At 49.5% G+C, this 143,008-nt stretch overlaps 5 protein-coding genes across 5 annotated transcripts; 1 reads left to right on the top strand and 4 right to left on the bottom strand.

The window, feature by feature from the left end:
* Positions 1-38,588: 38,588 nt before the first annotated feature.
* Positions 38,589-39,620, bottom strand: LOC135877960 (zinc finger protein 135-like). The gene has a single exon (XM_065403482.1). It carries the CDS (start codon positions 39,618-39,620, stop codon positions 38,589-38,591), a length of 1,032 nt encoding a protein of 343 aa, XP_065259554.1.
* Positions 39,621-46,447: 6,827 nt separating this feature from the next.
* Positions 46,448-47,296, bottom strand: LOC135877959 (zinc finger protein ZFP2-like). Its single transcript, XM_065403481.1, has one exon. It carries the CDS (start codon positions 47,294-47,296, stop codon positions 46,448-46,450), a length of 849 nt encoding a protein of 282 aa, XP_065259553.1.
* Positions 47,297-51,073: 3,777 nt separating this feature from the next.
* Positions 51,074-52,048, top strand: LOC135877092 (zinc finger protein 572-like). Its single transcript, XM_065402443.1, is given in 1 exon segment — positions 51,074-52,048. A coding segment is annotated over 1 exon segment (975 nt).
* Positions 52,049-60,897: 8,849 nt separating this feature from the next.
* LOC135877958 (zinc finger protein 436-like) lies at positions 60,898-69,245 on the bottom strand. Its single transcript, XM_065403480.1, has 7 exons — positions 68,838-69,245; positions 67,205-67,334; positions 66,825-66,941; positions 65,528-66,492; positions 62,307-62,436; positions 61,925-62,038; positions 60,898-61,535 (listed from the first exon to the last, which is right to left on the bottom strand). Exons 1-7 carry the CDS (start codon positions 69,243-69,245, stop codon positions 60,898-60,900), a joined length of 2,502 nt encoding a protein of 833 aa, XP_065259552.1.
* A 20,214-nt stretch (positions 69,246-89,459) lies between these two features.
* LOC135877334 (integrin alpha-D-like) lies at positions 89,460-112,984 on the bottom strand. Its single transcript, XM_065402762.1, has 30 exons — positions 112,933-112,984; positions 110,609-110,723; positions 110,355-110,458; positions 110,083-110,147; positions 109,269-109,383; positions 108,841-108,971; positions 108,486-108,631; positions 108,239-108,389; positions 107,080-107,230; positions 106,541-106,614; positions 106,102-106,231; positions 101,330-101,478; positions 100,367-100,507; positions 99,873-100,079; positions 99,469-99,599; positions 98,282-98,439; positions 97,960-98,114; positions 97,677-97,808; positions 95,180-95,253; positions 94,706-94,847; positions 94,361-94,474; positions 92,531-92,610; positions 92,293-92,376; positions 91,966-92,044; positions 91,604-91,711; positions 91,294-91,377; positions 91,004-91,117; positions 90,712-90,804; positions 90,430-90,540; positions 89,460-90,236 (listed from the first exon to the last, which is right to left on the bottom strand). The coding sequence occupies exons 1-30, from the start codon at positions 112,967-112,969 to the stop codon at positions 90,114-90,116; spliced, it is 3,498 nt and encodes a 1,165-aa protein (XP_065258834.1). The 5' UTR covers positions 112,970-112,984; the 3' UTR covers positions 89,460-90,113.
* Between the last annotated feature and the right edge of the window lie 30,024 nt (positions 112,985-143,008).

The raw sequence follows: 143,008 nt of genomic DNA, 5'->3' as shown, positions 1-143,008 counted from the left end.
AAAGGGGATCTCCTTGCCAATGATGATGCATTATCTGGCATTGCAGTGTGACTGTTTTCACACCTGGGCTAGGCTAACACGGGTGTCAGTCACCCAGGCTCACTGCAGTGAAGACGTACCCTTAAGTGTTGCTGCATTCAGAGGTGCTCAGGGTGCTCTCTGCTCAGAGGCATGAAAATAATAAATAAATGGAGATATCCTGTCTCCTAGAACTGGAAGGGACCTTGAAAGGTCATCGAGTCTAGCCCCCCTGCCTTCACTAGCAGGACCAAGTACTGATTTTGCCCCAGATCCCTAAGTGGCCCCCCTCAAAGATTGAACTCATAACCCTGGGTTTAGCAGGCCAATGCTCAAACCACTAAGCTATCCCTCTGGGGAAAGTTCTCTGGGATCCACCTGACCAGGGATTAAGAAATGAATAGGGCAGCAGTATGGGGCACCATCCTCTGGATCTTTTAAGTTAGTCATCTCCAACCTTTTAACAAAAGATCACTTTTTGAATTTAAGTGCATCTCAGGATCTACCCCGCCCCTTCTGTGAGGCCTTGCCCCGTCCCCGAAGCCCCACCCCGCTCACTCCATCCCTCCTCCCTCCATCATTCACTCTCCCCCATGCTCACTCACTTTCACTGGTCTGGGGCAGGGAGTTGGGGTATGAGAGAGGGTGAGGGGTTCGGGCTCTGGGAGGGAGTTGGAATGCAGGGGGGAGTTCAGGGCTGGGGCAGAGGGTTGAGGTGCAGAAGGGGGTGTGGGATGTGGGCTCTGGGAGGGAGTTTGGATGCAGGAGGGGGCTCAGGGCAGGGGAGGGGGTTGGGGTGTGGGAGGGTGCTATGGGGTGCTGGCTCCAGAATGGGGGTCAGGGCTGTGGGTTGGGGTGCGGGCACCTTCTGGGTGGCGCTTACCTCCGGTGGCTCCCAGCCAGCAGTGCAGCAGGGCTAAGGCAGTTGCCCTTGCCCCAGCCCCATGCCACTCCCAAAAGCGGTCAACATGCCCCTGTGGCCCTGGGGGGCAGCATGTGGCTCCGCACACTGCCCCTCTCTGCAGGCACCACCCTCGCAGCTCCCATTGGACGCAGTTCCCCGTTTCCAGTCAATGGAGCTGCGGGGGCAGTGCTCGCAAGCAGGAGCAGTGTGCAGAGACCCCTTACCTACCTCAGGGGCGTGCTGGCCGCTTCCGGGAGCGGCGCAGGGCCAAGGCAGGTAGGGAGCCTGCCTTAGCCCCACTGTGCCGCTGGACTGTTATCGGCCAGAGATCACAATTGACTGCCAGAGGCTCCAGGATCGATCAGTCAATCGCAATCTATGGGTTGGTGACCACTGTTTTAAGTAGTATTTCAAAGCCTCACTGTTTTGTTTTGGTTTTATAGTTGTTTGTTTTAAAAGAAAACAACCTCAAATGGTAGCTTTGTGGCAGTTGCAAGACAGGTTTTCCCTGTGCATGTGAGTTCCAGAAACATCCCTGCTGTATCTGATCTGCTATCTTACCACAGAGTCTCTGCTGAAAAGGAAACAGAAGAAATGGAAACCGAGGCAGCGAACACCCCCCCTGTTACGATTAAGTAACCAGCTACCACAGTTAGATGTTGATCATTCTGGTTTGTGTTGGTACAGTGCACCAGCAGCAGGATGTCGCGGACTATTTCCGGATTCTGATGAATAAAATCGTTGAGGAGAAAGAAGAGATTCAGCCGGTAACTCTTCTCTTCAGGAAATCATAATTTGAGACTCTTTTAGATCATTACTTCCAAGAAAACCCTCCATTTAAAGAACTTTACATTGCAAAGTCAAGGAAGTGCCAGACGTAAGATTGTGCATGCTAACTTAATTCAGCCCCCTTGTGCATATGCATTATTTATTATACAGTGTTCAATGACATGATCGTGCACTGTTTTTTCCAGTGATCCCTGCTTTATTCAATGCACAGGGGCCTGGCTATTGATAGAGGTCTCAACAGGTGCTCAGTGAGTTGAATTATATAAAACTTCTTATTTTAAAGGTCCTTGGCATTAAATATTTCCGCACCTGTCATTTTCCGTCAATAGTTATTGAGAAAGTTCCACTTCTCAGGCTTTTGAAGAGGTATCTTTTGCTTTAAATAGTTGCTTGGCCACAGTTGAAATAGTGCAGCTGGTGAGTGGGTATGTTGTCCTTTGGAGACAGTCCATCTTCTGGAGGTGGCACTGCTGGACAAGCAGGTGCAGCAGCAACTGGCGCTGAGGTTCCAACAGTGCAGAGGGGTCTGAACTTTGCTGCTGGAGGAGTCCCTCCCCACTGGGACAGCTGCTGGGACTGGCCACACTGGATAATTCAGTGCACAGGTGGATGGTACTCTGAGGATGAATCAGGCTTGTGTAGTGAAGGAGGCTGTTGTCCATAGGATCCCTGCTGCATTTGTTGCAGAAGCTGGAAGGTGTGTAATGAACAAGGCAGGGGGCTGCAGAACGAGAACGGGTGGGTCTTATGATAAAGGCAGTTGAATACCACCCTGGAGAACTGGCTTCTATCCCTGCCTGTGCTGCAGAGTTCCTTTGTGATGCTGGGCAAGTCACTTCAACCAAAATGTTCACAGTTGGCCACTAGTTGTGTGTTCCTCCTTTTCTGGATGCCCAACATGAGACACTTGGGGCTAGATTTGCAGAAGTGCTGAGCACCCTTAGGTGCGAGTGAAGTGGACTGGAGCCATAATTTGAACATATAAGGTGCTATAAAAATCAGTGGGCAATTATGACAATTTTGGCTTTAATCTCTTGCCTCAGTTCCCCCGTTGTAAATTGGTATGCTAGCACCACCTAATCTCCCAGGGTGTTGGGAAGACTAATTCATTAGCATTTGTGAAGCACTCCGATACTGTAGTGAGAGGAACATAGAAACACCCAGGAGGAAATTAATAATTCTGGATTCAGTGCAGGGTGTGCAAGGCGTGTGGAGAATAATTGAACACATTGAATGAGGACGATAAAAATAAATATTGAATAATTTCCTAGTCACTGAATGAGGCGGGGGTCATTACATGATCACATGCTATGTTTTTCTAATTAAATACTGTATCATAATGTATATATGTGCAAGGGGATGCAACCTTACCTCTGGCATTTAACTTTTAAGTGATTGTCACTGCAACCTTGTTCTTATTTTAATGTAGTTTTTTTAATGTGATTTCCTCAGATTTTTAAAAAACAAACCAAAAAAGTAAATCCCATCATATGGAACCAGGCTGACCCCCCCAGCCTGGTGCATCAGCAGGGTTTGGACCTTTAGATCCACTGCACAGACCTCTACCACATGAGCTAGTAGAGTAACTGATAGCTGTGTCAGTTGAGTATATAGATCCGGCACTGGAGGGGGAGGAGAGACACACTTTGCCAGCTATTGCTGACAGCAGAGAAGTGTAGAGGCTCGGGACTTCTTGATTCAATTCCAAGTTCTGTAGGAGAATGTGCTTTAGTGGTTATAGACCCTTTGGCCCTTGTCCCCTCTCCCCCAAGACTGTTTCTGTGCCCTCTCCTCCTATATTCCACTCTCTGGTTCCTGTCCCCCTCTCCCTCTGCTCCTAATCTCCCATCATCCATGTCCATATACCTCCCTGCCCCCCTCCCCTCTGCTTGTCCATACCACGGAGATCTCCCTGCCAAATATCAAGTCTGTCCTCCAAAGAATGGAAGGACTAACGCTTCTCTACCAATTTACTCACATGGATGAAACAACTTATTTTTTTTAACTAATCTTGTTCTCAGAAATGACAGAACCATTTTTCCTGAAACTTTCCACAAGAATTCAGCCTAAGGCAAACACCAGCATGGAGAATTTCAGTCCAAATGGTTACAGTTTGGCAAAGTTATAAGCAACTGAAAACAGAGTTTTCTACAGAAGTGTTGAGTAGTCTAACCAACAGGAGTCACTGACCTGTGCTGCCTATTTTTTTTAAAAAGGCAATGTATTTTTTTAAGAAGTCATCTCCACAGGAGTCTCACTTGTGCATGTCAAGCTTCCAGTGCAAGACAGACTTGGAAACCTCCTTGTCACACTCTCTGGAGTGGTTTGTGACCAGGAGTGCCAGCCTCAGAGCAGACTGTCAAGAAGCAGGGTAGAGACCCCAAACTAGATGTATGTTCTATAATTAGATTTCACTACCCAGAAAGAAGTGTGATCTCCTGGGGCAGTGTAATCAGTTTTCTGCTTAGCACCCTGTCACAGGCAGGGAGTTGGGGTGCAGGAGGGGGGTCAGGGCTCTGGGCTGTGGGTGCAGGCTCTGGGGTGAGGCTGGGGATGAGGGGTTTGGGGTGCAGGATCTCACACCAAAGACAACCCTTGTAGCCAGTCTTATATTAAACTAACTAAAGATTTTTTAACTAACAATAGAAATGAGAGTTATTTACAAGTTAAAGCAGGCAACATATAGACACAAATGAGTTATAGTCTATGGTTTCAAAAGGTGGAAGAGCTGTAGTAATCTGTCAGCTCTGAATATCTTTTAGAGCTAACCCAGGCTGACTCTGGGGATCTGTGCTTCTGTTTTGTATCTGTGTGAGAGTCCAAACAGCAAAGAGATGAAAAATGTTCTTGTCAGCGATCTTTATTTCCTTCTTCCAGAATTCAAGCTGATGGGATGAGCCCCTTTGCACGTAGCCTCTTCATGGGTGTGTGGGGGCAGTTAACAAAGTCTTTGTATTATGACCTCCCACAATGGCCCATTTAGGTCTCGTCTACACTATAGACCTAAATGGGTATAACTGTGTCACTGGGGGTGTGTGAAAAATCCACACCCCTGAGCGAACAATCTAACCCCCCATGTAGACAGTGCTATGTTGGTGGGAGAGCTTCTCCCGTCAACGTAGCTACCACCTCTCTGGGAGGTGGATTAACTACGGCGACAGGAGAGCGCTCTCTCATCAGCGTAGCGCATCTTCATTAAAGTACTAGAGTGGTGCTGCTGTGCTGATGCAGTGTGTTAAGTGTAGACCTGCCCTTAGTTTTGATAGCCTCCTTGATGAGCCGGAGACAGGCAATCCTTCCTGATGGGTTCAGAGGTCCAGAGCAAACATTTTTTACTGTTCTAAAGCAAAAACTTAAATATTACCTTATAGCATGTCATATGTGAGATTAACGCGTGCATCAACTTACAAACATTTCCTAAAGTCTAAACACATTGTTATAAGTTCAATACCCATTGTAACCGTGCTAACAGGCAGGAGAAACAGCCTGGTTTCCGGCAATTACTTTGTCAGTGCCCAGCTGAGGTCAAAAGCCTTGGCAAGAGCTGGCACCTGGTTTGCCAGCATCATGCTCCTCACTCTTAGATTTGTGGCATTGATTATTTTTAGCAGTTCAGGGCTGTCTCTGCTCTTGCAGGTGATAAAAGACTGAAGTAACTTTGAGCACTACTGGGGAAGTGAATGAGAAGATGGAGATTGAGCAATCACTCCTCGCCCAATAAAAGACGTGTCTGTGTGCTATCTGTAGTATTAAATCTCTATGGATTGTTGGAAACACTTCTAACTGGTCACTCTTTCCCTAGCTATACCAGGTGAAAATGGTCCATTCCATCACTTGCCATGTATGCAGACTGCAAACTAGAATCCAGCAGGATCCTGTCCTGAGTCTTGCTCTCTCTCTTGACAAGTACACTTCTAATTGGGAAGTTTATTCTGTGGTAAGGAAAAAATCCTGGCGTTGGTTGGGTGACCTACAACAGCAGATCTGTTGGTTACAGTTAAACCTTAAATAGGAAGCCATTAAATTTCTGTTAATAGGCAAAAAAAGGGGGAGAGGGTTGTCAGAGAAAGTACCCAAAACTCATTTGTCTGGGTGTTGTGTGATCATTCAAACTTTCGAGAGCCATAAAGGGACCTGGGGCAGATTTGTCATATTGTTTGTGGTTAATGAACGTATCATTTTGGGGAAAGAATGAGCTTTTCATTCTTGTGACAGTTTCCTTTTTGTTTTACATTCTAGTACATTTTAAATGTACAGTGCAGGCTGTTAACAGTTTTCAATTACTATTGAAAGTAGTAAGGAATAGCTTCAAGTATCAGAGGGGTAGCCGTGTTAGTTTGGATCTGTAAAAAGCAACAGAGGGTCCTGTGGCACCTTTAAGACTAACAGATGTATTGGAGCATAAGCTTTCGTGGGTGAATGCCCACTTCATCAGATGGAAGGAATAGCTTGTTACCAGTACACCAGGGATGATTACACTGCCAGATGAATCCTGTGCCTTGTGTGAACTGAGTAGTGGTACATCTTTGAATGATGGGGCAGTTTTCTTTCACTGTAAAACTTCACTCATACTTGAAATGCATATTCTCACCTTATATACTGGTGTAAAAGGCACATGGTATGGGCTCTGATCCTGAAATGGCTTGGGCACGTGCGTAACTTTAAGCATGAGAATAGTCATATTGACTGTAACACATTCTGAAAGTTAAGCAGGCATGTAAGGCTTGGTCTACACTACAAACTTTTGTCGGTATAAGTACGTCGCTCGGGAGGGTGGAAAATCCACACCTTTGATTGATGTTCTGCTGATCTACCCCCGGTGTAGACAGTGCTATGTTGACAGGACGGCTTCGCCAACTGACATAGCTACTGCCTCTTGGGATGGTGGAGTACCTAGGCTGATGGGAGAAGCTCTCCCATCGGCATAGGTAGCATCTACACTAAGTGCTACAGCGACACAGCACTGGAAGTGTAGAGAAGCCCTAAGTCTTTGCAGAATTGGGGCAAAATGCCCGGTGCCCTGAAGCTAACTAAAAAAACTGCAGGTTGCTTCAACTGGGGTTATTGAATTCTTCTCTGTTGCTTTGATGAGATAAAAAACTTTCAAAGGAAGTTGACGTCATAATTAAAATGTACATTTGAAAAGAAAAATAAAGCCACGGTAAATTCTCTGCCAGAGGGTCTGTGTGGCATAGGAGAGAGTTTGCTGGAGGGTGTTTGGGTGCCAGTTCTCAGGGACAGCCACAGCCCTGTTGCAACTCAGAGCTGTTGTTCAGCTGCTCTACAGCCCCAACTCAGGTCATACTCAAGTCAGTCCCTGTTCAGATAAGAACTTAAGCATATGTTTGAGTACATATGCTTAAGTCTTAAGTCCCATTAAAGTCAAGGGGCATTGAGAATGTGCTTAATGTTAAGCACCTGCTTAAGTGTTTTCCTGAATATGATGTTTCCTGATTAGGTTTGGTCTATGTACTAAAAGTTTATCTGGAGAAAAAACTCATTTGTTAGCAAAGTTGATGTACTTCTTCATACAGGAAAAAAGGCAGGTCAAATACTGTTTAATATAATGCTGTCCCTTCAGTGCCATGTGGGATATGATCCATGCTGTTAAATTTACTTTTCTCTTTCAATCATAATAATGTACATCAAATTGTAATTTCTGTCTCTTTGTAGCATAATGCTTTGGCTGATGTACAGAAAGTAAGTGAATTTACTGGTGACGAGCAGTTCTATTGTGAAACATGTGAAAGCAAACACGATGCCACATCGGTAAGCAAGGACTGTTTAGAATGATCTATTGTACACAGCGCTGAGCTCAGCTGCTCAGACTTGAAAGATGTATGTAAAAAAAGAGGGAAATTGATTTTTTTAAAATAAATGTATATTTTATTGCAACGATCTGTCTACAAAAGGAAATGTTGAGAATGGAGACGATAGTAATATGTATGTATGTAATGTGCTGCTTTGCTTCCTCTTTCAGCGCTGCTACTTTGAAACTCTACCCCAGATTCTTGTTCTCAATTTGAAGAGATATCAGTTTGATGGTAACTGGTTTACAAAGCTGCATTATGAGGTGTCCGTGCCTTTTTCACTGACTGTGAATTCGGAAGAGCAGCCTGTAAGTACATGGACTTTCCACTGAGCTTTCAGGGGAATTTTATTCTCTATTTGACTAGTACAGGTAATGACAAAAAGAACGGGAAGGAAAATATACTAACAAATTCCCTAACGAGGACTCATAGAGTTCAGGCCTACCCTTGTGCAAACCTATTGTAGTGAACCTTGAACCTGTGTTGGATGGTGCCTTGTCTTGAGATTTGAGGTCTTGACTCTGAAGGACAGAAATTTGCCATTCAGGGAAATCTGTGAACTATGATGGAGTGTCCCTAGCTGATATCTCCCCCTCTCTGAGCCCTGGGATCCCTAGGTACCATTTCCAACTTCAAGTTGGGGTTTGATGGCTTCCTCCCACTACCTTTTGGTCCTGGTGACTCCTACTCCCTCAGTCTTTGGGGGACGCTAGGCTCAGGAGTTAGTGTGTCCCCTTGCAGAGATGATTTCATAAACTTGAACCTGCAAGCAAACCTCTATGGGATTGTTCTTCATTGAGTGACGTTGTACATCTTCCATTCTTGGTATCATGCGTCCCCTAGTGCCAGAGATTGGCACTTTTTCCTAGTTAGCAATCTGCTGTTGGTCCCCACATGCTCACTGAATGCCCTCACACTCTCCCACCCACCTCCAGACGGAGCAGACAAGGGGCGGAGCAGACAAACCACCACTCATTTCCTTCAACTGCAGACTTAGGCTGGAGATGGAACACTTTAGCAGTGCCTTATTTCTGTTTTAAACTCTAGTAGCATAGTTTATTGCAAATAGTGATTTAGTTAGTTAGTTTTAGATTGTTTTTTCTGAGTATTTTAGAGTTAGTATTTTAAGATAGTTTTAATGTTTCGTTAAGTAGTGGGCGATAGGCAGCTGTGTCGTCTCCTAAATCTCCCAGTTTCAAAACATGCCCTTCACGTCATGTGGCTGTGCTGGACCGCGACACTCAAGAAAAGTGTCTTTACTGTCTAGGTGAGGGGCATATTCCTAGTAAATGTGCTACTGCTGCTCTTTCGGCAAAGGGTCTCAGAAGAACAGGGAGATTAAACTCAGGATGTAGTAATCACTTAATGAAGACCCCTCAAAGGTCTGCTTATCTTTGTTCGGAAGAATATGAATTATCTTCATCGGCTTCTGAGCCAAGTTTGTGGGGATCTCCTTCTTACACACCTGCCTATCAATGACCAGAGGTTCATCCTAAAACTAGACCTCTGAAGTCTCCTCGTAAGATTATGAACCTTCCCATGCTTGTTGATTTCCTCCTTCTTGGGCTGCCAAGCAGTTCCTTTATGGTCAGTAGATGTGGCCTTACTAGTACCGTTGAGCTCCTCCTCAGGAGTAGAGGGCCCCATCTTGGTCTCATTCAAGGCAAAGGTCTCCATCACCCAAGAAACCAGAAATTGGTCATCCTGGATAAGCAACCTCAGACATCTCCTGTGCTACATCAACAGGTTTCCTCTGAGGAAGAATTACAGGGTCAGTCACTATGCAGTGTAGTTGTAGCTGTGTCGGTCACAGGATGTTAGCGAGACAAGGCGGGTGAGGTAATATCTTTTATTTGACCAACTTCTGTTGGTGAGAGAGACAAGCTTTCAAGCCACACAGAGCTCTTCAGGTTCAGTCAGAGCAACCTCCTGCAAATATTTTGTCATCTTCTCTTCATTAAGGGGCAACAGCAACATCATCCTCACCTTTAGATGATTACAGATCTTTCTGAGCTCTTAAAAGAGGATTGCTGCAGCTGTGGAAATACCAGTGAAGCTGATTTCTGATAAATTTGATAAGCTTTTAGATGTTTTACTTTCTTCTGCACATGACAGAATACCCATGCCCATAAATGAAAGGTTACTGGACCCAGATCAAACTTTATGGCTAACCCCAGTAATGATTACAGCTACATCAAAGAAAGGTGAAAGAAAATGTCAAGTTCTTCGAGTGTGTGCACATGTCCATTCCATTCCGCTTCAGGTTTGTGTGTGTCAGTACACCGAAGCTGGAGATTTTTTCCTCTAGCATGTGCCCTCCACACTCTCTCATCCTGCTAGCCAAAGGTATAAAGCACAGAGTGGTCCCGATACCCCTCAGTTCCTTTCTGCTGCCTGTGGTTGGCAGTCAGTGTGTGTGTGTGCTTGTCACACTCTTTCTCTGAAAAGAGAAAAAGGAAAGTTTTTTGTAAAATTATTGTTGTATATAGTTGGTTGAGTTTTTAATATAGTTATTGTTAGTGGTACTTGTTTTTCAAAAATGTTTTGCTCGTTTTCATTTGTTGTTCAAGCTTTTAAGCTCAGTACTGGGACATGCCTAAGTGCCCGTGGTTTAAGCGCTGTTCTGGCTGTAACAAATCTATGCCAGTGAGCGAGCCTCACTCTCATTGCTGAAAGTGTTTGGAGAAGGACACATGAGCCATAGGTCAGTGTTTTTCAACCACTGTTCCGCGGCACACTAGTGTGCCGCGAGATGTTGCCTGGTGTGCCGTGGGAAAAAAATATTAAACCCAGGTTGCGCACTGAATAAAGTATTTTATAATTTTTCATATTTCTGTTTACTTACTATTTCATAATAAAGTAATTATAAAATACTTTCTTTGTGTTTATTTGATTCCTATTCAAGAGAATTACTTTATATATAGTCAATATAGGCACAGAGTTAAATTTTTTAACATTTTCTAATGGTGGTGTGCCTCGTGATTTTTTTCATGAAACAAGTGTGCCTTTGCCCAAAAAAAGGTTGAAAAACACTGCCATAGGTGCCCTGTCTGCCGGAGTTTTAAGACCAGAACTAAGAAGTTTAGGGAGGTAGGACTTTGGCACATCCTTATGGAATCTGCTTTGCGTCCTCCCTCAGAATCCAACTGCTTGGTATATCGGCTTTCAGACTCTACTCCATCCCGGAGTGCAGCACCAGATTCAAGAGGATCCCTTCACCAGAGGGAGCTGAAGAGAAGCTGCCATTCTCCTTCTCCAATACCACACAAATGGCAGCATAGAACAGACAACTTATGCTCTTCTAGCCAGAAGAATCTTCATCCTCAAAGGCTAGGTCTCTGACAAAAAAAAAAGACCAGGAAAAAGACAGGCACCGAGGTTAGAGCTAAGCCAGCCCTAGCTAAGTGCTCCCTGCTACTGCATATGTTGACTAGCAATGGCACCACATTTGGTACGGTCAAGATTGGCTCCATTGCCGGAACCTTCTAAGGTATTGACTTTGGCTTCGGTGCATCCCACTCTTTTGGTCTCAACAATGCCTGAGGAGTACACAGTGGCCAAGGACCTCCTTTGTCTCCTGGTGCCCGACTCACCTTTGCTGCAAAATGAGAGTCCAGGACCAACTATTCCTAAAAATCAAGCTCCAGTACCCATATCATCCTTGGCACTGACATACTCAGGGCCACCAGGGACTGTGAACTTGTCAGTACTGACAGTAACCAAAAGCTCTACTGTGTGCAGCAGGGCAGATGTACATTATCTTAAGCACCAAAGCCACCGATGGTTACCCCGGTACCATCTCCTTTTCATCTATCCAGGTCCTGATCTCCTGCCTCATCACCTGGTGCTGCACCACCTTGTCCTTTGGACCATTCTTACTCCTCCTCAGAGTCGGAGGTGAGATGTTTCACATCAAGGTCCCAGTTCAGAAGATCTCAAGCTTCTCCTTGTTCATCCTTGTGAAGGTTGAGTTCTTGGCACCAGTATTCTTACAGGAGCAGGTCCAGGGATAGAATGCGTTGGGCTTTTGCCCTGGTTCAATATCAGGTCCCACAATGGCCTTTTTGGAATTCTTGGGAAGGGAGGGTGGTTCCTCCAGGCTCTAGATCCTCATTTCCTAACCCACATACAGCTAAGTCTCCCTCAAGGCACCATACTCTACCCAGTGCCTAGCAAGTGGGGGAATCTTATAACTCCGGTATCTGGTCCTTTTGGTACAGAGGTTCAATAGATATCAGAATAAGTGGACACTATAGCGCCACGGCTGAACAATTTCTCATCTTCCCCAGAAGAGGCTGTCAAGCTGTCTGCAGCAACAACCTCAGGGCAGACTGTTAAGAAGCAGGGCACAAAGCCCAAATTGGTTGTGAGTTCTGTACAATAAATGCTTGTTTGCAGCAACACCTTGTAAGAGCAACCACTGCTTATGAGCAACATTTCCCTGGAAATACTTGCCCTGCTGTGAATTGTCAACACTCCCCATAACAGCAACAGCTACTTAGGGCTTGTCTACACTGGCAAGTTTCTGCACAGTAAAGAAGTTTTTTTCCATTCAAACTGCAGACGTTTCCACACTGCCAAGCCACTTTGTGCGCAGAAACTCCTCAGTTGCAGCGCTGCAAAAAACCACCTCGACGAGAGTCATGAGGCTATTTGCACAGAGGCTTCAGCACTCTATTGCCAGTGTAAACACTTGATTGCTTTCTGCGCTGTAATTGGCCTCCGGAGCTGTCCCGTAATGTCTCAAGTGACCGCTCTGCTCATTGTTTTGAACTCGGCTGCCCTGGAGACATGCGCCCCGCCCCTTTCAAAGCACGATTTCCGACAGCCCTTGCATGCTGTGCTGATCTGCTCGGGGACACAAAGCAAACCATTAATGTGGAATGCTCGTGCTGTTGAACACAGAGCGTGTGTGTGTGTGTGTGTGTGTGTGTGTGTGTGTGTGTGTGTGTGTGTGTGTGTGTGTGTGTGTGTGTGCGGGGCCGGCTCTAGGCACCAGCGTCCCAAGCATGTGCTTGGGGCGGCACTTCGCGCCCCCCCCCCCCTTTTTTTTTTTTGTTGCTTTGGCGGCAGCACTTTGGCTTTTTTTTTTTTTGGCTTGGGGTGGCAAAAAACCTGGAGCCGGCCCTGTGTGTGTATGTGTGAGAGAGAGAGTGCTGTGCAGAGAGCCCAGGGAGGGAGGCAGGGGGAGGGGAAAACCTCCCCCTCCCCCTGGACTGGTTGCTTCTTGCTGCTGTCTGAACTTACAAGACAACACGCTGACACACTCTCTGTCCCCCAACTTGATATTACAGAACGGCAGGACAATTCTTCATCTGGACTTGTCATCCCTACATCTGACAGCCTGGATGATGGCTGCTTGAAGGAGACACAGAAATCCTCTTCTCAAGTGGTTCAGGACATTTTAATAAATAATACAAAACTTTCCACTCACAGCTCTAACTGGAAAAGATGTGATGCTTGGTCCCAGGATCATACTATGCCCCCTTTTCAGGTGGACAGTCCCTTCATTTTAATTACATTTTATCCTTAAAATTCCTGGGTTATCAGTTAGGTCTATTAAAGTATATCTAGCTTCTGTATCTGCCTATCATCCTAAAATTCTATATTTTTTCATCCTATTTCTAAAAGATTCCTTATGCATCTACTTTAAGAATTTCCATCTGGCCATGGGAGCTGAATATTGTATTGTCTAGTTTCATGAAAACACCGTGTGAGTTTTTAGCTACCCACACATTAAGTCTTCTCTCCTTGCAAACAGTGTTTTGAGTAGTGATTACTTCTGCACGTACGCTGGCTGAAATTATGCATTGATGTCAGGTCCTCCCTATACGCCCCCACATCTTCATGTCCTGAGAGACCAGGAATGGGAGAGTGCAAGGGTATTCAGGGAGCATGTGAGGACGAACAAGGGGGGAAAATTCTGATCTCTGGCATGAGGGGTATGCAATACTAAGAGTGGAATACATATAGACACCACAGCTTGAAGAACATCAGTTACTATAAGGTAAGTAACCTCTTTTTCATTGTCAGTCCCTCAGATACAATAATGTAGGGTTCAATTGGAGAATGAAATCCTGATCCAAACACTTCCTCATATCCAGGATAGTCTGTAGTTAAACCAACCTATACACGACAGTTGTCACATTGTTCCAGATTGGCTGGCTAAATGCACAGGCAAAAGGACACTGTTAAATGAATCCAGAGAATGAGTTGTCCTCTGAGCTCAGAAGTTGCCAGTTTTCCTGTTAGAAAGGAGCAGTATCATCACCTCACGTGTCCAAACAATCCATTTGTTTATTTTTTACATAAGACATTTAATATATGGCACGGATTTAATGCATTTGTTTATAATAATAAATACAAAATCGTTGTTTACATTGTGAATGTTTATGCGGTCATATTTGTGCACAACCAGATGTCAGTCTTTACATTGTTACTATAGCGTCACCAATGTAATCACATCTTTCTCTTTTTGTAAAGAAATCAAAATTTTATTTCCATGCTTTCTGTAATTTATTCACTGTTGAAGAGTTCAGCTTAGAGGCCTAGGAAATGCTTTTAAGTGACAAAAATGCTTTCTGGCTAAAAGTAAGATTGCAATTAGCTCTCTATACATCCCTCTAAAAGTCTGTTTGCAGTGCAACTGAAAAGATTGCTGATCTGAATTTGATCATGATTTTCTTCTAGAACACACAGTATGAGCTCTTTGCAATGTGTCACCATTTGGGAGGAATTCACGGTGGCCATTATGTGGCTGAGATAAGGTCATTTGAAAACGAGTGCTGGTACTCCTTCAACGACACCATGGTGACTGAGGTAATGGGTGCCGGAGTTCAGGGAAAGAAAACATGGACATGTCCAGGTTTCTATTAAGGGATCTGAGAAGTGTAGTACAAGAGGGAAGTACCATATCTGGAACTACCTCTCTAGCAGATTGAAAACACTGTAAACCAAAGCCTGTACTCGTTTATATAGGTGTAAATCTGCAGTTACTCACGCAAAGCCTTTGGAGTTCTTCTGGCTTTACCCCTGTGTTACTGAGAGCAAAATTTGGCATGCGTATATTACTGCATTATACCATGGACATGCTCCGTTTAGCCTCACTTCCATACAATATGCTGTTTGAATAGCACAGCATTCCCCCTCCCTCCAGATATAGTACTGTCCTGTTGGATGAGAGACGTAATAAAGTGATTGTTCAGATGGTAGTTATTCTTTTGGTGCTGCTGGAACAAAGCAGAGTATAGTCTCCTTCCCATTAACTCAGATTAAATGTACATCTTAACTTTATCATCCATTGGCTAGTACTAACACAGCCATTGGGATACATGAGATACCGCCTTCACCTCCATACTGTGCTTGTTATTGATATATGATAAATACTTTGGCAATTCTCTTGGGAAATGATCCTTTCTGTTTGTTTGTTTATACAGATTACAAAAGAATGGAACACAACTGGTGCCACGAACAGGTATTTCCAATGCCATGTTTTACAGTTGGATTTTCAGCCATTCCTATGCCAGTGTGACATTTTCAAAGCTCCTCCCTTCCTTGGCAGCCATTTTTCTACTGAGTTTTTATTAGTTCACTGATCATTGCTTAGATCAGTGGTTTTTCTGTGTGCCTGTTGATTGGCTTGGACCCCAGCCAAACTCTGTTCCACTCCTTTTCTTTGCTTTTTCCCCTTTGCATTGAGATTGGGTCTGCTAGGCATTTGGAGTTCAAGAGACATGCCTCATAGGATGTGAAAATATTGGTTTAGGGTCAGCATTCCTGCTGGTCACTCCCTTGAGTGTGGATGGCCCATATAATTGCATAACATTTTTTTCTATGCCAGAATAATTCTCTTCAGTGGGTGTCAGCTTCTTACTTAAGAAAGCAATGGGCTGCTTTTGTTACCTCCCACTGTCTGCATCTGTACCATGCCAAAACCAATATCTGATGTGTTAGTATACAGTTTGAATGTTTTGTCAAAAGCTGGACTGGCCAGAACCCGCTTTTCTGACAGGATTTTCTTTACCTTATCAAAACCTTTCTGACACAGCGTTGTCCACACTATTTCATTTGGCTTTGGCACCCATCTGTGATGACAGATATTATGTCTTTTAAGCCATGTACAAATCGGTGGTAATAGATAGCCAAACCTATGAAGGACTGGACTTGTGTTTTAGTGTGGAGTATAGGCCAGTTAACAATAGCGTCAACTTTCAAGCAATCAGGAGAAATTTGACCACCCCCCTTCAATCAGTCATAATTGTAGGGTTATTTAGATAATACTTTTGCACCTCATCACTAGTGCTTTGTCATAGGCATCTTTATTAGAATCACAGAATATCAGGGTTGGAAGGGACCCCAGGAGGTCATCTAGTCCAACCCCCTGCTCAAAGCAGGATCAATCCCCAACTAAATCCCCAAATCTCTAAATGGCCCCCTCAAGGATTGAACAGGCCTGGGTTTAACAGGCCAATGCTCAAACCACTGAGCTAGCCCTCAGTGTAGTTGGTATCCACACACGATGTGAACCTTTCCATTTTACTAACCTAAATGTGCAGGGAAATTTAAAGATACAAACCCAGCTTTTGTTCGTTAATTTTGGAACATTAATAATGATACAATCAAAATGTCAGCTTACTTACAAAGCTGCAAGTTTTGTCAAGTCCAGTTCCCCCAGCGAGCATACAGTAAATAAATTAAAACAAAAAGAGAGACAGGAGAAGAGCTGCTCCTTTCCTGGTCTGATGGTAGGTAGGTGGTTGCAGGCTATAGTCATGGTTCTTTCCTTGGACAGGCAGAATCTCTGGTTCATCTAAGTATGCAGTGATGTTGTAGCCATGTTGGTCTCAGGATATCAAAGAGACCAGCTTCTGATGATAAGAGAGAGAAGCTTTTGAGCTTACACAGCGCTCCTCTTCTAGTCTGGGATATGTACTCAGAGTGTCACAGTAAAATACAAGGTGGAATAGATTGTTTAGCTTAAGTAGTTAACATATATTTCAAGGGACCAGTCAAGGTGAAGTGGCCAGTAAACTCCCAGACTGGAAAGGCGTTTATGGGGAGAGATGTGGCATCCATTTGATTAGGTATTAATATTCACTTCTCTTGTTTCTGTTGTAGTTCCACTGCATATCTGCTAATGTACCGCATGGCGAATTGTGTTGCTAAACCAAGTAAGTGACGAGCTCTTATCATTTACAAGTTGCTGTCAAAGTCAAATGGAAGTTACTGGAGGCTTGCTTCCCACCATTTGATGGGAGGGCCAGTGAGAGGAGCTGGTTCAATTTGCTGCCAGGGAGGGTCAGGATCAGGGAGAGGCCAGTGCCATGAAGATTCTATTCCTGAGTAAATAGAACCCCTGGGAAGGGCTTTGGGAACCACCATTTTCCCCAGACACCATCCTGCTCAAGAATCTGTGTGTCTTATATTGGTCTTTTACCACTCATTACAGCCATACAGATATGGTTCACGGAGTCTCCCAGATTCCCTAGCATGTCTACAGCCTGTTGAGAGCCCTTTTTTCAGGTGCTGTGTGCAAAGTGCAGCCTTTTCAGCATATGGAGAAGGGGGGGCACTCTAGGGACCCCACAGCCTCAACGAGGATCCATGTTGGGTTTGGGTTCGGTGGTGGAAGGGGTGGCTTTCTCCATTGGTTGTTCTATTGAATATTTGTGTGGCACTGACGCTCAGTCAGCTGTACAAACACCCCGGAGGCCTCCATGTAATCAATATCTTTATCAAGGATCCTCTTATGTTATATTAAATTTAGACAATAGAATTAAAGCAGAAACCATTTTAAATTTTTTAAAATAAATGAACACTTGATCAGCAAATTCTCAGAAGTGCATTAGGCCCAATGTGGGGGGACATCTGGAAATGGACAAAACCAAGGTGGTTATGCAGAGTTGAATGCAAAGTTAGCATGCATCCGCACCTAATTCTCTTTGGAATCCCCAAATTCATGGGAAGATTTGGATAAAAAGCTCCAGTATTCAGGGTACATTCAGGAAAAAACCCTCCCCCTCTTAACGTCTATGGAAAGAAGTTTGAAGACTTCCTATTTAAGGTTTAACTTTAACCAGCAGATCTGCCTTTGTAGCTTACCCACAGTTCCTAACAAATACCAGGATATTTTTCTTACCACAGAATTAACTGCCCAATTATAATTTTGTTTCTGAACTGAGAGACAAATACTCAGATCGGGTTTCTTCAGCGTCTTCTGACAGCTGCATCCATGGCAAGTGATGAGATAGACCATTTTCATCTGGTATAGCTAGGAAAAGAATGACTAGTTACAAGTGTTTCCGCCCATCCAGAGAGGTTCAATCCTACAGGTAACGCACAGACATGCCTTTTATCTGGGTGGTGGTGGTGGTGTTTCAATCTCAATCTTCCAAGAAAATCTCTCTGTTGTTAAAAAAAAGGGTAAATGTTATTAAAAACAAAAAGAAAGAAAATACATCTGGAATTTAGGCTTTTGCTAGATTTTAAAAGAGCAATTCAAAAAATTAAGCACCCAAATAGCTTTCTTGGGGGTTCAGCTTAAAGGTTACAAGCAAACAAAAGCATCTGGGGTTAGCACAGAGGAGATTCACAAGCCAAAATGAGGAAATAAACCTGATCATGTCTAACTAAACATTCCCTGTCCCAATGATTCCTTCTAGGTATGGAAGATAATTTTTCATACCTAGTTCAAACCTTACACAGCATTCCTGCTTATAACATTGCTGCTCCATGTCCCTGCAGCCCAGAGAGAACAGACAAAGGGAAAGTTTATTTTCCAATTTTAAAAAGTTCTACCTTCCCATTGGCTCTTTTGGTCAGGTGTCCACTTCCCTTTCTTTACCTGGAGAACTTTTTAACCCTTTACAGGTAAAGCAAGCAGAAAACAGCTACCAACAGGGATTTTATGGCTAACTGGCTGGTTAGGTGTCCATAAAAGGGAGCTACCCCACCCTTCATTTATCACATATGCTCTAAAATAAAGTCTCACACCTACACTTCCAGGGAAGATGAGTTACCTGCTGAATTGCTTCTTTGTCCTCAATGATTTTATTCATCAGAAGCTGGAAACATTCCTTCACATCCACCTGCTGGTGCACTGTACACACACAAATCAGAATGATCAACACGTAATTGCAGTGGCTTGTTCCTATGTTCTGTGGTGGCTGAGAAGAGCTGTAAGCCCTTGGGGCAGCGTCTTCTGCCCATTTCTATTTCTCCTGGTTCCCTCTGAGAGGGGCCTCTTTGTTAAGATGGCAGAACTCAAATGCACAAGCAGAAAATGTGACTGGATGGAACCCTGAAAACCCATCAGGCAGCTGTCACAAAGATTCCTGTTTTAAAAAGGTGGTCACACTGAGACCTTTCAATACCATTAAAAAAATCCAGAGGAGGGTTCCCCAACCTGCTGCCCTATTCTACTTCGTTAATCCCTGGGTCAGTGCCTCCCAGAGCACACTTTGTGCCTCTCAGCAGAGATGCATGCTGGGCATCAAGATTCTCAAAGGCCTAAGTCTGTGGGGTGCACTGACCGTGAAGGAGAGACAGCAGCAGGCTGAGGGGGAGGGCGAAGTAAAGGAGAAGGAGGGGGACTTTGGGAACCTTTTTTTTTTTTTTTTTGCCAGAGAAAACTTCCTGGATTCACAGAGAGGCAGGAGAGCTAACAGGGGAACAAACAAACCTGTTGCGGGACTCACAGCAATTAAGAGGAGTAGCATGACAGTCTGTTGGGGACTGAGGAAACAGTAGAGACAGGGGCCAGGAGGCAGAGAAAGGGGAGATGATGGAACTTCAGGAGATTTCAAACGAACATCCAGACTTCTGGGGTTTGTCCAAATTGAACCACTGGCCCTTTTAATGTTCACTACCAGTAATAAGGAGACACTTCAGCAGCAATACTTGTCCCACAGGAACAGAGGATGGGAAAGGACCTCTTGAGTCACTGAGCCCAGTCCCCTGCTATCACAGACAACTGCAACATATAATCCTGTTCACAAACTTCTCATGCTCCATCTGAAAATTAGTTAGGTTTGTTTGACCCTTACTCCGATTGGGACACTGTTCCAGAACCTCATGCCTCTGCTGGTCAGAAACCTCCTCCCAATTTCCAGCCTAAATTTATTCATGGCTGGTTTACCCCCATTTGTTCTTGTGCCAACATTGCTGTTTAGCTTAAATCGCTCTCCTCCCTCGCTGGGGTTTACTTGCCTGAGAGCATTCATATCCCTTCTCAGCCTTCCTTTTGCTAGGCTAAACAAGCCACGTTCTTCTAGTCTCAAGATAGGCTCTTCATTCCCTGATCATCTTTGTAACACTTCTCTGTACCTATTCCAGTTTGAATTAATCTGTCCTGAACATGGGTGAAAACTAGGGCTGTCAATTAATCACACTTAACTCATGATTAAACTCAAAACAATTAATTGTGATTAAGAAAATTAATTGAGATTAATTGCAGATTTAATCGCACTGTTAAACAATAATGGAATACCAACTGAAACGTATTAAATATTTTTGGATGTTTTTCTACATTTTCAACTATATTGATTTCAATTACAACACAGAATACAAAGTGTACACTGCTCACTTTATATTATTTTTGATTAAATATTTGCACTGTAAAAATGATAAACAAAAGAAATAGTATTTTTCAATTCCCCTCATACAAGTGCTGTAGTGCAATCTCTTTATTGCGAAAGTGCAATTTACAAATCTAGACTTTTTTTGTTACAGAACTGCACTCAAAAACAAAACAATGTAAAACTTTAGGACCTGCAAGTCCACTCAGTCCTACTTCTTGTTCAGCCAGTCCCTCAGACAAACAAGTTTGTTTACATTTACGGGAAATAATGCTGCCCGCTTCTTATTTACAATGTCACCTGAAAGTGAGAACAGGCATTCACATGGCACTTTTGTAGCAGTGTTTTAAGGTATTTACGTGCCAGATATGCTAAACATTCTTATGCCCCTTCATGCTTCAGCCACCATTCCAGAGGACATGCTTCCATGCTGATGATGCTCATTACAAAAATAATGTGTTAATTAAATTTGTGACTGAACTCCTTGGGGAAGAATTGTATGTCTCCTGCTCTGTGTTTTACCCGCATTCTGCCGTATATTTCATGTTATAGCAGTCTCGGATGATGACCCATCACATGTTGTTCAATTTAAGAACACTTTCACTGCAGATTTGACAAAACGCAAAGAAGGTACCAATGTGAGATTTATTTAAAAAAAAAAAAAAAAAAAAAAAAAAACCTCAACCTTCTGCTGGTGGCATCAGACTCAGTTAATAAAAATGAACACGTGTCAGTCCACACTGCTTTGGATCATTTTCAAGCAGAAGCAGTCACGAGCATGGACGCATGTCCTCTGGAATGGTGGTTGAAGCATGAAGAGACATATGAATCTTTTCCACATCTGGCATGTAAATATCTTGTGATGCCAGCTAAAACAGTGCTATGTGAACGCCTGTTCTCACTTTCAGGTGACATTGTAAACAAGAAATGGGCAGCATTATTACCCGTAAATGTAAACTAACTAGTTTGTCTGAGTGACTGGCTGAACAAGAAGTAAGACTGAGTAGACTTTCTAGACTCTAAAGTTTTACATTGTTTTATTTTTGAGTAGTTTTTTTTTTTTTTTACATAATTCCACATTTGTAAGTTCAACTTTCATGATAAAGAAATTGCACTACAGTACTTGTATTAAGTGAATTGAAAAATACTATTTCTTTTTTTTTTTTACAGTGCAAATATTTGTAATAAAAATAAATATAAAGTGAGCACTGTACACTTTGTATTCTGTGTTGTAAATGAAATCAATATATTTGAAAATGTGGAAAACATCCAAAAATATTTAAACAACTGGTATTCTATTATTGTTTAACAGCAAGATTAATTGCATGATTAATCACAATTAATTTTTTTAATCGCTTGACAGCCCTCGTGAAAACTGTACACAATATTCCAGATCAGGTTTGACCAGGGCCTTGTACAATGACATTAATAGTTCTCTCTCTACTAGAAATACCTTGTTTGATACATCTTAGGATCACAGCCTAGGTCTCCCTGTGAACAACTGTTTAACCAGAATCTGTGAATGCAAGAACCACATAGCATAGGTCTCTACGGAGCCCTCTTACCATTGCCCATCTCAAGGGCTCTTGTAATCTTCTCAGTGGTAGGTGATGAATCACCAGCCATCAGCTCTTTAAACAGCTGTTGCAGATGGCACACGATGATGGAGTCACCAACATTATCGCAACTACAAAATACCAGAGAGACATGCAATAAATACATCACTTCACAGGTAGAATCCAGGAGCGGACACAAAGAGAAGTGTTGCCAGGTGACCAGCTCAAGACACTCAGCGGGCTGCAGAGGCGGAGGGTGTTGGTGGGGCCTGACCATGCATGCCCCGGCCCGCGGTGCCCCCTCGCTGACAGATGCATGCTAATAGTGGGCGGCAGTGTCTAGTGCAGCTGCACAGGTGGGCTACAGAGAAAAAAGTTTGGGACCCCCTGTGTTAGGTCACTAAGAAAGGTGTAACCAGGTAATTTCCTCTAGCCCTTTTCAGTGCCCAGCTATTCCTAGGTTTTACCAGGGCAGGTTCTATGGGACTGGATTGCTGATCCAGCATCTCATGGCCAGTCACACAACAGTCCTTACCCCACTCTTGATCAATCACTTGTAGACATGAAGGCAGGTAACTGCTGCCTCATCTCTTTTCCCTTCCCCTGTAGCCTGCTACCACCTCCAGCACCTTTCTCTTCCCCTCCCCGCCACCGCAGGTCTCCTTCCCTCTCCCACCGCACCTGGCACAGTGCTGCCCTTTCAGTCTTCTCTCAACGGGTCAGTCTTACAGTGGGTCCCACAGCACCAGAACCATGCAGCTGTCCAGCCTAACCACATGTCTTGTGTGCTGTTGCTGATGTAACCCCAGGGTTTATCATGAATACCCTCACCTGAGGATGGCCTCTCTGAACTCTCGCGTGAAGAAGAGAGACTGCAGCAGGCTGTTTAAGTAGCAGATGCAGCTTTGGTTATGCAGCCCCACATACGTACCTGTAAACAGAGAATCTATGTCAAATCTAGTGTTGCTTATTTATATCTTTAAAGGAGAACAAATTATCACAAATATTTTAACAGAAACTCTTGTCAAAGTGCTGAAATACGGCAGAGCTGCCTCATCAGAGTTAATATTTGGTCTGTGTGAACTGTAGGCAAGGTGCAGGACAGCCTTTCCAAACTCTCTTTCCTTCCTCCCAGAATTGTATTGCTTGGGAAACAGGTCTCTATTCAGCCCCAGCCTCCCCCATCTGATCTGCTTAGGTGCTTTCTTGGGCTGGGTTGAGTTTTGCTAACAGAACCCATGATGTTCTCAGGCTCCACATTCATGACTTCAGGAAGAATCGTTATTTGCTCCCAGAAAATGAGCAAAACTTCTATTTTCTTTTTGAGCCCCAGCAAGACACAAAAAACAAAGTTCCACAAAGACTGAGGCATAATTCCCTTAATAACCTTTCTATCCTAGATAGCATATTCAGGACACCCAAGAATATCTGAATAAATCTGACAAACTTTCAGTTACTAAACTTGGACACTAACCCAGGTAGCTGCAGCAATACTCCAATGGTTATTTTGCTGAGACAGTGTATTGGGCATGGGGACTCGCACTCCTGCTTGGTGCCCCAGAAAGTTCCTGAGTTTTATCCAGAAACTGCCACTCAAACAGTGATAAAGCAACCAATCAACAAAGCCAACAAATACATAATAGGAGAGCCAAACTGAAATGCCCCAGCACTAATAACAGCCGCCTCCCGCAGCTATAAGGCACATATGGAACAAAAGATGGCTCCAGCAATAAGGTCACAACACTAATAAAGAAAAAGACCAACAGCTGCCTGGGCAGAGCAGACTCCCTGATTTAGCTCTTGGGGGCAGGGACTATGTCCTCTGGGGCATAGGCACCGACTTCTACTGATGCTGGTGGGTGCTCGACCCCCCTCTGACCCCGCCCCTGCCCCGACTCCACCCCTGCCCCGCCCCCCCCGCCCCCATTCCAACTTCTTCCCCAAATTCCCACCCCGGCCCCGCATCTTCCCCACCTCCTCCCCTGAACGTGCCACGTTCCTGCTCCTCCCCCCTAGAGCTTGCTACAGCTGTTTGGCTGCAGCAAGCGCTGGGAGGTAGCGGAGGAGCGGGGACGCGGCATGCTCAGGGGAGGAGGCAGAGGAGGAGGTTGGGCGGGGAGCTTGGCTGCCAGTGGGTACAGAGCACCCACTAATTTTTCCCCCTGGGTGCTCCAGCCCCGGAGCACCCACAGAATCGGCACCTATGCTCTGGGATGTTTGTACAGCTGACTGAGCGTCAGTGCCACACAAATATTCAATAGAAGAACCAATGGAGAAAGCCACCCCTTCCGTCACCGAACTCAAACCCAACATGCATCCTCGTTGTCGTAATGATCCACTTTATCAATGATCTGGAAGAAAATATAAAATCATTGCTGCTTAAATCTGCTGATGACACAGAAATTGGTAGTGCGATAAATAATAAGGAAGATCAGTTGCATGGAGCAATCTGGATCTCTTGATAAACTGAACTAATTTAAACATCGTGTCTTTTAATACAGTCAAATGTAAGGTCATATATTTAAGGACAAAGAATGTAGGTCATACTTACTCGATGGAGAAACTGTATCCTGGAAAGGTGTGATTCTGAAAAGGACTTGGGGATTGATGGATAACCAACTGAACATGAGCCCCCAGTGGGATGTTGCTAAGATGGCTAATGTACCTGCTAGATGTGTAAGCAGGGGAATATCACCCAGAAGTAGGGAGGTGGTATTACCTCTATATTAACTGCCCGAAAACTTTGTTAATGTGCCATTAAGGTGCCCAGTTGTCCTTGCACCCTTCCAGAACTTCGAGTTCAGTTACACTCGAACTTCTGAAGACCAGAAAATGAAGAGTTAAGTTACCCGCCACCCCCACAACTCACCCTTAACTCTGCCCTATTTGGGTGATGCGCAAGCATGTCAATGACACAGACTAGCCCTTTACCCTTGCAGATGCTACCGAACACTCAGGGAACAGAATGCATAAGCCATGTAGGAGACAATCTAACACTTTCGCTTTGCCAAGGGTTAGGTCAGGTACAGTAACTCCTCACTTAAAGTTGTCCCGGTTAACGTTGTTTCATTGTTACGCTGCTGATCAATTAGGGAACATGCTCGTTTAAAGTTGTGTAATGCTCCCTTCTAACGTCGTTTGGCAGCCGTCTGCTTTGCAGGAAGAGCAGCCCATTGCAGCTAGCTGGTGGGGGCTTGGAACCAGGGTGGACCAGCAGCCCCCTACCAATCAGCTCCCCGCTCCCCTAAATTCCCTGTGTGGCAGTTGCCTGCAGTTCAGCTATGTCCCTCCCCCCACTGCCATGTGCTACTCCTGCCCTCTGCCTTGGAGCTGCTCCCCGAGACTCCTGCTTGCTGTGCCGGGGGGGGGAGGGAAGGAAAAGGGGGGCTAATGTCAGGGTGTCCCCCTCCCCCCTGCTCCTGCACCCCACTTACCCCATCTTCCATAGAGCAGGGCTCAGGACGGAGGGAGCTTGTAGCAGCTGCTGTCTCGGAAAGCTGATCTAATTAACAAAGCAGTGTACTTAAGGGAAATGCACATATCTCCCTCCATTCCTGCTGCCTTGCAGAGTGAGAGAGTTAACCCCTGAGGGCTCAGCCAATTGCTAGTTCATCATTTGGCAGTAAGGGAAATATCCCACCCCTGACTCCTCCACCTCAACCAAGCTTCACAATCATCATCACTGTGTACCAGTATTAAATTGTTTAAAACTTATACTGTGTATATATATATATATAATATAGTCTTTTGTCTGGTGAAAAAAATTTCCCTGGAACCTAACCCCCTCATTTACATTAATTCTTATGGGGAAATTGGATTCGCTTAACATCATTTTGCTTAAAGTCGCATTTTTCAGGAACATAACTACAACGTTAAGTGAGGAGTTACTGTATAGTGAACAGGCGCTGCCTATACACAGACATTGCGCTTGTGCCACACAAACTGCCCCAAACCTGCTAAGCGTTACCACTCTTCCCCTTTGCCCTGAGAATTCCTTCTGAGGGCAATTCTCCCTTACCAGCCCTCCTTCCTGCATAGGGGCAGGCACTGACAGGGACCCCCCGGGGTGAGGAGCTGGGCAGACAATGCAGGAACAGAGCAGGAACTGAGATGGAGTCATCTGGGGGCACATTTTGAAGTGGGGAATAGAAATAGTGGTTATGGTTTGGCCCAGCTGAAGCTTCCACTGCACAGTTATGACACCCTCATTCTCTTCCCCCACACGCTCATGCACTGCTCTGACCCAGTGGCAGAATACTGCCACTGCTAGGACCCTGGACTGGGGCCTGGTAAAGTAGGGTGGGCCCAGGTCCCCCTGTCAGTCCACCCCTGGGTGGCAACCTCCCCACTTGAGGCCAAGAGGCCTGGTTTATTAGCCAGCTGCCAGAGCTAGGATGCCTGACCGTTAGTGCTGTGTCCTGACTGTGGGCCAGAGCCCTAGACTGTTTGGTGCCCACCTGCTTGGGATCCTGGGCTCCTAGACTGTTTGCTTCCCCGCTCTGCCTGAGATCCAGGACTCTCAGACAATTTACTGCTCTGCCCTGCCCCACCCATCCACCCCGCACACACACACACACACACACACACACACACGCACACACTTTTCTATTTGGTGCTTCACCCTGCCAGAGAGCTTGAGCCCCGGAGACTGATTACTGCTCAGCCCAACTTAGAGTGCGTAGGATCAACAATTCCATCCTGTCGTGTTTCTCAGCCAAAAAAATTTCTGAGAGGGAAAGCCACTGGTCAGTCTCAAAAAAAGAATATTACGCCATTGTGTATGCTCTGGAGAAGCTACACCCATATGTTTGCAGATGGTGTTTCCACCTGCAGACTGACCATGCTGCACTGAAGTGGCTTCACACAGTCAAAGAAACTAACAAAAAACTTCTTCGGTGGAGTTTTAGCTCTTCAAGACTTTGATTTTGAAATACAACGTATTTCAGGAGCCTCTAACAAAGTGGCCGATGCCCTCTCTCAGAAAGGTTTCCCAAAATCAGCCGGGTAAAAATGTCCCTGCATTCTAAGTCATTGTAGTCCTTGAAATGTGAAAAATACTGTTTAGTTCTTCATGCAATTAGTAGTAAAATTAGAGGTGTATCTTATTAACTCTGTTTCCTAAACCTTCAGGAAGAAATCCCAGATGGTGTGGACCCGACCTGAACCAGGCTGGCCAGCACCGTCTAATTTGGGGTGTGTGTGATAAATGAAGGGAGGGGGGATAGCTCCCTTTTATGGACACCCAGCCAGCCAGTTAGCTATAAAATCCCTGTTTGTAGCTGTTCTCTACTTGCTTTACCTGTGAAGGGTTAAAAAAGCCCATAGGTAAAAGGAAGGGAGTGGGCACCTGACCAAAAGAGCCAATGGGAGGGCTAGAACTTTTTAAAATTGGGAAAAAACTTTCCCTTTGTCTGTCTGTTGTTGTTCTCCGGAGAGAGGGGACAGAGCAGAGACAGTGCTAAAGCTATGCTGTAAAAAGCTGTGAACCAGGTATGAAAATCACCAGATCATACCTAGAACTACTCAATTTGAAACCCCAGATATATAAGTAGATCAGGAAATGTCTAGGAAGACGTGATTAGGTTCTCTCTTTTATTTCTGGAATGCTTGTGGACTCCTCTATGCTAACCCCCAAAAGCTTTTTTTTTTTTTTTTTTTTTTTTTTTTTTTTGCTGGTAACCATTAAGCTGGACCTCAAGAAAACCATTCTTGATGCTTAATTATTATATTTGCTCTTTTTAAATCTAGCAATAGCCTAAATTCCAGATGTATTTTCTTTCTTTTTGTTTTTAATAAAATTTACCTTTGTTAAGAACAGGATTGGGTTTTTTGTGTCCTAAGAGGTTTGTGCATATGTTATCTCATTAGCTGGTGGCAACAGCTGATTTTATTTGTTTTCTTTCTCAGCTCTTCCCCGGAGGGGGTGTGTGTGAAAGGGCTTGAGGTTACCCCACAGGGAGGAATTCCCAAGTGCGCCTTCCAGGTTCAAAGGGGTTTTTTGCATTTGGGTGGTGGCAGCATGTACCCATCCAAGGTAAGAGAGAAGCTGTAATCTTGGGAGTTTAATACGAGCCTGGAGTGGCCAGTATTAATTTTTAGAATCCTTGCAGGCTCCCACCTTCTGCACTCGAAATGCCAGAGTGCGGAATCAGCCTTGACATGTGGCAGTGGTGGCATCATTTTGAACCAAAAGCACAGACCTCAGGATTTTAAAAGGACACATTTTACCTTTTGGCAGCCTGCAAAGCCAGGCATTTTTTTTCTTTTCTTTTCTTTTCTTTGCTGCCTGAGGGAGAACAGGGATACAAAGGGTTCAGCGTGCCAAGCCAGGGAGTCCAACAAGCAGTTTATTTTTTTTCTCTAGCTTTGTGGTAATGAAATAGCTAGGCTAGAGTAGGGCAGCCCTATGCATCAGGCACCGAAACCTTAGAAAAACCAGCCTTCCCAAAGTGGCACACCATAGAGGAGACAGACCCAGAGCAAGCCCAGATATCCAGCTCCATGACAGAAATGGAGGGAGGGAGGGAGGGAACGGAAACTTCCCAGAAGGGAAGGGTCAGCCCTCAACCAATCGAGATCCCAGTGCCAGGATGGAGGGATGTCCTTAACTCAGGCCAAGTTCTAACTGAGGCAGAAATGTATTTCTTCCTAGATATGAAGCGCTTGGAAGCGGCGGACAAGCTCTTGGAGGCAGAAGCAAAGCTCTGGGAGGTGGAAGCAAAGGCAAAGCGCTTGGAGGCGGAAGCGCAGGAGAGACGAGAGATGAGGCGCTTGGAGGCGGAAGCGCAGGAGAGACGAGAGATGAGGCGCTTGGAGGCGGAAGCGCAGGAGAGACGAGAGATGAGGCGCTTGGCCCTGGTCTGCACAAGGGAGAGGGATCAATCTAAGTTATACAACTTCAGCTACGTGAATAACATAGCTGAAGTCGACGTACTCAGACCTACTCACCGCAGTGTCTTCACTATGGTGAGTCGACTGCTGCCACTCCTCTTGCGGTGGTGGAGTACAAGAGTCGACGGGAGAGCGCTCGGGGATCAATCGTTGCCAGCCGATCCGGCGGGTAGTGTAGACATACCCTTGGAGGCAGAAATGGAGCTGAAGTGCTTGGAGCTGGAAAAGGCTAAGCTGGATCAACCAGGTAGCCTTAACGGTCCTCCTCCAGGTACCACTCCCCATTCCAAGAAATTTCCCACGTACAAGGTAGGCGATGATACAGAGGCCTTCTTAGAAAATGTTGAAAGCGCCTGCTTTGGGTACAACATTCCTACAGACCAGTATATGGTGAAACTGAGACCGCAACTCAGTGGACCCTTAGCAGAGGTGGCAGCTGAAATGCCTAAAGAACACACGAACGAGTACAAACTTTTTAAACACAAAGCCAAAATTAGGATGGGGCTAAGAACCGAGCATGCCCGTCAGCGGTTCAGAGCCCTAAGGTGGAAACCAGACGTGGCATTTTCCCAACACGCCTACCAAATTGCAAAAAATTGGGATGCCTGGATATCAGCAGCAAATGTTAAGTCTGTGGAAGATCTGTCTCTCCTAATTCAAATGGAGCAGTTCTTAGAGGGTGTTCCTGAGGAAATAAAAAGATACATCCTAGATGGGAAGCCCAAAACTGTAATCGAGGCAGGGGAGATCGGAGCCAAATGGGTGGAGGCGGCAGAGAAGAAAACTGCTAGTAGCAGTTGGTGGGGATACCAGAAGGAGCCACCCGAGCAGACACCACACTATCGAGGTCAGCCCAACGCGCACCTCGCAAGGAGGAGCCCTCCACACAGCCTGGGAGACCCCCAGATGCCCTCTTGTCCCACCACCCTGCTCTCCAACCACCCACCTCACCCCAGCCCACAGTCGGCTGGGCGATGCTTCAAATGTAATGAGCTGGGGCATGTGAAGGCCAACTGCCCCAAGAGCACCAGCCAACTGCAACTCATCACCCCGGGGTCCCACCAAGGGCCTTCAGGCCCAGATAGTTCGCAAATACCCCCAGAGCGAAGGGAAACTGTGAGTGTGGGTGGGAGGAAGATTACTGCGTGGAAAGACACTGGAGCGCAGGTGTCAGCTATCCACAAATCCCTGGTGGACCCCAAATTCATCAACCCAGAGGCCCAAGAGATGGTGCAACCCTTTAAGGCCAACTCTTTTTAACTTGCCTACAGCCAAGTTGCCTGTCCAGGACAAGGGCTGGTCAGGAATATGAACTTTTTCAGTCTCAGACGATTATCCCATGCCCATGCTGCTGGGGGCAGACTTGGCCAACCATGTGAAGCTAGCCAAGAGGGAGGGAATGGTCACCCACAGCCAGGCTAAACAGGCCTCCACACCTAACTCCATTCCTGAGCCTCCTACAGGGACCCAGCCAGAGGTGGTGAAACCAGACCCCAGACCAGAGTCTATGACAGTGGTTGTAGATCCAGTTCCTGGGACCCAACCAGAACCAGCCCAAGGATAGGAACTGGCAGAGCAGTCAGCACCAGAGCCCGTGCTTGCAACCCCACCAGAGTCAGGGGAGCCAGCACCAAAGAGCGCAACAGAGCCTGCACGTGCCGCAGCAGCTAAACTGGAACAAGAAGGTCAACTGGAGCCTAAAATACAACCCAGTGCACCAGTGGACAGCGGTTCACAGTCGACAGAGACACACACACCCCCATCACCTGCATCGCTTCCAGTGGCACCAAGCCCAAGTCCACAACCCCGCGAGGAACTAATGTCTCCAGCATCAAGGAAGCAGTTCCAGGCAGAACAGGAAGCGGATGGAAGCCTTAAGGGAGCTTGGACAGTGGCACGGAGTGACCCACCACCTCTCAGCTCTTCCAATAGGTCCAGATTTGTTGTAGAAGGAGGACTCTTATACAAGGAAACCCTTTCTGGTAGGCACAAGGAGGACAGGCATCCTCAGAGACAGTTAGTAGTTCCAACTAAGTATAGGGAAAAGCTCTTGAACTTAACCCACGATCACCCTAGTGGCCATGCTGGGGTGAACAGGACCAACGACCATTTAGGGAAGTCATTTCACTGGGAGGGAATGGGCAAGGATGTTTCTACCTATGTCTGGTCTTGTGAGGTGTGCCAGAGGGTGGGAAAGCCCCAAGACCAGGTCAAGGCCCTCTCCAGCCACTCCCCATAATTGAGGTTCCATTTCAGCGTGTAGCTGTGGATATTCTGCGTCCTTTTCCCAAGAAGACACTCAGAGGAAAGCAGTACATACTGACCTTCATGGATTTTGCCACCCGATGGCCGGAAGCAGTAGCTCTAAGCAATACCAGGCCTAAAAGCGTGAGTCAGGCATTGGCAGACATTTTTGCCAGGGTAGGTTGGCCCTCAGACATCCTTATGGATTCAGGAACTATCTTCCTGGCAGGGACCATGAAACGTCTTTGGGAAGCTAATGGGGTGAACCACTTGGTTGCCACCCCTCACCACCATCAAACAAATGGCCTAGTAGAGAACTTTAATGGGACTTTGGGGGGCCATGATACGTAAATTCGTGAACGAGCACTCCAATGATTGGGACCTAGTGTTGCAGCAGTTGCTCTTTGCCTACAGGGCTGTAGCACATCCCAGTTTGGGGTTTTCACCCTTTGAACTTGTTTATGGCCATGAAGTTAAGGGGCCATTGCAGTTGGTGAAGCAGCAATCGGAGGGGGTTACATCTTCTCCAGGAACTAACATTTTGCACTTTGTAACCAACCTGAAAAACACCCTCAATGACTCTCTCTAGTCCTTGCTCGAGAAAACCTACAAAATGCTCAACAAGAGCAAAAGGCCTGGTATGATAAACATGCCAGAGAGCGTTCCTTCAGAGTAGGTGACCAAGTCATGGTCCTGAAAACGTTCCAGGCCAATAACATGGAAGAGTCATGGGAGGGGTTATTTATGGTCCGAGAGCACCTGAGAGCTGTTAATTACCTCATAGCATTCCCAGACCCTACCCTAAAACCTAAAGTATACCATGTTAATTCTCTAAAGCCCTTTTATTCCCAAGAAATCAAGGTTCTCCAGTTTACAGCCCAGGAGAGAGACAACGCTGAGTGGCCTGAAGGAGACTACTATGAAGGAAAAAGCAATGGTGGCGTAGAAGAGGTGAGCCTTTCCATCACCCTTGGGCATAAGCAGCAACAGCAAATCCAGGAGCTGTGCACCAGCTTTCTGCCAATGTTTTCAGCCACCCCAGCATGGACAGAATGGGAGTACCACTCCATTGACACAGGTGATGCTCGCCCACTTAGAGCCCAACCCTACTGGATGGCTCCTCAAGCCAAAACCGCAATAGAGAGGGAGATGAAGGACATGTTACAGATGGGTGTAATCTGCCCCTCTGAGAGTGAATGGGCCTCTCCAGGGTTCTGCTTCCCAAACCCGATGGGGAAATTAGCTTTTGCATAGATTACCCGTAAGCTAAATGCTGTAACTCACCCAGAAAACTATCAAATGCCATGCACAGATGAGCTACTGGAGAAAGTGGGACGTGCCCAGTTCATCTCCACCTTAGATTTAACTAAGGGGTACTGGCAAGTGGTGCTAGATGACCCTGCCAAGGAAAGGTCAACCTTCATCACCCATGTAGGGCTGTATGAATTTAATGTGCTCCCTTTCGGACTGGGAAATGCACCCGCCACCTTCCAGAGACTGGTAGATAACCTTCTGGCTGGATTTGGGGAATTTGCAGTAGCCTACCTTGACAATGTGGCTAGATTCATGGGCAGAACAACTGGAACACCTCCAAGATGTCTTACAGCGCATATGGGAGGCAGGATTAACCGTTAAGGCCAAAAAATGTCAAACAGGCCTAAACATGGTAACGGGTACCTTGGACACCAGGTGGGTCAAGGAACTATCAACCGCCTATGGGCTAAAGTAAATGCTATCCAAAATTGGCCTGTCCCTAAGTCAAAGAAACAGGTCCAATCCTTCTTGGGCTTGGCTGGGTATTACCGGTGATTTGTACCACACTACAGCCAAATTGCCACCCCACTGACAGATCTAACCAAGAAAAAAAACAGCCAAATGCAGTTCAGTGGACTGAAAAGTGTCAAAAAGCCTTTAACCAGTTTAAGGTGGCCCTTACATCTGACCCTGCACTAAGGGCCCCGGACTTCGACCAACTTTTCATTGTACCACAGATGTGTCCGAGCGTGGTGTAGGAACAGTTTTAATGCAGGAAGGACCAGATCAGCAATTCCATCCTGTCGTGTTTCTCAGCCAAAAAAATTTCTGAGAGGGAAAACCACTGGTCAGTCCCAGAAAAAGAATGTTACGCCACTGCGTATGCTCTGGAGAAGCTACGCCCATACATTTGGGGATGGCGTTTCCATCTGCAGACTGACCATGCTGCACTGAAATGGCTTCACACAGTCAAAGAAACTAATAAAAAACTTCTTCGGTGGAGTTTAGCTCTTCAAGACTTTGATTTTGACATACAACACATTTCAGGAGTCTCTAACAAAGTGGCCGATGCACTCTCCCAGAAAAGTTTCCCAGAATCAGCTGGATAAAAATGGCCCTGTATTTTAAGTCATTGTAGTCCTTGAAATGTGAAAAATACTATTTATTTCTTCATGTAATTAGTAGTAAAATTAGAGGTGCATGTATCTTATTAACTCGGTTTCCTAAACCTCCAGGAGGAAATCCCAGCCAATGTGCACCTGACTTGAACCAGGCTGGCCAGCACCGTCTGTGATTTGGGGGACGTGTGATAAATGAAGTGGGGAGGGATAGCTCCCTTTTATGGACACCCAGCCAGCCAGTTAGCTATAAAATCCACGCTAGTAGTTGTCTCTACTTGCTTTACCTGTAAAGGGTTAAAAGAGTGCATAGATAAAAGGAAGGGAGTGGGCACCTGACCAAAAGAGCCAATGGGAGGGCTAGAACTTTTTAAAATTGGGAAAAAACTTTCCCTTTGTCTGTCTGTTGTTCTCCGGAGAGAGGGGACAGAGCAGAGACAGTGCTAAGGCTATGCTGTAAAAAGCTGTGAACCAGGTATGAAAATCACCAGATCATACCTAGAACTACTCAATTTGAAACCCCAGATATATAAGTAGATCAGGAAATGTCTAGAAAGACGTGATTAGGTTCATCTCATTTATTTCTAGAACGCTTGTGGACTCCTCTGTGCTAACCCCCAAATGCGTTTTTTTTCCTCCTGGTAACCATTAAGCTGGACCTAAAAAAAACCATTCTTGATGCTTAATTATTATATTTGCTCTTTTTAAATCTAGCAATAGCCTAAGTTCCAGATGTATTTTCTTTCTTTTTGTTTTTATTAAAATTTACCTTTGTTAAGAACAGGATTGAGTTTTTTGTGTCCTAAGAAGTTTGTGCATATGTTGTTTCATTAGCTGGTGGCAACAGCTGATTTCATTTGTTTTCTTTCTCAGCTCTTCCCCAGAGGGAGGGTGAAAGGGCTTGAGGGTACCCCACAGGGAGGAATTCCCATGTGCGCCTTCCTGGGTTCAAAGGGGTTTTTTGCATTTGGATGGTGGCAGCATCTACCCATCCAAGGTCAGAGAGAAGCTGAAACCTTGGGAGTTTAATACAAGCCTGGAGTGGCCAGTATTAATTTTTAGAATCCTTGCAGGCCCCCACCTTCTGCACTCGAAGTGCCAGAGTGGGGAATCAGCCGTGACAGAGGGCCTGAGCTTCACAAACTGTTAATTCCCTCCCCCTTTGAAAAATTGCCATTCTATAGATGTGACAGTGAGGACATGTGGCCTCCCTCTGAGGCTGACAGGGAGGGACGGCCACGTTCTCCTACAGAGGGATAAAGCCGTGATGCCCTGTCTTGCACAGTAGCACAAGCTGTTTAAAGAAACACATATGTGCGAAGTGCTTTCCACTTTGATTTATTATCAATAGTCACAGGTGGTGTTAACATGAGCTGTTTGACCCCATCCTCCCCTCCGTCCATTTCAGTGTCTCCCAGGAGCTGCAACGTTCTGCATTTCTGCTGCTTGCAGATGAAGCTCCGCTTTCAATTTTCACTTGTTCCTCATGTGAGGCCTGAGAGTGTCAGTCCAAAGTTTCCTTCACTGCAGATCTGTGTTTCCAGAGTAGTAAGTACACCTAAATATCACTTTTAATCTGCAGACCACAAAGGTGGGTTTCATAATTGCTATTTTATGGGTGGGGAAACTCAGAAACAGATGCAAAATTATTTTCCCAAGGTCAAACAGTGAGCGAATGCACAAGGGGGTCACAGTTAAGGATATTTTTTGTGGCAGTTTTTAGGGGGAAATCTGATGAAGAGGGCAAAGTTACAGAAACGTTACTTTAAAATATGTCCCTAGCGTCAAATAGTGCTTTGCATTTCAAGGCTGCTTCATGAAACAGCTAGTCCTAGAACCCACAAAGGGAGAGACAATTCTTGATTTAGTCCTAAGTGGCGCACGGTATCTGGTCCAAGAGATGAATATAGCATGATGGCTCAGTGATAGAAACCATGATGTAATTAAATTTAACAACCTTGTTGGGGGGGAAATACCAAAGAAACCCACCACAATAGCATTTAACTTCAAAAAGGGGAGCTACACACAAAAAAGAGGAGACTAGTTAAATGGAAATAAAAAGGAACAGACACAAGAGTGAAATGCCTGCAAGCTGCATGGAAACTATTTAAAACACTGTAAGAGGCCCAAACTAAATGTATACCCCAAATAAAAAAAAAAAAAATGGAAAAACGTGACCACTGCTAAACAGCAGAGTAAAAAAGGGTGCTTAGAGGCCAAACAGCATGCTTTAAAAATTGGAACTCAAATCCTACTGAGGAAAATAGAAAGGAACAAACTCTGGCAAGTCAAGTGTAAAAGTATAAGTAGGCAGGCCAAAAATGAATATGAAGGCTAACAAGCAAAAAACTAACAGCAAAAAGTTTTTTAGAAGTAGGAAGGCTGCCAAACAATCAGTGGTGCCACTGGATCATTGGGGTGCTAAGGGAGCACCCAAGGAAGACACGGTCATTGTGGAGAAGCTAAATGAATTCTTTGTATTGGTCTTCACAACTGAGGAGGTGAGGGAGATTCCCACACCTGAGCCAAGCTTGTTAGGTGAGAAATCTGAGGAGCTGTCCCAGATTGAGATGTCAATAGAGGAGTTTTTGGAACAAATTGATAAAGTAAACAGTACGAAGTCCCCAGGACCAGATGCGGTCCACCCAAGATGAAGTCAAATATGAAATCCCAGAACTACTAACTGTGGTACATAACCTATTATGATGTCCCAGGACTTGAACTCAGGCCTACACATCCCCCGACAGCTGCCACATCCTGGCTTCCACCCAATAGCTATTGAACTCAAGTGGGCTGAAAAGCTACTGGGGTTATATGAAACACCCACGAGCGCTCTGACTGGAGTACTGCCCGGCTCTGCTGATTGTCCTACTACGCTATTTAAGCCAGGAGGCGGAACGGGACATTTGTCTGAGCAACAAGGTGGTTTCCTATTGTGGCTGCATTGGATCCTGCTTGCGTCTGCCTCCTGCACCCATCCCTGCTCCTGGTTCCTGCCTTACCCCTGGCTTCGCTCTTATTCCCACCATGCTCCTGCTCAGTGCTTGATCCTGGTCTCTCCTCCTGTCCTTATGCCTGACCTCCAATCCTCAGTGACCCGTCCTGCCTTTGACCCCATCCTCCGACTTCTGATCCTGGCTCTGGAATTTGGCATCCGACCTTGGCTCTGGCCTTCAGCTTCGATTCCTAGTTCTGATTCTGGCTTGACCCCTGGCTCTGGTAACTGGTAGTTGACTGGTGCTGACCCTTGGCTTCATTCCCCAACCTGGATGCCTGCTCCACCCACTACACTTCACTCCTGCTCTACTAGGTCAGACCACCTACACCCCAGTCCATAACACCTATCCGTTAAATCAGCCTCTGTAGCAGAAGACTGGAGGATAGCTATTTAACACTGACTTTATTTATTTTATTTTTTTAAATAAAGGCTCTAGAGGTGATCCTGGCAATTACAGGCCAGTAAGCTTAACTTCAGTACCAGGCACACTGGTCAAAACTATAGTAAAGAACAGAATTATCAGACACACAGATAAGCATGAATTGATGGGGAAGAGCCAACATGTTTTTTGTAAAGGGAAATCATGCCTCACCAATCCATTAGAATTCTTTGAGGGAGTCACCAAGCACGTGACAAGGCTGACCCAGTTGATATAGTGTACCTGGACTTTCAGAAAGCCTTTGACAAGTTCACGGGATAAGAGGGAAGGTGCCCTCATGGATTAGTAACTGATTAAAAGATAGGAAACAAAGGGTAAAAATAAATGGCCAGTTTCCGCAGTGGAGAGAGGTTAAACACCCCTTGTCCCCCAAAGATCTGTCCATGGACCAGTGCTGTTCAACATATTCATAAATGATCTGGAAAAAAGACTAAACAGTGATGGGGCAAAGTCTGCAGATGATACAAAAAGTTATTCAAGGTAGTCAAGTCCAAAACCGACTCCGAACTCAAAAACTCACCCTAAAGTGTGAGAAACTGTTATCTGTAGGAATTTGCTACATCAGATAGCAATTTTTTACCATCCCTTACATAGGAGGAACTGCTACAGGTAGGAAATTCCTACAGGTAGCGGTTTCTCGTATTATACCAGCGGCTGTTTCCTCCAGGCAGCGATTTCCCGCCTCCGCTGCTGTTTCTCTCTCCCCTGGAGCCACCTCTCTTCCTCCTGGGCCCTGGGGCTGCAGATGGGGACTCGCCTCTGTGCACACACAGTGCAGGACTGGGAGCAACTCCGAGCAAATTATCTGATTAGCAAACCAGATAATCACCTGATTGAGGGGGAGGGAACAGAAAGGTTCCTGCGCTATTACAGCCCCCACCCCCCATGGCATCACTCACTGCACTTTGGGAAGGGGGGGGGGGGGAATTGGGATTAACTTTTTACATCACATTTTAGATATTCTCAAATAGCCCTTATCAATGAGATCAGCTGTGAGCATGGATACACCCTCGGCCACGGCAGAGAATGAGGGAAACACTGGTGTACAGATCACCTTCGTGGAAGAGGACACCAGAGCCATCCAAGACTTCATCCTTATGGATGATCAAGCACAAACAGACACGGTCACTCAGGGGATCCCTCATCCCCAGGACAGTGCTGCCGGATGGAATGTTGGGGGCCTGATGGTTCCGTAGCACTAGAGTGGAATGTTGGGGACCGGAGAGTTCCACAACAGACTGTGAGGGAGGAGCAGCTGAATGGGATGCCCAGGGAAAAGGTCCATCTCTCAGTATCTGGACTGGAGGTAGCTGAGGAAGCAGCAATGTAAGAAACCCCATTCCCCTCTCAGCCCGTCCCTTAGTGGGGACATTTGTGCATTGGATCTGGACTGTGACCTGGCAGAAGGGGGTATCAGTGTGGCACTGCTCACCCTGTATGGTACAGATCAATATTGCACAGGAATTGGCCCACAAAAGGGACAAGATTGGCCTCACAGACACACTTAATCTCCCCTCCCCGCCCTTTATGATCGTGTGAAGAAAAGAGTTACATTCTACCAGAAAAAACAACTTCACGTTCAAGTTGAATTTTTAACAACCCAGATTCCACCAGATCAACAAAATGCCTCTTCCAAAAATAAAAGAGGTAGAAAAGAAACTCACTATCCGCCCCACTCTGAGGCCCCACTCCTCTGCCACAGCAGAAGTCCTGTTCTGAGCTCTGAATGACGCTTACCTCCACATTTATTTCTCAGGCCTGTCTCTGCTGTGGATCTTCTGATGAATAATAAGGTACATCCTGGGACTAAAGGTCTTCCATTAGATGGGGTGTTTATAGGTAACCCCCCATGTGGATTCTCTGGTACCTACAAAGCTCCGAGCTGAGACAGAAGCTCTGGCTACAGTTGGGGCATTTATAGCATCCCTCCAATGCATGGGTTCTCTCTCTAAAGAGCCCAGAGTAGTCACAGTAGCTTCTCCCAGAATTGGGTCACCTGTCGGGTTTACTCCTGGCGTGGGTCCTCAGATGCCTGCTAAAATTTGGCCAGCCACTAAAGCTCTTCCCACAGTCGGGACATTTATAGGGTCTCTCTCCTGTGTGGATCCTCTGGTGGACAACAAGACTGGAACTTACACTGAAGCTCTTCCCACCCTCATCACATCTATAGGGCCGCTCCCCGGTGTGGGTTCTCAGATGCTGGGCATGGGTGGAGCTTTGACTGAAGCCCTTGCCGCAATGAACACACTTGTAGGGTCGCTCGCCTGTGTGGATGCGCTCATGCCGGGTCAGGACGGAGGGATCGCTGAAACACTTCCCGCAGTGGACGCATTTGTGGGGTCGGTCCCCCGTGTGAATCCGCTCATGCTTGATCAGGACTGAGCGATCGGCGAAGGCCTTTCCGCAGTGGGGGCATTTGTAGGGTCGCTCCCCTGTGTGGATCCTACTGTGTTGAATAAGCACAGAGCAGTGTTTGAAGCTCTTTTCACACTCGGGACATTTATAGGGTCTTTCACCCGTGTGGACCCTCTGATGGTCAGTGAGCGAGGAGCTGTGGCAGAACACTTTCCCGCAGACAGGGCATTTGTAGGGTTTCACGCCTGTGTGGATCCTCTGGTGCTCCAGGAGGTTGGAGGTCTGAGCAAAGCTCTTCCCGCACTCATCACACCTGTAGGGTTTCTCACCTGTGTGGGTCCTGCGGTGTGTGATCAGGCTCGAGCTGTGCCCAAAGCTCTTCCCGCACTGGGCACACGTGTAGGGTCGTTCCCCCGTGTGGCTCCTCTGATGGCGAAGGAGGTTGGAGCTGTCGGCAAAGCTCTTGCCACACTGGGGGCATTTGTAGGGTCGCTCCCCCGTGTGGGTTCGCTGGTGCTCTAGGAGCTTGGAGCTCTCAGCAAAGCTCTTCCCGCACTGGGCACACGTGTAGGGTCGTTCCCCCGCGTGGCTCCTCTGATGACGAAGGAGGTTGGAGCTGTCGGCAAAGCTCTTCCCACACTGGAGGCATTTGTAGGGTCGCTCCTCCATGTGGGTTCGCTGGTGCCTCCTTAGGGTTGAGCTCTGCTTAAAGCTTTTCAGGCAGTCAGAACATTTATGGGGATTTTCTTCCATGTCTCTACTCTGGGATGGGGGAAAACTCTCTGCTGCCAACCAGCCCCGCCCTGATTCAGGCTGGTGTCTCTCCCTGCTCAGGGCTTTGGGGTCTCCCCGCGAGTGGCCTGTGCAGCTCTGGTCTCCAAGTCCCGGCCTGATGGGGATTCCCTGATCCTTTGTTCTCACCTTCGGGACAGGGAGAAAACACCGCACAGCTGAGCTAGAACCCCCCCTCCGACTGCTGCCCGAGGGCGGGCTCAGCTGGGGGGGACCCTGCTAGGCTCAGCAGCACAGACCCCCCGCGCTGCTCCAGAGCTGGCTGGGGGGGAGGGGGGGTCTCTCCGGTACCAGCCGCGTTTCGGCTCCGATCCCCCCGGCGCTGCGAACACTTCCCCAGGCAGCGATTTCCTGCCTCGGCGTCTCCCCGGCGCCCCCACTCACCGCCCGGGGCGAGCCCTTCCTGAGACCGCTGGTTGCAGATTGGGACTCGCCCCTCACGGCGCTGCGAGCCAGGTTCGGAACCCAGGCGTCCGGAGCGCTGTTGGGCTCGCCCCCTGCTCCCGACCTGCCCTATTACAGCCCCCTTATGGCACCACGTGCCCCGGGAGGGGGTGGAGTTGAGATTAACCCTTCCCTGCCCAGACGTTGGGCTCAAGACTCTGGCGAGGGCGGGATATAGCTATAGCCTGCCCTAGGCATTAGCGCGCCGCACCGTCATGCTTGGCCGACCCCCAGGGGGCCACTGGCAGGCAGCTAGCCCTTGTGGAAGGGAGCCCCGGCCGGGATCTCACCCAAGGCCTCATCCCTATGGATGTTCAAGCACAAATGGACACAGTCCCACAGGGATCCCTTATCCCAACAAGGAATGTGCAGCTGGGCGAGAAGTTGGGACCCTGAAAGTTCAGTGGCAGCTGCACGGAATATTGGGGCCCTGAGGGTTCGAAGCAGGTGCACAGAGTGTTGGGCCTCTGAGAGTTCTGAAGCAACTGGATGGAATGTTGGGGCCCTCAGGGTTCTGAGGCAGTGGTGGGTGAGAAGTAGACAAACTTTATTCCACAGGAAGGGGTTTCATGCCTCAGACTTTGACCTGGGGAGGGCAGCGTGGGGGGTACCTATTGAGGCTCTCAGGATGGGATGGTACAAGCCCGCCCATATCTAAGGCACCTCTCCTCCAGCCTAAAGGGGGGGGAGCTACTGGACCCAGCTCTCAAATGATTTTGAGGGACAACAAGTGGGGGGGAAAACAGGGATACAAGTCATAGGTTCAAAAACCTAGATCCAGCTGGGGCACCAAGCAGAGAACCCCGAACAGCGCTCACACCCATGCTCATGGCTCTGTGAAGAAGCGGCCAACTAATATCCCTGGTGGGCCGTGGGACCAGAGTGAAACATGCACTTGCCCACCAAAGCTCCTCACCCTCCACAAGGGATAGGAGGTCCCACCACTTGGTGATGGGGCAGGACACAAGGCTGAGGAAGTGAAGGGTGTGGAGCACAAGCCTTGACAGCTATTCCAAGGCACAGTTCAGAGGTGGGCCAGCTGCATATCACACAGCTGGCTCAGATAATGCATAGAATCACAGAATCATAGAATATCAGGGTTGGAAGGGACCTCAGGAGGTCATCTAGTCCAACCCCCTGCTCAAAGCAGGACCAATTCCCAACTAAATCATCCCAGCCAGGGCTTTGTCAAGCCGAGCCTTAAAAACCTCCAAAGAAGGAGACTCCACCACCTCCCTAGGTAACGCATTCCAGTGCTTCACCACCCTCCTAGTGAAAACGTTTTTCCTAATATCCAACCTAGACCTCCCCCACTGCAACTTGAGACCATTGCTCCTTGTTCTGTCATCTGCCACCACTGAGAACAGCCGAGCTCCATCCTCTTTGGAACCTCCCCTCAGGTAGTTGAAAGCAGCTATCAAATCCCCCCTCATTCTTCTCTTCTGGAGACTAAACAATCCCAGTTCCCTCAGCCTCTCCTCATAAGTCATGTGCTCCAGACCCCTAATCATTTTTGTTGCCCTCCGCTGGACTCTTTCCAATTTTTCCACATCCTTCTTGTAGTGTGGGGCCCAAAACTGGACACAGTATTCCAGATGAGGCCTCACCAATGTCAAATAAAGGGGAACGATCACGTTCCTAGATCTGCTGGCAATGCCCCTACTTATACAGCCCAAAATGCCATTAGCCTTCTTGGCAACAATAGCACATTGTTGACTCATATCCAGCTTCTCGTCCACTGTGACCCCTAGGTCCTTTTCTGCAGAACTGCTACCCAGCCATTCGGTCCCTAGTCTGTAGCAGTGCATGGGATTCTTCCGTCCTAAGTGCAGGACTCTGCACTTGTCCTTGTTGAACCTCATCAGGTTTTTTTTGGCCCAATCCTCTAATTTGTCTAGGTCCCTCTGTATCCGATCCCTACCCTCTAGTGTATCTACCACGCCTCCCAGTTTAGTGTCATCTGAAAACTTGCTGAGAGTGCAGTCCACACCATCCTCCAGATCATTAATAAAGATATTAAACAAAACCGGCCCCAGGACCGACCCTTGGGGCACTCCGCTTGAAACCGGCTGCCAACTAGACATGGAGCCATTGATCACTACCCGTTGAGCCTGACGATCTAGCCAGCTTTCTATCCACCTTACAGTCCATTCATCCAGCCCATACTTCTTTAACTTGGCGGCAAGAATACTGTGGGATACCGTATCAAAAGCTTTGCTAAAGTCAAGGAATAACACATCCACTGCTTTCCCCTCATCCACAGAGCCAGTTATCTCATCATAGAAGGCAATTAGGTTAGTCAGGCATGACTTGCCCTTGATGAATCCATGCTGACTGTTCCTGATCACTTTCCTCTCCTCTAAGTGTTTCATAATTGATTCCTTGAGGACCTGCTCCATGATTTTTCCAGGGACTGAGGTGAGGCTGACTGGCCTGTAGTTCCCCGGATCCTCCTTCTTCCCTTTTTTAAAGATGGGCACTACATTAGCCTTTTTCCAGTCATCCGGGACCTCCCCCGATCGCCATGAGTTTTCAAAAATAATGGCTAATGGCTCTGCAATCACATCCTCCAACTCCTTTAGCACCCTCGGATGCAGCGCATCCGGCCCCATGGACTTGTGCACGTCCAGTTTTTCTAAATAGTCCCGAACCACTTCTTTCTCCACATAGGGCTGGTCACCTTCTCCCCATACTGTGCTGCTCAGTGCAGTAGTCTGGGAGCTGACCTTGTTCGTGAAGACAGAGGCAAAAAAATCATTGAGTACATTAGCTTTTTCCACATCCTCAGTCACTAGGTTGCCTCCCTCATTCAGTAAGGGGCCCACACTTTCCTTGACTTTCTTCTTGTTGCTAACATACCTGAAGAAACCCTTCTTGTTACTCTTAACATCTCTTGCTAGCTGCAACTCCAAGTGTGATTTGGCCTTCCTGATTTCACTCCTGCATGCCTGAGCAATATTTTTATACTCCTCCCTGGTCATTTGTCCAATCTTCCACTTCTTGTAAGCTTCTTTTTTGCGTTTAAGATCAGCAAGGATTTCACTGTTTAGCCAAGCTGGTCGCCTGCCATATTTACTATTCTTTCTACACATCGGGATGGTTTGTTCCTGCAACCGCAATAAGGATTCTTTAAAATACAGCCAGCTCTCCTGGACCCCTTTGCCCTTCATGTTATTCTCCCAGGGGATCCTGCCCATCTGTTCCCTGAGGGAGTCAAAGTCTGCTTTTCTGAAGTCCAGGGTCCATATTCTACTGCTCTCCTTTCTTCCTTGTGTCAGGATCCTGAACTCGACCATCTCATGGTCACTGCCTCCCAGGTTCCCATCCACTTTTGCTTCCCCTACTAATTCTTCCCTGTTTGTGAGCAGCAGGTCAAGAAAAGGGGGTGGCCAGGGAGGCTCACGGGTCAGGGGCCTGATTGTACTTGGGGTGGATAGCTGAAGAGGCAGAAATGTCTTATGTATGTACACTTCCCCTGACAACCGCTTAGGAAGTTTGTCCATTGGAACTGGACTATGGCCACTACATCATTTCACTCTGGGGTCCATGAATGCTCAGCAGAAGGGGTGTGCATTAGGTAGGAAAGGCATCTATTAGTACTCAGCAGATGGGTCTAACAAAGATTTATTAAGGCAAAACACTCAGCAAGTTGTGATCAACTACTTACAAGTTGGAAGCTCATTAGGAGGACTGCGGTCACTTCCAGCATCAGACAATACAGCTTCAACCTCCCTTTGTTACACAAACTTATAATTTTTTATCTTTTCTCATATATGTGTTTTAGTCTCTCATTTCCATGTTAACTCTCCTCCCCCGTCAGTACATGTTTAGTGTTAGTTCAAACCGGTCTTTTCTAGCTTTTTAGTCACTGGATCTTTTCTTGTTCTCACTACCATGATTGCTGTGCAGTTTCTTACACATACATAGCTCTGCTTCTGTTGTTATCAGAACAAACTCTGAAAATCCACAGCAGGCTTCTGCCTATATATGCCTTCTTCGTTCCCAACAAGCTCGAGTTCGCGTTTTGTGATTTTGTTTTGTATTGCGACCAGCTCTCTCTTGTTTCTAGTGGAATGTCTATCTTTTCCCTAAGTAAACCTTTTGTTTTTAATATAAGTGCTCACAAGTGCTATGCGAGCGGTGAGGTAAGGTCAGACTCGTAAATTGGGGTACACTGCTTCTTTGGGAGCAGGGGATCTGGGATTTCTGTGAGTAATCAGTGTCAGGGGCTGGATGTAACAAGGGGGATGCTTCAAGGAGACTACAGTGCACCTCTTGTTTACCTGCGAAGTAAAGACAGGGCTGGCACAGCTCAGAGGAGAGTGTTTGGTGGCTGAGCAACATAACTCCGTTGACTTAATTTTTGAGTGTAGACCTGGATTTAGGAAGAAAAAAAAAAAATCAAATGGACAACTACAAAAGGGGGAGCCCTGGCTAGCAGTAATACAACTGAAAAGGATCTGGGGTTATAGTGGATCACCGATTGGATATGAGTCAATACAATACAGGCTAATATCGTGCTGGGGTGTATTAACAGGAGTGTTGCACATAAGACATGGGAGGTAACTGTCCTGCTCTACTCAGCACTGGTGAGGCTTCAGCTGGATCGTGTGTCCAGTTCTGGGCGCCGCGCTTTAGGAGAGATGTGGACAAACTGGAGAGAATCCAGAGGAGAGCAACAAAAATGATCAAAGGTTTAGAAAACCTGATCTATGAGGGGGGGAAATGGAGCATATTTAGTCTTTACAAAAGAAGACAGGAAGGGAGGACCTAATAACATATTTCAAATATAGCAAGGGCGATTATAAAGAGGACAGTGATCATTTGTTCTCCACGTTCACCTACGGCAGGACAAGAAGTAATCAGCTCAGTTTTCAGGCAGGGAGATGTAGGTTAGAGATTGGGAAAACCTTTCTAACTCTAAGGGTACGTCTACACTACCCGCTGGATCGGCAGGTAGCGATCGATCTATCGGGGATCGATTTATTGCGTGTAGTGTAGACACGATAAATCGATCCCTGATCGATCCCGTCAACTGCTGAACTCCAGCAGTGCGAGAGGCGGAAGCAAAGTCAACGGGGGAGCCGCGGCCGTCGATCCAGCGCTGCGAGGACGCAAAGTAAATAATTTTAATTCGATCTAAGATACGTCGACTTCAGCTACGCTATTCTCATAGCTGAAGTCGCGTATCTTAGATCGACCCCCCCAGTGTAGACCAGGCCTAAGGATAGTTAAGCTCTGGATCAGGCTTCCAAGGGAGGCTGTGGCCTCCCTGTCCCTGGAATTTTGGATGAACAGGTTGCACAAATACCGGTCAGGGATGGTCTAGGCAGGATTGGTCCTGCCTCAGTACAGGGGGCTGGACTAGATGAGCTCAGGGGGGGTCCCTTCCAGACCAACTTTTCTTTGTGAGGAATGAATGGCGATGCTGTATTGCTCCCTGTCTCTCCAAAGATGGTTTGGGATGAGAAGAACCTAAATATAAGGAGATATACCCATCTCATAGAGCTGGAAGGGACCCTGAAAGGTCATTGAGTCCAGTCCCCTGCCTTCACTAGCAGGACCAAGTACTGATTTTGCCCCAGATCCCTAAGTAGCCCCCTCAAGGATTGAACTCATAACCCTGTACTTAGCAGCCCAATGCTCAAACCACTGAGCTATCCTCACCCCCTCCCCAACCACTACTGGAAGTATCTTGCCTGATACATCCTGGGCTTGTGTTTGCCTTTTCAATGGCCACATGACATTGGGGCTCATAGGTATCCCAGCAATGGTGTTTATAAAACTAAAAGATTAGGACAGTAATGAAATGCCCTCCCCACTCCAACCAGTAGACCCCGCATCCTCCCAGAGCTGGAAACGGAACCCAGCCATCCTGACTCCCAGCGCCTCCTCTAACCCACTAGATCCCACTCCCACAACAGGGAATAGAATCCAGGTGTCTTGACTCCCGGCCCCCTGTTTTAACACACTAGACCCCACTTCTCTCCAGGTGCAGGGAATAAAACCCAGGAGTCCCGACATTCATCCTTACCGCTGTTCTATCCCATTAGACCCCACTCCCTTCCTAGAACTGGGAATAGAACCCAGGAGTCCTGATAATAATCCAAGACTCCTGCTCTCGCCACCAAGGTCTGAGCTCCAAATTAAGCTTTCTTTCAAATTTATTTCTCAGGCCCATCCTGGGTATGTGTCTTCAGGTGTCTTGTGAAATTTGGCCAGTCACTAAAGCGCTTCCCATAGTTGGGACATTTACAGGGTCACTCCCCTGTGTGGATCCTCTGGTGCATAATAAGCCTGGAGCGAACACTGAAGCTCTTCCCACATTCATCGCATCTAAAGGGTCGCTCCCCCGTGTGGGTCCGCTGATGCTGGGTGTGGTTGGACCTCTGGCTGAAGCTCTTCCCGCAGATGACACATTTGTAGGGTCGCTCACCAGTATGGATCCTCCGATGGCCTGTCAGCGAGGAGCTGTGGCAGAACACTTTCCCGCAGACAGGGCATTTGTAGGGTTTCACGCCCGTGTGGATCCTCTGATGCTCCAGGAGGTTGGAGGTCTGAGCGAAGCTCTTCCCGCATTCATCACACCTGTAGGGTTTCTCGCCTGTGTGGGCCCTGCAGTGCTTCATCAGGCTTGAGTTTTGCCCGAAGCTCTTCCCGCACTGGGCACACGTGTAGGGTCGCTCCCCCGTGTGGCTCCTCTGATGGCGAAGGAGGTTGGAGGGGTCGGCAAAGCTCTTCCCGCACTGGGCACACATGCAGGGTCGCTCCCCCGTGTGGCTCCTCTGATGGCGAAGGAGGCTGGAACTGTCGGCAAAACTCTTACCACACTGCAGGCATTTGTAGGGTCGCTCTCCTGTGTGGGTTCGCTGGTGCTCTAGGAGCTTGGCGCTGTCAGCAAAGCTTTTCCCGCACTCACACCCATAGGGTCGCTCCCCGGTGTGGCTCCTCTGATGGCGAAGGAGCTTAGAGCTGTCGGCAAAGCTCTTCCCACACTGGAGGCATTTGTAGGGTCGCTCCCCCGTGTGGGTTCGCTGGTGCCTCCTTAGGGTTGAGCTCTGCTTAAAGCTTTTCCTGCAGTCTGAACATTTATGGGGGTTTTCTTCCATGAGGGTGGGGTCGTCTTTACACTGGAATGAGGGGGTCTCTCTGCTGTCAACCAGCCTCGTATTGATTCAGGCTGGTGTCTCTCCCTGCTCAGGGCTTTGGGGTCTCCCCGCGAGTGGCCTGTGCAGCTCTGGTCTCCAAGTCCCGGCCTGATGGGGATTCCCTGATCCTTTGTTCCCACCTTCGGGACAGGAAGAAAACACCACACAGCTGATCTAGAAACCCCCCTCCGATCTGGCTGGGGGGAGTCTCTCCGGTACCAGCCGCGTTTCGGCTCCGATCCCCCCCGGCCCTGCGAGCACTTCTCCAGGCAGCGATTTCCTGCCTCGGCGTCTCCCCGGCGCCCCCACTCACCGCCCGGCCGTCCGGGGCGAGCCCTTCCTAGGCCCGCTGGCTGCAGACTGGGACTCGCCCCTCACGGCGCTGCGAGCCAGGCTCGGAACCCAGGCGTCCGGAGCGCTGCTGGGCTCGTACCCTGCTCCCGACCTGCCCTATTACAGCCCCCTTATGGCACCACGTGCCCCGGGAGGGGGTGGAGTTGAGATTAACCCTTCCCTGCCCAGACGTTAGGCTCAAGACTCTGGCGAGGGCGGGATATAGCTATAGCCTGGGCATTAGCGCGCCGCACCGTCATGCTTGGCCGACCCCCAGGGGGCCACTGGCAGGCAGCTAGTCCTTGTGGAAGGGAGCCCCGGCCGGGATCTCACCCAAGGCCTCATCCCTATGGATGTTCAAGCACAAATGGACACAGTCCCACAGAGATCCCTCATCCCAACAAGGAATGTGCAGCTGGATGGAATGTTGGTGCCCTGCCCTGTTCTGGTTCTGTGGCAGCTGAACAGAATGTTGGGTTCCTGAGGGTTCCGAAGCAACTGGATGGAATGTTGGGGTCCTGCGGGTTCTGAGGCAGTGGATGAGTGAGAAGCAGACAAACAGGTTTCATTGGAAGGGATTTCATGCCTGAGCATTTGCGCTGGTGGGGGGGTATTGGGTACTGGGCATGGGTGGGCCTAAAGGGAGGATATTATTTTGAGGGACAACAAATTAAAAATACAGGGACATGAGTGAAAGTCACCGTTTCAAAGACAAGGATTCAGAGGGGGACACTGAGCAAGGAATCCCGGACAGTGCCCACTGCTCCTTAAAGCCATCCAGGGAGCCAGTGGACATGGCCCTGAGGAACTCTGCCTGGAGATGTGATTTAAGGGAGGATTGGAAGTAGGCGCCATAGTTACAGAACACCTCCCTGTCCAGCCTCCTCCTCCCGGTATGGTGGATGGTCATCTTGGCCAGCACCAGGAGGAGGTCCACAACATAGGGTACTGAGGTTTTTTTTCTTTTCCTGTGTGCCATGGAGATGCTTGCCCCATGAGACAGCCAGTATTTTTCAAGCCCAAAGGGTCAAGATATAAAAGGAGAGAACAAAGGCTCCTCCCCACCTCTTTCCTATCCCATCTCTGGACTGATGAATTCTATGTAACAAGGGACTTTTGAACAAAAGGACTGAGGTTCCCCCCAAACTATTTGGGCAATCCAGAGAGATTTACAGAAAACCAGCCGATTTAACATCCCTGCTATCTTTTGGACTATATGCTATATAATTCAACTGTAATGTACTTTATCTGTTTAACCTTTTAATAACTCTCATTTCTTTTTCTTAGTTAATAAACCTCTAGACTTCGCTTACTAAAGGATTGGCTATCGGCATGGTTTTTTATTTATGATATGAAGTATCCATTGACCTTGGTAAGTGGCTGGCCCCCCAGGGCTGGAAGAACCAGATGTGTGGTGAATTTGGTTTTAATAAGCTTTCATCACAAAGTCCAGTTTGACTGTGTGGTAAAAAGAAAGGGGGGGGGGGGGCTGGAATGTCTAAGGGGACTGTCTGTGGCTTCAAGGTAAAACTAATACAATGTTCCAGGAGTGACTTTTGTTACTGGCGTGGTGACATCTAATGCGAGAATATACCACCTTTTTTGGGGGGGTGGGGTCTGCCCTGTTTTCTGACAGTCTGCTCTGAGTTTGTCATTTTCAGCTGGGACCCTCACCCAGGCCAGGCACCGTGACAGTTGGGTCCACGTGCGCTTGAACATCCGCAGCGATGAGGTCCTGGATGGCTCCCCAGGGACGTCTGCATCCCCGTGCCTCCTTCCATAAGGGTTAGCTGTGTCCCAGAAGCCCCTCACGGGGCCAGTCTAGAGCCAAGCTATTGCATAACGTCTGGGCATTGACGGGTTAATCCCAGTCCCTCCCCACCCCACGCGGAGTGGGGGTTTCACAGCTCAGGCGCTTTCCTGACACCCCCCCCCCCCCCATCAGCTGATGATGTGACCAGCTGGGCTCTGTGTGGTGAAGGGGGCCAGGGGCGAGTCCCCGTCTGCAGCCCCAGGCCCAGGAGGGGATCGCCCCGACCAGGCGGTGAGCGAGGGCTCCGGGGAGACACAGTCTCAGCGAGGGGGGCTCTGGGAGGGAGAGAAACAGCAGCAGAGGCAGGAAATCGCTGCCTGGAGGAAATGTGTGTGTGTGAAGGGGAGAAGAGGTCGGGAGCAGAGCCAAACAGGGGCTGGACTCTGGAGACACACACACACCGCCGGCTTCGGAGCAGCAAGGGGAGGGAGTTTGGGGAGCTGAACCCCGTGGGTCTCCCACCCACCCAGTCGGCTCTTGGGCAGCAGTGAAGCAGGAAAGATTGGGCTGTATTCATCTGCTGCTCCGCTGTGGTTTCTTCTCTTCCAGGAGACGAGGAGGAGACATCAGCGAGAGTCAGGGCAGAGCAGGACAGCAGCGGGGAGACCCCCGCTCAGCATGGAGAAGACGTCAGCCAAACCAAAGCCAACCCTATCACCATGGGAGAAAAAGCCCACAGAGGTTCCGAATGGGGGCAAATCTTTAGCCGGAGATCGAACCTTCACAGGCACCGGAGGATCGACCCTACAAATGGCCTCAGTGGGGGGAGAGCTTTGCCGACAGCTCCAACCTCCTTCACCATGAGTCATTTGCCTAGCATTTCGGCTAACAATTGTGATGGTTCTCTCAGGGTATCCAGGATTGTAAGTCACCTTGTTACCCTCCTGCCTCTGGGGAGAGGGAGTCTTGCCTGTGGTAGCTGAGGGTCTTGCGCCTAACGTCTGGGCAGGGAAGGGTTAATCTCAACTCCGCCCGTTCCCGGGGCACGTGGTGCCATAAGGGGGCTGTAATAGGGCAGGTCGGGAGCAGGGTACGAGCCCAGCAGCGCGCCGGACGCCTGGGTTCCGAGCCTGGCTCGCAGCGCCGTGAGGGGCGAGTCCCAGTCTGCAACCAGCGGTCCCAGGAAGGGCTCGCCCCGGCCGGCCGGGCGGTGAGTGGGGGCGCCGGGGAGACGCCGAGGCAGGAAATCGCTGCCTGGGGAAGTGTTCGCAGCGCCGGGGGGATCGGAGCCGAAACGCGGCTGGTACCGGAGAGACCCCCCTCCCCCCAGTCAACTCTGGAGCAGCGCGGGGGGGTCTGTGCTGCTGAGCCTAGCAGGGTCCCCCCCAGCCGAGCCCGCCCTCGGGCAGCAGTCGGAGGCGGGTTTCTAGCTCAGCTGTGCGGTGTTTTCTTCCTGTCCCGAAGGTGGGAACAAAGGATCAGGGAATCCCCATCAGGCCGGGACCTGGAGACCAGAGCTGCACAGGCCACTCGCGGGGAGACCCCAAAGCCCTGAGCAGGGAGAGACACCAGCCTGAATCAGGGCGGGGCTGGTTGGCAGCAGAGAGGAACCCGCCCGCCCCCCATCCCAGGGGAGAGACGACCCCGTCCCCATGGAAGAAAAACCCCATAAATGTTCTGACTGCAGGAAAACCTTTAAGCAGAGCTCGACCCTAAGGAGGCACCAGCGAACCCACACGGGGGAGCGACCCTACAAATGCCTCCAGTGTGGGAAGAGCTTTGCCGACAGCTCCAACCTCCTTCGCCATCAGAGGAGCCACACGGGGGAACGACCCTACACGTGTGCCCAGTGCGGGAAGAGCTTCGGGCACAGCGCAACCCTAATCAAGCACTGCAGGACCCACACGGGCGAGAGACCCTACAGATGTGATGAGTGCGGGAAGAGCTTCTCGGAAAGCTCTAAGCTCCTAGAGCACCAGAGGATCCATACAGGCCTGAAACCGTACAAATGCCTTAACTGTGGGAAAGTGTTCTGCCACAGCTCCTCGCTGACCAACCATCAGCGGGTCCACACAGGTGAGAGACCCTATAAATGCCCCGAGTGCAAGAAGACTTTTGGACGCCGCTCCATGCTCGTGCGACACATGAGGATCCACACAGGGGAGCGACCTTACAAATGCCCCCACTGCGGGAAGGCCTTTGCCGTTCTCTCAGTCCTGATCCAGCACGAGCGGATCCACACAGGGGAGAAACCCCACAAATGCGCCCACTGTGGGAAATGTTTCAGCGATCCCTCGGTCCTGACCCGGCATAAGCGCATCCACACAGGCGAGCGACCCTACAAGTGTGTTCATTGCGGGAAGGGCTTCAGTCAAAGCTCCACCCATGCCCAGCATCTAAGAACCCACAGCGGGGAGCGGCCCTATAGATGTGATGAGTGTGGGAAGAGCTTCAGTGTAAGTTCCAGCCTTGTTGTCCACCAGAGGATCCACACAGGAGAGAGACCCTATAAATGTCCCGACTGTGGGAAGAGCTTTAGTGGCTGGCCAAATTTTAGCAGGCATCTGAGGACCCACACCCAGGAGTAAACCCGACAGGTGACCCAATTCTGGGAGAAGCTACTGTGAGCACTCTGGGCTCTTTAGAGAGAGAACCCATGCATTGGAGAGATGCTATAAATGTCCCAACTGTTGCCAGAGCTTCTGTCTCAGCTCGGAGCTTCGTAGGTACCAGAGAATCCACATGGGTGGGGGGTTACCTATAAACACCCCAAATGATGGAAGACCTTTAGTCCCAGGATGTACCTTATTATTCATCAGAGGATCCACAGCAGAGACAGGCCTGAGCAATAAATGTGGAGGTAAGCGTCATTCAGAGCTCAGAACAGGACTTCTGCTGTGGCAGAGGAGTGGGGCCTCCGGGTTAGAGTGGGGCGGATAGTGAGTTTCTTTTCTACCTCTTATTTTTGGAAGAGTCATTGTGTTGATCTTGTGCAATGTGAGTTGTTAAAAATTCAACTGGAATGTGAAGTTGTCTTTTCTGGTAGAATGTAACTTTTCTTCACACTATCACTGGGGGGGGAAATCAAGTTTTTTCCTGAGGCCAATCTTGTCGCCTTCGGGGTCAGTTCCTGTGTACCATTGATCAGAACCATATGGGGCTAGCAGTGCCCTACAATTGCCTGGTCTACACTACAGAGGTGGGTCGACGCGAGGCAGCTTACGTCTACCTAGATTTGTAAGCGTCTATACTGAAACGTAGCTCCCACCAACTTAACTCCACCTCCCCGAGAGGCATAGTGCTTAGGTTGATGTAGTTAGGTTGACTCCGTGTCAGTGTAGACACTGCATTGCTTACATCGACTGTTGCTGCCTTTCAGAAACCATCCCCCAATACCCGACCCTGGCAGTTAAACTGGTGCAAGCACTTCTAGTGAAGACATGCACAGCCAGCGCAAGGAGCATAGTGTGGACGTGTAAAACTGATTCAATTACTGCAGTGGCTGTACGTCGACTTAACTTGGGTCAGCTTAATTTTGTAGTGTAGATTTGCCCTGTGTCAAACATTCCACTCTGCTACCCCCTTCTGCCAGGACACAGTCCAATGCACAAGTGTCTTCACTAAGGGACAGGCTGGGAGAGGAATGGGGTGTCTTACTTCTGGGGACACTTCCTCAGTGACCTCCAGGGCAGACACTGAGATATGGGCCCTTTCCCAGGGCATCCCATTCAGTTGCTCCTCCCAAGGAAGCAGAGATAGACCAATGCTGAGGTCTTTTGAAAATAGCACCTGTAAGGCTCAATAGCAGAAGTTCTTCCCCTCCTGTGGACATATGTTAAGTTGTTTAGGAAATTATTTAGTAATTTTAAGTATAAATACTCTTGTTTTACCGGGAAAGATCAAATACACAGATGAGGGAATGCCCTTCACTATTCCTTGTAAATCCAGCAATTCTTTACAGCTGGGATTTTGGGTACCTAACTCCCCCAGGGTCCTTGGAAAATCCCAGCATGCATCATCACCTCTAAGAAACAGTGGGTGAGAAATTTAAAAATAATCCTCCGGAGAAATTATTCCCTCATGAAATGGGATCTGTTCTCTGCAAAGTGTGTTCTTTCAGGCATATTGCATCACAGTACATGAACGAACACACACACACACAGCATTCAGATGTTGCAACCAGCACAATGGATGTCACCACAATGAAGCAGCTAGAATTTGTTTTCAAAACCCCTCTACTTGCTTCGTGACTCAAATATCTCCAAGGTTCTTTTGTACCTCGAGATCATGTACCTTGACTTTGTGCTTCTTGGTTTTCAGAGATTTAGGTTCAGCCACTCTGAAAGGGGACAGGGCACCAGTAGGCAACTTTAACTCTGCATTAATCAAGTTGTGAGGTATTTAAATAAGGGATGGGCATATAGGTCCCTTCTTGAGGCCCATGAGGGTGCAGGGATAGGCACTAAGGCAGGCTCTCTGGGCCACTTCCTACTGCCTTTTTCCTGCTCCGGGATGCAGGATGTCCACATAAGCACCAGTTTTCAGGTTGCCTACCCCCCTCCAGCTCGTAGGGGCTTCCGCTCACTGACGTTCCTTTTCCCAGCCAGGGCCTGGCTGCATCCTGTCCTGGAGGAGGTCCTTCTCCCTGCCCTGTCCAGCCCCTATTGAGCCACTGGCTCCCTTTTAAACCCCACCTCCAATTGGAGCATGCTCAGCAAGGGCAGGGGGCGGGGCCTCCTGAGCCCGGAGCTGCTCTTGAATCCACTGCTGTCCAGTGAGGGATTTATACACCCCATCACAACATCCCAGAAGGATGTTTGCTTTTTTTGCAACCGTGTTACCTTGTTGATTCATATTTAGCTTGTGATCCACTATGACCCCCGGATCCTTTTCTGCAGTACTCCTTCCTAGTCATTTCCCATTTGGTATATGATTGTTCCTTCCTAAGTGGAGTACTTTGCATTTGTCCTTACTGAATTTAATCCTCTTTATTTCAGACCAATTCTCCAAATCATTTTGAATCCTAATCCTATCCTCCAAAGCACTTGCAACCCCTCCCCACTTGGTATCGTCTGCAAATTTTACACGTGTGCTCTCAGTACCATTATCCAAGTCATTAATGAAAATATTGAATAGTTGTGAGACCCAAGATCTACCTCTACAGAACCCCACTAGATATGCCCTCCCAGATTGTCGGCAAACCAGTCAGAACTACACTTTGAGTATGGTCTTTCAGTCAGTTGTGCACACACCTTACTGTAGTTTCATCTAGACCACATTTCCCTAGTTTGCTTATGAAATTGTCATGTGGAACTGGTCAAAAGCCTTCCTAAAATCAAGCTATATCCCATCTACTGCTTCCCCCCCTTTTCACGAGGCCAGTAACCCTGCCAAAGAAGGAAATCAGGTTGGTTTGGCGTGATGTGTTCTTGACAAACCCATGCTGGCTATTCCTTATAAATCCGATTATCCTCCAGGTGCTTACAAACTGATTGTTTGTTTAATAATTTGTTCCAGTCTCTTTCCAGCTATCGAAGTGAGGCTGACTGGTCTATAATTCTCCGGGTCCCTTTGTTCCTCTTTGTAGAGACTTAGGTCTACATCCCAATTTTAGGCTCCACTTGCAATTCCCAAAACTCCCGCCAAACCATTTAGGCACCTAAACAAATTCAGCAGTTGTATTTTCTGGGTAAAAATTCCTTAGGGGCCTATGCCTCTGCCTTTGAGCATGCACACTGCTGCCTTATCCTAGGCATCTGGATGGTGATATCCAATCGAACCCCCGGAGTGATTCATGAATCAGGGAAAATGGTAGGTGAGGGTGGGTCCTGATCCGGTAGGTGTGCTCAGAGGCGAACTACTGGATCAGGGCCCATTCAGAATCTGGCTGGAGGAGGAAAAGGTGGGTGACTCTACTCTCTAGCCCAGTGGTTCACACGCTTGCCTGGGATGTAGAAGACCCCTGTTCAATTCCCCACTTGGGAATAGGGGAGAAAGGATGTGAACGGAGGTCTGCCCCGTCAGAGGTGAGTGCTCTAACCTCTGCAAGGTGGGCACCTCCTCCTCTGGCTATTATGTGAGGAGCAAGGCACCAGCTTAGCTCATTCTCTCAAGACACAGCTGAGGCACCTAAGCTGCCTGGCTCCAGGAGAGGAGTTCCCATTCATGGATTGCCAGGCAGAGCTTGGTGACAACTACAAGGGGGTTGGCCATCATGCCAGAAGGACCCCATACTGACGATTTACAATTGTTCTCTATACCAGAGCATGGAGAGAGAGGCCCTGGGCATCCAAGGAGAAAGTGGTACAACACGGTATCTAAAACCATCCAGGCAACCCCACAACAGGCTCAAAGCGGGGGGGGGGGGGGCTCAAAATAGGATGGAATCCGCTCATAACCACCCCCCTACCCAAACGTAGTTTTGGGAAAAGGAGATGCTGATGATAGTGATGGTATATGGTTCAGGATACAGGCAAAGGACTCAGCATCTATGGAACACAACATAGGGCATAAGATACAGGCAAGGCTATATATGCTGTGCGGGAAAAGGGCTAAGGCGATCCTTGAATGTACAAAGAGGAGAAGTGAGTAGGAGGAGGGAGGTGACTTGACCTCTATATACAGCAACAGGCATAGCTGCAGCACTGGCGGTGTGCTGCTGGAGCACGTGTAGTGTAGACGTACGCCCAGTCTCTTCCCAGCGGATGGCAGTGAGCAGGCAGTTGGGGACAAGGAGCTTGCTTAGAGATTCTTCTGATTTACCCCACAACCTTCCAGATACAAAGCAACGTGTTCCGTAGTGAGAAGCCATCGGGGGATGAGGGGAGCTTGTGTTGTGAGCTGTGGTGTCACAGCTGTCCCCAGAACAACTCAAAACATACACAAATCTGCTGTTTTGCAATAGGCACAGCTGCCTTCACAGGGCACCATCAGGTTTAATTGACAGCACACAGGGTTAATCAGGTAAAGTAGTGAGCGTTTGGTTCAATCAGCCTCTTGGGAAGGATAAGTAAAGGCAGATTCTCATTGCCCTGTAGTCCTCTCCCCTTCAGTGTCCCCTAAAAGCCCCACACTTCTGGGACACCGTCCTTATGAAACCCACCAGCCAAGGCCCTCGCTGCAGCGAGAACTGGGATTTTGTAACGGGTTGGAGGGACTTTCAGGCTTTACCAGTTACAAGTCAAACAGGGAATTTTCTGTTTTCCAGTTCACACTCTGCACCCTTCCCAGATGTGTTTTTAGGAGTAAATTGTGAAACATTCTGGGCAGCTATTCCACACTGGCCACGCAGCAAGGACTATGGTTTTTGGGGTGTGGGGGGCAGGGTTGTTTTGTTTTGTTTTTTCAGACACACTCAGCGGACTGTGGGATGCAGTTATGGGCGGGAGTAGGACTTGAATGACCAGTTGGGGGTACCTACCACACGGGAAAATCCCTGTGTGCCTAGCCACCTGCAGGAACCCTGGGTTAGACTGAGCAGCTAGAGATGGAAGCTGTGAGTTAAGATGCACCATTGGTAACATTATTTGTGCACACGAGCTGTATCTTCAGCCAATAGCACACTAGCCAGTTAGTGCATGGTAGAAAGCTGCTGTGTGAGTGGGGCATGACTGCTTTAGTCCTGCTGAAAGTGTGAAAGAGGGTCAGTTTATTAATTTGCCAATGCGCCAGTTAGATTTAAAGCAAACTAGATCAGTTGGAGAGGGGGTGTGGCCAATATTAGAATGGAATCTAATAGGATAATCCCTTCCTATTGAAGGCAGAGAATGCTAGTTCAGCAATTTAACACTAGGTTCTCTTAAGGTCAACATTAAACTTGAACAGTCTCTCTCCAATTAGGACACTGGTTATTCTTAACCAATCAAGAATTTATGAATTCACCTAGAACCATCCTAGTGTAGAACCAACAATTCACCAATCCAGTGCAGATACAACCACCGTTCTGGGGATGTACTGAATACACCAGGGGGTCTCAAACTGGGGGTTGGAACCCCTCAGGGGGTCGGGATCGTGGAGAGCGTGTTTGTGGTTACTTGAATGGATTGGTCCAAAAGAGACAAGTTTAGACTATTAAAAGCAATTGCTTAAAGTTATTGTTTTAAATCTCTCGCAGGCCAGTTTGTTTGAGTTTATAAAGCAGAGAGTGCTTATAGCATTAGTGAAAATCTATAGTGTTGTTACGTGATGTCTCACTAGAGAATATTGACTTACTCAATACAACCTTCAGCTTATGTTAAAGAACAGAAGGGGAAATACAATCTTTGAAATGAAATCTCACCTCTTCTTCTTATCCTGTTAACCCTGGATCAAGGGGGAGAATGCTTTCCGAACATCTGGGGATACTGCAGCTTCTTCATGGGTTCAGTCAACCCCAGGCTCCTCCCACAGCGTGACCTCAGTTTTATAGACCCTGACTCCAGTCCTTGTTGGAGGGGGCCTCCCTGTAATTTCTACTGGTCATTTGCCAACCGAGTGCTCAGATTTCAGCCCAGTTTCTCTGCTGCTTCCATGGGTATCCAGTAGATGGAGGTAGTGTACAACAAAAGTCTTCAATCCTTTTCCTATGTCTTTTTATGTTTGATTCATTTCAAGGATTGTATTTCAGATTAGCCCGTCTCATTTATCGCATGCAGTGTAGTTGTAGCCATGTTGGTCCCAGGATCCTAGAGAAACAAGATGGGTGAAGTGATATCTTTTATTGGATCAACTTAAGACTAAAACACATTTTTATTGAATTATTCTAAGCAGAAAAGTTATTTTGGAAAATAGTTACTGTTTAATACCGTTGATGAGGTGCAAAGGAATTTTGTCAATATCACTTTTCACAGCAGACTTAGCGCCCCATTGCACCCGTCCTGCTGCGCTGCTGCTGTGAATTCTGCGCTAGCAAGTCTGCTGTGAAAAGTGAGATTTGTATGTTTGTTCATTTCACTTTTCACAGCCTCCCTGCTCTGACGGCAGCGCTGCCACCAGCAGCAGCATGGAAATAAGAATAGCCGTGTTTCTCTAGGATCCTGGGACCAACACGGCTACAACTGCACTCCATGCAATAAATGAGGCGGGCTAATATGAAATACAATCCTTGAAATGAATCGAACCAAAAGACTCTGATAGGAAAAGGATTGAAGATTTTTGTTGTATACTACTGCCATCTACTGGATACCCATGGAAACAGCAGAGAAACTGAGCTGAAGTCTGAGCACTTGGTTGGCAAATGGCCAGTAGAAATAAAAAATAAGTTATCACCTCATCCATCTTGTGATGTTGTTTATTGGAATTTCACCCTTTTAAAGCAATTTCTTTTCATAATTCAAGGCTGTACCCTGGTGAAGTGGTTATATCTTTCAGTCTTCCATTTTGTGCTATCCAATGCCTATTGCTTCTGGAGCGCAACCATCATATACCAAGAAAACAAACAAAATCCATTATAGTCTTCTAAATGTGGTGGATCAATTCCATACATTCTTTGATTGTATATCAGCATTTCATACTATTTAGTTCTCACACTAGCACAAAAGACATTATCCTGAGAGAGAGAGAGTTTATCTGATTCACAGAGCAGACAAGTGTGCATCTTCTAAATTTGGGGTGGAGGACATATTGATAGGACAAAACAGATCATCAATGGTATATTTGATTGATAAGCACAACAGATGTATAGTTTCGCATTTGGGATGAAAACATGTGCTTTGGTTTCTTGGGGTAACAGACATTTTGCCCTATTAGACCTTCAGTCTCCCAGCTTCCCCACCCATCATTTGATCCACTCCCAGGGTGCCATGGGGAAGCAGGGTATCACCCTACTTGGTGACTTTTTGGAGGTCTTTTTAGCTATATTGGGAGTGAGAAAGAGGTTTTATCCATATGACAGCTATGAGTGAGATTCTTGCTTAGGCAATTAACAATAATCTCATTCAGCCATTTTAGGTTCTATTTTGGGGAAGAAGTGGAACTCCAGAACTTGGCTGATCTGTGGACAAGTGTCTTAGATCAAGAATTCTCAAACTGGGGGTTGCGAGGTTATTACATGGGGGTCACGAGTCAGGGGCTGTGCCAGCTTCTTCCTTGAGGTGGGGAAGAGGTGGACTAGACCAGTGGTGCACCAACTGGGAGGGGTGTCTGAGATTCTCTGGTGAGGGGCACGAAGAAACTTATTAATATCACTTTTCACAGCAGACTTAGGACCCTATTGCACTGCACTGCTGCTGACGGCAGCGCTGCCTTCAGAGCAGGGAGGCTTTGAAAAGTGAAATTAACAAACATACAATCTCACTTTTCATAGTAGACTGGCTGGGGCAGACTTCACAGCAGCGCCCTCTCACTGTTAACCAGTAACTATTTTACAAACTAACTTTTCTGCGTAGAACAATAATTCGATAAAAATGTGTTTTAATTTTAAAACGTGGTTTTAATTTATAACGGCGGTCACACTCAGAGGCTTGCTGTGTGAAAGCGTTCTCCAATACAATAAGTTTGAGAACCACTCTTTTAGACAAAGTGTCTCACATGATATGAACCATTTTCTTATTGTCCAGGTGGATCTTATTTGAGGATGAACAGAGGTAGATAGCTTTGCTAATTTTTGAGGACCAGGAGGAACTAATAGGTACTAATCATTCAAGGCATATTAGTTCTCTATAAACCTGAAAGTGCTCAGCTGTTACCTTTAAACTTCCCTCCCTAAAGACTCGTTTACATGGGGAATTTTACCATCACAAATATACCTGGTTAATTATACCACCATAAGTCCCTGTGTGGACACAACCAGGCTTTCTCTGGTTTTGGTTCCTGCCAATCCCTGGCAGTCACTTCCCCCCAACACCTAATCATCTTACCTTGAAATTTCCACTAACCATCTCACCCCTGTGAAATATCTCCTTTCCTTCCTTCACCAGCTCCTTCCCCCTCCCAAATCTCACACCTCTCACCATAAATAAGCCGCTACTACCCACCCATGAACTTTGAACCTTGTAATTTTTAATATATATGAGTGGAGAAGTGCTCTGCTCCAAGAAAAGGAAGTACCACGCCAACGTTTTCTATCTTGTGTGGAGTCCCTATTGCGATGCTAGATCGCATTTAATCTGAACTTACATTTGTGGCATCGGGTGTTGAACAAGGTTTGATTTGACAGTGAAGCTTTCTAACACTTGCTGCATTTGTGAGGGCTCTGTTGCTGGTGTGTATAACCTGATGCTGGGAAAGGGCGATCTTCTAATGAAAGCTTTTCCTACACTGGGGACATTTATTGGGCTTCTCCCTGGTGTGGTTCTTCACGTGCTTAGTCAGGTTTGATTTCTGCCTGAACCTTGCCCGCATTCAGTGCGCTCATGAGGTTTTCCCCCCATGTGAGTCTTCTGGTGCTGGACAAGCCCCAATCTCCAATTGAAGCTGTTCCCATAGTCCAAGCATCCATAGGGTCTTTCACCTGTGTGGGTCCTCTGATGCACCAGAAGGTTGAACCTCTGGGTGAACCCTACCCTGCACTGGAGATATCTGTGGGACGCTCCCCCATGTGGGTCATTTGGTGCTTCCTAAGGTATGAGCTCCGAGCAAACAGTTTCCCACAATCGGGGCATTTATAGGATTTCTTTTCTATGTGGCATTTCATCAAGTGTCGAACAAGGTACGATTTGAGAGCGAAGCTTTGCCCGCATGTGGTACATGTGTGAGGTCTCTCTTCCCGGTGCCTTAACTGATGCTGGGAAAGGCTGTAGTTCTGACGAAAGCTTTTCCCACACTGGGGACATGTGTAGGGTCTCTCCCCAGTGTGGACCTTCAGGTGTCTGGTCAAGTTTGATTTCTGCACAAAGCTTTGCCCACATTCCCTGCACTGATGAGGTGTTTTCCCCGCATGGGATCGCTGGTGATGGAGGAGCGCCGAGTTCCCCCTGAAACTCTTCCCACAGTCGGGGCATTTATGGGGTTTCTGTCCCGTGTGGGATCTCTGAGGATTATGATCATCACACCCAGCAGGTCTCTCCTCCACCATGGAGTGTCTCTGCTGCCACGCTGCTCCACCTGGGTCTTCCCACTCAGGGCTCCGGGACATCCCGTTCGGCTCTGCTCCTGCAGGCTCTTCCTGCTGTGGAGTCTCCTCCTCTGTCCTGGCACCTGCTGGGAGAGAGAGAGAATCCGGCTGGGGCTCATTCCCTGTGCCAGGGAGACGGGGGAGAGGCACAGGGATTTGTCGCTGAGCAGAAAACTTGATGGGCAGGAAGCAAATCCCCCAAACCCTTCCCTGAGGGGAGAGGAGGGGCCAGTTCTGCCCCAATGGCCCAGCTGAGCCCTCTGAGAAAAGCAGGAGGAGGAGAGGGCTCCTGCCAGGGGTGGGAATCTGGGAGTGTCACTTGCCGTGACGACAAGGACCTGCTGGGGACGATACTGACAGAGACAAGGTAGAACTGAAGGGAGCTAGGGGGAGACCTTGGCAGCTTTGCTGGGATCCCAGCTTTTCCCTTCACTCCCGGACAGTCTCCGAGCCGGTGTCACTCATTCCTCACCTGTGCGGGCGCCTCTCGGGGTCTCCCTTTCCTCAGAGCCCTGGAGATCCGGGACCCTCGGCTTTTCCCCTCGCTCCACTCGAGAGACCATGGCCAGGTCGGGGACGGGGAATCCTGCTCGGGGGAAGGAAACAGGCGAGATGGCGCTCAGTGAAATCTCCCCCCAGGGCGCGGTACGGAGAACTGCTCCTTGATTTTAACCCCAGCCCCGGTCTCTGCTTGGTGGGGAAGCGGGATCTGCATTGTGGGGTGACGGTCTCTGTGCTGCTAGGTCTGGGGGATCCAGAGGCCAATGCCCCAAAGGCACCACATGGGCTTCAGAACCTCCCTTCCCCCCACCCCCACCCCAGCTGCTAATCCCTGAGGGGAAGCTGCTCCTCACCCGGTGAGATCAGAGGCTTTTCTTTACTCTCCTCCTTCACCTCCCAGCAGATCTTGCCCTGCTCTGTGGCCACCGCTGCTCGCTCTGCCCTGGAGGAACACGCAGCCTCCTCCTCCCACGTCACCGGCTCCTGGAACAACAAAGACCCCCCCGCTCAGCACCTGCAATCCCCGCCAGACCCACTCGCTGCCCATCAGCCAACGAACCATCTGATGGGAGCTCCTGCCATGGGTCCTAGAAGAGAATGGTCTCATGTCCCCTTCCCCACCCCCATGAGCCAGCCAGTCCTGCGGCCCTGGGGCCGGATGGGAGCTGGTGACGCTGGTGGTAACATGCTCAGGATCTGCTCTGTTTGGTAAACTGGGCCCATGCAAACACAGCGTGTTTCAATACAGCCAGATGCAAGGTCATCCCACAGGGAACAAAGAATACAGGCCTTACTGACCCCACGCGGGACTGTCTCATGGAAAGCACTGCTTCTGACAGGGATTCTGGTGTCATTGTCGACAGACCACTGGACAGGAGCTCCCCGTGAGATGGGGGGGGGGGGGGAAGGGCCAATGCCATCTGTGGCTGTTTAAACAGGAGCAGCGAGGAGGGAGGTGGTTTGACCCCTTTGTGTGGCTTTGGGGAGACGGATATTAGAACACAACGTCCAACTCTGGTGTCCCCATTTTAAAAAGGACGTTGACAAACTGGAGAGGGTGCAGAGAAGAGCCACAAAAATGATTCAGGGGCTAGAAACGATGCCTTACAGGGAGGGACTTGGCTCACACTATTTAGTTTATCAGAAAGGTAGAGGGGTACAAGTGTCTTCACAGGGAGAAAATTCATCAAAATGTAGGTTCTACTTACACACACACACACACACACTTACACACACACACACAAAATTATTAGCCTGTGTAACTCATTTCCACTAGATAGCACTGAGGCCTGGAGCTCAGTGGAGGATTGGATAGCAACATGGATAATGAGAACCTCCCTAGGTACATTATTAGCTCAAGTAAAAAATGTTTTTAGGAGGAATCTGCTTCTGGGCACAACCCAACAACTAGCTGACAGGATTAGGAAGACACTTGGACAAGGGGCAAATTGTGCCCCCTTTGTCCACTACTGGATTTCTTTCATGTACCTACAAAGGGCCTAAATATTGGCCACTGGCCCCCAGTGTGGCTTGTTCCTATGGGGACTGAACAACGTCATGGCAGACGGTGAAAGAAGAGAGAGCTGATTTTGGCGAGGGGCAAAGGGAAAGAGACTCATATCTTAGCCTTGGTCTACATCAAAAACTGATATCAGGCAGCTGAAGAGACTCTCCAAGGGGATCCATTTTTCAGAAACAAGGGATTCACCCCACCACCTTCCAGACTCAAAGCAACGTGTCCCCTAGTGAGGAGCCATGGGATGAGGGATGGGGGGGGGTGTCTTTTGTTGTGAGCTGCAGGGTCACAGCTGTCCCCAGCACAACCAAAGAAATACACAAACTCGCTCTTCTGCAATAGGCACAGACGCCTTCACAGGGCACGTTCATGCTTAGTTAATAGCACGCAGGGTTGATCAGGTAAAGTAGTGATCATTTGGTTCCAGCAGCCTATTGGGAAACGAAAAGGAATGGCTGCTTCGCCGTGCCCTGCAATCCCCTCCCCTAAAAGCCCCACACTTCTGGGACACCGTCCTGCTCAATCCCTATGAAACCGACTGGCCGACGCCCCATTTACACTGCAGAGAGAACTGGGGTTTTATGATTGGTCTAAGACATATTAGGGCTTAACCAGCTACGAGGCAAATGGGGCCTTTTTCTGTTTTCCAGTTCACACCCAGCACTCGGCCCAGCGGTGTTTGTAGGAATAAACGGTGAAATATCCTGGGCTGCTAGTCCACACTGGCCAAGCAGCAGCTCCCTACAACAAGGACGTTATTTATTTCAGACGCTCACAGTGGACTGTGGGATGCAGAGCTAGGGAAGGAAGTAGGATGTGAATCACCAGTTTCAGGAAGCGGCCACACTGGAAAACCGCTGTGTGCCCAACCACTTACAGGAACTCTGCGATAGACTGAGCGGCTCAACACTGAAGCCGCAGGCTAAGATGGGATGGTTCATAACCCATTGTTCACCATGTGCTTTGTGACAGTGAGATGCATTTTTATCCCATAGTGCTACTTGCCAGTTAGGAGCATGGTAGCAAACTGCTGTCCGGATGGGGCACGACTGATTTACTCCTACTCGGCTGTCACCGTTAAACTTCCCCCTGTGAGAGTTGGTCAATACAGGGTATTTTACAGGCGTCAGTATACACGTCTAATTATAACTCTGTAACTTCCTGTGTGGACACACTTATTCTGGAATAAGAGTGTTCACTGGGGAAGTTATAACCGGTATTACCAGAGAGGCATAATTATACTAGTAAACCTCACGGGGTAGACATGCCCTAAGACATGTTTAAAAGATACACATGCACGCACACAGAAACACACATGTATTCCCACTCCTACATCATCCCACTTTTCAAATGGCCCATACCTCCACTCCCAGTCGCTCTCTGCTCTAGTTTTCTACCACTAGTGCCCTTGTGATCACTTCCCTCCAACATCCAACCATTTAACCTCCCTAACTATCTCCCCCTCCCCCCTGAGAAAGATCTCTTCCTTCCTCCCAAACATAGGCGCCAACCCCATGGGTGCTCCAGGGCTGGAGCACCCATGGGAAAAGTTAGCACGTGCTTAGCACCCACTGGCAGCCAAGCTCCTCCCTTCCTCCCGCCCACCGGCAGCCCGCCAATCAACTCCTTCCCCTCCCTCCCACCGCCTCCTGGCCTCCATGATCAGCTGTTCCATAGCATGCAGGAGGCACTGGGAGGGAGGGGGAGGAGAGGGGACAGGGTGCACTCAGGGGAGGAGGGAGAACTGGGCAGGCAGAGGTGGAAGGGACGGGGCAGGGGCGAGAAGAGGTGGAAGGGTGGAGTGGGGGCAGGGCCTGGGGCTGAGCAGGGGTTGAGCACCCCCAAGGAAAATTGGAAGCTGGCGCCTGTGCTCCCAAATCTCACACTTGTCACCATCGATAAGCCACTACTACCCACCCACGCTCTTTAAACCTTGTACTTTTTAATACGTATGGGGGAAGAAGTGCCCCACTCCAAGCAAAGGAAGTACCACACCAATGTTTTCTACCGTGTGTGGACTCCCTATCGCAATGCTAGATCTACTGAATCTGAAGTTACACTTGCTGCATCACGTTTCTCTCCCATGTGGCGTTTCATCAAGTGTTGAACCAGGTTCGATTTCTGAGTGAAGCTTTTCCCACATTTGGTACATTTGTAGGGTCTCTCCCCAGCGTGGATCCTCAGGTGTCTAGTCAGGTTTGATTTCTGCCCGAAGCCTTGCCCGCATTCAGTGCACTCATGAGGTTTTTCCCCCGTGTGGGTCTTCTGATGCTTGACAAGCCCCGATCTCCTGTTGAAGCTCTTGTCACAGTGGGGGCATTTGTAGGGTCTCTCATTCATGTGGGTCCTCTGATGCGTTAGGAGGCTGAACCTCTGGGTAAACCCTACCCCGCACTGGGGGCATCTGTAGGGGTGCTGCCCCGTGTGGGTCGTCTGGTGCTTCCTCAGGTCTGAGCTCCAAGCAAACTGCTTCCCACAATGGAGGCATTTATGGGGTTTCTGTCCCATGTGGCGTTTCACCAAGTGTCGAACAAGGTACGATTTGAGAGCGAAGCTTTGCCCACATGCGGTACATGTGTGAGGTCTCTCTTGCTGGTGCGTCATCTGATGCTGGGACAGGCTGTACTTCTGGCTAAAGGTTTTCCCACACTGGGCACATGTATAGGGTCTCTCTCCAGTGTGGATCCTCAGGTGCCTAGTCAGGGTGGATTTCTGCCCAAAACTTTGCCCACATTCCCTGCACCGATGAGGTTTTTCCCCCGTGTGGGATCGCTGGTGGTGGAGGAGCGCCGAGTTCCACCTGAAGCTCTTCCCACAGTCGGGGCATTTACAGGGTTTCTGTCCCATGGGGGTTCCCTGAGGCTGGGGATCATCACACCCAGCAGGTCTCTCCTCCCCTGGGGGGTCTCCCTGCAGCCATGCTGCCCCACAGGCATCTCCCTGCTCGGGGCTCCGGGACATCCCAGGTGGCTCAGCTCCCACAGGTCCTTCCCATTGGGGATTCCCGTCGTCTGTCCCGGCACCTGCTTGGAGAGAGAGAGAGAATCCAGCCAGGGCTCGTTCCCTGTGCTGGGGTGAGAGGGGGCAGCAAAGGGGTTTGTCGTTGAGCAGCACACCTGATGAGCAGGAAGTGAAACCCCCAAACCCTTTCCCAGAGTGGAGAGGAGGGGCCGGGGCTGCTCCAGCATCCCAGCTGAGCCCTCAGAGAAAGGCTGGGGGAGGGATGGGCTCCTGCCAGGGGTGGATCCAGGAGTGGCACCTGCCATGAGGCAAGACAGAACTGGGGGGCTCCCGCTGGCTTTGCTGGGATCCCACCTGTTCCCTTCACTCCGAGGCGGTGTCGCTCATTCCTCACCTCTCTGGGCGCCTTTCGGGATTTCCCTTTCCTCAGAGCCCTGGAGATTCGGGACCCTCGGCTCTTCCTCTGGCTCCATCCGGGGGATCGCAGCCAGGTCAGGGATGGTGAATCCTTCTGGTGGGGAGGAAACGGGCGAGACGCACCTGGTGAAATCTCCCCCTAGGGCTTTGTATGGAGAACATGCCCCGATTTTAACCCCAGCCCTGCTCTCTGCTGGGAAGACGCAGCATCACCATTTGGAGGGTGACCGTCTCTGTGCTGCTGGGCCTGGGGGCTCCACAAGCCACTTCCCCAGAAACGTAATGCCCCCGATGCAGCATGACTTCTTCAGTAACTCCTGCCAACCCCCACCCCCAGCTCCTGAAGCGGCTCCTCACCCAGCAAAATGAGAGTGTCTTCCTTATTCTCCTCCTTAACCTCCCTGCAGCTCTCGCCCTGTCCTGGATCCAGCTCTGCCCGCTCTGCCCCCGAGGAACACACAGTCTCCTCCTTCCATGTCACCAGCTCCTGGAACAACAAGGGCCCCCGATCAGCATGTTATCGTTCCGTTTAGCCATCTCACCACCAGGCTCAATCAGGCTTCATTAGTCAGAGCCCAAAAAGCACAGCACAGAAAGGCAAAGGTTAATACATCACCAATCCGATCTGGAAGACCGTTTTTGCAGCGATCCAGATTGTCCTGAAATTATTGGCTTACCTCTAATCATATTTATTCCTGAGTCGTTTACAACAAAGGGAAAGTTCTGCTCATCCCATGATATTAACAAAGGTTGACATACCAGTCCTCACCAGTTTCTTATCTTGTTTTGAACATAGTTCTCTAAAGGTCAGCAACCCTTAGAGACACGTGCCTCGGTACTGACCGGATGTTGGTTAAGCATCAACAAAACTATCCATCTTATCCTGTCTCTTTGGTATGTCTCTGTACCTGACGCTGAAATTGCAACACTTCATATGTGCCCTCAGTTAACCAATCTTAGCATAACTGAAAAGCACCCTGGGAAGAGCTTAATATGAATACAATTCATAGTCACACAAAGCATTAATATAACACACGCTATTGATATAGATTGGCATTATGTATATGGTATTGGTTAACACAGAGACCTCATCAATTTTCTCGTCTCTAGCTCCATTTAGGAGTTGCCAGACACAGAGGTGTCTTGTAACAGCCGGACTCAGATACCCGGAGGCTTCTGGGTTTCGCAAGCCTCACATATCCTCATTCTGACAGGTCGTGCTAAGCTTGCAAACATCCAACGAACAGAGGCACAGGTAAGCAGCACAGCGACTGCAACAGTTTAGCTCCCATGAGGTTTGCACAGCAAAGTTTAGTACAACTCTAAAGAAATTGGAGAGTACAGTTCATGGATATACAGCATATACTATTCCTTATCTGCTGTGCACAGCCACCTTATACAATCATACTGCAGTAGTAAAGCAAGTCACATTTTGTTAATCCATCTGTTTGCAAGCTGATTTCACATTCCTCAGCAGGATTCCATTCCTTGTATGGAAATTGCCTCTCTAGCACTAGTCCAGGAGTTTTGCAAGCCGCGGTCTCTCCCGTCACGTACGGCCTAGGCGCTGCTTCAGTTTGGTCACCAAGAGCTGCAACCCTAGCCAGACCCACTCCTTCCCCGCCAGCCTTCAAACCATCAGATGGGAACTCCTGACCCGGAGACGTAGAGGAGAAAGGCCTCTCGTTCCATCCCCCACCCCCATGAGCCACACCGTCTCCCCTTCTAGGGGGTGGATCGGAGCCAGCGTCTCTTAGAGAGGAAAGGCCCCATGGCCCATTCTCCACTTCCTGTGCCAGCCAGTCCCCTGTCCTGGGGCCAGATCAGAGCCAGCACCTCCCCATCCCAAGGTGAAAGGTCCCGTATCCCATTCCCCGACCCCCTTCAGCCAACCAGTCCCCACCGCCTCATGGGTGGATTGGAGCTGGCGCCCCCCAGAGGGGAAAGGCCCTGTGTCCCACTCCCTAATGATTTCACATCCGTAAATTACCTCCTGCTGTGGCCATATTCCGGGCTCTTCCTTGGCTAACTGGAAACCCTCTGCCAGAGCCACGGCCTGCTCCCCGGTCTGGGGGTGACACCCCCCTACCCAGCTCTGGATCTCCTGGGGCAGGATGCTCAGGAACTGCTCCAGCACCAGCAGCTCCAGCAACTGCTCCTTGGAGCGCTGCTCCGGCCTCAGCCACGCCCGGGAGAGGAGGCAGAGGTGGTCGTACGCTTCCCGGGGCCCCTCAGCCTCCTGGTAGCGGAAACCCCTGAAGCGCAGACGATGCATCTCCATGTCGACGGGTCCGTGGGCATCCAGCTCCTCCACTTCCTCTTTGGGAACCAGGCCACATCCCGGTGGGGGCTGGAACTGGAGCCTGAGAGCGGCTGGGGGAGCCACCTGGGCAGCCATGGCCCGTCTCTGAGCCGGAGCACAGCTGTATCTCCCTGGGGATCGCCTGGCATCAGCAATGGACCCCCTGCAGCACCATCTGTATGGGGGGGGGGGCACGTCCAAGGGGGGATGATCACCACTGTGGAGAGAAATTAGAGCCACAGAAGGAATGAGACACACAGGAACAGCCCCCCCCCCCCCCACCCCCTATCCCCAGTGTTGTGGGGAGAGATGCAGACCCAGCACAGGTGACCCCAAGGTTGGTGGCTCTTGATCCATCACCTACGTACTTCTGCACACCTGGGTCTCCTCCTGGCCGTGTGAAGTGAAAATCAACCAAAAAAGTATCGTTGTTAGGATTTGTAGCCCAATCTACAGATTATATATTACTTAAGAATCCCCAATTATCACTTTGAGGGTTGACAAATTATTATATAGTTGGAAACCCCAGTGTGCACAGTTGCAACACTCACACTATAGGAACTCTTCTATATTTATAAATATAGTTTATTAATACATTTAGCACAGTCACAAACACCCCAACTCAGTAAGGTAGGTAGAGATACTACAGAATGTACCTCTGCACGGCCATATACTCTCACCATCCCTTGCAGAACATTACTATCAACTTCTCCATCATCTCCAGTGGCTAACCCAAGGAGTACATCTCCGTCTCCTACTGCCCCTAGGCTGGATGGAACTTTTATAATATGATACGCTGACGACACTATGTTTGATGCATATTCAGTAGGGGTATTTCCCTTTTTCCTTATTGGTATATCCTTAGCTTTCCAATTTTGGACTGTCTTTCTTCTATGGGTTAGTATATCAATGATCTCAACTTATTATCATATATGTCAATCAATTCGTTGCCATGGCCCTTTAGTGGTTAGGTATCTGCGGATGTAGCTCATGTACCTGTTATATATGTAAATTCGTTGCCATGACACTTCTGAAGTTGGATCATGTACCTGTGGTCAGAACTTCCCCTTAAACACTCTATTTTCAGCTCCCCAAATACTTTTCCACTGGGCCGTTTATCTGCACAAAGTTTAGCTCTTCAAAGTTCATAGGCCTCAAGCCTTATGCTAACTTGCTGAAGCTAATGTCTTACAGGATTCAGGCCTGTAGGTTCCTTGCATTACTGCTGAATACAGAGGCACTGGAGCCCCCACGGAAAAAAATTAGTGGGTGCTTAGCACCCACCGGCAGCCAGCTACCCCCCTCCCCCCAGTGCCTCCCGCCCGCCAGCGGCCCTGCTGATCAACTCCTCCCTCTCCCTGCCAGCCTCCCCACCCGCTGTGATCAGCTGTTCCATGGTGTGCAGGAGGCACTGGAGGGGGGAGGAGAGGGGACGGGGCGCACTTGGGGAGGGGATGGAACTGGACAGGAAGAGGTGGGGCGAGGGCGGAGTGGGGGCAGGAAGAGGAGGAGTGGGGTGGAGCCGTGGGGGAAGGGGTGGAATGGGGGCCTGGGCGGCGTGTCCATTAGGCCGGGGAAGGCTGTGCCTCCCCAAACAGCCCCGCATGGCCTCAGCCATGGTCCTCCCCAAAGCTACCTGGGGCTGGAGCTAGGGTGGCCGGGACTTGGGGGGGTTGGGGCTGCCTAGCGCTGGGAGGGCCCCAGGTGCTGGTTTGGGGGGCTGGAGGCGCTGGGGCTGCCCACCCTGTGCTTGTGGGGGCTGAGGGTACAGGGGGGGCTGGCAGCCACGGGGAGGGGGGGCTCCAGATGCCTGCAAGGGAAGGGGGTGGGGCCGCAGCAGGGGGCCAGCCAGCACCTGCTGCCCATGAGTGGGGGCAGGGCCAAGGGGGGAGTCAAGCACCTCCAGGGAAAGGAGGAAGCAGGCGCCTGTGGCTGAAAGGCAAGCTAGCCCTCTGGGCTACAGACTCCTTACCTGTGTCTTGTTCCTAGCCCAGTGGTTCTCAACCTTTTGTCCTGGTGACCCCTTTCACACAGCAAGCCTCTGAGCGCGACCCCTCATACATTCAAACCACTTGTTTATATTTAACACTATTCTAAATGATGGCAGTGAAGCGGAGTTTGGGCTGGAGGCTGACAACTCGCAACCCCCCTGTAATAACCTCACGACCCCCAGTTGAGAACCCCTGTCCTCGATCCTGATACACAGATCTTCACGGATGTAATTACAAGCCCCCACTGCTTTCCCAGAGTTGAGGACAGAACCCAGGAGTCCTGGCTCCCAGCCCCCCCTCCCTCCCCTGCCAGGGAGAGAACCCAGGAGTCCTGGCTCCCAGCCCCCCCTCCCTCCCCTGCCAGGGAGAGAACCCAGGAGTCCTGGCTCCCAGCCCCCCCTCCCTCCCCTGCCAGGGAGAGAACCCAGGAGTCCTGGCTCCCAGCCCCCCCTCCCTCCCCTGCCAGGGAGAGAACCCAGGAGTCCTGGCTCCCAGCCCCCCCTCCCTCCCCTGCCAGGGAGAGAACCCAGGAGTCCTGGCTCCCAGCCCCCCCTGCTCTAACCACTAGACCCCTGGGGACCCAACCCAGTGTGTAATATCTGTGCTTTCCCTGCAGCTGGCTGGGGAGGGGAGGAGGGTGTTTCTCCGTCCCAGCCACAGTTTGGCTCCGATCCCCTCGCCCCTGTGGTGCCGCTTTCTCCAGGCACCGATTTCCTGCCTCTGCTGCAGTTTCTCTCCCTCCCCGGAGCCGCCTCTGGCTGCTTCTCCCCGTGTCTCCCCCCGCGCCCCCACTCACCGCCCGGCCGGGCTGCAGACGCAGACTCGCCCCTGCACACAGGGAGTGACTCCGAATCCAGGCGAGGTGCACGGGGCTGGACAGGAAGGAGCTAAGGTCCCTGCACTATTTACAACCGCCCCTTACAGCACCGCTCTGGGAAGTGGCCAGGCTCAGAGCTCATTGGTTTTAACCCTCTAGTTCTCCAGCCGCAGGGGAGCTCCAAACAGGGAAAGAACCAGGGAAATCCACAGCTTCCTCCCTGCTCCAGTACCAAGCCGGACCTCTCTTTCTCCCTGGCTCAGACCAATGCTGGGCCCCTAGCCAGTATCCTGCCTCCAGCTCTGCCCAAAGCCAGCTGCAGCAGGGGGGATGGTGCGAGAAACACAGTGGCCAACTCTCACCTGGGTAAATAAGCACCCCAACTGTCATAAGAAGCCCAAACGCAAGCTAATCCTATTTCAAAACAAGCCAGTCCCTAAGATCCCCAACACTCTATGTGACTAGAGCCCCCCAACCCCCCGACATGCAGTCTGGGACTGTGTTGGGCCCGCTGTGCACCCCGACTCTCTCCCCGCCCTTGCCCCTGCTTGCCCCCGCTTGCCAGGAGCCGATCAAAAAAAAAGCAGCAACAACAAGCTACCACAAGCAACAAGCCAAAAACTAGCCAACAAGCAACTCACAAGCCAATTAAGCCCCAAACAAGCCCAATTTCTGCAATGGGCACTTTGGGAAGAATTCCCCACCCAGGGGGGGAAATTCCTTCATAGATCTGTAGAGATGAACTGAAGGCACCATCGGATGATCTACGCTGACCTCCTGAATAGCTCGGGCCAAAGATTTTCACCCCGTCACCCCTGTACTGAGCCCAATCGCTTCTCTTTGGCCAAAGCATCTTCCAGACCAGCCTCCTGTCTGGTTTGGATGCCGTCAAAGGACAGCAACTACATCATGCCCCTGAGGAGTGTGTTCCCATGGTTAATCATCCGCACGGGTAAAAACTGGCACCCAGGGGCGCTGGAACGGGATGGGGGGCGGGGGGATCAAGGGGCCATGGCCCTCCCACTTTTCACCACAGTCCCAGCTCCCGGCCCCTCTTCTTCTCCCCGAGGCCCTGCCCCCCGCAGCCAGGCCAGAAACTGGAGCCTGACCTGGGTAAGAGTGGCCAGGCAGCTGTGGGGAGCCCAGACCCCTCCACCTGCCCAGGGTGGGGGGGCCTGAGAGCAGCCCCCGGCCCTGCCCCCCAGACCCCATTCCCAAGGCAGATGGAAGGTCTCCGGCTCCCCACAGCTGCCCGGGCGGCTCTTACCATGGCCCGGCTGCGGTTCTTTGGCCCCCCAAGGCCCCACCCCCAGCCAGGCCAGAAGCCAGGTCGGAGTAAGAGCCATGTGGTCAGCTGTGAGGAACTGCAGACTCTCCATCTGCCCTGGGTGGGGGACACAGGGGGTGGGGACACAGGCCGGGGGCTACTCTCAGGTCCCACAACCCCAGGTAGGTGGAGGGGCCCAGGCTCCCCGACCCAGCTACAGCTTTCAGCTTGGTCAGGGGCAGGGCCTCAGGGGGAAGAGGAGGGGCAGGGTGGGACCATGGAGTGGGGGGTCTCTGGCCCTCCCACTTTTAGGAAGAATCCCTGGTGCCTTGTTTCTAATTGGAGTTTGTCTGGGCTTAACTTCCTCCCATTCATTTTTGTTCCGCCTTTCTCCTCTAGGTGAAAGGGCCTTTTCATACCCTTGAAAGTACTGATTGTTGGGGTTTGCTTTCGAATATTGATGAGATGTCAAATAACCCAGCCTCAATCAGCTTTATTAGTCAGAGACAAAAGAGCCCCACCCAGAAAGGAAAGGGTTACAGCCAGAAAGGAAAGGGTTAACCCTTTATCACTCTGATCTGGGAAGCAGAGACTCATCTATCTTCTCCAGCAACATTCAATCTTCTCCAAAATCATCAGCTTAACCCTCCTTGGGTATATACCTCAGTTGTTTACAACAAAGAAAGGCTTCACCCAGCTTTTAATCAGTTTCTTATCTTGTTTTGAACACAGGTTTCCAGATGTCAGCAAACCCAGCCTGCACTAGCCCCAGATGAGCCTGCATATTGGTCAAGCATCAACAAAATCATCTCTCTCCTTACCAAGCTGTTCAGACTGTACCCGGCACGCTAGCATATTTGGCAAACTTCAGCACAACATACATTGAGTATCGGACAGGTCCTGCGTGCACAAGGAACTGGGGTTACACACAGTTCACTGCAGGCTTGGCCTCAGTGAAAAGCATGCTGGGAATCTGATTCACAGTTACACACTGTTAGCATAAGTATAAAGAATATAAAGCCTGATAGATAGATATGTAGTGCCCCCTCTCCACCCGGTTACCTTCTTTAATGCCAATCGGCTTACAGGTTTTGATGGACAAGTCTGAGTCCTTCTGGATCCCGCCACCCACTCAGCAGGGTGTATCTTCTTTATTTTTTCCTATGAATTTATTTGGCAGTGCCTCCACCCTGCTCGCTCCTTCCTGGCAGGGTCACCAGGGCAGCTTGGGAGGGAAATTCTAACCACAGGGTAATCCCCACGTACTTGCCAGATAGTTGGAGACTTCCAAGAAATAACACAAACACATACAAACACATACAGTATATTCAACACAATAATTATAGGAGACAAATATAACATAACAGGGTAAAACACTATTCTTAGGGTCACCGGTGCCCATGCTGCTAATATCTGTGACTTTCCCCAGTCACGTGACTTGATGTAGCAAATGTAAGATTAGTGTCCCGTTGTTGTACGTGTACTTTGTTGGGGCCCTTGATGACCTATGACCACAAAATTCTTCTCTGCAGTGGTTTAGCAGTGTGGCTGACTGGGTTCAGTACAGCCCAAAGGACGCACAAGTGGGAGAAGGTGGTGGTGCCGGTCTTTTCCCGGTCGGGGGGGTGAGGTGGGCCTTAGGCCCCCCTGCCACAGGGCCCCTCCTCTCCTTCTCTCCCCCCCGAGGCCCTGCTCCCTGGCTAGGCCAAAAGCCACTTTGGGGAGCCCCAGACTCTCCACTTGCCCTGGGCGGCACACCCTCAGAGATGGAGACACAGGCTGGGGGCTGCTCTCAGGCACCCCACCCAGGGCAGGTGAGGGTCCGGGCGGGGCTCCCCACAGTGGCCCAGGCTCCATGGGCAGCCCTTACCACAGCCCAGCTCTGGCCAGGGGTGGGGTCTTGGGGGAAAGAGGAGGAGCGGGAGGCAAGGCCACAGTTCCGGTGCTGGTGGCCCCCCCACTTTCTTCTTCACAGGTTCTGGCGCTCCTGCGGGGGGCCCCAAATTGGCTGGGACCCCTGGACACGTTAATCTGCCACTGACCAAAGTCAGGCCATGTATTAAAGCAGAGACTTACAAGTTCACTGTCCGGTATATGAACTTAGCTAAGGTACTGCTAGCATTGCTAAAACACAGGCACTCCTCAGAAGTACTAGGCACCGGGGATGATTAGCACAGGCACGTCCTGACCTAGCACAAGATAAGAGGGTTTGGCAGCAGTGATGAATAGGGATGTTGTGCCTGAAACATCAGTGTAGTAGAAAGAGCCTGGAACCTGGGGCTGGTGCAAGGCCTGAAGCCTGAACCAAAGTCAGCAAAAGTTATGCTATGAGCAAAAGTCAAGCAGACGTTTGCCTGCAAGTTCATTGTCTGGTACATGAACTTGGCACTTAAGTTCTCTCTAAGCTGCGCGGTCGCTGCCTCTTAAGCCCCACGCAGGGGCTCAGGGCTGTGGTGGGGAAAGATGCCTCTCCTCCAGCGCGGACCTGCCGCAGCGGGTAGAGGTGTCCCTGGCCCCTCCACGCTGGCCCCAGTGTGGACCTGCCCCAGACTTGCCACAGTGGGGGGAGAGGAGCCCCTTCCCTGGCCCAGCCCAGGCCGCACCCCGAACTCCTCATCCCCAGCCTCACCCGAGAGCCTGCACCCCCAGCCAGAGCCTGCATGCCCAGCCAGAGCACTCCCTCCCTCCCCCGCACCCCAACTCTCTGCCCCAGCTCTGAGCCCCCTCCCACACTTCGAACCCCTCAGCCCCACCCCCACCACATGAATTTTGTTATGTGCAGCAATATGAAGGTGATGTGTCACACGTCACCTCTATATTGGTGCACATAGCAAAATTCAATCTGCACGTGGATGTAAGAAATTAGAGGCAACACTGCTTGGCACAGACACTGTTAGCCTTGCTAAAACACATTGAATATGTAAACACATTCCAGCAGGCCAGCACAAGTACATCATAACCCAGCACATGATAAGATGGTTTGGCAGAAATAAAGAAGAGGGATGTTTTGTCTGAGACTTCAGGAGAAAGGTAAGAAACATGGATTGGTAAATCAGATAAAGGAGAAAACGGTAGGGTTAACAGAGCACCTTAGGAGACAGGAGATGTGACGTGATCACAGAGGAGTGGATAAAAAAGAATTTCCAAGCGAAAAACTGAGAGTAAGCAGGTTAACACCTAAAAGTAATGCATTCACACATGGAGTTGTCCAGAAACAGTTAACTGCAGCAGAGAAGGGCCCTCCTGCAATCCATTTGGCATGTAGATGAAAAGCAACAAAGACTGCGGGAACAAATTCAGGTTTTGCAAGAGCAGATGACCCCTACTCTCATCCCAGAATCAGGATAAAAGTCAGGGATACGGGTTCCCAACCGCTTTAACCCTCAGAGTCCCACTCCTTGCTCAGAGCTAATAATATAACCTTTCTCAAATATTTTTACATACCAGTTTGATTTTCCTTTATTTCCTTTCTGTTTGCTAATCTCGCTGCTGCTGCCTGTACTTTAAGATACTTTGACAGAGTTAATTAATCTCTCCTGGCTCAGGTCTCCCTCCCTCCCTCCCTCTTCCCCTACTTCTGCTCACTTCTGTCCTCTGTTTTACACGTTAAAACTTATAGTTATTACAGAAACCTCTATCGCTGAAAAAGACAAACACCTGAAAACTAGACAAAACAAAAGGCCAACAAAGAGAAAACAAAGTAAAAACTTACTTTAAATAAGCCCAGTAAATTAACCATTTTAACCCTTCAGGAATGCCACAGCTGGAATTACTCTGAACTTTCTTGACGATATGGTTCCCAAGCAACAGAAATGCAGACTTTGCTTCTAATCCTAACTACTGACCACTATTTGAAACATGTGTTTTCCTTATTTCCATAGAGTAGAGTTTTTTAATGCCTTAAATTACTAAATTAATACAACAAAGTGTGCAAATAACTTAATATGAATTGTTATCAATTCTTATGAAAAGTTTTAAATAAAAATATAATAACTTGCTTAAATAGATGTTGTTGCCTGATTTTTAGATTATGAATTAATTATATTGATTACTTAAGAATTTTTAGTTATTACTTTGAGGGTTGCCAGGTTTTTGCCCCAAGATCAGGCCCAGTATTATTTAAATTATTATTTAAACCCTGATATGCACAGTTGCAACACTCACACTATAGGAACTTTTTTATATTTACAAATATAGTTTATTAATACATTTAGCACAGTCACAAACATTCCAACTTAGTAAAATAGATAGAGATACTACAGAATGTACATCTGCACATTTATATACTGAAACCATTTTTTGTAGAACCTGAAATGTTAGCCAATATTTTTTTTTGTTATCGTTACCTTTTTTATTATTACCAGTGGATATTATTTTGGCACTTTCCAAGGACTACATTTTTGCTTACTGCCCCTAGGCTGGGATGCCACTTTTATAATATGTTACGCTGATGCCGGTATGTTTGATGTATATTTAGTAGGGGATTTTTTTTTAATTTGTATTTTTTTACCTTACTAATTTTGGAGTGGGTGTTTTTATAGGTTAGTATATTAATGATTTTAACTCATTATTAGGGCTGTCGATTAGCCACAGTTAACTCACGCGATTAACTCAAAAAAGGAATGGAATGGCAGTACAGGTCTGTCTCATCTTACGCTGGGGTTACGTTCCGCAGTCAGCGCCTAAAGCAAAAATCGCATATAGTCAAAATTACATCGAGTGTAATGGCGGGCGGAATCGCCCACACTACAGAGACAGTATTTAAATTGTTATTTTTCTCTTTTTTTGTTTTGTTTTGTTTTTGCCGACCACGTAAAGCTGAAATAGCGCATGTTAAATGCGCCTAAGATGCGACAGACTTGTATACAAAAACGTGTAGGAGAACACTTCAATCTCCCTGGACACACAATAGCAGATATAAAGGTAGCCATCCTGCAGCAAAAAAACTTCAGGACCAGACTTCAAAGAGAAACTGCTGAGCTTCAGTTCATTTGCAAATTTGACACCATCAGCTCAGAATTAAACAAAGACTGTGAATGGCTATCCAACTACAGAAGCAGTTTCTCCTCCCTTGGTGTTCACACCTCAACTGCTAGAAGAGGGCCGCATCCTCCCTGATTGAACTAACCTCGTTATCTCTAGCCTGACTCACTCTTGCTTGCATATTTATACCTGCCTCTGGAAATTTCTACTACATGCATCCAACGAAGTGGGTATTCACCCACGAAAGCTCATGCTCCAATACCTCTGTTAGTCTATAAGGTGCCACAGGACTCTTTGCTGCTTTTACAGATCCAGACTAACACGGCTACCCCTCTGATACTCAAAAAAATTAATCACGATTAAAAAAAGTAATCACAGTTTTAATCGCACTGTTAGACAATACAATACCAATTGAAATTTATTCAATTTTTTAGATTTTTTTCTACATTTTCAAACATATTGATTTCACTTCCAACACAGAATACAAAGTGTACAGTGCTCACTTTATATTATTATTTTTGATTACAAATATTTGTACTGTAAAAATGATAAACAAGAAATAATATTATTCATTTCACCTCATGCAAGTACTGTAGTGCAATCTCTTTCTCGTGAAAGTGCAACCCTCTTGTGATTAGGTATTGCATTTGTTATTTCTGTTATAATTGGATATTTTGTTTTTTTCCAAGTTCCAAGTTGTGGTGTACCTAGTAAGTTTAAAAGGGTATGAACTTAGGAAAGCCCCTATGCATTCTCTATGTTAAAGGTCATAGCCATATATGGATCTTATGCTTTATCTTATCACCATTTATTTTGGTGAAAGGTCCCAAATACAAGTATGCTAACTTTGCCTTAGCTCAACATACAGGATGTGGCCTGTAGGTCCCTGGTGTTACAGCCAAAATATACTTTAATATAAACCTATAAACCTATTTTAATAAAACAAATAATTATAACCCATAAGAAAATAAGAAACGTAGAAGAAAAGATATATAGGCAAGCAAGCAGGCTAGCCTTAGATGTATCTTATGTACCTGTTGTGACGTTGCACTCTATATGATTTTATGAAAGTATGCTGATGAGTGTGAATATAATGTAACTAAAATATGCTTCATGCAAAAGGTCTCTTGTAAGGTATCATTACAAAGCTTATAATCTACGGAGTGTGTTCATCCTATTTGTATGAATGTATCATTCTTGTATCTGAAACTAGAAGTATGAAATATAACTCTGAGGGCCTATTGTAATTATGCAAAATGTGGGCCATTAATGGTGGTTTGGAATCTTGATGGCTCCCATCAACCAGGACAATTGACTGTAGATGGCTCTGTTTTACTTATAAGTCTTCCTGTATACATGGGTGCTGGAAAGTGGGTAATGAAGTCTTACAGTGACATGTGATCATGTCACCTGAACTGGAATCCATCTTTAACCTGGTGTTTTTCCATTGAGAAGAAGGGGTGGGAACCCAGAGGAACAAAGGATTCCCGCCTTGTGCAAAAGATATATAAGTGGGTGGAATAGAACAAATGTGGCAGCCATCAGGAGAAATCCCCTAGCTACCACCTGAGCTGGAACAACGGCTGTACCAGGGGAAAGGATTGTGCCCGGACTAGGAAGGCATCCAGTCTGTGAAAGAAACTTATTGAAACATCTCTGAGGGTGAGATTTTATCTGTATTCAGTTTTATTACTGTACTAGACTTAGACTTGCGTGTTTTATTTTATTTTGCTTGGTAATTCACTTTGTTCTGTCTGTTACTACTTGGAACCACTTAAATCCTACTTTCTGTATTTAATAAAATCACCTTTTACTTATTAATTAACCCAGAGTATGTATTAATACCTGGCGGGGGGGCAAACAGCTGTGCATATCTCTCTATCAGTGTTATAGAGGGTGAACAATTTATGAGTTTACCCTATAGAAGCTTTATACAGGGTAAAACGGATTTATTTGGGGTTTGGACCCCATTGGGAGCTGGGCATCTGAGTGTTAACGACAGGAACACTTCTGTAAGCTGCTTTCAGTTTAAGCCTAGAGCTGTTAGGGGATGTGGTTCAGACCTGGGTCTGGGTTTGCAGCAGGCTAGCGAGTCTGGCTCAAACCAGGCAGATCACTGAAGTCCCAAGCTGGGAGGGCAGGAAAGCAGGGGCAGAAGTAGTTTTGGCACATCAGTTGGCAGCCCCAAGGGAGTTTCTGTGATCCAACCTGTCATACCTGTTATGTACGTCAGTTCATTACCAGGACACTTTTGTGGTTGACTCATGTACCTGTGGTCAGAACTCCCGCTTAAATGCTATTTTTAGCTCCCCAAATACTTATATTATTTTGTTGGGCCGTTTATCTGTGCAAAGGTTATTTGTTCAAAGTTCCTAGGCCTCAAGCCTTCTGCTAACTTGCTGAAGCTAATGTCTGATAGGATACAGGCCTGTAGGTTTCTTGCATTACTGCTGAATCTAATGCAAAGCAGTAAATATAATAAAGGCAAGCTCGCCCACTGGGCTACAGTAGCAGTGAATGTAACAAAGGGAAACTGAGCTACAGGCCCCCCTTTGACAGGGTGATTATTATTGAACCCTATCACAGAAGATGAGGACTTTACCCTTAACACAATAGATAACAGGTAAATGGGAATTGCCACCTGCTTGATTAGTATATGTGTAAATGGGCCTTTGGGGTTTAATTGATTATAAAAGTAATGTTGATATTACAATACTAGAATACCGGCCATTTTTATTATATGTTACCCTTTGCATACAAGCCTATTGCCTGGTTAGCCTGGCAGGCTACTGACGACGATGACGACAGATTGTGTTGGTACCTTCCTTCGGGCCATCCTGTGGTGTGTCCACCTTAAACATATTGTATCTGCCCGTGTCCCTTTTCAGAGCAACAGGCCAGTTGTGGAATTTTCCCATTTGGGTGATAAACTACCAGAGGAGGTACGTTGCTGCGTTTATTGTTGATGTTGTTTTTAAGGTGACCTACTGAGTGGGTAACTGCCAAGTGACCGAACACATTCTCACCTGGACTGAACACAGGCAAAGAGGCTGGGAACAAGGTTTTGCCATGATAATTTTAGTTAAATAAGAGTTTTAATTATGGTGCAGTGTTACAGATGCCAGACCTGAATTGCTTTCAGTGGCATTTTTGACAAGAATTAAACAAGTGTCTTTTTCTGTTTTCTGTTTTAAAAACAGTAATTAACAATACAATTTAGCTATTGAGTATCTAAATGGGTAGCCGTGTTAGTCTGGATCTGTAAAAAGCGACAAAGAGTCCTGTGGCACCTTATAGACTAACAGACGTATTGGAGCATAAGCTTTCATGGGTGAATACTCACTTTGTCAGATGCATGTACGAAGTGAGTATTCATCCACGAAAGCTTATGCTCCAATACGTCTGTTGGTCTATAAGATGCCACAGGACAATTGAGCGATTGCTAATTCTTGATTAAATGTGGGACCTTTCTCAATTTTAAAATTATAGGATGGTGTTATATGTGTATACTATATGCAGAACGGATCTATGCCATACTATACCCATTGCTACACCTGGTATAGATGTAGCCACTTTGGAGTTATTGATTTGAAGATAAACCCTTTTCCAGGTTACTAAAGGTGACATGGTTACATTCACTAGCTTATAGCTGAGGGTTGGACTGTCACCTGGTATGCCCCTTTACAATATGTCCCTTTTAGATACATATTGGTTTTAGTACATATGTATATATATATATATGACACCAACAGTTTAGGCAATAAACTTAATACTGTTCAGGTTTAGGTTTTTTTAGAGCTGTTGATTAATTGCAGTTAACTCACGCAATTAACTCAAAAACATTAATTGCGATTAAACTAATTAATCACAGTTTTAATCGCACTGTTAAACAATACAATACCAATTGAAATTTATTAAATTTTTTGGATGTTTTTCTACATTTTCAAGTATATAGATTTCTATTACAACACAGAATACAAACTGTACAGTGCTCACTTTATATTATTATTTTTATTACAAATATTTGCACTGTAAAATTAAAAACAAAAGAAACAGTATTTTTCAATTCACCTCATTCAAGTACTGTAGTGCAACCTGTTTATCGTGAAAGTGTAACTTACAAATGTAGATTTTTTTTGTTACATAACTGCATTCAAAAACAGAACAATGTAAAACTTTAGAGCCTACAAGTCCACTCAGTCCTACTTCTTGTTCAGCCAATTGCTAAGACAGACAAGTCTCAGATGATGACCCAGCTTTTATTCCAGTATAGACATATACACCTCCCTTTGTTCGGGGGATAATTTTAATTATTATTCCAACACCATGTTACTTTAGCTAGAACTTGATTTTATATTTTTATTCACTTTGATTATAACAACAAAATATTAATTATTAATTATATCATATTATAACAAGGTAGAATTTTACATTAATATTATGGTGGCTTGCCCAATGAACTTTTTAATTTTAAATTGGGTTTTGCCAAACAACTGGCCACATTGCCTGACAAACTTCAAATTAAAATTGTATATATACATTTATAAAACGTTAGTTGCAATTAAATTGTTTATCGACAAACATACCTATATTTATGACTGACTTTTGCAAAGATAGAACCATTACTGGTGTCTTATAGGGAAACAGCCATGGGGGTTAAAGCCTAATTATAACTATAAATAGTGTGGTACCAAAAAGAAAATTTTTTTACTATTAATTTTTTATTACTATTATGCACATTTTGTGTGCAAAAATATTGTTGTTGCAACAAAAACTCCCTCAAAACCATAATTTAGTTATGTGACACAAAACATAGAACTCACAGACAAGTAATTTCAACATACCAACAAACCATACCACCAATGGATTAAATGTTTAGAGCAGGTCCAGGAAACCTAAGAGTTGAAATCATTAATCGTTTTGGGTTTACACCTTGGTTTGCCTGTAAAAGAGGATTTAGTTAGGAGCCAAATATGGGTGGTGGGTTTTTTTGCATCTTTAGACCCTAGATTAAAACATAAGTGGGTAAGAGAGAAAAATATTAACATATATTAAAAGATTAACTTTATTTGTTTAGGCGATGTAAAGAGAAAATTGCAAGAGATAATTCACCAAAATAAAATATTTGATTTAAGTCTTGTAACAATAACTATGATTTAGGTTGTAGGTAGCAAAGGTGGCTGCATTTTGCTTCGATACTTCCTGTGTAAAGCAGAAAGATTATACGTTGCTGGCTTCCTTTACCATGCTGGATATGTCTGAAATCGCAACTAACGTGATACCTATTTTTGGAATCATGATGCACCATCTACTGATTTAACCCCCAAAGTTTTGTGACTGCAATTTGGCTAATACAAATATGCAAGTAACAAAACAATAATTAATTTCACCCAAGGGGTGTTACTCTCGCTTCTTTTCCTACTGCCTCCCACTTACAGGTTGCGGGGTGGGGGGGAAGGCGGTAGTAAGCAAGAGTTTGATTTACCTTGTACGTGTACATTAGCCATAGCCCAATGAATCAAAAGGATGCTGAATTAGATGTTGTATGGGTTTTTAACTTTAATATTATTTTGTCAGAAGCAATTTACTTTGCCCACTTCCTTTTTTTCTCTCAAAATGCTCAGAAGCATTTTCCCTACGGTTTTCACAGCAACATGTTAGCTGCTAATCAAAGATTCAGTGACTTTTTGTTTCCTGTTGGCTTAGAAATCCTAAATTAAAAGCAAAGTGACAGTCAGCCTGACAGAGTATAAAATATGGGTTACAGTCTTTACGCCCTGTGGGGTGGGGGGAGGGAGCGGTGGGAGGTGAGCTTTCAGTGCTTTCTGGGAAGTAACAGGTGTTGTTGTTGTTGTTGTTGTTTATATGTTTTATTTAACCATTCCTACGCAATTTAGTTTCCTGGATTGTTAACACCCTGCTTTGTTGGTAGTGCAGCTCATTCTTACAGCTGCACTTAGACAGTTTTCATTTTTATTCCCCCCATAAGCTTTAGCTGTTTGTGATACTTGTAAGTACAGTTTTTTGTACTTTTCCTGGCTATACCATACCACACATTAAACATTACATTAAATATATGATCATATGGTCAAACCCCACCGACTAGGGGTGATTAAAATATTCTGGCTATGTTGCATTCGTACGAAACCTCCTTTCTGAATTTTAATGTATTTTCATGCTATATTTTGATTGACCACAACTGGGTTCCCAGAAATCTCAGGTAACTTTACTTTACTCACCTTCGACTTCTACTTCAAATGAGCTTAATTAAATTCTACTAACTAGTTTAGTTAGCACGTTACACTATACATATGTAGACACGTTCCTTCTTAAATAATTAACCCCTTAACCGGTTTCAACAATTACTTAAACAAGTCCCAAGAAAACAGCGGGGGGAGGTCTGCTCCTTCTCTCTTCCCTCAATGGCTAATGTAGGCTCAGTCATAAAGCTAATTCAGTCAAGGTCCTGGACCTAACATTCCCAGGCCCACTATATGGAACTAAGAACAATTGGAAATGAAAATCTGCCTATTGATCTTATGTGGGAATATGTAGACCAAAGGACAGATGGGCAATGAATGTGTTGATGGCAATGCAAGATGGCCATATAACCGTGTTTAGCCCACTGGGTCATCTTGAGCCTATGCATAATCCTTTTCCTGGATGATGAGTAAACATCCTCCCCACAAAAAAGACATAAGTAGGGGAACATAGTAGAAAGAGAGAGACTGGGGCATGAGGCCTGGTGCAAGGCTTGAGGCCTGAACCAAAGTCAGCAAAAGTTACGCTATGAGCAAAAGTCAGGTGCTGTTAAAAAGCAGATGCTTTCCTGCATGTTCACTGTTCGGTACATGATCTTGGCACAGGTACTGCTAGCATTGCTAAAACACACTGACTATGTAAACACAGTCCAGTGGGTTAGCACAAGTACACCCTAACCTACCACAAGATAATGTTTATTTGGCGTATGCGATCTGGTCAAGCCAAGCCACAGTGTTCTTATCAATGATGTTAAAGGCATGAAGATCTCCAAGAAATTGAATAATTTTGGAGGACAATGGATCAGTGTTCCCGATGCGTCCCCCGTAACTACTCAGCTGCAGCTTGTCTGCCATTTGGAGAAATGGGCAATCCAACTAGCAGATTGAATTCAAGGATTACCACGAATCTCCATCAACCAGTCAAACAGGTTCCGGACGATGATAGGTCCAGCACTTAAGATCCTCTAGCACAAGATAAGATGATTTGACAGAAGTGATGAATTGTCTGAAACATCAGGAGTAAAGTACAAAGACAGAAGTGATGAATAGGGTTGTTTGGTCTGAAAAATCAGGAGCAAGGTACCATGGGAGGTAACAACCATGTCATGAAACATGTCAGGTGATACCTACGTTGTTTATTGCAGATTGTTTGCCTCTGTCTATAAATGATGGGGTACCTCGCCTTAACCCTTTGTCCGGCCTTGGTGGCAGCAGATTGAGCTGGTCCATTGTGACGGCCATACATATGTTAGTGCTTTTGTAACCATTGAGCTGGGGCTAGGGTGACCAGATGTCCTGATTTTATAGGGACAGTCCCTATTTTTGGGTCTTTCTTATATAGACTCATATAACCCCCCACCCCCTGTCCCGATTGTTCACATTTGTTGTCTGGTCACCCTAGCTGGGGCTCTAGTACTGTGCTTCACTGACAATAAACCTGTCTGAGCGCCGTCGCCACCAAACAGAATCTGTGGTCTTTCTGGGCAGTTCCATGGAGGTCTGCTGAGGCAGCTCCCTGCACAGAACCAGGACAGCACATGAAGAGAACACGCACGCACCCCAGACTGACAGCACTGGTAACCTATAGTTTATTATTATAAGTAGTAAGTACTTGGTAATGCTCTATATTATTTATCCTCCTGGTGCAATTTTGGGGGTTTCCCTTTCAAGTTCTAAAAATTTAAAATGATCTTTTTTCTCTTGGTTTGCCTCTGCCTCTCCTCACAGTTAGCATAGCCTGACCTAGCCGGCTCACTGCAAATTAGCACCATGAACAGGATAGGAGGAGTCCAAAGCAGGAGTGAACCATCTTAAAAGAACATGAGTCAGTCAGGAAAGAATGCAGGAGGAAGGTCAACCAGGGGACACGATTTCCACTTGTGCAGACACCCCAACCACGCCTTATTTCTTTGGAGCACTCCAGTTCCTAGATTTTCTGGAGAAAACTATGAAAGTAATGCTGTTTCATTTGGGGAATTTAAGATAACACTTCGGCCAATGTTTAGATCATATGAACTGCTGGAAAGACAGGAAACAGAGAATCTGCTGGGGCAAATAGAGAGCCAGGAGGGAAGAGCCGACGGGGTCAGAAAATGCAAAAGGGAGCATAGAACAGATATTTAGAAGGCTAGGCTGTATGTTTGACACTCACTGTGACGTTGTGCAGTCTATATGGTTTTATAAAAATATGATAATTAGTGAATATAATGTAACTGGGATATGCTTCATGCCAAAGATCTCTTGTAAGTTATCATTACAAAGCTTATAATCTACTGAGTGTGATCATCCTATTTGTATAAATGTACCACTCTTGTATCTGAAACTAGGAATATGAAATATAACTCTGAGGGCCTATTGTAATTATGCAAAGTATGGGCCATTAACGGTGGTTTGGAATCTTGATGACTCCCATTAACCAGGACCATTGTCTGCAGATGGCTGACCACCTGAGCTGTCTGCAGATGGCTGTTTTACTGTTTTACCTGTGAGTCTTCCTGTATACCCGTGTGCAGGCAAGTGGGTAATGAAGTCTTGCAGTGACATGTGATCATGTCACCTGAACTGGAATCCATCTTTAACCTGGTGCTTTTCCAGTGAGGGGGGATGGAAACCCAGAGGGACAAAGGGTTCCCACCTTATGCAAAAGATATATAAAGGGGTGGAACAGAACAAAGGGGAGAGAGGAGCCATCATGAAGAATCCCCTAGCTACCACCTGAGCTGGAACAAGAGCTGTACCAGGGGAAAGAATTGTGCCCAGGACTGGAAGGTGTTCAGTCTGAGAAAAAAAAACTTACTGAAGCATCTCTGAGGGTGAGATTATCTGTATTCAGTTTGATTAGACATAGATTTGCGCATTTTATTTTATTTTGCTTGGTGATTTACTTTGTTCTGTCTGTTACTACTTGGAACAACTTAAATCCTACTTTCTGTACTTATTTATTAACTCAGAGTATGTATTAATACCTGGGGGAGCAAACGACTGTGCATATCTCTCTATCAGTGTTATAGAGGGCAAACAATTTATGAGTTTACCCTGTATAAGCTTTATACAGGGTAAAATGGATTTATTTGGGTTTAGACCCCATTGGGAGTTGGGCATCTGAGTGCTAAAGACAAGCACACTTCTGTGAGCTGTTTTCAGGTAAACCTGCAGCTTTGGGGCAAGTTATTCAGACCCTGGGTCTGTGTTGGAGCAGACGGGAATGTCTGGCTCAGCAAGAGAGGGTGCTGGAGTCCTGAGCTAGCAGGGAAAACAGGGATAGGAGTAGTCTTGGCACATCAGGTGGCAGCTCCCAGGGGGGTTTCTGTGATCCAACCTGTCACACTCACACCTTGTCAGAACTGAAGAAGTAGTTCTCCAGAATACAGAGTCCAGCAGAGAGACTAAGGGGATACGCATTGGGATTACAAGAGGCTTTACAAGCAATAGAAAAGTTAGAACAACATGAAGCCCAACATATGGATAAAATGTTGAAGGGGAAATTTGTTGAGGTGTTATATGATGATACTTTACTGAGGGAACTAAGGCTGTGACTAAAACAGAATCCCCAAATTTCCTTCCTAGGCTTTAAGGAGGCGGCTATAAAACTTCTTGGAAGTGAAGGACCAGACAGGGCAGTTGTGGTGTGTCCATAGCATGGCTGCAAATGTGTCGTTGCCTTGTAACCTTGGAGGTGCTGGGTACTTTGTGGGGCAGGCTGGCCCGATGTCAGAGAATGGTAATTCTGGAATGGAAGACCCTTTTCAAAGCGAATTTAAAAGGGAGACAGAGGTTTTGAAGAAAACACTCCTTGACGACAGAAGGAGAGAAATGCAATATGTGAGTCTGGATTTGAAACAGGAGCTCCTGGGACCCAGAGAATACAGACGCAGGCCAAGGGGAGTCGGAATGGATCTTAGGACAATTAAGAAGTTTGGTCGGGATGGTAATCTTCTCTCCAGAAGATGTGGTGAGATGGAACATATAGAAACCAGGTGCATGCCTGAAACTACTACTGTCGTGGTTTTAAGCACAAAGTCTTCCGGATGGGAATATGGATCTCAGGGAGACAAAGAAAAGACCTGAATGACATTAAAGGGTGGGGGAAGGTGCACGACAGTGTGTGGGTTACGGCTAATGTGATACAAATGGGGGTGAGGTGGAGTGGCCTCCCACTGAGCCGGGGGGGGGGGAGGGGGTCAGGGAGAGGAGCCGCTCTCTGATCCCTAGTGGGCGGTGCTAGGCCAGGCTTGCCCCTCTAGCTGGAAGGTAAGGGGTGGGACAGGAAGTATAAAAGGCAAAACCTCTAACCCAGTTGAGTGAGCCAGGGAAGGGAGCAGACGTCTCCAGGCTGCTGCAGATCCCCAGAGTTGAACCTGTGCTGCACCACACCCTGCCCCTGGAGGAGACTGACCCAGGTGACCAAGTGCCAGGACTGCCAGACGCCTTATACCCCTAAGAGAAGGGAGACGACCCTGAGCCACAGGTACATTACAGTGGGCGAGTCGGAAGCAGCCTAGGGACACTAGACTATAGTCTGGTTGGGTTGTTGCCTGAATCCAGGTCGATGTGTCGCGGTAGGATCCCCGCTGACCCAGTGGGTGAACCCTCTGCCAGGGCCTGGGCTGGGACCCAGTGGAGTAGGGTGGATCTGGGTCCCCCTACCCCCAGCTGTCAACCTCACCGTTGGGGCGGGAGCCTCCCCACCTTAGGCCAAGAGGCCTGTGTTTGTCTGCTGACTGCCAGAGCCAGGACATCAGACTGTCTGTTTGCTCTGCCCTGCCTAAGGGTTTCACTCGAGCTCTCACCAGCCTGGGTTATACCGCAGGCTGACGGCAACACACCACCAGTCTTAGATTTTCTCCCAGACACTACAAATTATATTAAATCCATTATTCCTTAAAGATCATGCTATGCAAACAACTTGTCACCCCAAACAGAGTTACCAAACAGGCACTTCAATTCAAACACACTGGATTAGATAAAACAAGTTTATTAACTTCAAAGAGAGATTTTAAGGGAGTCCAAGAAATGAAGCATAAAAGTCAGGAATAGTTACAAAGAAAATAAAAGATGAAATGTTTACTAGTGCCTAACTTAAACGGTATCAGATTCAACCAAAGAGTCTCACCACATGCCTTCAGCAGCCTTCCTGACCAAACCATATAGGTCAGGCCTGCTTCCTCAGCGTCGAGCGAATACTTCCTTTCTCACTTCAGGAATAGTGAATTAGATGGGGAGGGTGGGCAGAGGGTAATTGTCAGCAAACACCAGTTTCACCGTACACACACAAAAACCAGTGACACAATATTTCCATCGATAATCAAAACATGCCTCTAGACAACGAACAAAAATTGTTGCAGGAGAACTTAGAGTCCAACTTAATGTGTATAAAACTTGTGGTAATACCAGTGTCACTAGGGCTGCTTTCAGGATAATTACGTTGGATAATTCTCCATCAAAATTATAAAAAGATTAATAGAATTCGGCCAAGTCTAATTTGAGTAACGATTGGCTCCAGTTGGCACTAGGACGTGTTTTGTTGGTGTGAGGGTGGACAGTGGCCAGTCTTTCTGCATCTTGGAGGTGGCAACATAAGGGGGTGGGGGTGAATCTGGAGCAGCCCAGAGAGAAGCAAAGCCGGGGGTGTTGGCACATGGGGGGCTATTGTTTGGGGGCATCGGAAACAGGGGGGTTTCCAGCAGCAGCGCTCTGGGTCGGGCCAGGCCCCTCACCCTCCACACCACCCTCCATCATCTGCTTGTACTGGCGCTTGAAGAAGCCAAACTGGAAGGAGACAAAGAGGGGAGATGGTGAGAGCCAGATGGACACAGGCTCATGGTGGAGGAGCAGGAAGGATGGCCTGTGGGAACCTCCGAAGGAAAGACCCTTGTCCCTCCCCCACCAGCTGGGAGAACAACATGCCCCGCCCCCAGGGTGATGGGCTGTGGGGGAGGAGTCCAAGCCCTGCCCCACTCACCTTGTAGAGGGCTGCGGTGATGAGAGCCAGCAGGACCAGGCCCCCCACGCTGCTGCCCACGATGATGGGCAAGTAGTTATAGACCTCGTAGCGCTCCACCACCGTCTGCACCTGGGGGAGAGGAGCTGTGAGATGGGGACCCAGGAGTCCTGGCACCATCACCCGCCCCTGTTCTAAGCCCTCAGACCTCAGTTCCTCGCAGAACAGGACCCAGGAGTCCTGGCTCCCAGCTCTAACCACTGGCCGATGCTCTCTCTATCCCAGACGCAGTCACTCTGGTACCTGGCGCTGGACGAATCCCTCCTTCTGGGTGTATTTCTTCTCCTCGTATTCAATCCGGGCCTCGCTCACCAGACTCACTTTCTGCTGCTGAGTCTGGAACAAAGAAATTCACCGTCCCTAACCAGAAATGACACAAACCAGCCCAGAGTGTCAGCCCAGAGGGACCCAGAGCAATTTAGAGGCCATCCCTTGCCCAGCACTGAGATGCAGCCACCTGTGGGGAGGGGCTCAGGGGCTGTTCTCACGGGGAGATCCCTTGCCCGGTGCTGGGAGGCAGAGGCAGCTCTCGTACCTGGGAGACCCACTGGAAGCTGACATTCCCTTTGATCATGAACTCCAGCGGCTGCTGCATTTCCAGGGAGGCGATTCTGCACCGGATCTTCTTACAGGTGGCCATGGAGCAGTCCTGGGGGTGGAAGGATATCGCCGGGTGAGGCAGGGGGTGTGCAGGGGCTCAGCATGGCCATGAGGGTCTGGGTCTGTCTATAGCAGGGGTCCCTCCTCCAGCCCAGCCCCCCACTCACTGTCTGTGTTAGTGCCAAGGGGAAAGGGCTGCTGGGACCAGCACCAGCCTGTACTCACCAGCAGGGGGCGCTCACTCATCTGCTTCACAAAGTCCTTTGAACCGGGCGTTTCAGCCTCACTGGTGCACTGAGCCAGCTGGGGCTGGGGAGTCAGAGAGAGTCACGGTGTTAATGATTGTGGGAATGGGTCATGGGACCTTCCCCTCTAGGGGGCACCAGCACTCCAGGGCAAGGGACTGGCTGGCTCGGGGGCTGGGGCAGGGGTCTTTCCCCCCTAGGCAGCCTGTCCCAGCAGGGGGCGCTGTAGGGCAGAGCAGGTGTCACTGGGCCCATCTCACACACGCACAAGGGCAGGGAGAGGCAGGTACCTTGGAGGGGACGACCTCAGAGGCGTCCCACACCCGGACCCCGCTCAGCTTCACGGGGAACTGGAACGTGACCGAGATGGGGACACTTCGCTGCCGCAGGTTCTTGACCTGAAAGAAACAGACTCACCATAGGGCACTGCAGGAAGAGAACCCAGGAGCTCTGATCCCCAGATCCCGCTCTGACCCTCAGACCCCACTCCCCTCCCAGAGCTGGGGATAGAACCCAGGAGTCCTGGCTCCCTGTCCATCCCTCCACTTACCCCTCCCCCTCCATGCCCTAACCCACTAGATCCCATTCAACCACTTCCACTCCCTCCCTCTTGCCCCATCTCCCTCCTCACACTCTGTGCCACCGGCCTCACCTCGTACCCATGTGTCACTGGCACACTTGTCCCTTCCTCCTTGGAGGAGAAGTTGACGTACTTGGTCGACTCCTCGAGGCTGGGGGAAGAAAAGGATGGAAGGAACAAGAGAGGCGGGAGTGTGATGCATGGGGCTGGAAAGTGGTGGTGGGGTGTCATGTCCAGAAGGGGCGCTGTGCTACAGGGAAGGGCTCAGTAGGGGGTCGCTCTCCCCTTGCAATCAGCGCTGGCACCTATGACCCCGTGCTGCGCTACAGGGCGCTGCGCTGCAGGGAACAGGGGGCCCAGCAGGGGGCGCTCCCCCACTCTGTCTCCGCACTGACCTACCTGGTGAGGATGATGAAGATGCCGTACTTGACCGGCAGCTCCGCCCGGTGAATTATGCGCTCTGTGGTGGGGCCACCATTGTCACTGCAGGGAGGGGAGGGCAAAGGAGAGAGATGTGAGGAGATGCAGGCAGATAACTGTGCAGGGAGACTGCACCATAGGCCTCTGCCCTGCCCTGCTCCGTACATGGCCCCCACCCACTGCCCCCACCCCACCCCCTGGCCCTGCACAGCCCCACCTGCTGGCCTTGGCCGTGATCTGCAGCTTGTCCCCCAGGTCGGCCTCAGAGGAGACGTCGAAGGTGGCGATGAAGACGGCCTGGAAAACACAGCGGGGGTGAGAGTCAGGGCCTGGGGAACTGCCAGAGACTGCGGGGGCGGGGCAGGCACAGGGGATCAGGGGGACTGTTGTATGAACTTAGATGGAATAAATGGGCCCAGAGAAGCAAAGGTGTTAACATGACCCTGTCCCTGCCCAACAGCATTAACCTGGTTTGGGATCCACAGACCTCAGTTGGTTCCGTACTATGGCAACACCCCATTAACCATCCTTTTTATTACAGACACAGAAGAAATCAGCTAAGGCCTTTGCAATGTAATGTGTTCAACTAGGTTTTTATCCTCCCCCCTCCTCTCTGCCCTGCGCCTGTCGCTGGAGAGAGCCTTTTATCCTCCTCCCATTGTCTGACCGGCTCTGGACGCAATAACTGGCCGCTGGGGGAGGAGAGGAGGTTAGTGGAGGGGCTGGAGCCGGCCTGGGCGCTGTGGTTAAAGTCCAGCCCTGGTTCCCAGCAGACAAAACCAGGCAAAGGCACAAGTGGGGAGAGCAAAGAGCAGCACAGAGAGAAAATGTAGCTTCTGCTGCGGCTGCTGCCTCTCGCTGGCAGCCTCCCTGCTGGAGAGACCCCGGATCAGCCGCGCCGAGAGCTGGCAAGCGGTACCAGCCTCGGGCTGGCGCGGACACTGGATTTAGCCGCTTTCCTGGGTGCAGGCTCACAGCAGTGAGCACAACACACAGGCTTGGCCGGCTCAGCCAGATGCTCCTTAGACAGAGGGGAGCGGGAAGAGAAGAATTAGGCGGGGAAGGGAAGGAGCCCAAGGGGCAGGGGTGAAGAGACAAAGTCTCCTGTCCCAGGTGGTGTCTGGATCTCACTGGGGGCAGAGGCAGGTGGCATAGGTGCTGGAGCACCCACTGAAAAAAACTGGTGGGTGCTCAGCACCGACCTGCAGCTCCCCATGGCCCGGCCCTGCCCCCCCTGCTCCAGCTCACCTCCGCCTCCTCCGCGAGGCGGCCACCGCTTCCTGCGTCTCCTCCCTCCCAGCGCTTGCGCCGTGACACAGCTGATTTACGGGGCAGGGAGGAGGGGGAATGCGGCACGCTGGGGGAAGAGGTGGGGCCGGGGCAGGGATTTGGGCAAGGGATCCAATGGGGCAGGGAGGGGCGGAGTTAGGGCAGGGACTTTGGGGATGGTGTTGGAATGGGGGCGGGGCCAGGGGCGGGGATGGGGTGAAGTCGGGGAGGGCCAGGGGCGGGGGCGCGGGCATCCACCAGCGCCGAGAAAGTTGGCGCCTATGGCAGGTGGGTCCGTCTCCCTGGGCCTGGCCCGGTCGGGTCAGGACACCTCTCAGGACCAGGTTGACGAAGGCCCAGTGGTGTCATGCTGGGTCCGAGGGGACGGGACGGGGGGGCAGCCATGACAATGACGCTGGCGCCTTCCCCTTTCCCTTGTCGTTTACTGAGCCACGGTCGCCCCCCCCCCCCCCCCCAGTGGCTTCTTTTAAGGACCCCAAAGGGGGGAGGGAACAGCCCCTCCACTTGTTATTTTCTCCCCCAGTGAGGCCTGATTTCCAATCCCACAAGTCTGGCCCTTGGTTTCCAGACCCGGCACGGCCTGACCCCAGCCCCGGAGTGATCTCAGGGCTCTGTTTGCACTGACTCGCTGGGCTCCCTGGGGCGCTTTCCCCAGCACATCTCTTGTGACGGGTTGGGCTGACTCTAGGGAACTTCCCCTCTCTGCCCCCAGCTGGGCTCACCCCTGGGGAGTTCACAGGCCAGGGCCCGTCCCTACCTCGGCCCCGCTCCAGAAGATGGGGTGGTTGATGTGGCAGGTGCTGGTCCTCTGAGTCTGCTCCTCGGAGCCCACGGTTGAGCTGCACCTAACGGGCATGGTCCTCCTGTTGGACTGAGCACGCGAGACTAGCCAGTGAGAGACAGGGCCCACAGCGCCCCCTACTGAGCTGCTCTCCTGCTCCCTGCAGTACAGCACCCCCTGCTGAGCCCCCACCTGCCCCCTGCAGCACAGCACCCCCTGCTGAGCTCCTTCCCCACTCCCTACAGCACAGCGCCCCCTGCTGAGCCCCCTGCTCCTCTGCAGCACAGCGCCCCCTGCTGAGCCTGCCCCATGTTGGGGTACCTGGAGCAGCAGGACCCGGCGGTAGGACAGCGCGGCCGGGTAGAAGAACTGCACTCTGGTGCTGTAGGAATTCTCCCCACGGTTCTGGATGGAGATGGTGGTATTGAGTTCAGGGGTGACCCCCACCACCAGGGTGCTCAAGCTAAGGGGAGAGAAAGGGCTGAGCTTCCTCCAGGCAGTGCCCTGGCCGCTCCTCAAATTTCCTCTAGCAGTGCCCAGCCGGGGACCCTAGCGCTGAGAGTGTCCTATAACAGTGCCCAACTGGGAACTCCACTGTTGTGAGCTTCCCATAACAGTGCACAGCCTGGAAACCCAGCGGTGAACCTTCCCCACAGCAGTGCCCCCCCACCCAGGATCCATCAGCATTGGAAATCTAGCAAAATCTCCAGCTGGATGTTGAAGATCCGAGGTGGGATCATGCCGGACGGGTCCCACCATGGTAGGTGTTTTGGGGAGGAGGATTCAGTGACTTACCCAGAGAAATTGAAGGAGATTTCTAACTGGTCATCGCAGCGGCCATCTGTGCCGCAGTCCTTCTGAAACGGGAGCTGGGGGGAGACCCAGGAGAGCAGGATCAGCATGGGTAGGGAAGGGGCTGCAGCACCACCTGCTAGAGCGACAACGCAGGGACCCTGCACGGGGGACAGCTAAACCCATCTGTGACATTCTACAGCTTGGGGGAGCACCGTGTGTGATGCTGTACCCCATAATGCTTTATGGGAATATGACATAACTGGAATATGTTGTGTGCTGCCTGTGCCATGTAACATATCTCTGTAAAGGTAATGGTCTACTATATTTATTCATCCTATTTGTACACATATATATCTTTTGTACTTGAGGTTGAGAATATTGGCGGTGTACTGGCTTGATTTCTAAGTAAGCTTTGTGAGGCATTTGGTCAGCTTCTTTAGGAAGGAATTCGCAAGGTTAAGTACCTGACCAGGAAGCACTTGGGGAACAATGCATCCTGGAATGCTCCAATCCACATAAGAAGTCTTCCTGGAGACATACAAGATACCATGTGGACAATGGCTTCTGCCTGTAAAGACTGCGAGTCATGCATGGACATGTGACTTGCCCAGGTGACTCCAGAACTCCATCTTGGAGCTGGATTTTGCATAGGAGTGAGGAGGGGGTCTCCACTCACAAGAGAAAGTCTATTTAAACCCCTGGGAGACCCCTCCATTTTGTCTTCAGCTGGCTAAAGAGAGAGCCTCTCCACCCCCCAGGATACTTGGAAGAAACTGGAACAAAGGGCAGTGACTGCAACAGGTGTGAGTGATTGCTGGACCCAGGCTAAAAGGCGATTAGCCTGTAAAAGGGAGCATTCTGGAACTGGTGAGGATCTTATCTGTATTCAGTTTGATTAGACATAGATTTGCGCATTTTATTTTATTTTGCTTGGTGACTTACTTTGTTCTGTCTGTTACTACTTGGAACCACTTAAATCCTACTGTCTGTATTTAATAAAATCACTTTTTACTTATTAATTAACTCAGAGTATGTATTAATACCTGGGGGAGCAAACAACTGTGCATCTCTCTCTGTCAGTGTTATAGAGGGCGAACAATTTATGAGTTTACCCTGCATACGTTTTATACAGGGTAAAACGGATTTATTTGGGTTTAGACCCCATTGGACATCTGAGTGTTAAAGACAGGAACACTTCTGTTAGCTGCTTTCAGGTAAACCTGCAGCTTTGGGGCAAGTAAGGGTATAGAACAGAACACAGGGGCCCCATACCGGGCCTTTCTCCTGCCCCCACCTATGCTGCAAGCAACAAGGACACTCAGAAGACTGAAGACTCCAACAGAGGGGACTGGTCCAGGTTTCAAGGGTGAAACCTGTGTACTATGAACTGCAATATCCAGTGGGGGAGAAAAACTGCTTAATCTAGATGTTGCCCAGTCAAATAGAGTTGAGAGTTTAGACTCCGTGCTTATATTTTCTTTTCTTTTGGTAACTAACTCTGACTTTTTGCCTATCACTTAAAATCTATCTTTTGTAGTCAATGAATTTGTTTAACTGTTTATCTTTACCAGTGAATTTGCCTGAAGTGTTTGGTAAATCTGCTCAGGTTACAAAGGCTGGTGTATGTCCACTTTCTATTGATGAAGTGGTGAACCAATTAATACAATTTCATTGCTCATCTTGAGCAGTGCAAGATGGTATATTCCTGAGGTGCAAGGCTGGGAGCTGGGGGGATTTGGCTGGTGCCTTACTCCATGTGATTCATGAGTGGCTCTGGGAGTGTTCGGGCAATCTAGCTGGGTGTGGGGCTCCAGATGCAGTTGTGCTGAGTGATTACAGTGCCTGCAGGAGTTTGCTGCTTGTCACTAGCAAAGCATTGTGAGACATCCCAGGCTGGAGGGTTAAAGGGGCACAACAGTCCCACAGTCCCAGGCTGCACCCCCAGGATACCTCACACCATCATCAGCCCTGCCCCTGCCCCCTCCCCTCCCACACACAATCCCTCTTCCACGTCCCCCTCTGGCAAGCAGCAGTATCACACTTCTAGCAGTGCTAGGGCAGGGGGACTGGTTGGCTCAGGGAGGATGGACAACAGGACAGGAGGCCTTTCCCCTCTGGGAGGCTCCAGCTCTGATACAGCATCAGGGCAGGGGAACCGGCTGGCTCAGGGGGATGGGGAACAGGGCATGGGGACTTCCCCCTCTAGGGGGCCCTGGCCAAAATAAATTTTGATTTTTGATGAAAATTTTTCAATTTTTTTTAGACATGGATATTTTGGGAGCTTTGAGGAGAAGTTGGAATGTTCCCACGGAGGAGAGATGGGTTCATCGCCAAGGCAAACTCAGCATCCATCTCTGTCTCCCTCTAGTGGCTGCACTGTGTAAAGGGATTTAGGAGGCTGCTGCTGCCTCTGAATTTTCCAGTCTTTTGCTTTCAAACGGTCACTGGTTTGATCCCTGGAGCAGACCCACCTCGGGGCCTGGCTCTGGCACCTTACCGAGCCTGCAGACACCGGCGCAGAGTCCTCGCTCAGGATGGGTTTGAGGTTGCTAGCGGCAGAGATGGGCTCCCCTGTCAGGCTGTAGTTGAGGCGCAGGGTGATGGGGGTCACGGTGTCCTCAGGGCAGAGCTGTGGAGACAAAGAGACAAGTCGGGCCCCTGAAGGGTAACAGGAGCTGGGGGCTGTGTTGGACCCGGAGAGAGTTTTGTTCTCTGGGTGATTTGGGAGCAAGGGGCAGACACAGTGGGAGGGGAAAGAGCCAGGACCCCCCCACACTCACAGGTAACGTTATCCGGTACGTCTCACATTTCTTCTCGATGCTGAGACGCAGCTCCCTGCTCAGGATGGGGCCGCTGGAGTCGAAGGCGGCTCGGATCTTCGTCCGCCCGGGGTCCAGGGCCAGGCTGTACTGGATGGTGCTGAAGATCCTGTCACCTACAGGGGTGAGGGGGAAAATGAGGGACAAATGAGGGACAGAGAGAGACTAAGAGTGGGAACCTCAAGGGGAAATGGGACACGAGGCCTTTCCCCTCTAGGGGTCGCTGGCTCCAAGCCAACCCCAGGCCAGGGGGGAGGGGAGCGGGGGATGGGTTTGGTCTGACCTAGGCTGTCCATGGTGCTCTTAGTGATGGTGAAGCAGACCTCTGCCCTGCTGGCCTCCGTATTGAGCTGCTCCTGCTCCTGGCAGTCGAAGGCCAAGGTGGGGATCGTGGGGGGCTGGAAGCTGATGGAGATCTCGACTTTGAGCACAGGCCGGGACCTGCCATGTGGGGAACAGAACCATCACCCAGCCACTCTCTGCAATGGAGTCAGCCCCCCTCCCTCCGCAGAGCCTCCCACCCAGCCTGGATGTGCTCACAGCACCCCAGGGAGTCTTTGCCTTTTAAACCTTTGTAACTGTGTAACTCATCAAACAGGGAAGGAGACTTCTCTAATGCAAAGGCTGGCTTCCTACAGAAGGGGTTCGCTCCTGCCAAAGGAGAAGGCCATTGAGACCAAATGAACCATTGTGAGACATGGAAGAACAGAGACTTGGTTAATTGCATTTCTCACCCCCTCTAGGAAGAGCAACCCTACGCATGAACTTGTCCCATCTGCGTGGGCTCTGGGGAGAAGGGGATACAAATCCTTGACAAGGAGAAACTTGTTTTTTTTGTGCCACTTGGACTCTAAAGGGGCAAGAATCACTCGGCATAAGCAAAAGACTCCCAGCTGCTTAGTCTGGGTTAGCTCTAAAGGACATATGGAGTTTGCTTATTACAGAAGATTCTCTTATCTTTTGGAATCTAAGACTGTAACTCATTTGCATATGTACGTTACCTGCTTTAACAGTATAAATAACTCTCGTTTCTTTTTCTTAGTTACTAAATCTTTAGCTAGTTTATTACAGGATTGGCTACCAGCATTGCCTTAGGTTTGAGATCTGACATACAATTGCTCTGGGGTAAGTGACCGGTCCTTTGGGGCAAGGAGTAACCTGAATATTATTGTGGTTTTTGGTGTAAGGAACCATCTATCACAAAGGCAAGCTTATCTGGGTGGCAAAATAGACCAGAGTGCCTGGAGGGGCTCTCTGGGACACCATGGTGAGGTTGTTATAGTGCCTGAGGAGTTCATACTTCTAACTTGAGTGGTGAAATCTAATTATAGAGCACACAGCCAATTTGGGGTTTCTGCCCTTGCCGTTTTCCAGCAGCGGGCAGCACACACACACACACACACCCCCCCCACATACTGTCGCTGTCTGTGACTGCCATGTGGAGCAGTGCAACGACACAGAGTAACTCACCTCAGCAGCAGGACCTGCCCTTGTGCTCCCACCGCGATGTCTGGCAGTCCGTCCCTCGTCAGGTCTGTCCCACCACTGATGGCCCGGCCAAAGTAGTGCAGCCCGCTGGGAAACTGTGACCCCTCTATGCGCTGTGGGGCAGAGAGAGTAGTAAGGGATGGGGAAGGGGCGGCTGTACTGTATAACGGGCACTAGGGGGCAGCGGAGGGTGAGGGGTGGGAAAGGGGCGGCTGTACTGTATAATGGGCACTGGGGGCAGTGGAGGGTGAGGGATGGGAAAGGGGTGGCTGTACTGTATAATGGGCACTAGGGGGCAACAGAGGGCGAGGGATGGGAAAGGTGCGGCTAAACGTTAATATGCACTAGAGGGCCATGGGGCTCCATGGTGTCTCTTTGGGGCTCACCTGTCTGTACTGGGGATTGAGGCTGCTATTTTCCCCATGGAAGATGTACAAGGCCCCGCGATTGTCATTCTCCATGGGGGCCCCGATGGCCACATCTCTTCGGCCGTCCCCGCTGATGTCCCCAATTTCGGACATGCTGGCCCCAAAGTGCCCGAACGCCTGCCCCATCTGCCCCTGCAGTGTCTTCCTGCAGATCAGCATCGCCCCCTGCAGGCCCCATCCAAAGAGACAAAGGGCGAAAGGATCAGCACCCCCTGCAGAGACTCTTCCCTGCATCCTGCAGCACAGCACCCCCTAGTGCTACACTGAGGTCAGCATTGACTGCAAGGAGAGAGCATCTTCTACTAAGCCCCCCATCCTGGTCCCTGCAGCACAGCGCCCCTTAGCCCTGGACTGGAGCATGGGGTCATCTCTGCCTAGCAAGCCATTTAATGGGATCCCAGCCCTAAATCTGTCCAGCTACATCATAAACCCCAATTCTTCCCCTCTCCTACCTGCTGGTTAATAGGGCAGATATAGACACGTCCTCCATTCAGGGGTGTATAGTACATGGGGGCTCCGATCAGAACCAGGTCTGTGTTTCCATCTCCGTTGAGGTCCACAGCGCACAGTGTACCCCCGAAATACGAGCCGATCTGGAGGGGCAGATAAGTCACCCCTTCATTTTAGTCACTTCCTCCTTCTCCCACTGGGACCTCTCTCCCTCCCCCCCCCCCCCCCAGCCTGCTGGGAGCAGAATTAAATCCCCACGTTCAATCCGTCCTCACCGTCACCCTCCCTTTACACACAGCAGGTGGTGCTATTGCTGTCAGTTCTCCATCCCACTGAACGTATAGGCTGTTAGGTCTTGGAGAAATGCTGATTGTTCACTGTGGTTCAGTTCTTTTTAGCTGCTGTGTTTGTACAAGTGAAGTTTATTCATTGAGTCTACTTGGCTGAAATGGTCTTTCCAATTCGGTTTGCCTGAGCGCACAGGAAGCTGTATGTGAGAGAGGTGCTTCCTGCTAGCCATTCCTGTGGTGCCATTATTTAAACTACCGTGTTTGCACAAGTTAAATGTTTCCCCTCTCTGTCTGCATCACTCTTGAGTCTCATCTAACTGAACATATAGACTATGAGACTGTCAGCTTTGGGGGCAGGAACCATCTTTGTAGTCTATGTTTGTACAGTGCCTAGCACAATGGGGTCCTGGTCTGTAACTTGAGCTGGTCCATAGTGTTCTTAGGCACTACCTCAAAACAAATAAATAAATGATCATCATCAAGCTGATTGTTAGCTGTGGTGCAGTTGTCTACACCAGTAGCATTTATCCATTACCTGAGTCTCTCTGACTGACACCTCCCAGTACTGCCTACATCTGAGATCTGAACACAAACTGTTACATGTTGTGGAAATATTGCAAACTTCCTCACCTCCCTTTCACTCTCTGCCCATCACTCCCCAAGCCCTCTCCTTACCTGTTCTCCCAGCACCTCGGTTTCCTCCCGCCATCCTCCATGCTTGGCATCTTGACTGAATAGAATGACTTTGCCAATGTGATTGTGGCGAGGGGCCCCAACCACGTAGCTGCTCCGCCCCCGGGATCTGATGACCTGAACTGAATAACCTGCAAGAGACAGAGACACTGTAGTGGGGTGGCTACCCCGCTCCTGCCTGAGGGGTTTAAAACAGCCCTGGCAGAGGGCTGGGGCAAAGGGAAAAGCTACTGGGCTGATTGGGGAAGTAGCCACAGCTGGGACGCCCCAATCAGGCCACAGCTGGCCTGTATAAAAAGGCTGGGAGCCAGGAGCTCAGAGTCTCTCTCTGCGTTCAGGGAGAGAAGGGCCTGGCTGCAGGGAGCTAGACATAGGGTACCTGTAGTGGAGCAGGGCTGGAGAAAGGCTGAGGAGCAGGGGAGCTCCAGCCTGGAAAGCCCCAGGCTGCGGCCTAGTATTAGGCCAAGGGGTACTGGGGGGTTGCAGAGGGCAGCCCAGGGCTAGGCCAAGGCAGCAGGTCCAAACCCCCCTTGCCAGTGATGAGTAGGCTGGTACTGCAGTCTGCCCCAGGGAGTGGGGGCTAGTTGGTGACTGGCAGTGGCCTTATTCTGAGGTGAGGTAGGGATAGTGGGTGGGGGTTCCCCAGGGAGGGGAGACCCTAGTACTGAGGGGTGTACTGCCAGGGGGCAGCACCCCAGATACAAGGGCACCGGGAGGGACATGGGGCCAGAGGACAGGTGGATCACCAGCCTGCAGGGGGCGCTCCAGGATGCTGGAAGAGCTAATTCCCGAGACGACCAGCAGGAGGCGCCGCAGGGGTGAGTCCAGACCGTCTACAGACACACAAGGGTGAGTGGGGGGAGCAGGTATTTCCTGACGCAGAGCCTCACACAGCCTTACAGCAGTATAAGAGCTTGATCATGAGCCCTGCTGAGCCTGCATGGGGGGGGGGGAGGTGTCTGGAGCCCCCCTTGCTCCTGTGTGGGAGATCAGCATCACTGGACCTTGCACAGGAGGATGTTAAACTAACAACTCAAGGAGAGAGTGCTAAGGTGGCAAATGGGGTCAGCACTGGCTGACAGGGAATGAGTCCCCCCACCCCATGCAGCACAGCACCCACTAGTACCTCACTGGGGCATTGGAGCCAGCACTCACTGTGAGAGGAGAGCACCCCCTAGTGAGACCCAGGCCCCACACCCCTGAAGCACAGCATCTCTAGTGCCCCATTGGGGCACCCCTGCTTTGCATGCCGTCTGATGGGATCCAAGCCCCAGATTTAAAGATATCACTTCAGCTCAAGAAGTCAGGGACGTATTGTACTGAGGTGGCAAAGGAGGCAAAGAAAAGGACATTTTTAAATGGTTCTATTGTGATGCTACCACTCTGGGTAACCAGCAAGAGGGCACTGGAAATTCTCATTCACAAGAAAAATCTTAGGTGGCATTGTCATTACTGGAACCTGGTGGGACGATTCTTATGGCTGCGACGCGAAAATCCCTGGTTCCAACCCAGAGCGGGTAAAAGGGGTGACGGGTGGCGCTCGACATGACAGACCCCCCTGCCTGGTTCAGAGTACAGATAACTCAGAACAGCAGGGGCAGGAAGCATGGGCGAGGGGTGAACCCCCGCTTCGGGGAGGCTAGCCCGTCCCCCCCTTCCACCAAGGCCCCACCTGCCGGAGCTCCAAGTGCCTGTCCTGCTTGCCCCAGCCGGCTCCCCTGAGAACCAGGCCAATCCCAGCGCTGGGCCGAGTCGCCGGCCTCTCACCAGCACTGGGCTAGCCCCAGCGCCAGGCTGAGCCGCGCTCCCCCCTCCACACCGAGCGGGTCCTGGAAGCGGCCATCAGCAGTTCTGGCTCCCAGGTGGGGGGCCACAGGGATCTACGCACTGCCCCGAGCACCGGCTCTGCACCGGTTCCTGGTTAATGGGAGCTGGGGGGTGGTGGTGCCTGTGGGCGAGAGCCACGCGGAGCTGCTTTCGCACATCCACCTAGGAGCCGGACCTGCTGCTGGCCGCTTCCGGGGCGAAGTGCGTTCAGCAGTGCCAGGACAGGCAGGAAGCCTGCCTTAGCACCCCTGCTGTGTTGCTGACCGGGAGCCGCCCGAGGTAAGCCCGTGCCCCAACCCCATACCCCAATCGCCTGCCCCAGCCCTGAGTCCCCCCCAAACCCAGAGCCCTTTCCTGCACCCCAATCCCCTCATCCCTGGCCCCACCTCAGAGCCTGCACCCCCACCCCAGAGTCCTGACCCCCTCCTGCACCTCAACCCTTTGCCCCAGCCCTGAGCCCCTCCTACACCCCAAACCCCTCATCTCCAGCTCCGGTGGGTCACGGGCATCAACAATTTTCTTCAACTGGGTCACCAGAAAAAAAGTTTGAAATCCACCGCTCCGGCCCACTGATGTTAATTTTGAATAAATCTTGGAATGTCAGGGAAATTCCACAGGGATCGTTTCAAGGCCTGAAGCTGTTCAACATTTTCATCAATGATTGGGAAGTAAATCCAAAAACCACTGCTGACAAAGTTTGCAGATGACACAAAGATTGACCGAGTGGTGAATAATGATGAGGACAGGGCAGTCATACAGAGCATCTGGATGGCTTAGTAAGATCGGCCCATTCAAACAAAACCAAATGCAAGGTCGTCCATTTAGGAACAAGTCATGCAGGCATTATGTGCACAGAGGGGAACTGTGTCTTGGAAAGCATTGACTCTGAAAAGGATTTAGGGGTCACAAGGGAACATGAGCTCCCACAGCAATGCTGTAGCCAAAAGAACTAATGCGACCCATGGATGTATAAAGAGGAGAGTAACGAGTAGGAGCAGAGAGGTGATTCCCCCATATACCGATACTGGAACACGGTGTCCCAGTCTGTTGTCCACATTTCAAGAACATTGAAAAATTGGAGCAGGTGCAGAGAAGAGCCATAAAAATGATTCAGGGGCTGATGAAAATATCTGACAGTGAAAGAGTTAAAGGGCCCAGTCTGTTGAGCTTGTCAGAAAGGAGGGGTGATTGGATTCTAGTGTAAACAAACTTTCATGGGAGAAAACACTGGGTACCAAAGGGCTCTTTGATCTAGCACAGAAAAGCAAAACAAGTAACTGGTGGCTGGAAGTTGAAGCCAGACAAATTCCAGTCAGAAACAAGGCATCAGTTTTTAACGAACTCCCCAGGGCAGTGGTGGAGTCTAAATGGTCATGTAAAAACAAGGATGTCAGTTATAAAATAGCAAGAATGACAGACAGAATAAATGATACAAAGATAAAATATTGACAAAGCTTAATGTAAGTGAGGTAATAAGAACATAAGAACGGCCATACTGGGTCAGACCAAAGGTCCACCTAGCCCAGTATCCTGTCTTCCAACAGTGGCCAGTGCCAGGTGCCCCAGAGGGAATGAACAGAACAGGTAACCATCAAGTGATCCATCCCCTGTCACTCATTCCCAGATTCTGGCAAACAGAGGCTAGGGACACCATCTCTGCCCATCCTGGATAATAGCCATTGATGGACCTATCCTCCATGAATTTATCTAGTTCTTTTTTGAACCCTGTTATGGTCTTGGCCTTCACAACATCCTCTGGCAAGGAGTTCCACAGGTTGACTGTGCATTATGTGAAGAAATACTTCCTTTCATTTATTTTAAACCTGCTGCCTATTAATTTCATTTGGTAACCACTAGTTCTTGTGTTATGAGAAGTAGTAAATAACACTTCCTCATCTACTTTCTCTACACCAGTCATGATTTTATAGACCTCAATCATATCTCCCCTTAGCCATCTCTTTTCCAAGCTGAAAAGTCCCAGTCTTATTAATCTCTACTCATATGGAAGCCGTTCCATACCCCTAATCATTTTTGTTGCACTTTTCTGAACCTTTTCCAATTCCAATATATCTTTTTTGAGATGGGGTGACTACATCTGCACGCAGTATTCAAGATGTGGGCATACCATGGATTTATATAGCGGCAACATGATATTTTCTGTCCTATTATCTCTCTCTTTCTTAATTATTCCCAGCATTTTGTTTGCTTTTTTGACTGCTGCTGCACATTGAGTGGATGTTTTCAGAGAACTATCCACAATGACTCCAAAATTTCTTTCTTGAGTGGTAACAGCTAATTTAGACCCCATCTTTTTATATGTATAGTTGGGATTATGCTTTCCAATGTGCTTTACTTTGCATTTGTCAACATTAAAGTGATAATAAAATATGAAAAATTACAATGAGGAAATGACAACAGTCATTACAATAATTACAGTGATATGATGATAATAGTTATTACAATAAAAAGCAACTGCAGCTCATCTGTCATCAAGAAGGAACATAAAAGCTTTTATAAACTGATAGATTTCACTTGTCAGTGAGATGCATCTGCTTCCGGGGAGGGAGGTCCTACTGGGGGTGGTGGTGATCTCATGGAGGGGGCGGTGAGGAGTCCCACCCCTGGTACTGAAATGCACCACCTCTGGAGTGGGGCAGGGGGGCTGTTTATACAGGGATCCTTTGCCCAGCACTGAGGTGTTAGTTGCCTCTGGGGTGGGGCACGGGCACTGTTCATGCATGGATCCTTCATCCAGTGCTGAGATGCAGCTGTCTCTGGGGTGGGGTGTGGGGACTGTTTGTACAGGGATCCCTCCCCCAGCACTGAGATGCAGCCATGTTTGGGGTGGGGCACAGCAGCTTGTAAATTACCTGACAGGAACACTGGGCTAGAGCTGTGTTTAAAGATTTCTCTCAGGCTATTCTTACCGAGATAAGCATCATTCATGTCAGTGGAGGTTCTGGATACGTTGATGAAGCTAGGCTCCCCGCTGCTCCCGTACAGGTATATTCCACCGGACCAGTCATAGGCTCCCACCGCTCCCAGCACAGGCCCATCCTAAATGGACACGCATGGCAAAGGGAATGGATTGCACAAATCAGACAGCCCAGCAAAATATAGCAAGGGAGAAATAATTAGCAGACTGAGTCACCTACTGCAGCACAGCCTCCCCCCTCTCCCCCCCCCCCCTCCCAGCTGCATTTAGCCAGCACTGACTGCAAAGGGGGAACACCTATTACTGCTGTGGACTACTAAGGGGTGGTCTCTCCCGTCCAGGAATTAAACCAGTGAGACTATCCAGGAAAATCCATCAGGGCCCCAGCGCACGGCAGTGTGGGACAAGCACCGGGGCCAGGCATCACTCACAGGGGACAGCAGGGAGCTGAATCCATCCTGAGACATCTCCAGCTGGAAGGAGCTGCCGCTCTGGGACTGGGTGCCTGGAGGGAGAGAAGGACAGACAGACATGGAAGAGATCATCCCTAGAGAGGCCTTGTGTCCCATCCCCACGAGCCAACCCAGTGCTCCTGAAAGGGAAAGGCCCCATGTCTCATTCCCTGGCTCCCTGAGCCAGCCAGTCCCCTGCCCTGGGGCTGGATCGGAGCCCGAGACCCTAGAGGGGAAAGGTCCCATGTCCCATTCCCCGCTAAGCCAGTCAGCCCCACTGAGTTAATTTGACCCCCTGAGCAGTACATTACAGGAGCAGCCAGAGTTGCTAGCAGCTGCTAGCACTTCACCCTGGAGCTCAGATACTCTGGTGATGGACACAGAATGGACTCCCTAGAGGGATAGCTCCCGGGTCCCTTTGCGATACAGAATCCCAGCAGCTCCCTGGCCCATCGCTACCCCGGGAACCTGTTTACACAGCCCCAGTGCAACTGAAGTGCTTCTCCCTGGTCCGGTACCTTCAATGGCGAAGATCTTCTCCTGCAGCTGGTTCTGGATGCCCTGGAGGGCGTCAAAGTCATTCACCCGGAAGATGTGCTCATCGGTGGGATTAGAGGCTATCGCTTGGAGCTCCTGCTGGGCACTATGCTGGGAGAAGGCCTGGCCGACCTTCATGAGGCAAAGGTGCAGGAGAGACCAGGAAACAGAAACAGAAGAACATAAGCATGGCCAGACTGGGTCAGACTAATGGTCCATCTAGCTCTGTGTCCTGTCTTCTAACATTGGCCATTGCCAGATGCTTCAGAGGGAATCAGAAGTGATCCATCCCGTTGTGCAATCCCAGCATCTGTCAGTCAGAGGTTTAGGGACACCCAGAGCATGGGGTAGCATCCCTGACCTTCTTGGCTAACAGCCTTTGAGGACCTGTCCTCCATGAATTTATCTAATTCTTTTTTGAACCCAGTTATAATTTTGGCCTTCACAACATCCCCTGGCAATGAGTTCCACAGGTTGACTGTGTGTTGTGTGAAGAAATACTTCCTTTTGTTTGTTTTAAGCCTGCTGCCTGCTAATTTCATCAGGTGATCCCTTTGTGGATTCCAGGTCTAGCTACTCCAATAAGTCATTTATGGTGTCTACAAACTTTATCTCTGCATCCTGTCATAATCCTGCATCCTGTGGATCATAATGGGAGCCAGTTGTGGAGGTGGAATTGTGGAGGGTGTTTTTAGGACCTCAGCCCACTGCCACCTTCAGCAGACAGTGTGTCCACAATAGATAGGCCTGACCTAGAGGACATGAACCCTGCACTCCTGTCATTTAGATCCAACTATAAGTGATGTCTGCATGGCTGAATATAGCACTCAAGGGGCAAATGAACATAGAAACGTGTGGATGGCAGATTACGTGGATTCCTAGAAGTTATAGTTAAATAAAAATGTAAGCTAAAGAGGGAGAAGTTGTAATGATTAGTGCAGACCACCTTCAGGAACAGATGGTGCTATATGTTTATCTTAGTGTTAATTTGTTGTCTTGTATGCTATTATATTGTTGAATCTGACCTGGGCGGGCTAGCAGGAAGTTCAGTCCTGCCTGTGTGTGCTGGATTTGGTACTTGCAGTGTCCCAACAAATCTCTGTGATTCTGTAGGTGAGCATTAGGATAGATAGATCTCACCCCGATGGCGTAGCGGATGATACCCTCTCTCTCTGCCTCTGGAATCACGGCTGAGTATTGAGTGTTGTCATTTTTCCTACCATCTGTTACCACTATGAGAATCTTGGTAGCTGCATCCCGGGATCCTTTCTGTGAGATAAACAGCTCCCTCCTGGAAACGAGGCACAGGCAGGGGGGTTAGTTCTTTCAGCCTCCACGTCTGTGGGTTGGGAGGGGAAGCGCTTGTAGGGGAAGAGGAGATACCTACACCACTTTCCGGATGGCAGTGGCCGTGTAGGTAAGTTGTTTGAGCTGTCTAACGTCACTGACGGGTGAATCTATGTCGCGGGTGCTCTTGAACTCATTGAAGTCAAAGTGCTCCTCAAAAGTGGTGGAGAACTGCATGAGGGCAAACTGGGAGACAAGAGGGGGAACAGGGCAGGGTGGAGTAAGAGTGGGTCAGAATAGCAGAGATGCTGGGGCATTGGGGTCAACACAACTGTGAGGGGAAAGGGCCCTGTATGAGCCCCCAGCCCGCTCCCTGCATCTCAGCACCCTCTGATGCTGCCAGGGGCAGGGGATGCTGGCGGCTCAAGGGTCTGGAATCAGCGGCTGCCAGTTACCAGCGTGTCGGTGCCACGGAAACGCCTTATGACCTCGATGACAAACGTCTTCATCGTTTCAAAGTCACGGTAACCAATGCTGCCTGAGCCGTCGATGAGGAACACGATGTCTGTGGGGCGTTTGGGACACTCTGGGGAACGGGGAGGGTGGGGGTTACACAGAGAAATTCAGCTTGATGGGCCAAGAGACACCAAATGGCAGTGAATCTCCCAAGACATCTGCCCATCTAGCCTGGTATCCCACCCCCTCCCCGCCACCCTCGTACAGGCCCATGGACCCATCTAGCCGGGTCCCGTCCCTGCTGCCCCAGATCAGACCAAGGACCCATCTAGCCTCATTCCTCCTCCTCCCCCGCTGGCCCATATCCCCCCCCCCCCCCCACTTGTCCCCTGGGTGCTGGTTCCCCACCCCCTGGACTGCCCCTCACCTGGCAGACTGTTCGGGATGCGCTGGAGCTGCCGGAGTCTCTGGTCCAGGAGGAAGCAGTAGCCTTTGATGTACATGTTCTCCCCGCAGGCCTGGTGCACCGTGGGGCCGCACACCTGGGCACAAGAGATGGACGGGGTCACTGGGCTCTCCTGAGTAGAGCCCCAGTGCGGGAGAGCCAGGGTCTTCTCCCCATGGATATGCAAGTTCCTGCCAGGAGAGGGGACTCCAGGACCCAGCACTCGTTTCCCAGAGGGGACAGGGGAGTGACACAGGGACATCACCTAGTTACCACACTCCCTGCTATGGCAACGCACAATCATTGGTGCCATGTCTACATCAACCAGTTACAGCCCTCCCTGCTATGGCAGTGCACAGTCAAGGTTGCCACAGTGAAGTCATCCAGTTGCCACACGCCCTGCTATGGCAGTGCACAATCGATGTCACCATGGCGACATCACCTAGTTACCTCCATCTCTTACAACATCATCTCATGACCACTGTCTCCATGGCGATGTCAGCTGGTCACCATGCTCACTGCTAAGTCAGTTCACAGTCACTGTTGCCTTGGCGACATCACCCGGCGACCACCTTTCCCTGCTAATTACGGGAGTTACCAAAGACCCCCATAGAGTTACATCACAATTATGTCACCCAGTCATGAACTCTGCCCAAGTACCCCAGTCACGCTGACATGGCCCAGTTACTACCAGCTGTGAGGAGTGGGGTTTGGGGGGAGCTGCCCCATGGCATTCCCAGGGAGCGAGTGTCAGACCCCAGTCCCAGCACCCATCCCCCCCATGCACGGTACCTACCAGTAGCTGGGAGCCACTGGCAGCCAGAGACAAACCAAGGGACATCTTCACAGCATCAGAGGGCCCTGAGGGTGGAAAAGTGCACACCAGGGTGAGCAAATAAACCCCACCCCCTGGATAGAACCCAGGAGTCCTGACTCTCAGCCCTGCCTCCCATCACACCCCGGCTCCAACCCACTAGATCTCACAGCGCTGGAGATAGAACCCAGGAGTCCTGACTCCCAGACCCCTTGCTCTAACCCACTGCACCCCACAGCACAGGGTGCCCCTACTCTGGATGGGGATCTCCTGGCAGCGTCTGGAGGCAGGGTCGCACTTGTAGACTTGGCCAGTTTCATTCACGTCTCCCATCTGCAGCGGGGCCCCGACGAGCAGCCTGCAGGGAGAGAGCAGAGGGGGGCTCAGGGGATACCCCATCACACCCAGAGGAATGGGGCCCAGGAGGGGCAGCCCAACCAGACGGGCCCCTCGGGGATGGGTGTGAGGCACATAGCTGTGGGGTCCTGAACCCACGCTCGGCCCTTACCCCCCAGCGCTGGCACTCCCAAACTGCACCACGCTCTGCCCGAACCCTGCAGCTGCCTTCTGGAAGGTGATGGGTCCCTCCATGTCCACGCTGAATCCATGGGTCGGTGCCAGCACTGTAGGGGTTAAACAGCCATCTGTTAGAGCTTCCCCTCTGCAGAGTGGGGCCAGTGGTGGGGGCTCAGGGACCAGCCCCTCCTGTTTCTAGGACTGACTCTGAGGCCCCACTCCCCTCCCAAAGCTGGGTATAGAACCCAGGAGTCCTGACTCCCAGCACCCCGCCCCAGCAGCTCAGTAAAACTTCCCTTATTTCTAGCCCTTGAGGGCCATTTCTTGCAAATCATTCCATGCAAATCAGCCTTCATAGATTTACAGAATGTACTGCCAGCAGGAACCACTGTGATCGTCTAGCCTGACTTCCTGTGTAACACAAGCCAGCAAACTTCCCTGAACTGAACCAGACCAGAACATTTAGAGAAACATCCAGTGGTGGAGAATCCACCACAACCCTTGGTAAATTGTTCTGGGGGTTAATTCCTGTCACTGTTAAAAATGTTGCACCTTATTTTCAGTCTGAATTTGTCTAGCTTCAACTTCCAGCCATGGGAGCACGTTAGACCTTTCTCTGCGAGATTGAAGAGCCCAACATGAAATATTTGTTCCTTATCACTATCAGGCAGGTTTTCTAATCTTCTAATCATTCTCGTGCCTCTTCTCTGACCCCTCTCCAATGTATCAACATCCTTCATGAAGTGTGGGCACCAGAACTGGACACAGGAGTCCAGCAGCACTCACACCACTGGCAAATACAGAGGGAGTAGGACCTCTTTACTCCTACTTGAGATTCCCCCATTCATGCATCCAAGGATTGGCCTCAGCATTGCGCTGGGAGCTCCTGGGCCCAAGCACTTCTCAGTCTCTCTGCCGAGTCTATCAATTAGGGCAGGGTGGCCTGGTAAGCTTGTGCCATGGGAGCCAGAGCTGAGACCCACCAAACTCATGTCATACAAGAAAGACCCAACAGCCAATCGGTGAATCCCTAACGCACAGTGTAACCAACTTCCCCGATGAACAGCTCTCCTCCCTTCTGCCCTCTCCATCCCTGCAAGCCCAGGCCTGGGAAGGGTGGGAAGGAGAATCCCCTTGGAGCGGCCCCCACCAACCCTGAGACGTGGTAAAGACCCTGCAGAGCTGTAGGAGGAGCAGATATGGGGCAAAGTGGGTGCAGAATTATGGGGCAGGTGGGTGGGGCTGGGGGGTAAAGGGGAAAGACAGGGGCTGAAATGGTCCTAGGAGGGTGGGAGAAGCTGAGCTGGCCTCCCCCATTCTTCCCTTTTCAGACCCCATCTCCCAGTCTATCCCCCCTTCCCAGTCCATCCCCCTCACTCTCAGCCACCCCAAAGTGAGCCCCCCTCCATTCCCTGATGGGTCCAGGCCTCACAGACAAAAGAGACGTGACATTGAAGCAGGCGGAAGCAGCTGTGGTTTTACAGCAGGTTTGCGCAATTGCAAACACTGCATCCACTTCACACCTGCTGGACCCTCCCACCACATCCTACCGAGCACACACACCCCACAGAGAAGGGGAGTCGCACCTGTGACCCTCTCCCATCCCAGAGAGTCTGGGGGAACAGAATACAGAGGGAACAGAACCCAGGAGTCCTGATTATCAGTCCCCCACCCAGGCCGGCTCCAGGCACCAGCCGACCAAGCACATGCTTGGGGCGGCACCTGGTAAGGGGCGGCCAATCTTGGGGTGGCAGGGGGGGCGCTCAGGGTTTTTGGATTTTTTTTTGGTTCGGTCGGGCGGCGCTGGGGGGGTTGTTTTTGTTTCGGTGGTGGGGCGCTCGGCCGGGGGGGGGGGGGGGGGGGAGGTTCAGTAGCGCAGCACGGCGCTCAGCGGGGGGGGTTCAGCGGCACGGTGCTCGGCGGGGGGGGGTTTGGTGGCGCGGCGCTCAGCGGGGGGGGTTCGGCGGCGGGGGGGTTCGGCAGCGTGGCGTGGCACGGCACTCCGCGGGGGGGGGGGGGTGTTCGGCAGCGCGGCGCTTGGCGGGAGGGGGTTTGGCAGCACGGCCCTGCCCCCCACCCTCTAAGGCACTAGAGCCCCATTCCCCTCCCAAATCTGTGGAGGGGACCTAGGAGTCTTGATGCACAGGCCCACTGGTATAATCCACCAGACCCCTCCCCCAGAGCCAACCAGGGATAGGACCCAGGAGTCCTGACTCCTGACCGTCCAGCTGTTCCCATCCGCCTGCCAGAGGGGTACTCAGTGGGCACCTATGTGGAGGAGCCCAGCTTTTCCCAGTCCCTCTGGCTGGCACTTACCTGCGCACAGGTAGAGGAGCAGAGGCAGGGGGTCCATCCTGTGCTGGGTGAGGGGTGTGTGTGGAGCGGGGAGTGAGAGGTTCAAGGACGCTGCCTGGAGAGGAGGGTGCAGAGGAAAGAGAAGTGATACCGAAAAGAGAGAAACACTGACCAGAGGAAGGAGAGTGTGTTATGAGGAGGCTGCAGAAAGAAAGAAAGCGACACTGAGACAGACACACAACTAGTCAGACACACTGTAGCAGTGCCTGCTCTCAGCCCCTCCACAAACGCTGTCAGAGACCAACTGAAGTGCTGCACCGTGTCCTTTTATTGTTTGTGTCCGTTCTCACCACCTATTATTTACAGATATTTACAAAGACCAACACTCTGGGGAACTACTAACTTCCCAGCCAGCAGGGATCTAGAGCCCACACTCCTCCCTTTCCTGTCTCCCCCTGCTTCCCGTCTCTTAGCCAGCTTTATAAGGCAGGCTGGCTACTCAGGCCTGCAACTGGATCCACTCTGGTAATTAGGGCGTGGCCCCTCCGCCAGCCCAACTAATACCCTTCTTCCTCTGGAACAGTGCTAATAGGGGCCTGGCTTGTTTCTCCTAGGCAGCACCCTGTTACACACACACACTACACCAAGAGACAAAAAACACACAAAAACACAGACCAACCAACATACCTACACTGAAACACACACACACACACACAACTACACAGATGCACACAACTACACTGAGATATACACACACACATCTCTATATTGAGAAGAGAGAGAGACGCACACACAAGGCAAACATACACACACACACAGAGGTACGCAACTAGACAGACACAAAAACACTAGATAGACAGAGACAACTAGACAGAGAAATACCCCTACACTGAGAGAGAGACACACAACTACACAGAGATAGACAGACACATGCACAATTAGACAGAGACACACAACGGTAGTGAGACACACACACACAGCTAAACACACAGACACATATACACAACTACACTGAGCCAGAGCTAGACACACAACAATACTGAGACACACAAATCACACACACAAAACAGTCACCCAAAAACATGCACAGTTAGACACCATCATAATCGCACACACAATATGACAGAAACAACCAGACACAGATAGTCACAACCACACACACTCCTGCACTGACACAACCCACACACTTTTCTTACACCCAGTGACGACCACTGGACAAACATTCCCTCCTAGCCATTCCCGCAGAAGCAAACCCCTCTGGGCCGGTGCCTCCCCTTTGGCTGTGTGAGCCGCTCAGCGTGAGAAAGCCAGAGGGCTCCCACCTGATCTGCACCAGTGGGGAGCTCATACCTGAGCCCCTTGGCAGCTGCACCCTGTTGCAACTCACAGGAGTGGAGCAGGGCTCTGCTAGGCCATGGCCACGATGGAGGAAACTCGGGGGGGCAGGGTGGGTTTCAACAGCACACTGGGTTTCACTTCTTCTAAGTTGCGTTGTTGGGTGACGGCTAACCAGCCCCTGTGGTCCACCCTCCCAGTGGCTGCATCTCAGCGCCGGTCAAGTGATCACTGTATAAACAGTCCCCGTGCCCCATCCCAGATGTGGTTGATTCCCATTCACTCTGCGGTCCAGAGGAACATAGAACCATAGGGTTAGCAGGGACCACAACGGCCATCTAGTCTAACCCCCCTGTCAAGATGCAAGATTTGTTGTGTCTAAACCATCTAGGACAGATGGCTGTTCAGCCTCCTTTTGAAAAACTCCAGTGAAGGAGCTTCCATGGCCTCCCTAGGCAGGGCCGTTCCATTGTCCCACTGTTCTTACAGTTAGGAAGTTTTTCCTGAGATTTAATCTAAACCTACTGTGCTGTAGTTTGAACCCATTGCCTCTTGTCCTGCCCTCTGTGGCAAGAGAGAACAACTTTTCTCCATATTTTTTATGGCAGCCTTTCAAGTATTTGAAGACTGTCATCATGTCCCCCCTTAATCTCCTCTTCTCCAAGCTTAAACATACCCAGTTCCTTCAGCCTTTGCTCATATAACTTGCATTGCACCCCTTATATCATCTTTCTTGCTAGTCTCTGGATCCTTTCCAGTTTCTCTGTATCCATTCTATACAGCAGTGACCAAAATTGGTCACAGTTCTCCAGCTGAGGCTTAATCAGCGCCGAGTAGAGTGGTACTATCACCTCCCATGACTTGCATGCTATGCCACTGTTAATGCAACCTCAAATAGCATTTGCTTTTTTTGCAACAGCATCACATTGCTGACTCATGTTGAGGTTGTGATCCACCGCAACTCCCAGATCCTTCTCAGCAGTGCTGCTGCCAAGCCAGTTATCCCCCATTCTGTATTTGTGCACTTGGTTTTTCTTTCCTATGTGTAGCACCTTATATTTGTCTTTGTTCAATTTCATTTGGTTGTCTATAGCCCAGTTCTCCAATTTATCAAGATCCCTCTGAATTTTAGCTCTATCCTTAAAAGTATTGGCATCTCCTGACCCCAAACTTTGTGTCATCTGCAGACTTGATCAGTAAACTTTCGATTCCTACATCCAGGTCATTAATAAAGATGTTAAACAACACCGGGTCCAGAACAGATCCTTGTGGAACCCCACTTGAGACCTCCCTCCAATCTGACATCATTCCATTAATAGCTACTCTTTGTTTGTGGTTGTTTAACCAATTTTGTATCCATTTAATGGTAGTTCCGCCGAGCCTGCGTTTCTACAGCTTACTTATGAGAATGTCATGTGGGACTGTGTCAAAGCCTTGCTGAAATCCAAATATATTAGGTCTACCATATTCCCCCTATCCACCAAACCAGCTACCCTATCAAAGAAGGAAATCAAGCTGGTTTGGCATGATTTGTTCTTGGTAACTCCATGCTGGCTGCTATCGATTACCCCTTCATCCTCCAGGTATTCGTAAATTGAATGTTTTATACGTTGCTCTAGTACCTTCCCAGGTATCGAAGTTAGGCTGACTGGTCTATGGTTTCCCAGCTCCTCCCTTTTCCCCTCTTTAAGGATGGGCACCACATTAGCCCTTCCCAAGTCTTCCAGGACCTCTCCTGTCATCCACGAATTTGTAAATATTATTGCTAGTGGCACTGAGGTTTCTTCAGCTAATTCCTTCAGCAGAATTGCCAACTCTCATGACTTTGTCATGAGGTTCATGATAATTATTGTTTTCCTTATAGCCCCAGCTCCTGGAGTCAAGTGGATATGTGATGATTTCAGCCTTCATTCTTAAAGAAAAATTAAGTTTCTAGCTCTTGTGGCTGTGGAGAAAGCTTCAAAATGTGACCCCAGTGCAGCCAAAAGGCTCAAAATGCAGAAGGCAAATAAAAAGAACTCCAAATTTCCTGTTTTTACCTAATCTCATGATTTTAAAAAACAATCTCATGATTTTTCGTGAGCCTGCCTCATGATTTTTGAACAGTTGGGCTTGGCAATATCGCTTCAGTACCCTCCAGTGAATAGCATCCGGCTCTGCTGATTTGAATTCATTGAAATTGGTCAGAAGAGCTCTGATGTGCTCTTTACTTATCCCGATCGGCATCCCTTCCCCTTTATTGCCTGTGGTGACTTCGCTAGTCATCCGGTCACATGTTATTTTTTCTGAGAAGACTGAAGCAAGGTAGGCACTGAGCAACTCTGCCTTCTTATCGTCTTCCGTTACCAGCTCAGCTTCTCTACTGAGCAGTGGACCCCCACCGTCTTTGAACTTTCTTTTTTGTCTGACATATTTTGTCTGAACATGCAGAAATGGAAAGAAAAACACGGAGGGGAGTTGGTCATTTCAGAAAAATGGGGAACTAGTGAGGCAACCTGACTTCTAATTTCCCCAATTCTTATCGCGTACCAGAATGTGGCATCTGATCGCACGACAGAAGGGGAAATGGCAAAACCACACCGAGAGCCAGGACACGGTTCCCCATTCAAAAATAGACAGCGGGATCCTCGTTCATCTCCTTGTGCCTTCAAACCTGCAGAACAAAAACACGCTTTCCAGGCTGAGCATTTACACAGGGATCCCTTGCCCAGCACAGAGATGTAGCCGCCTCCGGATGGGGCACAGAGTGTGATGTTCTTTACAGGACACCCACAACTGTGCGACACTGTGTCACTCCTCTGTCTTAGAAGGAGTGAGCTTTACTGGAGATTAGACTGGTTGGCAGCTCCCTGCCACCTGTCTGTCCACCTCTCCAGCCAACTCCTCAAAGCTCTGCCAGTCTTTACCTTGCCTTGCAGGTAACGGTCAGCGGCCCCAGTTTCCGAGTTCCCCAGAGATGTTTCTCTGCAGTGTCCGGTCCCTCTCCCTGGACACTCACAGACATTTTTCTTTGCTGCCTCCGAAGAGACAGAGTGCACACACCAGCCTGTTAGCTTAGTTGAGGACTCTCTTCATACGTCAATACAACAGCACAGAGATGGTTTATAGTAAAACTAAGTTATTTTACAAAGAACAGAGATTTAAGTGATACTAAGCAAGAGAAAAAGGGACAGGTCTGGCTACAAACCAAACACACTTTCAAGGGCCTAAAACTTAATCTTAGTGAGTTACAATCTTTGCTTGAGTTTTCTCACTTATGCCCAGTTACCAGCATCTCTAGCTCTTCCCCGTCCCAGCGGTCACAGAATCAGGGGGTGCTTTCCGCAATGTGCTGGAAACTAGAATGTCTTTTGGGTCCCCTTATACTTCCCCAAAGCCCATTGTCTCTGTCTCCAGAGCCATTAAGGTTCCCAGGAGTGCCAGACTCTGTCCTGTGGTGAGCTCACTAAGCTCTTCCCTCCATACCTTACATGACACTGTGTAGGTCCATATTATGACAGTGTGTTGGGGGCAGTGAGTGCATCAGGCCTGGTATGAGTTACAGTATGAGGTCCTCTGCTAGGTGGCACCGAGGGCCTCCCAGGGTCACCCGTCCCCTCTTGCAAGCAGGGGCGGCTCTAGCTATTCCGCCGCCCCAAGCATGGCAGGCAGGCTGCCTTCGGCAGCTTGCCTGCGGGAGGACCCCGGTCCCGCGGATTCGGTGGCATGCCTGCGGGAGGTCCTTCGGTGTACCTGCCGCCAAATTGCCACGGAAGCCGCGGGACCGGCAGACCTCCCTCAGGGATGCCGCCAAAGGCAGCCTGACTGATGCCCTCGCAGGGACTGGCAGGGCGCCCCCCGCGACTTGCCGCCCCAGGCACGCGCTTGGGGCGCTGGTGCCTGGAGCCGCCGCTGCTTGCAAGGCTGCAGAGGGTCAGCCACTGGCTGATCTGTAGGCATTGGCTCAGAACCCTCATTCCAGGACAGGGCATCTGCTACTATATTTTCCTTAATAGGTGCAATTTACATGACATATTCTTTGCGCATCAGGTGTGGTAAGATGAGGCCCTGAGGCCCGGTATGAGACATGAGGCCTGAACTAAAAGTAATGCTCAAGACTTTGCTAATATAAAAAGTAAAGTTAAGCTGTGAGCCAGAGGCAGGCCCTGCTCACAGAAGTTGGCAAGAAGAAGGCTGCTAATTGCACGTACACACATATAAGCACTAATAAGATGAACGTGTGCCAGGGTGGCACCAGAACATCCCGGTATGAACAAATCCCACAGAGATAACAAGGAACAGGCAGACCCATCCTAAAGACAGGGTCAAAAGGACAATATGATGGATGGACTTGTTTGTTCGAACCAACCTGTACCAGGGGAGAGGCAGCACCCTAATGCATAGAGAGGTGGTACCTCAATACGTCAGGAGTGATGTGTAAGCTGTTTGTACCTGGGTATAAGAATGCATCCCTGAGTGGATGTCTCTGTCTGGCCTAGGGGGCAGTGGAAAGTCCCGCCACTGATTGAGCCGGTCCATTGTCGGGGGAACAAATTCGTAGTATGTCCTGTAGAGTCTGCGGGGAACTATTACTGTGCTTCATTTGACAATAAACCTGGCCAGTTGCCTTCATACCTTATCAGAGTCTGTGGTCATTGGGGGTTTTCTCGGGGTCTGCTGTACCAGCGATCTGCAGAGCTGGGGCAGCACAAAAAGGGAACACACGCACGCAGCTGACTGTTATCAACACTGAACAGAGCAGAGCACCACACCGGTGACGTCTGCTCCACCGCAGCAGATTGTTTTAGTACCATGACATGCCCACAGCCCTAACAACACCCCCTACGAGCTTTCCAGAGTCACTGCTTTCCAGGGTACAGGCCCCCATCCAGGAAATGTGAAAGATATTCTCGTTGTTCCTGGATGGACAGCTTTGCATTGGACCACATTAAAACACTTCTGTGACTCTGGCAGACCAGCTGTCAGCTCATGCCAAGGCATGGCACACTGACACATGCACAGCTGTGAACCAGTCTGGCTCACCTGTTAAATTAGGTATTAGATTTTGAAAAATGTGTGTAGTGTTTAGTCTTTATGAAATGCTTGTGTAAGTTGCTGCAGGCATTGATCTCACTGAAATATCTGTACCCCATGTTATAAGGTTATATTGTGGACACAGACCATGGGAAGTTCCACCTCATGGGTTTGACAGGCAGCAGCCCCATGGCTCCTGATTGGCTCCCTGTCCCATATAAACCCAAGGGGCAGTTCAGTCTCTGCCCAGGCAGCAGTGTGGGTCTTCAGTAGCTGCCATGACTGCCCCTTGCCCATGCTCTTCAACTCCTGGCTTGATTTGGACTTAGACTCAGATCCTGAAATCTGACCCTCCATATTGAAGGTCTCCATACTGGTCTGGACCTGACTATGGACTCCTCGGCTACACCTAGCCTCAGGTTTGTCCCTGCTCTGACCCCTGGCCCTGACTGCTCTTGTTGGGATCCTGGCAATACTGGATATGAGTATATGCCCCCAGTCACCCAACCTGCTATCCTGAGCAGACAGCAGAAGACCCACCAGTGTGCTCAGAGTGGTGTCACAGGCTTAAAGGTTGGCCCTTTAAGGGGACCTGGGCTCAGCCCTGGTCAGCTGCTCCTGTGTCTCCTGCACACCCAACCCTGGGGGAGCTGAGTTAGGGAGAGGGTAGCAGGAGAGAAGGAGACTCCAGGGGCAGGCCCTGGAGAGGCAGATAGCCTGGAGGCAGACTGGGAATAAGGCTCTAGCCTGGGGGAGAGACTCCAGGCTTGGGTAGGAGCCAGGGATCCAGGGAGACAATCTGGAGGGTCAGCGCTCTGTGTGAGAGAGCAGGGCTGGAAGGGTGTCCTGGGAAGGACGACAGACCCTTGGTACTACCGCTTAGGGCATTTATTGGTGTCCCAACTAGGGGATGGTAGACCACAAGGGGGCTCTGTGGAGGACAACCCTGCCACAGCAGGGATGAAGCCGGCTCAAATGGAGAGTTTATTAACTACCAGAGGATCAACCCAAGGGGGAAGCCCCAAGATGGGGAAGGCTCCTAGCTCCAGCCTTATGGAGCACCAGGGAAGCCACAATGGGGAGAAATCTCAGTGGTGATCCCATTGCAATCAGAGCTCGGTCCTGACTGCAAGGACCAAACCTAGGGGGCAGCGAGTGCCATGACTGGGGAAGGTGCTGCAGTCAGCACGGGGAAGCCCATTAGGGACAGTCCCTGTTGGCTTTACTGCCCAAAGCTTTGGTGCTTAGGAACAGCTGGTACAGAACGCTGCAGTGCGGGATATTGGGCGTGCATCAGACCTGTCCACTCACTCCACCGGCTTCCCTTCAGGAGCAACTCCTGAATGACTCCATGTGCGGACGCTCCGATTCTAGAAAAGGAGAGTCTTGTTCCTGTTGGGTTTCACCCACGTTGAAAGTGGAGCCCTGCACCTTAAATTCATGCCCACCTGAATCCAGCTTAGTTTCCATACCCTGAGATACTGAATCTGGTTCAAAGGCTTGGTCCTTAGCTTCAAAGCCTGGGCCCAGGGAATCGAGAAACATCTCAAGCTTCAGGATAAGGATCAGGGTTGGCAAGTCTACCCCTCTGGATCTTGTTGTTCTGTTTCTGTACAGTGCCTAAAACCATGGGGATGTGGTTGCCTATGTGCTACCGTAATACACCTAATAAATGTACAGTACCTAACACAGTGGGGTCCTGGTCCATGGGCAGGTAGCCTACATGCTACCGTAATTCACCCAGTAAATAATGTTCCATGCTTAGCACAATTGGATCCTAGTCAATGACTGGGGCGCCTAGGTGCTACCGTAATACACCTAATAAATTCTATACAGTGCCCAGTGCAATGGGGGCCCATTGTGTAGGCTGGGTGCGACGTTCCAGTGGCCAGCAGAATGCGACGTAGCCTTCTCAGAGTTGGAAAAAGGCTCCTGTGACTGCTCCTGTCTGGGCCGACCCAGGCTTCAAATCCCGTTTTGTATTGAACACAGATGGCACAGTTGGGGGCAGTATTGACACAAGAACACAAAGCACCGGGGAGGGCTGCAGCGTATTACAGCCAGAGTCCAAGTTTGCCAGAACGAAATGATGGCAACAGCCCGAGGGAGCTCCTGGCCGTGGTAAAATGTGTAGAACATTTTCAGCACGGTTTGGATGGGAGGATGTCTACGATCAGGACAGATCATGTGTCTCTGAAATGGCTCTTTAGAGTCAGGAATCCTGAGGGGCAACTTGCTGCCTGGTTAGCAGCACTGCAGAGCTACAAATTCACAATCCCGCGCAGGGCTGGACGCATATCTAGATGGCCTTGCTGAGCTGCGAACAGCGAACACTGTCCCAAGCAGAGAGCAAGGAATTGGTGCTCAAGGGGGATGGGTGTGATTAGAAAGAAGTGGCTGTCTCCTCTCTCTCCCCATAACTTGCAGAAATGAAAATGTTCCTGGCTCACCTGTTGGACCCGTGAATGGGGGGTATGGGGGGTTGCAGGAGTGGACTCCAGAACAACAAAAAGATTCCCAAATAGAAGACCCTGATATCAGCATAGACTGGAAAATCATTTGGCAAACACAGCCACCGTGGAGGATAGCTTTTACTGTAGTGTGGAGAGGTGATGCTGTCTGCTCACAGCAGGAACACTCCCATCTCCAATGCAATATTTTGTAAGATCAAATCTGAGTTGGCGTGAAAAACATGTTGACAGAAAGTTGCTGTGTCAATATAGAAATACTTAAGACCGTATCATTGGTAATTTGCTAAACTCTGTCTTTTCTGAGAGGGGAGGGTATTGCTCGGGGTTGGATAAAGCCTAATTCAAACTGCCCTTCATTCAGGATACATGTAAGAAATGAACCACCAAGCTCCTTTATAAAATGGCGAGCTGAAACCATAGAAACTGCTGCTCAAAATGCAGGTCATGAAAGGCCAGTCGAAACTGAGCTGTAGGCGGGGGAGGGGTTTTCTGGGTGCTCTGTGTGTGAACAGAAGGAAACAGAAGTCAGCAAGGAAGCACTAGCCACAGAAGCACTGAAAACCTGACCCTGACTAAAAGGTGAGAGAGGTTTTGGACAGAGTGCTAGCTAGAAAGGGGGTTGGGGAAAGTGTGGGGACAGGAATGATTATCAGGCCCCCCTACAGTGCTGGCTCTCCCCAAGTGCCCAAGAGCCACGTGCCCAGTGTACAGCAGGGTCCAGCAACAGTGATTTACCCTACCCCTGCGGCTACTCATCATTTTGGGGATCTTGTGGTTTATGTGTGCTTGCCTGGAGTCAGTCAGTTAGGGTCAGGTATGAGAGTACTGGCTGTGTTTTAAAGCACTGAAACAGTGTTGTCTGTGTGAAAACAAAACCGCTTCTGTAAAATGTTGCATTTAAACTTCACAGAGATGACCTTGGGAGGCCAACCTCCCTTATCGGCAGCAGAATGGTTGTGAATAATTAGAAAGCGTCCAAGAAGAACTAAGGAGGACTTTATGTGGGAGGTTATGATGCACTCTGCCGCTGAGAAAAAGGAATTGAAAGAGTGGCGGGACACCGAGAAGAGGGAACGAAAGGAGAATGCGGCACACCAGAAAGAAGCCATGGAGCGGCTCTTAACAGTTATGGAGTGCCAAGCGGACAAACACTGGGCGATACTAGCTCTTCAAACCGAGCAACTCCGTGCCCACCCTCCCCTGCAGCCGCTGTCACAAAACTCTTTCCCATGTACGTCCCCGACACTGCCAACACACTCTTATCAACCTCCTGCCTCCACTGTCTATCCGCAGCATCTCCCGCCTCCGAGTCATCCTATGCCTCTGGTTCCATCTCCTCCTCTTCATCCAAGATTGCCTCCTCCTGGCTCGGTCCACTCTCTATTGGCAATGAAGCCAACGAAGTATCCACAGGGGACTTCACAGTGAAGGTGGGGTCACCACCAAGTATCGCTTCCAGCTCTTTGTAGAACCGGCAGCTCGTTGGTGCAGCACCGAAGTGCCGATTTGCCTCCCATGCCTTGTGGTAGGCATTCCGCAGATCCTTCACTTTGACCCTGCATGGCCCTTTTCTATCATGCATCTAGAAATCTGTCCGTAGGTATAATTCCTACAGCTGGAGCGCAGCTGTGTCTGCACTGCCTCCTCTCCCCAAATACCAATGAGGTCCAGCAGCTCAGCATTGCTCCAAGCAGGCATCGCCTGGTGCGTGGAGCAGGCATGGCCACCCGGAAAGATGCGCTGAGACCTCTGCATGCATCACTGAGCAAACAGGAAGGGGACTTTCAAATTTGCAAAGGAATGTACGGGGTGGGGCGGACGGTTGGTCACCTGAGGGCAGGGCAGTAGAGTTCAAACCGATGGCCAGAGAGGTGAGAACAGGCATTGTGGGACACCTCCCGGAGGCCAATCGCAGTGCTGTAATCACCACGGTGTCTACACTGGCATCGCAGTGCTGTAGCCATGGTGCAGAAAACACTACGCCTCTCATCAAGGTGGTTTTTTTAGAGTGCTGCACCTGCACAGTTTCTGCGCACTAAGCCCTGGACTACACTACGAGTTTAGGTCGAATTTAGCAGCGTTACATTGATTTAACCCTGCACCCGTCCACACGATGAAGCCTTTTTTGTCAACTTAAAGGGCTTTTAAAATCGATTTCTGTACTCCTCCCCGACAAGGGGATTAGCGCTGAAATCGACCCTGTTGGGTCGAATTTGGGGTCGTGTGGACGCAATTCGACCGTATTGGCCTCCGGGAGCTATCCTGGAGTGCTCCATTGTGACCACTCTGCACAGCACTCTCAATTCAGATGCACTGGCCAGGTAGACAGGAAAAGCCCCGCGAACTTTTGAATTTCATTTCCTGTTTGCCCAGCGTGGCGAGCTAATCAGCACAGGTGACCATGGAGTCACAGAATTGCAAAAGAGCTCCAGCATGGACTGAACGGGAGGTACTGGATCTGATCGCTGTACAGGGAGATGAACCCGTGCTATCAGAACTCCGTTCTAAAAGACTAAATGCTTAAGCACAGCCAGACACCAGGGCGGTTAGAAGAGCGCAGCAGGGCGCACTGCGCATCAGAGAAGCTTTGAAAAGCAGTTTCATGACTGGCCAGGCTTTGGTGGGAAAGTTCTGTTTGTTCCTCCTTGATGAAAACCCGCCCCCTTGGTTCACTTTACTTCCCTGTATGCCAACCGCCCTCCCCTCCCCCCTTTGATTTCCACTTGCAGAGGTAATAAAGTCATTGTTTCAAATTCTTGCATTCTTTATTAATTCATCACACAAATGGGGGAATAACTGCCAAGGTAGCCCGGGTGGAGGGAAGCACAGGGGTGGGGTAGTTGTAGGGGCACCCCCTAGAATGGCATGCAGCTCATCATAGAAGTGGCATGTCTGGGGCTCTGACCCGAAGCGACCATTTGCCTCTCTGGTTCTTTGGTAGGCTTGCCTGATATTCCAGGCAGGACTGAATCTCCATTAGACGAAACTTAAAGAAGGGAATGACCTGGAGTCACTCCCATTTATGTCCAGGCGCCCCCGACCAACCTCACTGAGGCCAGCCAGGAGCACCCATGTCTGCCCAGGAGCCCCCGACCGACCTCACCGAGGCTGGCGAGGAGGAACCAGGAGACAGCAGCAGACGGTACAATACGGCTACTAACCGTCTTTGCTAACTTGCAAAGGCGAGGAGCTGCTGCTGTGTAGCACTGCAGTACCGCGTCTGCCAGCAGCACCCAGGAGACGTATGGTGACAGTGAGCTGAGCGGGCTCCATGCTTGCCATGGTATGTCGTCTGCACGGGTAACCCAGGAAAAAAGGCGAGAAACGATTTTTTGCTGTTGCTTTCATGCGGGGGGGGAGGGGACAGACCTGACGACATGTACCCAGAACCACCCGCGACAATGTTTTTGCATTGGGAGCTCAACCAAGAATTCCAATGGGCGGCGGAGACTGCGGGAACTGTGGGATAGCTACCCACAGTGCAACGCTCCGAAAGTCAACGCTAGCCTCGGTACTGTGGATGCACTCCACCGACTTAATGATCTTAATGGTCTTAAGAAAGAGCTCTCCAACCTGGAGACTTTCATAAATAACCAACCCTCCACACAAATGGACTTTACTAAAATAAGACAGGAGATCTACATTACACACTTCACCTCTCTACAAAGGAAAAAGGACCGTAAGCTGTCTAAAATCCTACCTGCCACTTGGGGCCACAACAGGGGTACCCCTAACTCACCCAGCAATATCGTCAATTTATCCAGCTACACACTCAACCCAGCAGAAGAGTCTGTCCTATCTCGGGGACTCTCTTTTTGCCCCAGCACCCCCACGAACATGATACAGTTCTGCGGTGATCTGGAAGCCTACTTTCGCCGCCTCCGACTCAAAGAATACTTTCAAGATAACACTGAACAGCGCACTGATACACAGATACCCTCCCACCAACAACACAGGAAGAAGAACTCCACATGGACTCCTCCTGAGGGTCGAAATGACAGTCTGGACCTATACATAGAATGCTTCCGCCGACGTGCACAGGCAGAAATTGTGGAAAAACAACATTGCTTGCCTCATAACCTAAGTCGTGCAGAACGCAATGCCATCCACAGCCTCAGAAACCACCCTGACATTATCATCAAAGAGGCTGATAAAGGAGGTGCTGTTGTCATCATGAACAGGTCTGACTACCAGAAGGAGGCTGCCAGACAACTCTCCAATACCAAATTCTACAGGCCACTTTCCTCAGATCCCACTGAGGAATACACTAAGGGTATGTCTACACTACGAGAGTAGTTCGATTTTAGTTAAATCGAATATGTGGAGTCGATATTACAAAGTCGAACGTGTGTGTCCACACTAAGGACAGTAATTCGACTTTGTCAGTCCACACTAACGGGGCAAGCGTCGACATTGGAAGCGGTGCACTGTGGGCAGCTATCCCACAGTTCCCGCAGTCCCCGCTGCCCATTGGAATTCTGGGTCGAGCCGCCATTGCCTTCTGGGTAAAAAAATGTGTCGAGGGTGCTTTTGGGTAACTGTCGTCATCCAACCGTCACTCCCGCCCTCCCTCCCTGAAAGCGCCGGCGGGAAATCAGTTCGCGCACTTTTCTGGTCAGTGACAGCGCGGACGCCACAGCACTGCGAGCATGGATCCCGCTGTGACCATCGCTGCAGTTGTGGCCGTTGTCAACGCATCGCAGCTCATCATCGACCTTTCACTGAGGCAGATAGAGAGAAATCAGGCGAGGAGGCTACGGCACCGGGGTCAGGACCTGAACTCCGAGAGTAGCACACGCCTGTCTGAAACCACGACACCCAGTGCCGAGGACATCACGGTGGCAATGGGTCTTGTGGATACTGTGGAACGGCGATTCTGGGCCCGTGAAACAAGCACGGACTGGTGGGACCGCATAGTGCTTCAGGTCTGGGATGAATCCCAGTGGCTGCGAAACTTTCGCATGCGGAAGGGGACTTTCCTCGAACTTTGTGAGTTGCTGTCCCCTGCCCTGAAGCGCAAGGACACCCGGATGCGAGCAGCCCTGACTGTCCAGAAGCGAGTGGCCATAGCCCTCTGGAAGCTCGCAACGCCGGACAGCTACCGGTCAGTCGCGAACCAGTTTGGCGTGGGCAAGTCTACCGTGGGGGTTGTTGTCATGCAAGTAGCCAAGGCAATCGTGAAGGTACTGCTGTCAAAGGTAGTGACCCTGGGAAACGCGCAGGCCATCATAGATGGCTTCGCCGCGATGGGATTCCCAAACTGCGGTGGGGCTATAGATGGGACTCACATCCCTATCCTGGGACCGGACCACCAGGCCAGCCAGTACATCAACCGAAAGGGCTACTTTTCAATGGTGCTGCAAGCACTGGTGGACCATAAGGGACGTTTTACTAACATCAACGTTGGATGGCCGGGCAAGGTTCATGACGCTCGCGTGTTCAGGAACTCTGGTCTGTTTAGAAGGCTGCAGGAAGGTATTTACTTCCCGGACCACAAAATAACTCTTGGGGATGTGGAGATGCCTACAGTGATCCTCGGGGACCCAGCATACCCGCTAATGCCCTGGCTCATGAAGCCCTATACTGGCGCCCTGGACACAGAAAAAGAACTGTTCAACTACCGGCTCAGCAAGTGCAGAATGGTGGTGGAGTGTGCTTTTGGCCGTCTCAAGGGGAGATGGAGAAGCTTACTGACTCGCTGTGATCTCAGCGAAACCAATATCCCCATTGTTATTGCAGCTTGCTGTGTGCTCCACAATCTCTGTGAGAGCAAGGGGGAGACCTTTATGGTGGGGTGGGAGGTTGAGGCAAATCGCCTGGCTGCTGATTACTCCCAGCCAGACAGCCGGGAGATTAGAAGAGCCCAGCGGGACGCACTGTGCATCCGGGAGGCTTTGAAAGACAGTTTCCAGACTGAGCAGGGTCACCAGTGAATTTTAAGTTTGTGGACTCAGAACCTGAACTTGCCACCGTTTCTTTACCCAGTTACCGTTGACTATCCTCTCCAGTTACATACCCCCTTCACCCCCTTCCCAAAAAATAAAATCTGTTCTGTTTTGTTAATGAACACCGTTGTCTTTATTACTGTTTTCGCGGGAATGTTTTAAACCTGGGACGCAGACTGTGGCGGGGTGCGGGTTTACTGTTGTGATGCAAATGATGCTTCTAAACTCCAGGAATGACGGGTTCCGCAGTGGTGGACTGGTTGTTTCAACAGAGCCTGCCAGCCCTCCTGGGCGGGACAGCGTGTATGTGTCGGCTATGTGACTGTCTGGCAGGGGGAGGAGGGTTACAGCTCCCCTGCTGCGGGGCTCTGTGATGCATTAGATCTGTAACTGCCCTCCCCCGCCACAAAGTCACAGAGCAACCCCCCCCCCCCCCCCCAGAACACGAAAACCACCTCCCAGATTGAACAGGGTCACTAGTCACTGCACTGGGTATGTGTCCTGATCCTGGACCTGACCCCGCCTCTGTACCCTGGTAAAGGTGACTGTCCTGTCCAATTACCATGCCCCTTCCCCTCGTTCAGACAGACTCTCCTCCAAAATAAAATCATGGAAACAGTAATTAACAGAAACGAATATTTTATTATGAACCACACATGAAACGTGGGGGTTGAAACTTGCACGGGGGCTTCTGTGAGGTGTGTAGGAAAGGACTTTTAAAATTTTGGGGAATGAGAGCCTTCTAGTGCTAGAGCAGTCTGCTGGGGTTGACTGAAAGTTTTAACGGCCCTTGCCGCCCCTCCTTCTTTGTACTTTGGGTGAGGGGGGTGTGGGACTTGGTGGCGGGGGAGGGCGGTTAGAGATAGACCGCAGCGGGGCTCTGTCCTCCTGCCTCCGGTCTTGCAGAACATCCACAAGGCGCCGGAGCGTGTCCGTTTGCTCCCTCAGAAGTCCAAGCAGCTTTTCAGTAGCCTGCTGGTCCTCCTGACGCCACCTCTCCTCCCGTTCCATGACTGCTCGGTGCATTTGGGACAAGTTCTCCCTCCACTGTGTCTGCTGGGCTGCCTGGGCTCGGGAACAGCTCATTAGTTCTGAGAACATGTCCTCCCGCGTCTTCTTCTTCCTCCTCCTAATCTGCGCTAGCCTCTGGGAGTGTGCTGACAGGCTGGGTTGGGAGACAGTCGCAGATGTGTCTGTGTGAATGGGAAAAATGGAGTGAATTCCTGAGACAGATAAATGAAGTTGTGTACAAAGAACCTAGTCTTTCTCTGTGAACAAGACCATGCACTGCACCTCTCACATGCGCACTCAGGACAAGGTCGAATTTTCGGCCATCGCCTTCAGTGCCTGGGGTCCTGCAGTGGTCTTGCAGTTATCTGAGAAGCGTGGCAGGACACCTGAACTTCTGTAGCGTGCAATCATGGTAAGCCGTAGACTTCTGGCTGCTTAAAACTGTACTAGTAGCACTGGCCTCCTTTCACATTGAAAGCAATGCCAGTCTCTGCTGCCAGCAATCAGGACAGCATGAACTATGCCCCTGTCCCACCCCCTCGCGGCTGTTCCAGGGAAAGATCCCTGTATGCTGCCCCTCTCCCTCCACCGCGTGGCTGTAAAGCAGTCCCAATACTAACATTCCCCTCCCTAATTCAAAGCAGGGCGTAATGAGCGACATCACCCTGCTGAGGATCTCGGAGTCCCAGAGGGAAAGGATGTTTCGAGAAAGCCTTCAGAAACCAGGGCCGTTTGCCGCTATGCTCTGCAGGGCGATGATACCAGACTATCTGATGGTGTCGTGGCGCGGTAACGTGTCCTACCACGGAGGGCCCAATAAGATCGCCCTACCCAGGAACCTGATGAACAGGCTGGAAATGTACCTTCTTGAGACCTACGAGGAGTTCTCCTATGAGGATTTCGCCTCCATCCCCGGCCATATTGACCGGATTTTCGCGTAGGTGCACTGGGACTAAAGAGTGGAGCGTCTTGGGCAGCATAATCATGACTTACCGGACATTGTAAAAAAAATTTTAAATACTTGGGACTAAATTGTGAAGAGCCTAAGGCAGACAAATCATGAAAAACCCTTTGTTACGATTGTAAATATTCCAGTTTTTTTGCAGTTAATTGTTTACATGTTTAAGCACTTTAATAAACAGCCATTGTTAATATTATAAATATTCTAGTTCTTGTAAAAATAAATGTTTAGATATTTAAAGCACTCACTGCTTGATCCTTCCCCTGATTCTGTCTCCGGGGTAAGGGATGGGGACGGTTGGTAGGGGATCTCGGTAAGGGTGATGAAGAGCTCCTGGCTGTCGGGGAAATCAGCGGTGCCAGCGCTGTCGACTGCCTCGTCCTCCTCATCTCCTTCTTCATCTTCCCCGTCCGCTAACATGTCCGACGAGGAACCTGCCGCGGACAATATCCCATCCTCAGAGTCCACGGTCAGTGGTGGGGTAGTGGTGGCGGCCGCACCTAGGATGGAATGCAGTGCCTCGTAGAAACGGGATGTGTGGGGATGGGATCCGGAGCGTCCGTTTGCCTCTTTGGTTTTTTGGTAGCCTTGTCTCAGCTCCTTGATTTTCACGCGGCACTGCGTTGCATCCCGGCTGTATCCTCTCTCTGCCATGGCTTTAGAGATCTTCTCGTAGATCTTTGCATTCCGTCTTTTGGAGCGCAGCTCTGAAAGCACGGACTCATCGCCCCACACAGCGATGAGATCCAAGACTTCCCGATCAGTCCATGCTGGGGCCCTCCTTCTATTAGATTGCATGGCCATCTCTGCTGGAGAGCTCTGCATCGTTGCCAGTGCTGCTGAGCTCGCCACGCTGTCCAAACAGGGAATGAGATTCAAACTGGCCAGACAGGAAAAGGAATTCAAATTTTCCCGGGGCTTTTCCTGTGTGGCTGATCAGAGCATCCGAGCTCGGACTGCTGTCCAGAGCGTCAACAGAGTGGTGCACTGTGGGATAGCTCCCGGAGCTATTACCGTCGATTTCCATCCACACCTAGCCTAATTCGATATGGCCATTTCGAATTTAGCGCTACTCCTCTCGTTTTGGAGGAGTACAGAAGTCGAATTTAAGAGAGCTCTATGTCGAACTAAATAGCTTCGTGGTGTGGACGGGTGCAGGGTTAATTCGATGTAACGGCGCTAAATTCGACATAAAAGCCTAGTGTAGACCAGGCCTAAGAAACTGCACCATCTACTCAGGACACTCCCTACACTAACACAGGAACAAATCAACTTACCCTTAGAGCCCCGACCGGGGTTATTCTATCTACTACCTAAGATCCACAAACCTGGAAATCCTGGACGCCCCATCATCTCGGGCATTGGCACTCTCACTGAAGGACTGTCTGGATATGTGGACTCCCTACTCAGACCCTACGCCACCAGCACTCCCAGCTATCTCCGTGACACCACAGATTTCCTGAGAAAACTACAGTGTATTGGTGACCTCCCAGAAAACACCATCCTAGCCACCATGGATGTAGAGGCTCTCTACACTAACATCCCACACACAGATGGAATACAAGCTGTCAGGAACAGTATCCCTGATGATGACACAGCACAACTTATTGCTGAGCTCTGTGACTTTATCCTCACGCACAATTATTTCAAATTTGGTGACAACATATATCTCCAGACCAGTGGCACCGCTATGGGCACCCGCTTGGCCCGACAATATGCCAACATTTTTATGGCTGACCTGGAACAACGCTTCCTCAGCTCTCGTCCACTCATGCCCCTTCTCTACCTACGCTATATTGATGACATCTTCATCATCTGGACCCATGGGAAGGAGACCCTGGAAGAATTCCACCATGATTTCAACAGCTTCCACCCCACCATCAACCTCAGCCTGGACCAATCTACACGGGAGGTCCACTTCCTAGACACCACCGTACAAATAAGCGATGGCCACATTAACACCACCCTATACCGAAAACCCACCGACCGCTACGCCTACCTTCATGCCTCCAGCTTCCACCCCGGTCACACCACACGATCCATCATCTACAGCCAAGCACTGAGGTACAATCGCATCTGCTCCAACCCCTCAGACAGAGACCAACACCTACAAGATCTTCACCAAGCATTCTCAAAACTACGATACCCACACAAGGAAATAAAGAAACAAATCAACAGAGCCAGACGTGTACCCAGAAGCCTCTTGCTACAAGACAGGCCCAAAAAAGAAACCAACAGAACTCCACTGGCCATCACCTACAGTCCTCAGCTTAAACCTCTCCAACTCATCATCAGTGATCTACAACCCATCCTGGACAATGATCCCTCACTTTCACAGACCTTGGGAGGCAGGCCAGTCCTCGCCCACAGACAACCTGCCAACCTTAAGCATATTCTCACCAGCAACCACGCACCGCACCATAACAACTCTAACTCAGGAACCAACCCATGCAACAAACCTCGATGCCAACTCTGCCCACATATCTACACCAGCAACACCATCACAGGACCTAACCAGATCAGCTACAACATCACCGGCTCATTCACCTGCACGTCCACCAATGTTATGTATGCCATCATATGCCAGCAATGCCCCTCTGCTATGTACATTGGCCAAACTGGACAGTAACTACGCAAGAGGATAAATGGACACAAGTCAGATATCAGGAATGGCAATATACAAAAACCTGTAGGAGAACACTTCAACCTCCCTGGCCACACAATAGCAGATGTAAAGGTAGCCATCTTACAGCAAAAAAACTTCAGGACCAGACTCCAAAGAGAAACTGCTGAGCTCCAGTTCATTTGCAAATTTGACACCATCAGATCAGGATTAAACAAAGACTGTGAATGGCTATCCAACTACAGAAGCAGTTTCTCCTCCCTTGGTGTTCACACCTCAACTGCTAGCAGAGCACCTCACCCTCCCTGATTGAACTAACCTCGTTATCTCCATACTGATTTATACCTGCCTCTGGAGATTTCCATTACTTGCATCTGAAGAAGTGAGGTTCTTACCCATGAAAGCTTATGCTCCCAATACTTCTGTTAGTCTTAAAGGTGCCACAGGACCCTCTGTTACTTTTTACAGTATTCCAGCAGAGGTCGCAACAGTGCCAAATATAGGGGCAAAATAACCTCTCTACTCCTACTTGAGGTTTTCCTGTTTATACAGTGATAAACTGGCATAGGTTCCACCCCAGAGCCATCCCACACGGTCTGATAAGAGTCTAGATGATATGTGTGATGAACAGGAACCCTCAGCTTGCCACAGTCCATGGGGACTCTCTGGGGCTCACCAGATCATTAAGGAGTTCCAGATGTTCAGCCCATGCAACACTCCCCAGCTGCTCCAGATGTTCTACAGGTGACATCATTCCTCAGCCCTCTCCAGATGTTCTGCAGTTGACATAATTCCTCAGCCCTCTCCAGATGTTCAGAATATGTAATTGTTACCCGAAATTGGGCCAGCTAGTAAGCTTAGGGAGGACTAATGACCCACCAGAGTTTGGCAGAAAGCAGCACGTTTATTATACTGATAGCTAAGCTCAAAAGAAAGGGGGATGGGGTCACACTCACACTCGCATACTCATGCTCCCAGAACAGGCACGGCACAGGAGATGTCAGCATCCTTTAAGGTAAGTGTCCCACAGCACAGCGATGGACGGTGCGATGAAGGTAAGTCTTCCCAAGGCACGGTGGAATGCAACGCGGTGAACCACTGGCCAGGCGGTCCGGGCAAAGGGCCTTTACGGGAGGTACAAGCTTGTGAGTGCACTGCTGAGCACATGGCCCCTTCCCCTTTTAAGGACCTGCTCCTCATGGCCTGCGACTAGAGATGACTTGGCTGCATCTGGTTGGTCACACTCCACCTCAGCCAGTGTCCATGCAGTGTCCATGCATTGGGTGTGTGAGCGCAGCCTAATTAGAGTCCCAGACACCTTGTCTACCTAGGAGCTCTTCTGATCTTCCAGCTGCTCAAGCAGCCCATTCATCCCACAAGCATTCCAGGAGGGAGGGGGAGGGGGAAAGCTACTTCACAGGTATTCAACAAGAGAGAGGAGACAAAAGGGGGTGGGGGGAGTGTAACAGACCTTTTGAACATACAGGTTATACAGAGCATACAGATCACTGCTGCTCCTACAACAGTAATAATATCTCTTCCCCTCCCCCAGTCCCTTCAGATGTTCAGGACATGTGGTATTACCCCTGAGCCATCCCCTCTTCCTCCTTCTCTGGCCCTTTTGGGGAATCTTTTCCTTTGCTTTTAACAAAAGCCTGATATTGAATGATTTTGGGAGGGCTCTATACAGAGAACACTCCCTGATTTTAGCTCCTGGCCCCGTTCTCTGCTGGGGCAACATGGGGAAATGTTCCTGGGGACCTTTTGCAGGGATATGGGCTGCAGACCCTGCAAGGGGAGGGGGTCAGAGATTCCAATACACAGGAGGCAGCAGCCTGGACGGCTCACAGCACACTATGAAGCCACTTGTCCATTTTTAACCCTGCAAAAGGGGACAAATTCTGGAGCTGTTTAGCTCAACTCTCCACCTCCTCTTGTATCAGGAGAGCTTGGTCTGGCCAGGATGGCTGCTGAGGGTCCCCCATAAACCTTCTCTTCTGAAATACTGTCCCAGTATTGCCTGCAAGATGGGAATCGGCAGAAACAGTAGCACACTATCTCCTTGATAATTTACATTCCTCTAATCTCCCAGCAGAGGGCGCCCTGCCCCAAAATTGAAACAATAAAGGACCACTTGTCATTCTGCAACCACCAGGGAAAATCAGCTGCAGGGACTTTCCTGTGCTGCCTCTGAGCTGTCTGGGTTCGGGGGTGTGGGGGAAGAACCCTGCTGGGCTCAGTTGCACAGACCCTCTCCTTCACCCCATGGTGCAGCAGAGTTAGGAGAGATCCTTTCAGATGTATCCAACATAGGCTCCCCCACCAGTGGGATGTGGGCCAGGGGTGGGGTGTGGAATAGAGCCCCTCCCTGGGGACAGGGTATTATGTTCTCTAGGCCTTGTCGTTTAAAGGCAGGTCTCTCAGAAGCAGCGTCCCTTGAGACACGCTTCTTCAGCCGGGAGGTGGAAGACACTTATTGCTAGGCCCTACCAAATTCACGGTCCATTTTCATCAATTTTGTGGTCAGAGGGTTTTAAAATTGGTCAGTTTCACATTTTCAGATGTTTACATCTGAAATTTCAGTGTTGCAGCCATGGCAATCCCAACCCAAAAGGTACCCAAAGATGGGTGTGATCTCCCTCCCTGCCCCGAGCAGCCGTGCAGGTGAAGAGGAAGTCCTGTCCCTTCCCAGCCCAGCTGGGACTCACAGCTCGGTGCTCCCAGCTGGGGCACTCCCAGAAGTACGGGGGAGATCTCATGGAAGGAGGGTCTCAACCATGCTGGTGGAGGCTTTGGGGGCAGCAGTACCTTGTTAGCCAAGAGGGGATCTTGTTAGTGCGCTGAAGCTCTGGACCGGGTTAGGATTTTAGGGCACCGGTCACCCATTGTGTCCTGTAGTCCTGTTTGCTACATGTGACTCTCTGCCCTTTGTTACACTTAGAGCGGCTTTCTCTAGAAACGACTCTAGGTGCTGTGTCGTGCGGAGCTGTGCACAGGGTGTAACCGGTGCGCTGGGGTGTACTGTTGCTATGGGAACAGCAGGCTTTGTCAGGGTCCATGGAAGCTCCCTAAAAGTTCGGGGGGGCACCATTGCCTGAACCATTAACCCACTCCCCACGCGGCCTGTTCCCCTGAGGCCCTGCCCCTGCACCGCTCTTTCCCTGAAGCCCCCACCCTTGCACCACTCCTTCCCCCGAAGCTGCCCTCCTCCCCAAGCCCCTGCCCTCGCACCACCCATTCCCGCTGCCTCTTTCCCTAAGGCCCCACTCCCGTGCCACCTCTTCTCACAAAGACCCTGCCCCCTGCTCACTCCTCTCCACCCCCCCATCACTCGCCTTTATGGCAGGTAAAAAGTGATGGGGCCAAGTCCCCCTAGTCCCCCCTCTTCCAGGACCCCTGGAGCTGGTGATGCTGAGAGTGTCCAGGGGACCAGGGCTGGGCACTGCCAGGGGATGCTCAGAGGACTGTTCCTCTCTAAGCTGCAGAGAGACAGAAGAGCCTGTGTGGACGGACGGGGAGGGTGTGTGTTGCCTGTAGATGGGAGCGTCGGGGAGCTGGCCCCCGGCTGGCACAGCCACGGCTGCTTCACGCTAAGGGCAGGTGCCTCACAACCCTGGATCTCCCCAGGGAGAGTCACACATGGGGAGTGGGACACTGACTTCACAGGCAGAGGTGGATTGAGATCTACTCAGCTGTGTGTGTCATAGACCCTCTGTGACTAGTTGGATTACAGAAACCCCCTTGGGAACTACTGATGTGCCAAGACTACTTCTGCCCCTGCTTTCCTGCCCTGGCAGTTTAGGAATTCAGCACCCTGTTTTGTTGAGCCAGACACGCCCGTCTGCTCCAGCACAGACCCAGGGTCTGAACCACGTGCCCCGAAGCTGCAGACTTAACTGAAAGCAACTTACAGAAGTGTTTCTGTCTTTAACACTCAGATGCCCAACTCCCAATGGGGTCTAAACCCCAAATAAATTCGCTATAGTTAACAGAGACTTTTTTAATGCCCAGTGTTTAGCCTTTTGGGGCAATTTGCAACTTGTGTAATTATAGCTTTTTTTTATTTTTACTCTTACTTGTTTTGCTTTCTTTTTTGTTCCTACTTTCCTTACCCGAAATAAGCAAACAGAAAATAACAAACCAGTAACCACTTTGTTTGTTTTTTAGCCACCACATTTAAAACTTACTTAAAATTACTACCAGTATTTTAAAGCAATTGGCTGTGCACAGATCCTGCCAACCACGCCACTGGCATAGGTTGGATCACAGAAACCTCCTTGGGAACTGCCAACTGATGTACCAAGACTACTTCTGCCCCTGCTTTCCTGCCCTGGCAGTTTAGGAATTCAGCACCCTGTCTTGCTGAGCCAGACACACCCGTCTGCTCCAACACAGACCCAGGGTCTAAACCACATGCCCCAAAGCTGCAGACTTAACTAAAAGCAACTTACAAAAGTGTTTCTGTCTTTAACACTCAGATGCCCAACTCCCAATGGGGTCTAAACCCAAAATAAATTTGTTTTACCCTGTATAAAGCTTATACAGGGTAAACTTATAAATCGTTTACCCTCTATAACACTGATAGAGAGATATGCACAGGTGTTTGCCCCCCCCCCCCAGGTATTAATACATACTCTGGGTTAATTAATAAGTAAAAAGTAATTTTATTAAATACAAAAAGTAAAATTTAAGTGGTTTCAAGTAGTAACAAACAAAACGAAGTAAATTACCAAGTAAAATAAAATAAAACACGCAAATCTAAGTCTAATACAGTAATAAAACTAAATAAAAATAAAATTTTACCCTCAAAAATGTTGTAATAAGTTTTTTTCACAAACTGAACACCTTCCTAGTCTGGGCACAATCCTTTCCCCGGTACAGCCCTTGTTCCAGCTCAGGTGGTAGCTAGGAAATTTTTCATAATGGCCACCCCCTTTGTCCTGTTCCACCCATTTATATCTCTTTTGCATAAGGCAAAAATTCTTTATCTCTCTCTGGTTCCCACCCCCTCCTTCTCAATAAAAAAGCACCAGGTTAAAAATAAATTTCAGTTCAGGTGACATAATCACATGTCAGGCCACTTGCCAGCACACACGTATACAAAAAAACAAAGCCATCTACAAACAATTGTCCTGGTTAATAAAAGTTATCAAAATTCCAAACCACCATTAATGGCCCACACTTTGCATAATTACAATAGGCCCTTAAAGTTATATTTTATATTTCTAGTTTTAAATACAAAAGTAATACATTTATACAAATAAAATAACCACACTCAGTAAATTATAAGCTTTGTAATAATACCTTACAAAAAAACCTTTTACATAAAGCATATTTTAGTTACATTATATTCAAACTCATTAGCATATTTTAATAAAATTATATAAAGTGCAATGTCACACCCTCTCCAATGCTTACAATAAGGATTCCCCTCCAACTTGTGAGGCTGGGGCTGGTGCTTTGGCAGCAGGAAGGGATGGGATCTCCTCCTGCTGTTGAGATCCACAGCAGCCCTTCCTTTCCACCACGGCACTAAGCTGGCACAGAGAGAACAGGGTCTGGGACAGAGTCAGGAGTCAAACCCAAATCTCTTGAATCAGGGCCGCACCTTAGTCCCCAGACCAGTTGGAGTCCTTCCCTCTAGGGTGGTACTCAGACAGTCTGGGGCACTTTGTCCTCCCTGCACAGCTCCCTACATTGGGCAGTTCCCAGGATGCTGCGGACAGCTGTGTTTGTTCCAAGGTCTGTTCCCCACCCCGGATCCATTCTCCGGGGACAGATGGAATGCAGAACCCATGGAGAAGAATCGCGGCCACCATGAAGACATGGAGAGCTCCTCTGCGTCACGGTAACCCTCATCTCAATGTTTTCTAAACACTGATGGTTTAAACACCCACAATTAAACCATCAGTGTTTAGAAAACATCCTCTCCAGCTCTTCCCCCTGGGCCTCCCCTCTGCCTCAGGTTGAACTGTCTCTCCAATCCCTCTGGCCCTTGGGCTTCCCCTCCGCACTTGGCCAGCCACCCCTCCAAAAGCTTGCTATGACCCACTGGTTGGAAAACGTTGCTTTATTAAAATCCTGGACACACACTCACAAAAGTATCTTAGACACAAATCAAAATCAGGGCATCCATGACAGTTTTAGTACCATGACATGCCCACAGTCATAACCACACCCCCTACAAGCTTTCCAGAGTCACTGCTTTCAAGGGTACAGGCCCCCATCCAGTAAATGTGACAGATATTCTCGTTGGTCCTGGATATACAGATTTGCATTTGGCCGCATTAAAACACATCTATACTTTGGCAGACCAGCTGCCAGCTCATGCCAAGGCCCCCAGGCCTCATGGCACACTGACATATGCACAGCTGGGTACCAGTCTGGCTCACCTGTGCATTAACGTTGATAAATTAGGTATTAGATTTTGAAAAATGTGTGTAGTGTTTAGACTTTAAGAAATGCTTGTGTAAGATGCTGCAGGCATTGATCTCACTGAAATACCATGTTATAAGGTTATATTGTGGACACAGAGCATGGGAAGTTCTGCCTCATGGGTTTGACAGGAAGCAGCCCCATGGCTCCTGATTGGCTCCCTGTCCCATATAAACCCAAGGGGTGGTCCAGGAAGTGTCCAGGCAACAGCATGGCTCTTTGGTAACTGCTACGACCGTTCCTGTTCTATGCTCTGGAACGCCTGGCTTGACCTCGGCTTGATTTGGACTCACCAGGTTCAACCACCGCCCCCTCCAGTACGGGTCCGAGGACACAGTGAGTACGAGGTGCACGAGATACTGGACTCAGAAATCAGTCACAGCTCCTTATAGACTGGGAGGGCTCTGGCCTGGAAAGCAATCCTGGGAGCCTGCATCCCAAGACCATGTGCCCAACTTCATGGCAGCCTTCCATGATTGGGGGTCCACAGTTTGTGTTGTGGTTTTGGCACAAAATCTTACAAACCTTCCAAACTGAGGCCAGCGGGAGGCACCCTAGTTGGGGTGGGGCAGTAAATGTAAGGCCCCTGGGTCTAGAACCCAGGCTTGTAGTACTACCCAGCAGCAGCTAACACTAGCCCCTGCTCCACCTCCCATGACCCATTGTGGACACAAACTATGGGATGGTCCACCTCAAGGGTTTGACAGGCAGCAGCCCCAAGGCTCCTGATTGGCTCCCTGCCCTATATAAACCCAAGGGGCAGTTCAGGATCTGCCCAGGCAACAGTGTGGGTCTTCTGTAGCTGCCATGACTGCCTCTGGCTTGATTTGGACTTTGCCTCCTGACTCAGATCCTGAAACCTGACCCTCCATATTGACCCTGGTCTGGACCTGACTATGGACTTCTCAGCTACTCCTAGCCTCAGGTGATACCAGTCAGCTCTGTGTTCTTGGGGAACCAGGGTGCAGTATCTAGCCTGTCTGACTCATGAAAGACACACACCCCCAACCAGTCTCTGCTTGAACCAAAACCGATCAGAGAAAAGACTTGCAGAGAGCAGTGAAGGATGTTGGGAGACACACCTAGACCCCTCTTGACAAGGGTGATAAGGTTAAGGCATCTCCATTAGCATACAGAATTGAGAACAGAGAACCACCCTGAACTCTGGGACCTGAAAAGCAGGGAAGCACTGCATCATGGGGGATCTCTGCTCCAGATGTTAATGAACCTACGCCTGGACACACCCAGCTCAGCAGTTATCAAACCAATTCTAGTAATGAATCCTTGATTGATATCCAAAATACAGAAGCAGCCTAGTTGCATTGTGAGCTCCCTGGAAGAAAACACCCCCCATAGCCAAGAGTGATCAGCTCCTATTGTCTAGCCTAAAGAAAACCCTTGAGTCATCAGTTTACCCATAAACAAATCTAGTGTTTTCCCTTGAACCATTGTATTTTCTCTACAAAAACCCTGACCTATGCCCAAGTAAGTGTTCTGATGCTTGGATCCAAACTCTGTATCAGTTCCACTGGGACTCCATCTTCTCCTGACTGATCGTGCTGGGGGCTCTGCCTCAGGACCCTGAGCTACCACCACTCAGGACCCTGAGCTACCACCACCACCTGGGAACCCCGACCAGTTCAAGCTTCATGGAGTGGGTGAGATCCCCCTCTTTCTCTCTCTCTGTTTTCCTTTCTATCTCAGGTATTAACCTTTAATAATGTAACTGTTATGTTGGTTTAGGCTCTCCTTGTGTAGTGATCACTATTATCCAATAAATAACTTTTATGGTTAAGCTGGTTGCTTCCCTCTCTCTCTCTCTCTGAACTTTACTCTTTTGTGTTTTTGGCTTCCCCATTCACTCTGCAGCAACACTCCTCTTACCTAAGCTAAAGATCCCTGCAGCTCCCAAAAATCCTGTGGGGTTTGCTCATCAAGTGGGTTACTACCAGAACAATTGTGACGTGAAAGTGGGGATAGGGACGTGCTGAACCTGGGACATATGAGGGTGGCAGCTTGAAAGTGCCCCTCCCCACTCCCAGAAGAGTAACCCGAATAAATGAGCACACCCCAAAGTAACGGGCAAATCTGGTAACACAGGTTTGCCCCTGCTGTGACCGCTGGCCCTGACTTCTCTTGTTGGGATCCAGGCGGAGAGACCCTATACATGCCCCCAGTATGAGAGAGGGTTCACCCAGCCTGCTATCCTCAGCAGAAGACCCACCAGTGTGCTCAGAGGTTTAAAGGTTGGCCCTTTAAGGGGAATTGGGCTCAGCCCTGGTCAGCTGCTCCTGTGTCTCCTGCACACCCAACCCTGGGGGAGCTGAGTTAGGGAGAGGGTAGCAGGAGAGAAGGAGACTCCAGGGGCAGGCCCTGGAGAGGCAGATAGCCTGGAGGCAGACTGGGAATAAGGCTCTAGCCTGGGGGAGAGACTCCAGGCTTGGATAGGAGCCAGGGATCCAGGGAGACAATCTGGAGGGTCAGCGCTCTGTGTGAGAGAGCAGGGCTGAAAGGGTGGCCCAGGAAGGATGGCACTACTGCTTAGGGCCATTATCAGTACCCCAACCGGGGGATGCTAGGGCATGAAGCCAGCTTGAATGAAGAGTTTATTAACTACCAGAGGATCAACCCGAGGGGGAAGCCCCAAGATGGGGAGGGCTCCTAGCTCCAGCCTTATGGAGCATCAGGGAAGCCACAATGGGGAGACATCTCAGTGGTGATCCCATTGCAATCAGAGCTCGGTCCTGACTGCAAGGACTGAACCCAGGGGGCAGCGGGTGCCCTGACGGGGGAAGGTGCTGCAGTCAGCACGGGGAAGCCCATGAGGGACAGTCCCTGTTGGCTTTACTGCCCAAAGCTTTGGTGCTTAGGAACAGCTGGTACAGAACTCTGCAGTGCGGGATATTGGGCGTGCATCAGACTGTCTACTCCATCCACCGGCTTCCCTTCAGGAGCAACTCCAGAATGACGCCATGTGCGGACGCTCCGATTCTAGAAAAGGAGAGTCTTGTTCCTGTTGGGTTTCACCCACGTTGAAAGTGGAGCACTGCACCTCAAATTCATGCCCACCTGAATCCAGCTTAGTTTCCATACCCTGAGATACTGAATCTGGTTCAAAGGCTTGGTCCTTAGCTTCAAGGCCTGGGCCCAGGGAATCAAGAAACATCTCAAGCTTCAGGATAAGGATCAGGGTTGGCAAGTCTACCCCTCTGGGTCTTGTTGTTCTGTTTCTGTACAGTGCCTAAAACCATGGGGATGTGGTTGCCTATGTGCTACCGTAATACACCTAATAAATGTACAGTACCTTACACAGTGGGGTCCTGGTCCATGGGCAGGTAGCCTACATGCTACCATAATTCACCCAGTAAACAATGTTCAGTGATTAGCACAATTGAATCCTGGTCAAGGACTGGGGCTCCTAGGTGCTACCGTAATACACCTAATAAATACTATACAGTGCCCAGTGCAATGGGGTTCTGGGCCATGCCTGGGGCTGTCCTAATTGCTACTATCATTCTCCTAATAAATAATAATACAATAGAAGTAGACTCATCTGTGCTGGAGACAGAATTTTCTCAGGGGCTGGCCCCAGGCTGGAACAAACTCCCCAGTGACTACAGACCATTCCAAAGCTCTCTACCCTTCATTCCAAGCATCGGGGCATTTCTTTGATCTTGCCTTGTCAAGCATAGAGCTGTGTGTGTGTGTGTGTGTGTGTGTACTCACATACATGAGGGTCTCACACCTTTGTTGCTTCTGCAAGCAGAGCTCACAGCACATACCACTGGTTCCTTGCATCTGTTCACTCCCCACCCCACAAGCTCCCTATGTATCTGTCCCATCCCTCTCTCTCAGTCCCATTGCAGAATGCATGAGTGGAAGGCACTCAGATACGCCTGTGATGAGTGCTGTCTAAGGCTAGGTCTACACTACAGCGGGGGGTCGACCTAAGATACGCAACTTCAGCTACGTGAATAGCGTAGCTGAAGTTGCGTATTTTAGGTCGACTTACCTGGCTGTGAGGACGGCGGCAAGTCGACCACTGCCGCGCCGCCGTCGACTCCGCTGCCGCCTCTTGCCGCGGTGGATTTCCGGAGTCGACGGCAGAGCGATCAGGGATCGATTTTATCGCGTCTTCACTAGACGCGATAAGTCGATCCCCAATAGATCGATTGCTACCCGCCGATCCGGCGGGTAGTGAAGACGTGCCCTAAGACCCTGTATTGAACAGGGAGCACTTCACCCTCACATGCCACATCTCTGCATTTCTTCGGGGCAATTCATCTGCAAGGACTGAACCTTG

This window comes from Emys orbicularis, chromosome 4 (genome assembly GCF_028017835.1).
Source record: "Emys orbicularis isolate rEmyOrb1 chromosome 4, rEmyOrb1.hap1, whole genome shotgun sequence".
Lineage (NCBI taxonomy): Eukaryota > Metazoa > Chordata > Testudines > Emydidae > Emys > Emys orbicularis.
The sequence above is the reverse complement of the archived record's forward strand: the minus strand, read 5'-3'. Positions and strand labels throughout refer to the sequence as shown.

Bases quoted from the DNA above. Each gene is read 5' to 3' on its own strand.
- LOC135877960 (XM_065403482.1), bottom strand. From the start codon at position 39,620: ATGGAGGAGCGACCCTACAAATGCCTCCAGTGTGGGAAGAGCTTTGCC.
- LOC135877959 (XM_065403481.1), bottom strand. From the start codon at position 47,296: ATGGAAGAAAACCCCCATAAATGTTCAGACTGCAGGAAAAGCTTTAAG.
- LOC135877958 (XM_065403480.1), bottom strand. From the start codon at position 69,245: ATGGCTGCCCAGGTGGCTCCCCCAGCCGCTCTCAGGCTCCAGTTCCAG. The intron at 62,437-65,527 runs GTAACTTCAGAT...TTGTTGTTCCAG, and splicing joins AGAAACGTGATGCAGCAAGT to GAGCCGGTGACGTGGGAGGA. The intron at 61,536-61,924 runs GTGAGGAATGAG...CTCTCCCAGCAG, and splicing joins CCCGAGAGGCGCCCGCACAG to GTGCCAGGACAGAGGAGGAG.
- LOC135877334 (XM_065402762.1), bottom strand. From the start codon at position 112,969: ATGGACCCCCTGCCTCTGCTCCTCTACCTGTGCGCAG. The intron at 106,232-106,540 runs GTGAGTGATGCC...GTGTCCATTTAG, and splicing joins TCAGCTCCCTGCTGTCCCCT to GATGGGCCTGTGCTGGGAGC. The intron at 99,600-99,872 runs GTGAGCCCCAAA...TCTGCCCCACAG, and splicing joins TCAATCCCCAGTACAGACAG to CGCATAGAGGGGTCACAGTT.